The 119,439-nt window shown below is 39.6% G+C and overlaps 3 protein-coding genes across 4 annotated transcripts; all 3 read right to left on the bottom strand.

Annotated features, from left to right (window-relative positions):
* Positions 1-7,223: 7,223 nt before the first annotated feature.
* LOC138426974 (organic anion transporter 7-like) lies at positions 7,224-29,909 on the bottom strand. 2 transcript variants are annotated; one of them, XM_069566037.1, is made up of 12 exons: positions 29,002-29,909; positions 28,277-28,380; positions 27,204-27,358; positions 26,937-27,105; positions 25,433-25,556; positions 21,428-21,543; positions 19,997-20,211; positions 16,294-16,402; positions 15,633-15,836; positions 14,714-14,828; positions 8,727-9,593; positions 7,224-8,026 (listed from the first exon to the last, which is right to left on the bottom strand). In XM_069566037.1, exons 1-10 carry the CDS (start codon positions 29,401-29,403, stop codon positions 14,768-14,770), a joined length of 1,659 nt encoding a protein of 552 aa, XP_069422138.1. In that variant the 5' UTR covers positions 29,404-29,909; the 3' UTR covers positions 7,224-8,026; positions 8,727-9,593; positions 14,714-14,767. The 2 variants fall into 2 exon arrangements, with proteins under 2 accessions (XP_069422138.1, XP_069422137.1); XM_069566036.1 differs by lacking the exon at positions 8,727-9,593.
* Positions 29,910-35,382: 5,473 nt separating this feature from the next.
* LOC138426973 (organic anion transporter 7-like) lies at positions 35,383-82,973 on the bottom strand. Its single transcript, XM_069566035.1, has 10 exons — positions 81,490-82,973; positions 80,408-80,511; positions 56,356-56,510; positions 56,085-56,253; positions 51,761-51,884; positions 40,952-41,067; positions 40,065-40,279; positions 37,200-37,308; positions 36,537-36,740; positions 35,383-35,626 (listed from the first exon to the last, which is right to left on the bottom strand). Exons 1-10 carry the CDS (start codon positions 81,889-81,891, stop codon positions 35,566-35,568), a joined length of 1,659 nt encoding a protein of 552 aa, XP_069422136.1. The 5' UTR covers positions 81,892-82,973; the 3' UTR covers positions 35,383-35,565.
* A 5,059-nt stretch (positions 82,974-88,032) lies between these two features.
* Positions 88,033-113,107, bottom strand: LOC138426972 (organic anion transporter 7). The gene is made up of 10 exons (XM_069566034.1): positions 112,296-113,107; positions 111,507-111,610; positions 102,152-102,306; positions 101,880-102,048; positions 100,474-100,597; positions 92,953-93,068; positions 92,074-92,288; positions 90,479-90,587; positions 89,596-89,799; positions 88,033-88,698 (listed from the first exon to the last, which is right to left on the bottom strand). The coding sequence occupies exons 1-10, from the start codon at positions 112,695-112,697 to the stop codon at positions 88,638-88,640; spliced, it is 1,659 nt and encodes a 552-aa protein (XP_069422135.1). The 5' UTR covers positions 112,698-113,107; the 3' UTR covers positions 88,033-88,637.
* Between the last annotated feature and the right edge of the window lie 6,332 nt (positions 113,108-119,439).

Here is a 119,439-nt window from a genome sequence, read left to right as displayed (position 1 = left end):
TACACTAAAGCCTTTGACTGTGTGGATCATAACAAACTGTGGAAAATTCTTAAAAAGGTAGGAATACCAGACCATTTTACCTGCCTCCTGAGAAATCTGTATGCAGGTCAAGAAGCAACTGTTAGAACTGGATATGGAACCACAGACTTATTCCAAATTGGGATAGGAGTACGTCAAGGCTGTATATTGTCACCTTCCTTATTTAACCTATATTGAGTAAATCATGAGAAATGCTGGGCTGGATGAAGCACAAACTGGGGTGAAGATTGCAGGGAGAAATATCAATAACCTCAGATATGAAGATGATACCACCCTAATGGCAGAAAGGACAGAGGAACTAAAGAGCCTCATGATGAAGGTGAAAGAGGAGAGTGAAAAGCCTGGCTTAAAACTCAACATTCAAAAAACCGAGATCATGGCATTTGGTCCCATAGCTTCATGGCAAATAGATGGGGAAACAATGGAAACAGTGACAGACTTTATTTTCTTGGACTCCAAAATCACTGCAGGTGGACTACAGCCATGAAATTAAAAGATGCTTGCGCCTTGGAAGAAAAGTTTTGACCAACCTAGATAGCATGTTAAAAAGCAGAGACATCATTTTGCTGACAAAGGTCCATAGAGTCAAGGCTATGTTTTTTCCATTAGTCATATATGGATGTGAAAGTTGGACCATAAAGAAAGCTGAGTGCTGAAGAATTGATGCTTTTGAACTGGGGAGAAGACTCTTGAGAGTCCCTTGGACAGCAAGAAAATCAGACCAGTCAATCTTTACCACCCTATGGACTACAGTATGCCCTGCCTTCCTGTCCCTCACTGTCTGCTGGAGTTTGCCAGTGAGGTGGCAAAGAGCCAGACAGAACTCAGTGACTGAACAACAGCAACTATTATATTGCCCGCCAGACTAGCAATTCCATTTTGGCAGCAGCACCACCATCTTTGACTCTACAGCAGAGTTTGTGCACTTATAAGTCCACCCCTTGGACTACAGCATGCCAGGCCTTCCTGTCCCTCACTGTCTCCCAGAATTTGCCCAAGTTCATGTCCACTGAGTAGGTGATGCTATCCAACCATCTCATCTCATGATAGTTGCTCGGTAGTGCCAAATGCTTAACCATTGGTGTATAAAGAGCAGTCTATCAAAGGTGAATTTTAATGTTCTAATACATAAAGATTAAGATTGTATGAAACTCATATGCATGGAAAATGAAGCTGCTCCTGCCCTGTTAATACAGCATCATAATAACTACCCAGAAATAAATTAGTCCTTCCAATAGGAGGAAGTGCCAAAGAGTTGATGCTTTCAATTTGTGGTGCTGGAGAAGACTCTTGACAGTTCCTTGGACTGTGAGGAGATCAAACGAGCCAATCCTAAAGGAAATCAACCCTGAATATTCATTGGAAAGACTGATGCTGAAGTTGAAGCTCCAATATTTTGACCACTTGATGCAAAGTGCCGACTCATTGGGAAAAACCCTGATGCTGGGAAAGATTGAAGGCAAAAAAAGGAGGTGGCAGAGGATGTTTGTTAGATAGCATCACCGACTCAATGGACAGGAATTTGAGTGAACTCTGGGAGATAGTGAAAGACAGAAGAGCCTGGTGTGCTGCAGTCCACGGGGTCACAAAGATTTGGATACAATATAGTGACTGAACAGCAACAAAAGGAGGAATTGAGGGAAGGACATTTATTCAGAGAAAAAAGAGCTTATCCCCTGGCTGCTTATAAAAGAGCTGTGTATTCCTGGCCATGGATGAATACATTTGAACTAAGCTGACTTATCTTAAATGGGGTATCCCTGCCCTTGGATTTATCATTCACAGCTGGGGTCAACCAGATAGGAAACATGTATGAGGTTGCCAGAGAATCATTCTGAGCAACCATTTCTCTCCTGGGAATTTGAAACTTGGCTGAAGAGATGCGCAGAAGGTAAATTGTTGGTCTGAGTAATTCTAAAGGGTTCAGCATAAAAATTCCAAATTCCTGCTTTTGGGGCTCCAGAGGGATCCCCACCCCTGCCTTTCTGAGACTTGCTTCTTCAAATCTTCTTTTGATTTTCTAAGTGCCCGGGGCCCAGGGAGATAGTGTGGGAGAAATATGGCTCCTCTTTGTCCATTGCTGGTCCTCTTCTTGCTGGAGAGTGGGGCCAGGTCCCCAGTGCCAATGGGCTAGAGGAAGGATTTCAAAATTCTTTGATTGTACCAGTTCCAGTGTTACTGAGATAGAACAAGCTCCCCAAACTGACTGCTGCCAGTGTCTCCAGGAGGGAGTCCCAGTTCCCTTTGCCTCTCCAGGAGGCTCTTCAAGATCAGCCAGGCTCCTTTCAAACTATTGCCTCTGTGCTTCTGTGATAGGACTTGGGGCTTGTGAGATGTTGCATGCACGATTTAAAAGCAGAGTCTGTCTCCTACAGCTCTCTGGTTCTCTTGAATATAATCCTAAGCTAAGCTAAGTCACTTCAGTCGTGTCCAACTCTGTGCGACCCCATAGACTGCAGCCCACCAGGCTCCCCCGTCCCTGGGATTCTCCAGGCAAGAACACTAGAGTGGGTTGCCATTTCCTTCTCCAATGCATGAAAGTGAAAAGTGAAAGTGAAGTCGCTCAGTTGTATCCGACTCTTAGCGACCCCATGGACTGCAGCCGACCAGGCTCCTCCATCCATGGTATTTTCCAGGCAAGAGTACTGGAGTGGGGTGCCATTGTCTTCTCCAGAATATATAATCCTACTGGTTTTCAAATGAGATGTTTTTGGGGTCTTGTTTTCCTGGTGCAGGACCGTTGGGCTAGGGAGCCTGATGCGGGGCTTGGACCCCTCACTCCTTGAGGAAGAGCTCTACAATCCTGACAGTCCTCCCATTTGTGACAGTCCTCCCTAGGCCCTCACTGATCTGGGGAGGGGGGCGTCTGCATCCTGACAATATTTTCTCTGTCCCTCCTCCTGGCTCACTGTAGTTCCTTCTTTATGTCTTTAGTTGTGGACAATCTTTTCTGCTAGTCTTCAGAGTGTTCGCATAGATATTTGCTCTAGTAGTAGTAATTTTGGTGTGCCCATGTAGGAGGCGAGTTTTGGGTCTTCCTCCTCCACCATCTTGGTCACCTGCCAAATCACTGAATATTGAATTTAGGAATAGGAAAAGGGAAGAAATCAAACTGACTCCTCAGTTTCTTTTTTGTGCATTGGGCTGACATTGTCTAAATTCAGAATACAGGAAGGGCAAAATTTTGCTTTCCTTCTATTATTATTATTTTTTTTGGACATCTATGTAGGGTTTTCTACTTGGGATTTGAAATACTTCTTTAGACAAAATAGTGAGTCTAAGCCATAGACTTAGCAGGTATAATTGTCCAGTCACTCAGTCATATCTGACTTTTTGTGACCCCATGGACTGCAGCACATCAGGCTTCTTTATGGTCCAATTCTCACATAGGTACAGGAATGGTGGAAAAACAATAGCTTTGACTATATGGACCTTTGTTGGCAAAGTGATGTCTCTGTTTTTTAAAACACTGTCTAAGGTCATCATAGCTTTTCTTGCAAGGGGCAGGTGTCTTTTAATAGCATGGCTGCAGCCACCATCCTGCAGTGATTTTGGAGACCAAGATAATAAATGTCTGTCACTGTTTCCATTTATATAGCCGGTATAGGCACATACTAAGTACCTATCAGTGTCAGGAGCATCAGAGAAGATCATATAAAATGAAAAGAGAAGAAGGCTGAGGGTGAGCTTTTAGAACTCTGATTTTAAGTAGAGCATTGAGAAGATAGAGCCAGCAAAGAAGATATCAGGAATGGCTAGACAAACTAATAGGAGAAATAGAAATGTATCTGTCTACTGTAGACTTTAAAAAATGCTCATGAAACTTCCCTGGTGACTAGGGATAAAGAATCCACCTGTCAGTGCAGGAGACACAGTTTCGATTCCTGATCCAGGAGGATCCCACATGCCACAGAGCAGCTAAGCCTGTGCGCCACAACCATTGAGCCTGTGCTCTTGAGCCTGGGAGCTGCAACCCCTGAAGCCCATGTGCCCTAGAGCCCATGCTCCAAAACAGGAGAAGCCATTCCAATGAGAAGCCTGTGCACAGCAGCTAGAGAGTAGACCCCACTTGCCGTAACTAGAGGAAAGGCCACACAGCATTGAAGACCCAGCACAACAAACAAGCAAAATTATTAAAAAAAACTCACAACCCACAAGTTGAGAGTTATGTTTTATTCGGTGGGAGTTTTTAGGACTGCAAGCCCGGGAGACAACACTTCAAGTAACTCTGAGAGAACTGCTCTGAGGAGGTGAGGGGAGGAGCCAGGTTATGTAGAAGTTTTGCAACCAAGGGCAGGTAGTTCAAATGTCAAAAGTTTTTGTAAATTAAAGAAAACCAGATATGCAACGATCTGAGTTCACTGAAATCATTCCTTTGATATGCACCTCAGCTATCTGAGGCCAGTATCCTGCAACTCCTTTTCCAACAACACGAGAGATGACTCTACACGTGGACATCATGTGTAGATATTGACCATCACCAGACGGTCAATACTGTAATCAGATTGATTATATTCTTTGCAGCCAAAGATGGAGAAGCTCTATACAGTCAGCAAAAACAAAACCAGGAGCTGGCTGTGGCTCAGATCATGAACTCCTTATTGCCAAATTCAAACTTAAATTGAAGAAAGTATGGAAAACCATTAGACCATTCAGGTATGACCTAAATCAAATCCCTTACAATTATAGTGACAAATAGATTCAAAGGACTAGATCTGATAGAGTGCCTGAAGAACTATGGGCCAAGTCTTGTGACACTGTACAGGAGGCAGTGATCCAGACCATCCCTAAGAAAAAAATGCAAAAAGGCAAAATGATTGTTTGAGGAGGCCTTACAAATAGCTGAGAAAAGAGAAGCAAAAGTCAAAGGAGAAAAGGAAAGATATACCCATTTGAATGCAGAGTTCCAAAGAATAGCAAGGAGAGATAAAAAAGCCTTCCTCAATGATCAATGCAAAGAAATACAGGAAAACAATAGAATGGGAAAGACTAGAGATCTCTTCAAGAGAATTAGAGATGCCAAGGGAATATTTCATGCAAAGATGGACACAATAAAGGACAGAAATGGTATGGACCTAACAGAAGCAAAAGATATTAAGGAGAGGTGGCAAGAATGCACAGAAGAACTATATAAAAAAGACCTTCATAACCCAGATAACCACGATGATGTGATCACTCACCTAGAGCCAGACATCCTGGAATGTGAAATCAAGTGGGCCTTAGGAAGTATCACTATGAACAAAGCTAGTGGAGGTGATGGAATTCCAGTTGAGCTATTTCAAATGCTAAAAGATGATGCTGTGAAAGTGCTGCACTCGATATGCCAGCAAATTTGGAAAACTCAGCAGTGGTTACAGGACTGGAAAAGGTCAGTTTTCATTCCAATCCCAAAGAATGGCAATGCCAAAGAATGTTCAAACTATCACACAATTGCACTCATCTGAACACAGATGAGCAAAATAATGCTCAAAATTCTCCAAGCCAGGCTTCAACAGTATGTGAACCATGAACTCCCAGATGTTCAAACTGGAATTAGAAAAGGCAGAGGAACCAGAGATCAAATTTCCAACACCCATTGGCTCATTGAAAAAGCAAGAGAGTTCCAGAAAGACATCTACTCCTCTTGAGAAATCTGTATGCAGGTCAAGAATCAACAGTTAGAACTGGAAATAGAGCAACAGACTTGTTCCAAAATGGGGTAAGAGTATGTCAAAGCTATATTGTCACCCTGCTTATTTAACTTATATGCAGAGTACATCATGAGAAATGCCAGGCTGGATGAAACACAAACTGGAATCAAGATTGCTGGGAGAAATATCAATAACCTCAGATATGCAGATGACACCACCCTTATGGCAGAAAGTGAAAAAGAACTAAAGAGCCTCTTGATGAAAATGAAAGAAGAGAGTGAAAAATTTGGCTTAAATTCAACATTCAGAAAGCGAAGATCATGGTATTTGGGCCCATCGCTTCATGGCAAATAGATGGGGAAACAATGGAAACAGTGACAGACTTTATTTTCTTGGGTTCCAATATCACTGCAAATGGTGACTGCAGCCATGAAATTAAAAGATGCTTTCCCCTTGGAAGGGAAGTTATGACCAACCTAGATAGCATATTAAAAAGCAGAGACATTACTTTGCTAACAAAGGTCCATCTAGTCAAAGTTAAGTTTTTTCAGTAGTCATGTATGGATGTGAGAGTTGGATTATAAAGAAAGCTGAGCACTGAAGAATTGACACTTTTGAACTGTGGTGTTGAAGACTCTTGAGAGTTCCTTGGACTGCAAGGAGATTCAACCAGTCCATCCTAAAGGAAATCAGTCCTGGATATTCATTGGAAGGACTGATGTTGAAGCTGAAACTCCAATACTTTGGCCACCTGATGTGAAGAACTGACCCATTGGAAAAGATCTTGATTTTGGAAAAGTTTGAAGGCGGGAGAAGAAGGGGATGACAGAGGATGAGATGGTTGGATGGCATCACTGACTCAATGGACATGAGTTTGAGTGAGCTCCGGAAATTGGCGATGGACAGGGAAGCCTGGCATGCTGCAGTCCATGGGGTTGCAAAGAGTCAGACTCAACTGAACAACTGAACTGAACTGAACTGATCCTGTTTTCAACTCTTGAGCTTCCTTTTCTCAGGGCTCACAGTAGGGAGTGGCTACAGTCTGATGGCTGCTAGATGGCAGGTGTTCTTTTCTTCCTGAATTCCCGCAGGGCTCACCGGCTCAATTGCTGATAACTGTGACTGTCTTATTTACTGATATGGCAGGAAATATTTCATTCCTCACTACTATCTCCTTCTGATGTGCCACCTCTTGCTATCACTTGCTCCTCTTGGTTATCTCTGCAAATAGTACTCCCTTCCACCCAGTTACCCAAGTCAAAAGTGTTTACAATACCTTTATGCGCAGTCAAGGCTCAGTCAGTTCCAAATCCAGTGAATTCTACTTACCAGACATCTTCCTATCATCATAATAAGATCATAGAGAAAATTTTAGTGTTACTTGACTTAATATGGTTCCAGCCCAAACTGAAGTAATCATGTTCCTGCTAACTTGGGCTGCTTCACTGCATACGCATGAATACATTATTATTAACATTTGCCTTGGGTTGTGTTGTGGCAGTCTGAGTCAGAAAGACTCAGATTTTCTGAAAAAGAATTTCCAGATACAGAATATTTCAGAAGGGGTGAATTTATTTAGAGCAGTGAGGAGAGATAATGAAGACACTGCCAATGCAGTGGACCAACCTTCTGACAGACCAGGGAGAAGTGATAGTTTTGTGGGCTGTGGTTGGTGGTGTATTAATTGCTTGGTCATGTCCGACTCTTGCAACCCCATGGACTGAAGTCTGCCAGGCTCCTCTGTCCGTGGGATTCTCCAGGCAAGTATACTGGAGTGGGTTGCCATTTCCTTCTCCAGGGGATCTTCCCGACCCAAGAATCGAACCCAGTTCTCCTGCATTGCAGGCAGATTCTTTACCAACTGAGCTACAGAGGAAGTCCTTTTGTGAGTTAGTAGCCAATTTTTATAGCCACAAGGCAAAGAAAATTCCTGCTTCAAGGTTGGCATTAGGTGATTGGTTAGGGTACTATAGGGTGACTATTGGTATGGGCAGTTTTGCCTACTTTGGGGCCAGGAAACCTGCTGGTGATGATCAGGGGGCCTTTGGCAATGCTACCTGTAGCCACCTGTAGGTGGCTCAGTCAGTGCTGGAGGTGACACTTGGTTCTTGGCTTTGCCTCAGTGGCCTTGGTGAAAGGCCTCACACCTGTGGCCTTGGGCCAGGACTCCACAGGCTGGTTTCTTGAGAAAGAAGTTCCAAGGGACAAATGTGCACACAGGTTTATTGCAGCCTTCTTTTAGACCTACATTCCATAAGTGTGCGACGGAAGCTTGATTGTTGAGAGGTTCATGTTGAATCACAATAGATAGCTCTTAAGTGATTCCATGGGCAGATGGAATGGCTCTTCAGAAATGTCTGGAATTAAACCATAGTGGGAAACTTTGTAACTACACATTGACTAGTCAATAGATACAGGTTTCCCCTCACTAGATGGATGTAACCTTGGGGATATATTTCCCCTTGTGAAGTGAAGTGAAATTCACTCAGTTGTGTTCAACTCTTTGCGACTCTCCATGGAATTCTCCAGGTCAGAATACTGGAGTGTGTAGCCTTTCCCTTCTCCAGGGGATCCTCCAAACCCAAGGATTGAACCCAGGTCTCCCGCATTGCAGGCAGATTCTTTACCAGCTGAGCCACAAGGGAAGCCCAAGAATGCTGGAGTGGGTAGCCTTCCCATCTCCCGTGGATCTTCCTGACCCAGGAATTGAGCCAGGGTCTCCTGCACTGCAGGTGGATTCTTTACCAACTGAGCTATCAATAGTTCCCCTTGACCTAGATCAATTCTAATGGAGGCTATAAGCTACCACTTGTCCAAACTCACAGCATTAGGGAATTGCTATTTTGGCCCTGAAAGGGAAGTCTAGGTGATACATCACACCTATCAGAGCTTCCATTACAGCCCACAACTTGTGCCACACAGATCCACTTGATTTGTAAGAATTCCTCTATCAGGGAACAGCTCCTTTAGGGAGAACTTATAAGAGAGATTTAGAGTGATGATCTACACGCAGATATCACCATTGTAGCTGGTATCAGGTTTGCAAATGTTACTCACCATCTCTCTCCTGCACAATTCATTCTAGGCATCTCTCAACCTTCTGGTGTGGGCTGCATATGAGGAGGAATGATACAGATCCAATCCCTGAGGCATCAGAGGTCCTACTCACCATGCTCTTTTTCAGATCCTGGCAAATTTTCATGTCCCTCTATAGTCAAAATTACACAGGGCAATACTAAGAGATGTCCCAACACAGATAGCAAAGAAAAATGACGTAAGCACACTGGAAAGATCAGCTCTACCTCCTGCTGCTTATCAGGGCTATTAATCTTGATTGGTGACTACCTTCCCTACCTACTAGCCTCTTAGTCCAGAAATCTGATGTGAGTTAGGGGTAGGCATAACTTTATGTTTGAGTTTCTCCCGGTGTCTCCTGGTGGAAATGTTTCCATTCTGTATCAGTTCAGTTCGGTTCAGTCGCTCAGTCGTGTCCGACTCTTTGCGACCCCATGAATCGCAGCACGCCAGGCCTCCCTGTCCATCACCATCTCCCGGAGTTCACTCAGACTCACGTCCGTCGAGTCAGTGATGCCATCCAGCCATCTCATCCTCTGTCGTCCCCTTCTCTTCCTGCCCCCAATCCCTCCCATCATGAGAATCTTTTCCAATGAGTCAACTCTTCGCGTGAGGTGGCCAAAGTACTGGAGTTTCAGCTTTAGCATCATTCCTTCCAAAGAAGTCCCAGGGCTGATCTCCTTCAGAATGGACTGGTTGGATCTCCTTGCAGTCCAAGGGACTCTCAGGACCTACATACTCACAGATACTTGATTTGAAGTGAGAGAAAGAACAGAGTTCCCATATGGGGAACTGAGAGTTTGATAAATTGAGCCATTTCAACTGCCGTTTTGTTCTTAGGGTAAATACCTGTGGGCGAACAAAGCACCATATACTGGTCATTGATTTGGAATATATACTACATCCTGAGAAAAGCTTCCCATTTTGGCAGAATATCATCTCAACTGCAGTTTCACAAAGCTGTTCCACTGCCCTTGGGACTGGCACCTTCTGGGTAGCAGAGTGGGTGATAGAACTACGGCATCCCATGGTCATGAATTCACTGCTAGGCTTCTTTTCTTTCCATGTGTGTCTCCTGGTTCAGTGAAATGTATATTATAAAGTAATTAACCTCCAATTAAAATAAATAAATTTATATTTAAAAAAAAGAATCCAATATTTGGCTGACCATCCATTCTCAATGCCTTCGGATAGTTGAGGGTTGGTTGAGGGCATGAAAGTAAAAAAGAGAAATCCTTAAACCCAGAATACAAGTTAACTTTATTCAAGGTGTCCCCTACTCCTCTAGAAATGAAAGGGATCTAATCTAATCAATTTGTCATCAAAGTACTGGTTTGTCTCCTTGAGGAAAAGTGCCATGTTGGTGACACTCTATTGCTTGCAGTTTAGACATTTGGCAGCAATGACAGCTAGTTCAGAGGTTGTACCTAGTCTCAATCCCTGCCTCTAGTTGGAAGCCAATTTTGCTTACATTGGAGAGGCTGGTGACAGAGAATGGTGGGCATTAACTCTAAGTCATTTGGTTACTTCATTGTTTAGTGCCTCATCTATCCTGTTTGGTGTCTAGTGGATGATAAAAATGATACAAAGACCTTCACAACTCATGCCACTCCCATAAGTGCCTCCTGCCCAGTCCTCCTATTCATCTATCATCCATTCTTTCTGTGTTTAGGCCCAGACTAACAGCTCAGTTGGGAAGGAATCTGCCTGCAATGCAGGAGACTGGGTTCACTTCCTTGGTTGGGAAGATCCCCTGGAGAAGCAAATGGCAACCTGCTTCAGTATTCTTGTCTGGAGAAACCCATGGACAGAAGAGCCTGGCAGGCTGCTGTCCATGGGGTCACAAGAGTCGGACATGACTGACTGACTAAATCACCAACAAGCTAAGCCATTTGAAAACCTCTGTATTTCATATACAATATATCTTATGCAGGCTACTTTTCTTTCCACACAAAGTGGATGATCAGATGTCATGCCTGAATCTCTGCCCATTTAGAGAATTTCCTTGAGGTCACCCAGTGTGGGCCAATAGTTCAGTAACAGTCAGTCTGTGGTTTGTACACATATTTGAGTCATTCCTCATGTGAACCTAGCTCAATAATCTTCTTCCACTGTCTTCCAGTCATGACAGATACCTGGGGTGGGGGTGGGGGTGGAGGTGGGCGTGGGGTGCTTGGTGTGAAGGGAAATGAAGTGTAATAATTGGTAGATGACTGGGGCTTTGAACCACACTTCTAACATAACTTATATGTATCCTCTGTCTCTATGCTTGTCCTTTTCTTCAGAATTCTTGATCCTCAGAAACTGTGTAAGACAAATGTTTCTTGTTTTAAGCTGCTAAATACTGGAGTGATAGTTTTGCAGCAATAGATAACTTCACATCTCTACCAATACATCCTTTTTCTTTTTGGTAACAGTCACCCTAACAGGTGTGATTTCCATTTGCAGCTCCCTGATGATTAGTGATGTTGAGCATGTTTTCATATGTGTGCCTACTAGCCATTTGTGTGCCTTCTTTGGAAGAATGTCTTTTCAGATCATTTGCACATTTTAAATTATTTTACTTTTGGCAGCACTGGATCTTCATTGCTGCACATGGGCTTTCTCTAATTTTGGTGACCAGGGGTTACTATCTAGCTGAGCAAGAGCTTTTCATCATGGTGGCTTCTCTTGTTGCAGGGCATGGGTTCTAGGGCACACAGGCTTGGTGGTTGTGGTACTCAGGCTTAGAGCACGATAGTGGTTGTGGTACATGGACTCTACAGCAATTGGGCTTTAGTGGTTGTGGTGCACAGGCTTAGTTGCCCCATGGCATGTGGAATCCTCCTGGACCACGGAGTGAACCTGTGACCCCTGCATTGGCAGGCAGATTCTTAACGACTGGACCACTAGGAAAACCCCCTTTGCACATTTTTAATTTTGATTTTTTTTTGTTTTAAATATTATTGGTTGCACAAAATCCTCACATTCTCAATGTGGTTGCTGTATTTTTCAACTCCAGATTTTCTGCTTGGTTCCCTTTCATAATTTCTATGTAATGCTCAAAATTCTCCAAGCCAGGCTCCAGCAATATGTGAACCGTGAACTTCCTGATGTTCAAGCTGGTTTTAGAAAAGGCAGAGGAACCAGAAATCAAATTGCCAACATCCGCTGGATCATGGAAAAAGCAAGTGAGTTCCAGAAAAACATCTATTTCTGCTTTATTGACTATGCCAAAGCCTTTGACTGTGTGGATCACAATAAACTGGAAAATTCTGAGAGAGATGGGAATACCAGAGCACCTGACCTGCCTCTTGAGAAACCTGTATGCAGGTCAGGAAGCAACAGTTAGAACTGGACATGGAAGGACAGACTGGTTCCAAATAGGAAAAGGAGTACGTCAAGGCTGTATATTGTCACCCTGCTTATTTAACTTATGTGCAGAGTACATCATGAGAAACACTGTGCTGGAAGAAACACAAGCTGGAATCAAGATTGCCGGGAGAAATATCAATCACCTCAGATATGCAGATGACACCACCCTTATGGCAGAAAGTGAAGAGGAACTAAAAAGCCTCTTGATGAAAGTGAAAGAGGAGAGTGAAAAAGTTGGCTTAAAGCTCAACATTCAGAAAACGAAGATCATGGCATCTGGTCCCATCACTCCATGGGAAATAGATGGGGAAACAGTAGAAACAGTGTCAGACTTTATTTTTTGGGCTTCAAAATCACTGCAGGTGGTGATTGCAGCCATGAAATTAAAAGGTGCTTACTCCTTGGAAGGAAAGTTATGACCAACCTAGATAGCATATTCAAAAGCAGAGACATTACTTTGCCGACTAAGGTCTGGCTAGTCAAGGCTATGGTTTTTCCAGTAGTCATGTATGGATGTGAGAGTTGGACTGTGAAGAAGGCTGAGCACCGAAGAATTGATGCTTTTGAACTGTGGTGTTGGGGAACACTCTTGAGAGTCCCTTGGACTGCAAGGAGATCCAACCAGTCCATTCTGAAGGAGATCAACCCTGGGATTTCTTTGGAAGGAATGATGCTAAAGCTGAAACTCCAGTACTTTGGCCGCCTCATGTGAAGAGTTGACTCATTGGAAAAGACTCTGATGCTGGGAGGGATTGGGGGCAGGAGGAGAAGGGGACGACAGAGGATGAGATGGCTGGATGGCATCACTGACTTGATGGACGCGTGTCTGAGTGAACTCCGGGAGTTGGTGATGGACAGATGGGCCTGGCGTGCTGTGATTCAGGGGGTCGCAAAGAGCTGGACACGACTGAGCGACTGAACTGAACTGAACTGATCTCCTGTCCTTAACTTGTTCATATGCAGTTTTCCTGATAGCGTTTAGCTCTTTCTCCATGTTTTCCTTTAGCTCTTTCAGCATTTTTAAGGCAGTCGTTTTAAAGTCCTTGTCTAGTATGTCTGATGCCTGTGTTTACAGGGGGTAATTTCTGCTACCATTTTCTTCCTTTGATTGTGCCATGTTTTTCTGTTACTTTGTAGAACTTGTTTTGTTGAAAATTGGGCATTTGAAGAAACAGCCACCTCTCTAAATCTTTATGCATTGGCTTTCTGCTGGGGATGTTCTTCACTAGTTAGCATAGTGTGTGTTTTGAGCCTTAAAACCAGCTCAAGGGGAAGCTTAAGCTTCAGTTCAGGTCATTCCTGAGAATGTATCCTGTGTGGGTCTTCATATGGCTTTATCAATCTCCTATATACACTGCTTTTAAATTTTTTAATTTTGACAGGAGTCTCACTGCAGCTTCCCCTCAGAACTTTGGGCTGGCCTATTGTATTTCTCCACCAGTGATCTCTGCCTCATGTATCTATAGATCTGTAGGCCCCCTGAGCTTCTATAACCATTGTCCATCACTTTTAGTTTCTTTTTTTCTCTGTCTGAGATCTGAGTTATACTCCTTTTCCTGCCTCAAGATCTTTGGTGAATCAGAGACCAATATTTCAGGCAGCCCCCAGACCAGTTCAGTTCAGTTCAGTTGCTTAGTCATGTCCGACTCTTTGCGACCCCATGAATCACAGCATGCCAGGCTTCCCTGTCCATCACCAACTCCCGGAGTTCACTCAAACTCATGTCCATCAAGTTGGTAATGCCATCCAGCCGTCTCATCCTCTGTCGCCCCCTTCTCCTCCTGCCCCCAATCCCTCCCAGCATCAGGGTCTTTTCCAATGAGTCAACTCTTTGCATGAGGTGGCCAAAGTATTGGAGTTTCAGTCTCAGCATCAGTCCTTCCAATGAACACCCAGGACTGATCTCTTTTAGGATGGACTGGTTGGATCTCCTTGCAGTCCAAGGGACTCTCAAGAGTCTTCCCCAACACCACAGTTCAAAAGCATCAATTCTTTGGTGCAAGCTTTCTTCACAGTCCAACTCTCACATCCATACATGACCATTGGAAAAACCATAGTCTTGACTACATGGACTTCTGTTGGCAAAGTAATGTCTCTGCTTTTGAATATGCTATCTAGGTTGGTCATAACTTTCCTTCCAAAGAGTAAGAGTCTTTTAATTTCATGGCTGCAATCACCATCTGCAGTGATTTTGAAGCCCCCCAAAATAAAGTCTGACACTGTTTCCACTGTTTCCCCATCTATTTCCCATGTGAGTGATGGGACCGGATGCCATGATCTTCTTTTTCTGAATGTTGAGCTTTAAGCCAAGTTTTTCACTCTCCTCTTTCACTTTCATCATTGTAATTACTACATCAATTATTCTACTGATTAATTAGGGGAAGACTAAGTTATTTTCAGTTCCATTCTACCTTCTTATTCAGAGACATGCTAATTATTTACAATCATACAAATATTCAAAATCTGTTAAAAATATTATGGTTTTCTCCACATTTCTTATTGTGGTTAATCAGAGGTATTTTATATTTCATAATTTAGTCCCATAATTGTAAAAATCAATTTTTTCTATTAAATATTTATTTATTTTACAAAAATTTCCAGCATGTAAACATTACCTCATTTTCCCCTTTTATTATGCTCTAGAATCAGCAGTTAGTTAATGGAAATCCTTAAAACTGTGTCACTTGTATGAAGGTTTCTTCTTGCTTTGCTTTCCTTGAACATTTTCCCCTGGAAAAAGTACAATGAAACCAACAATGGAAAAATATCAAATAAACATATATGTCTTGTATTCTTTAGAGCAAGCTTATCCTTTGCCGTACAGTTTTGGTTATAAACCATGAACCCTGCCTCAAGTGTTGGAGTTTGGACATCTTTGCATTGGTCAAAGGAGTTTTTGGTAAAGGCAAATGGTACACAGAAAGTCATAGAATCATTTCCCAATCTTCATCACTCAAAATTCCAATATTTACTACTCTTCTCTCTTTTTGTAACATTTCACTTCCAGGGAAAGTCAGATGGTCCAAATCTCATAGGCAGCACAATAAGACTCTTTCCCCGAGATATACTGTGTGTGTGTGGGGGGGGGGGGAGGGTGGGGAGGGGAGAGACTCTTTTCTTCTCCTTGGTCTCCCTCAGGTCTTCAGTGACCTGGGCAGGTCACAGACCTACAGACACCAACAGTCTCAGAGAGCTTACTGCCCTCACTGGGCTGAGGTCTGCCAGGGTCTGAGGGATGTGAATCTGGTGTTTGGATCAGTGCATGTTTGTGAAACACCTTCAGGGGTGTGTATGTCACACCAGGGCATCTAATTTTGGCTTCTTCACCACTTAACCTACTAGTTCATACTGATGTTGTTCTGGGTAATCCAGGGAAGCTTGGGGGAGTCTGAGGTCACTGTGGGGAGGGATGAGACTGTAGCTAAACCAAAGGCACAGATCACCTGGAAATAGCTTAGATCTTAGCTTGTTTGGGGGACAGTGTCTCAACTCATGTTTTGCCCTCCTCGTCACAGACCCTGAGGGTTTACTCACTCATTTTCCACATCCTGGATGGAGTCGGGCAGAGGCTTATTCCTGGTTTCAGGAAGGAGTCGGACCACAAAGCCACCGAGGATGGAGCAGACTCCGTAGATGATCCAGGGCAGGTGTGTGGAATACACACTTAGGATCATCAAGAGGGGAGCCAGGGCCGTCCCGGCAGCAGAAGCAGATCCTATGATTCCCAGAGCTGTTACCCTTGGGGTGTAAACAATAATTCAAGAAAGTCAGGTAAAAACCTACACATGTAATTTTGTGATGTATTACTTTACTCTGATTATTGGAGACAGCATAGCAGTACAGAAGGTTGACCACATATGCTTCCTTTTGAAATTTTCTCTACTTTGCTAGCAATTTTTTTTTCAAATTCAAGTGCAATTAAGTGCATTATGACCCAGTTTGATTATTAAGAATTACCGTTACTCATGACATCTTCCCTTCCTGTAGTTCAGAAGATCACATGAGATTTCACACATAAGGACTTCACCCAGTGTCTGGCAAAAACTTTAAATAAACTTTGGGTAAAAATTGTTAGGTTTTTGTTATTACACTTGGTTACTTCTCATAACTAACCAATCTTAGTTTTCCTCCTCCAGTAAGTGTCAGTTAGCTGGCAGAGGTCTGTTTTTGAAAGGGTATCTGTGAATTTTCATACCTGAGTACAGTAGGAGTCAGCTCAAATGCATGAGAAAGACAACTGGACAATGCGGCACAAGAAACTCCTACTGCCAAAGCTGCTGTGACCACACGCAGGGTCTGCATTTCTGGAGAGAAGAAAACCAGGGAGGCTCAGGCAATCTGAGCTGAAGGAATCAGCATCCCCATAATTACAAATGAGATAGAGATAGAGCCTGTAACACACTGTTCATCTGTGATCAATCATGTCTGACTCTTTGCAACCCCATGGGCTGTAGCCTGTCAGGCTCCTCTATCCGTGGAATTTTCCAGACAAAGAACATTGGAGTGGGTTGATGTTTCCTACTCTATGGGCTCTTCCCAGCCCAGGGATGGAAACTGGGTCTCCTGCCTTGGCGGGCAGAGACTTTACCACTGCACAACTGGGAAGCCCGATCAAATGAAAGTGAAAGTGAGAGTGAAGTCGCTCAGTGGTGTCCGACTCTTTGCGAACCCATGGACTGTAGCCTACCAGGCTCCTCCCTCCATGGGATTCTCCAGGCAAGAGTACTGGAGTGGGTTGCCATTTCTTTCTCCAAGGGATCTTCCCGACCCAGGGGACTGAACCCGGGTCTCCCTCATTCTAGGCAGATGCTTTAACCTCTGAGCCACCAGGGAACCCTATTGGAGCTGTTCTCAAGTGTAAAATACATAGAAGAGAAACTACACAGAGGCTGAAAATGTGCGGTGTCTAATAGGCTGAGAAATGTATGGCTTCTGGTGAATAAAAGGCTCTGAATTATTTTATCAACTGTCCCTGCCTCTCTGAGATTTGCCAGAAAAGGAGAGGGAAGGTGAGACCAGCAGAACTTGATTTCATTTATTTTCTCCAGTGTCTCCTCTGCCCTTCAGGCAGAATGTAGGATTAAGAGGGCAACAGGCAGGAAGGCCAGGGGTCTCCAAATGGAGGAAATAGCCTGCAAGTGTCAGACATTTTTATCTCTCTTAAGCGACAGGAGGAAATAAACTAGCGATATTTTTTCCTTCTCTATACAAATTTAAAAGGAGGTTTCTCTTAAAATTCTGTGTTGCCATAATGACACCTGGTTTCACTTGAAGTTACCATTGCCTTTTTCTTATGGAAATATTTACCTTAAGCTATGCCAATGTACTATGCATTTACCCCAAACTCTGTCTTCAGGTCGGTTCCGCCTTTTGGGCTCAGAACCTACTTGATAAACCAGTATGTTATACTCCGATATTGTTCCTCTAATCTATGCAAATAACACTATTTGTATGGTGCTCTGCCGTTCTTCAAGATTCAAGTTAATCCTTTTATGGCCCAAGATGAACCATTTGGAGCCAAGATTATCCCAAAATACATCCTATGGGTGAGGGGCCTGGTGCCATTCTAAGTTTTGAGACATTCCTTTCTTTCATTAACAGACTGCTGGTGACTATATAACATCCAGCTAAAGACTAGCAGGGGGGTACTCTTTCTGCCCCCTTATGATGCCTATGTCAGAAGCTTTCTCTATCTCCTTTATACTTTAATAAAACTTCATTACACAAAAGCTCTGAGCGATCAAGCCTCGTCTCTGGCCCCAGATTGAATTCTTCTCCTCCGGGGGCCAAGAATCCCGGCGTCATAATTCAACAACAACCTTTCAGTATGGTCATGTGAGCAATAACTGAGGGGTGTAGGATTCATCCATCTCTCAACAGATTAAAACCTAGGAGCTTTCACAATATTGTCATGGACTAGTATTGCAGAAGAGATGAATACAAGGACAGGACTCCTGTATTAATGGATAATCTGGAGAGTGTCTTTATCTAGGAATGTTTCAATAATCAAGTATAAGAATCTCTATTGGGAAAAATAGCCTGATTTGGAAACAACAGAAGGGAAATTTCAGAGAGTCTGTTTTCTATGCCTGCATGTCCCCCATTATGAGTAGCACTCCATTATGAGTGCTACAATACTGGGGGTGGGCTCTGTCATTAGGCAGCAAACTTGCATCACTGCTAATACTCAAGGTGAGCAGTGGAACCCCAATAATCTGGGACCCCATAAAGTGCATCCCTGCACTGGGGAGTCAGGTGAAGCATGTGAACAGCTGGGTTTCCCTCTTCATTACATGTGATCGTTCAGTTTAGTAAAATAGATCATAAGACAGGCTCTTAAGTGCTTTCTGCCTTGTTCCTACTGTTCTCTTCTCTGCTTGAAGACAGGGAATTTTATTTTCTTGACGTTAAGATGACACCCCTAAACTAGAGTTGCCCTAATGGTGACCAGACATGAGACATATACATAGAGATCAGAGGATACATTTTCAGTGAAGCGATAGAACCAAGAAAGAGCCCAGCCAGAGGAAGTGACAGTACTATGTCTTCACATGAGAGACTATTACAAGGTCTAGACCCTCCTTGCTTACTGTGTAAAGTATGATTGGCCAAAGGTGGCTCAGGGGTAAAGGATTTGCCTGCAATGCAGAAGACACAGGTTCAGTCCCTGGGATGGGAAGATCCCGTGGAGAAGGAAATGGCAACCTACTCCTGTTTTCTTGCCTGGGAAATCCCATGGACAGAGGAACCTGGTGGGCTGCAGTCTATGGGGCTACAGTCCATGAAGTCGTAAACAGTTGGACACAACTTAGTCAGTAAACCACCACCACTAAGTGATTAATTGCTGTCCTAGAGAAACTGCCAGTCACAGATGGCACCAGTTTCCAGATATTTCTCAGATGTTATGAATACAATCACATGTCTGTGCTGACTTTAATTATGTTTGATTCTGTACGGGAGCAAAACTCACCAACCCAAAATGTATCTCTTTGGCCTGAAGGTTAATTTAGGTTGGTTAGTTTTGAGAAATAGAAGACTCAGGAAGTCTTTTTTTTTTTTTTTTTTACCTCCTCCTTAGCTGATGAAAGAATTTAGGCAAAGGGCTTAGTCCTGGAATAGACCTAACACTAGAAATGTCTGCAGACAACATGTGCTAGGTATGGTGGGGGAAACTCGGTGGGGCCTAGAGACCAGCATCCACTCTATGTCCCACTGTTTCTACATGGCCAAACGAACATTTGTTTACCAGACATCTTTTCCATCTCCAGGCGAATCGCCTTCCTCCCGTTTGAAGTTCCAAACCACTACCCTTCAATATGCTATTTTTCTCTTTTGCTTTTAGCTGAAGATGGTATTGAAGGTGGGGCTTTGGCTATTTTCATAGGTTACTCAGTTCTGCCTGGGTCTATGCTTCCCTCGTGATTCAGTCAGTAAAGAATCTGCCACCAATATGGGAGACCTGGGTTCGATCCCTAGGTCGGGAAGATCCCCTGGAGAAGGGAATGGCTACTCACTCCAGTATTCTTGCCTGGAGAATTCCAGGGACAGAGGCTTCAGTCCGTGGGGTCGCAGATCCTCCCGCGTGATTAACACTTTCACTTTCCCATGTTTACACACATTATTAAACTTTTGATTTTCTCCTGTTAGTTCGTCTCATGTCAATTTAATTCTTAGTCCAGACAGAAGAACTTAAAAGGGCAGAGGAAAATTACTTCCTTCTGATACTTCTTTTCCCAGCAACATAAGTGCAGAAGCTTTACTAACCCCCTAGATTGGTTTCAGGGAATCCTTAGAACACAATGCTGCCTTTCCTTCCGGCTTTAGGTAGGTGTGATCCATATAGTCCCTGAGGGGAGGATGCTGAGAAACCTATTTTTCACGCTGAGTTATTTTCTCACCTTGGGGTATGAAGATCAGGACGAGAATGGAGGCGGCCAGCAGAAATATGAAGACCATCTGGCTTACTCTGCGACCCAGGTGACTCAATGCTAAAACTGCAGCATAATTGCCTGGAAGTTGGACTACGCCAAAGAGAATTTGGAGTAGGAAAATGTTTTCCCCCACAAACTGGAGGTGGAGGGACAGGCCAAAAACTGTTGTGGTGGTTAGAAGTCTGTGGGTGGACAAAAAGGAAAGACAGATGTCATGAGTTTAGATTCTCCAATCATACAAATAATGATATTGTGCCAGGAAGCTAAGGCTTGGTTTTAGAGTATTCAGACAGACATGGTCTGATGTGTAGAATATTTCAACTTTGATTATGCTGTAAAATTTTCTGTATTTTTGATTCTCTGGCAGATGGGGCCTTGATCGTGGAGAGTCTGCCTCTTCCAGGGCTCACTGATAAGTTGGCAAACTGCTCCCCTGTGAGTGCACCTTTGATATACAAACCACCAATCCAGGGCCCATACCCCCTAGCATCCCCTTTATCAAACTCTCACACCAAGCCAATATTCTCCTTGTCCTAAATAACTCCAGGGTCAGGCATTGAACAACTCAGAGCCATCTCTATATCACAGATTCTGCTGAAATTATTCAAACAGTCCAACCCTCAGCATATAATCTCCTCTCATTCCCTCCCACAAAACCCCAATAAAGGTTTGGGGCCATCTTCTGATTGACCCAGCCAGGTGCTTCCCTGCATGGCCCCATCTGGCTTGTCACATACTTCCTCTTTCTAGGGATTTGTGAATAAAACTTCCTTCATGACAGTTATTTCCAAGTTTGCCTGTCTTAACGTATCTTGTTAAAACAAATCTTGAGGACTTTATAAAAACCATTTCCTTGTGAGGTGATGGTTTAAAAATTATCACAAAATAATTATATGATGATGGAAGTCATAATTCTTATTACACTTTTGGGGGGAATGCAGGGAGTTTTGTTATGGAGGAGACATAATGGGGCCTTCCAGAATTTTAGCTTTTTTTCTAAACCTTGATCTGGGTGATGGTTATATATTTACATATGGAACTATTCATTGAACTGCATGTATCTGAGCGCTTTACTTTTGTTTATATTTTTACTTCAATTAACATGAAAACAAGTGAAGAAACTTATAGCCAAGATCTGTGCCATGATTGACATTCTCAGCAATATCTCTAGTGATAAACCTTTAGGGTGATGTGATAAATAGAACTCCTCACTGTATAATTGGTTCTGTGTTTGTCTTTTCAAAACTGTTTTACTTTTTCCAAACATAGCAACCATGTTCTTGACTTCCTCATGCTTTATCTCAAATATGTCTCTCTAGCATGTCATAGATACTGAAATAACAAATACAATCGTGTTTCTGCTATTTTAACATCCCTCATGCATTGTGTGAAGCCCACCTCACAAAGGACAGGAGACAGATCCTTTTACGCAGGTTGGGTGTGCGGAACAAGTCAAACACAGAAGGTTTGGTCTGTGCTGCTTCCAGCTCCTCCTGCATGGCAGATCTCAGGACCTTTGAAACAGCAACAAGCTATTCAGTTGTCACGCAATGGTAGGCAGTATGAGGCCCCCAACAGATGACTCCCCTTTGTTTCTACTAGAAAATATAGCCACTGAAGATGTAATGATGAGTAATGAAGATGTAAAGTGCTGTGAACAGAGAATCAGGGAGGTAAAGGGAAATTGTGCAGTGACAAGGAAATTTCAATAAGAGACTCAAATTGCCTGCTGGGCATCAAAAGGGAAGTCGAGATTATAGATTTAGGTCAGGAAGGGACTAAAGGAATAGTTATTAGATTTAGGCCCAAAGCTTCACTTGTACCAGAGGGGCATGAAGGTCTGGCACTAAGCTTGCTTCTCAGGGGACTGTTGGCAGAATTTTTTTTTTTCCAGGAAGGAGGAGAATAATTTCCTCGAGAGACTTAATTTTGGCTCTTGGGTCAACCTCTTTCAGGGAAACCCTAGCATGTTGTGCCTCCATGAATGAGATGCCTAGAATTAAATCTGAGGACAAAAATCAGGGGCGACATTGGAGTAGTATGGTTTATACCCAGACTTTATTACCTGTCATTATGCAATGGCTTTGCTAAATGCTAAATATACACTTTAATGAAGGTAATAGGACATCTCTAAGCCTCTATTTCTTTCTCATTAAAAAGATGACTAGGAGTAAAAAAATGTGTGCACTTAGTTGCTGAGTTGTGTCTGACTCTTTGCAATTCCATGGACTTAGCCCATCAGGCTCCTCTGTCCATAGGATTTCCTAGGTAAGAATATTGGAGTGGGTTGCCATTTCCTTTTCCAGGGGATCTTCCCCACCCAGGGATTGAACCTGCTGCTACTGCTGCATCTCCTGCACTGCAGGTGAATTCTTTACCACTGAGTCACCAGGAAAACCCCCCAAAATGTGACAACCTACACAATGTGAAAAAATATTTGCAAATTATGTATCTGATAAGGAATTAAAATCTGAAAGATGTAAAGAACTCATTCAACTCAATAGCAAAAAGCCAAACAATCCAATTAAAAAATGAGAAGAGTGTCTGAATAGACATTTTTTTTTTCAAGGAAGATATACAGATGGCTAATAGATTCGTGAAAAAGTTTTCAACATCCCTAATCACTGAAAGTGAAAGTGAAAAGTTAGTCATGTCCGACTCTATACAGTCCATGAATTCTCCAGGCCAGAATAGTGGAGTGGGTAGCTGTTCCCTTCTCCAGGCGATCTTCCCAACCCAGGGATGGAACCCAGGTCTCCCACATTGCAGGCAGATTTTCTACCAGCTGAGCTCCCAGGGAAGCCCCTCCCTAATCATTAGGGAAATGAAAATAAAAATGACAGTGATATATATTCTGTTGTAATGGCTATCATCTAAAAGATAAATGTCACGTATTGGCAAGAATGTGGAGAAAAGGGAACTCTTAAATACTATTGGTGGGAATGTAAATTAGTGAAGCCAGTATAGAAAAAAGTGTAGAGGTTCATAAAAAATTAAAAAGAGAACTACCTTACTATATTCATTGATTAGCTCTAGGAATAGTCTGGTGGAGTCTTTAGGGTTTTCTATGTAGAGGATCATGTCATCTGCAAACAGGGAGAGTTTTACTTCTTCTTTTCCAATTTGGATTCCTTTTATTTCTTTTTCTGCTCTGATTGCTGTGGCCAAAACTTCCCTATACACTAATAATGAGAAAGTAGAAAAAGAAATTAAGGAAACAATTCCATTCACCATTGCAATGAAAATAATAAAATACTTAGGAATATATCTACCTAAAGAAAATAAAGACCTATATATAGAAAACTAGAAAACACTGGTGGAAGAAATCAAAGAGGACACTAATAGATGGAGAAATATACCGTGTGCATGGATCAGAAGAATCAATATAGTGAAAATGAGTATACTACCCAAAGCAATCTACAGATTCAATGCAATCCCTATCAAGCTACCAGCAGCATTTTTTCACAGAGCTAGAACAAATAATTTCACAATTTGTATGGAAATACAAAAAACTTCAAATAGCCCAAGCAATCTTGTGAAAGAAGAATGGAACTGGAGGCATCAACCTGCCTGACTTCAGGCTCTACTACAAAGCCACAGTCATCAAGACAGTATGGTACTGGTACAAAGACAGAAATACAGATCAATGGAACAAAATAGAAAGCCCAGAGATAAATCCACACACCTGTGGACACGTTATCTTTAACAAAGAAGGCACGAATATACAATGGATTAAAGATAGTCTCTTTAACAAGCGGTGCTGGGAAAACTGGTCAACCACTTGTAAAAGAATGAAACTAGAACACTTTCTAACACCATACACAAAAGGAAACCCAAAATGGATTAAAGATATAAATGTAAGACCAGAAACTATAAAACTCCTAGAGGAAAATAGGCAAAACACTCTCAGACATAAATCACAGCAGGATCTTCTATGACCCACCTCCCAGAATACTGGAAATAAAAGCAATAATAAATGGGATCTAATTAAAATTAAAAGCTTCTGCACACAAAGGAAACTATAAACAAGGTGAAAAGACAGCCTTCAGAATGGGAGAAAATAATAGCAAATGAAGCAACTGACAAACAACTAATCTCAAAAATATACAAGCAACTCCTGCAGATCAAGTCCAGAAAAATAAATGACCCAATCAAAAAATGGACCAAAGAACTAAACAGACATTTCTCCAAAGAAGACATACGGATGGCTAACAAACACATGAAAAGATGCTCAACATCACTCATTATCAGAGAAACGCAAATCAAAACCACAATGAAGTACCATTTCACACCAGTCAGAATGGCTGCGATCCAAAAATCTACAAGCAATAAATGTTGGAGAGGGAATGGAGAAAAGGGAACCCTCTTACCCTGTTGGTGGGAATGCAAACTAGTACAGACACTATGGAGAACAGTGTGGAGATTCCTTAGAAAACTGGAAATAGAACTGCCTTATGACCCAGCAATCCCACTGCTGGGCATACACATCAAGGAAACCAGAATTGAAAGAGACACACATACTCCAATGTTTATCGCAGCACTGTTTATAATAGCCAGGACATGGAAGCAACCTAGATGTCCATCAGCAGATGAATGGATAAGAAAGCAATGGTACATATACACAGTGGAGTATTACTCAGCCATTAAAAAGAATACATTTGAATCAGTTGTAATGAGGTGGATGAAACTGGAGCCTATTATACAGAGTGAAGTAAGCCAGAAAGAAAAACACCAACACAGTATACTAAGGCATATATATGGAATTTAGAAAGATGGTAACGATAACCCTGTATGCGAGACAGCAAAAGAGACACAGATGTATAGAACAGTCTTTTGGACTCTGTGGGAGAGGGAGAGGGTGGGATGATTTGGGAGAATGGCATTGAAACATGTATAATATCATATAAGAAATGAATCACCAGTCTAGGTTTGATGCAGGATATGGGATGCTTGGGGCTGGTGCACTGGGATGACTCAGAGAGATGGTATGGGGAGGGAGGTGGGAGGGGGGTTCAGGATTGGGAACACGTGTACACCCATGGTGGATTCATATTGATGTATGGCAAAACCAATACAGTATTGTAAAGTAAAATAAAGTAAAAAAAAAAAATAAATTACTTTCTCATACACAGAATGAGACCAATACACAATCTTCATGATTATTATTGCTCAGTGCTTTCTGCTTCCGTTGACTAAGATGTGTGTCCAGTCCTTTAGCAACTGCATATCCTTCTCTAATTTTAGCTCAAATGATGTTAACACTCTTCGAAAACCAGGATGATAAGGTCAGAAGACCTACAACCACACCTGTGATCTTACCTGCCATTCTTATAGATACTAACTACCTATAGATGTTATGTTATATCTTCCCTATATTCCATAACCACCTCTCAGCCTCCTCACCTCCATGGTTAGGGTATCTCCAGCATTCTTCCTTCCATTCCTGTGCGCAACTTTTTTAAGCTCCTTTAAGCCCTCCTCGGGTCTGTTGGTGATAATCAGCCACCGAGCAGACTCTGCCAGCCACCTAATCAAAGAGGACAGAGTACAACTAACTCACATTTTCCTGTTTTTCATAACTTTTGTCCAGAAATATGAAGGGGTTTGGAATGTGCTATACAAAAAAAAAATGATGCTTTGGTATATTGATAATTTTGAGCTGAAGGCACTGCACTTGAGAAGTGGAAGATCCAGGAAGAGAACTCTCTGACCTCTCCTTTCTACCTAAAAGTAGGTCATAAACTTTCCCCTGAGAAAGATGCCCTTTCTGTGTCAGGAAGGGAAGAACAGTTTTATCACCAAAAACTGGGAAGTGATGCCAAAACAGACCTGTAAAACAAACTTGCTGAAACCACTCTTCCTTTTCCTTAGTTTTTCCATAAGCTTTCTAGTCACTGTTCCATAAATTACTGCCCTTTCCTCTTTGTCTTGTCACATACTCACAGTTGATTGCTTTTAATGTAAAAAGGCATATAAGCTTTAGGGCTTAATGGCTTCTTTGGGTTTTAATTTTCCTTCTGAAGACTCATTTATACATGTAAAAATATTAAATACATTTGTGTGCATTTCTCCTGTTAATCTCTCTTGTGTCCAAGGCTATCCACAGAATGTAAGAAGATAGAAGGAAGTTTTTCCTCCCCTGTAGATGCCTTTTTCCTCCTATCATCATTGATAGATTATACCAGAAAATATAAAATTATTCCTCTTGTACCATAACAAAGAAAGTGTAAGGATGACACAGACAGGAGGTTTATTGGCTCCCCTCTTATTCAGGAGATGTGGCAATTTTACCAAATAAAAGTATACTGTGCTTAGTTAAATTTTTAATCAAACAAACTGAATAACTTCAAGAAATATTTTGGACATACTTATACTAGAATTTTATTTGTTATTTATCTGAAATTTGAATTTGATGAGATAGCCTACATTTCATCCAGTTAGCACGTAAAAATACATAACTCTCAGATAAGTGGAAATTTCACACAAACAATGAATACTTTTCATTGTAACTATATGTCATGTAACATTTGGCATATTATTATACAACAATATTTGTTGCCTATTTGAAATTCAAATTTAATGTTCATAATATTTTTTGGCAACTCTGTCTATTTAGCCTATTGAATTGTACAGATTAGTAGAGTACATGCTCAAGGGTTGAGCAAAGACCAAACAGAATTCAACTGTCCTGATTCCAGCTTCTTTCTTTCTTTTACTTTTCGCAAGTTTTATTTATTTATTTTAATTTCTGGCCACACCCTGCAGCATGTGGTATCTTAGTTCCCTGACCAGGGATTGAACCTGCACTCCCTGCATTGGAAGGTGGGAGTCTTAACTACTAGACTGCTGGGGAATTCCCATGCTTCTTTCATTCTAGGACCTTCTAATACTCAGGGAGAGCTTATACCTTGAAAACAGAAAGCTGACAAATAATGGCACAGAGAACACCAGTTGAAGGGTGTGCCAGTCTCGAATGGCAAAGGCCAGACCTCCTAAGAGCATTTGTGCAGCACCGCTGGCACAGATTACTAGTGCCGTTCCCACGGTTTGGAATCGGGGCACCGTCCACTCTAAAACTGAAAGAAAATACAAACAGAACTTTGACCTCAAGCCAAGGTGGAATGTCACCATCACAGTCAAGTCAAAATGTACAATATCCAAAGTGTTGACTTGCCAAGTATAGTAGTGTTTGCTATTATGGCTGGGACAGGAAGCCCAGCCAAGAAGCGCAGCGAGCAGTAAATGAGGAAGGTGGGAGCAATGGCTGCACAGGTGTCAGCAATGGCGAGCTGGAGCAAACACCACCCAAGAGTCATCTTTCGCCCAAACCTGAGAAACAAGTACAGGTCAGAATATGGAACCGATAGCAATATATTATAATCATACATGAAGAAAGGGCACATTGTGAAACTTAGGGAATGTTTTAACAAGTGAAACTTCACACTTGAAACCTAGAAGAATCAACAACAGATCTCAGAAGCAGCCTTCTTGTTCATAACCTGAGCATAACAAAGTGTCTTCTCTACTCTGTTACCAGTGAATCTTCAACACCAATTGAAACCAAATAAGACAGGCTGCAATATTAGAAATTTTCACACACCATAAATATTTCTTGTGCCAACAGATGTATTTAGCATAGTAAGAAGATTTTTCAGCGTCAGGACACAGGGGATTTAGGGACTCTAAGACTCTGCAGGCTAAGGCTAGCCTGATGTGAAAGATCTCCTCCTGTTTTTTAATTTCTAGTTTCATACTGTGGTCAGAAAAGATTCTTGTTATGATTTTAATATTCTAAATTTTCTAAGAAGCCACAGTCATTCATCCCATAGAGTCCAGGAAGGACTGAACGTGGCAGCCCGAACCAAGGCCCAGCAAAGTCATTTTCCATATCTGTGTCTTCAGACAGGCTGAATCTCATGCCATGAAGCATCTTCTTCTCTGTTTCCATAGATAACTCTTTCTCACGCTCCTAAACCGCATGTTACAGCACCACCTTTCCACATCCTGTCCTGCTGTGCTTCCAGATCTGATGGAAATATCATTATTGTGTTTAGTATACAAAACTTAATGTTGAAAAAATAGCATTCACCACACTGATTAATTCTCTGTTTGTGTTTCTAAAAGATTGGAGACCAGGGTGGCTCTAGGATGGTGAAATTTGCTATATTTATTCATTAATGAAAGAATGATTCTTGAATTGATGAAAACACCCAGGAATAAAAAGAGCTATTATCTAGAGATACTCACTTGTCTGATAAATAGTTATATATGACACTTCCAACGAGCATTCCAGACATGAGTAGGAATTTAGCCACTGAGTTCAGTGACTGATAATCGCAAATCAGGTCCCACTGGAAGAGAAGGAGAACCAGTAGAGGAGAGTTCTATAGCATCTTATAAGTCCTCAGTGGAAACACCTTAATATTACTTGCAAATTTAATATCAGGCCTCTACTTTCCTCTTAATCTTCCCTTTCTGCATTAGCTTATCTTCTCATTCAGACTTCAGTTTAAACATTAATTTTTTGGGGAAGCCTCCTCTCAATCTGTAAGTTCTATTAATGCCCTGTTTCACTGCATACTAATTGGTTCTAAATGTTGGCCACAGAGTGCAGCGATTTGAGTTTTAAGAATTTATTGATGCCTGAATTTTGCCACAGATGTTCTTATATGATAGTTCTGAGGTAGTCTTGGGTATAGAGATTTTTGTTAAACCTCCAGATGTTTCTAACTCACTACCAAATATCGTGTAATCCTTGCTTAAACCTGATCTTCCTAAGAATAAAAGCACTGTGAAAGCAGGGTTCATGTCTATTTCTGAATCCATCATTTAATAGAGACGTAAGTAATGTTTGCCAGAACAACAAAGAACGAACTCCTACCTAGTGACTAAAGGATAGAAGCATGTTCATTCCTCTGTTACCACTAAACACTCAGACCATGTACTCACAGGAGGTAAATGAAGACTTTTACCTCAGTCACGATGGTGGAGGAGAAGGTACTTCGGTCATATACCCAGCCATCCACACAGGGTTCCGTGTCCAGCTCTCTCATGTTGGGGAAGGTCCCATTGAGGTGGAGGAGCTGCCACTGGGGGCGGCTGAAGCGACGACACTTATCTGGCCTCAGGTTTGAGTCCAGTGGGATGGAGATTCTCAGGAGGGCATCTTGACTGAGGGTCCCAGTGTCATTAGCAGAGCCAGTGTCATTGTCCAAGATGTGGACCCAGCAGCGATGACCAGGGATGGCTGCAGTGAAGTTCTCCAGTAGGATGTGAGGGCTGACTATGAGGCTGGAGATACAGAGGAAAACCATCTGAAGGATCTGGAATCTCCCCAGGCCTCCAACTTGATCCAGGAGGTCCTGAAAGGCCATCAAGGCTGAGCAGGTGACCCCTAAGAAGAGGCAAAATGACTATCCAGAAAAGTTCAAAGGAAAAATATTTCCAGCTACAGTGTCACACTAAGTGTGTGTTGATCCTGGCCACACTTTCTCCTCAACTGGCCCTGTGTCACCTCTGAAGCTGGGCCATAGAAGCTGCTTCTCCAAGTTGTTGGAGGGTCAGGAAGGTAGCTGGTTTCATTAACTCATGGAGGGAAATATTTTGCTGAGGTAACTTTAGCAGTTGACAGTTAAATCTGTTAAAAGTGTACTTTGTGAAAAATTTGTACTGAGCAATACCACGAAGTCAGTGTTGGACTCTGAATTACAATATTGGGCTTTGGACTTTGCTAAAAGAACTGTAATAAATCTGCTAAACGATTTACAGTTTTTCCCAGAAAATGTAATTTGTGAGACACAAGAGTGAAATGCTTTTGATTTTTTTTAAAAGAACAAAAAGTGTATTACTTGTTTAGTATTGAACTTTAAAGTGTTAATGAAAACTCTATCAAGTTAAACAAGTGAAATATGATGCAACCCTTCCCATTTTGGTAAGTGGCATTCTATTTCAGTTCAAATCATACCATAAATTCACTCTGAAAATAAGTTACTCAAAATTGAGGCAGAGTGGGCAGTAATGGAGGCCAGAGAGGTTAGTTTGTGTCAGCTCATATGGAGGCTTATTTTTACTGGGTTATTGATCATTTCAGATAACATTTGTGAGGATCTTTTTCTGTTCTAGTTTTAGAAATACAGCATTATGTCAAACAACATCTTCACAGCTCTTACAGTCTGGTGAGTAAAGGAGAAATAAATAATTATACTCTGATATCATAAAATTCATATGGCACATGAACAATGTGCTGGGGAAGAATTGCAGAGAAAATATAGGATAAAATGTCATAACACTATTGATTAGCTCTAAATCATCTGTTAAAATTTCTCTGTTTATGGTTTTATTGAGATAGCTTTTACATGCCATCTAAATCATCTATTTAAAGTGTACATCTCACTGAGTTATAGTTATCACAGAATTTGTGCAACCATCACTATTATCTCTATAGAACATCTTTATCACCACCACAAAAGCCCAACTGTAGCTAAAGGTGATAGAAATTTCAATTTTATCTAGTGTGCTTATTTTTTCCTTCACTGTAATATTGTGATATGATTAGAAATATATATTTGGTCTTCATCTTAGTTCCTGGCACAGAGCTCTTAAAACCTTGGAGTTTCCTGTGTTGAGAGCAACAAAGCTCTCTTTTTTATGTTAAGTAAGCCACTCTAGCAAATTAATAGAAGCTACCAACTAAAAATTGGCACTTGCCATCTGCTTCTGTAAGAATTAACTTATTAGCCACTGCAATTGCTGACCTCCAGCACACCCTGAAAGTATTCCGGAGTCGAGATCAACACTGTTCAAGGGAAAAATTGGCAAATATCTAATTACACCTTCAGATAGTTAGATATTTTCAGAAGATTTTATGAGCTCAAAATCTTGCATCTCCTCACGTCTAGAAAAGCACTAAAATTATTAATGTTGAAACCTGTTCCTTGTGGCTAGCAACAAGCCTCTGCCAAAATGTGTGCTTGACTGCATTTATTGCCCTTTATTAAAACCGTATATAATATTGACCTTCCCCCGGAGCTACCTAAGATGCTGTCTCCCAGGTTATAGCCCTCATTTTGTCCCAAATAAAACTTAAACTCACAACTCTCATATTATACCATATGATATTTCAATTAACAGTTTTGGTGACCATGAAGGGATCCAGAGCAGACTTCTCTTCTTCACCTGAACTCTATGAGGAATCAGAGCCTTGGTACTAGCAGAGGCCTCTCTAATTTGTCGAAATAGTTATTGGATAATTGAGAAATAACCACCAACTGGAATTTGTAAAATAAAATTGTTTCCTTATGAAGTGTCAACTGAAAAAAATGCATCTCCCCAACACCTCTATACCCACCTGCACCTCCCCACTCCCTCTCTGTTGTATCTTTGGTAGACAGCCTCTTCACTGTCTTTATCTTACACTATCCAGAGGAATGTTCTGCAGTTGTAGATGTATTTTTATTATCTTGGAGGTGGGTCATGTGGGACCAGGGCTTAGAATTTCCACTGGCTGGCAACAACCAAGCTTTTGCTTTGCATATACACCGCAAGTGCAGGTTTATGACATTCCAGAACTTTGACTGCATCCACTCCCTTGAACCATTCTCTATCCTACAGTTACAGCAGCAGTTCTCAACATTTGTGGCACCAGGAACTGGTTTTGTGGAAGACAATTTTTCCATGGATGGGGGGGGGAGATGATTTTGGGGATGATTCAAGCATATTACATTTATTGTGTACTCTATTTCTATTATTATTACATTAGCTCCACCTCAGATCATCAGTCATTAGACCCCAGAGGTTGGGGACCCCTGAGTTGTAGAACATTTCCAATCTCCTCACAGTTCAGTGACCGTCAGAACAGAACATACACTTGTCTTCTGGCCTTTCTGTCTTGGTTCTCCAATATTGCCTAGGTACTAACTATTTCCTGCACTCCAGCCTCTTTCCAAATAGCCATCGTGGCAGCACCATTGGCCAATTCCTCTGGCTCTGTACTCCAGTTGGACAATCTGGTAGTCTGGATGCCAAGGACCACTCACTAACTGCGCCTCACCCTCCTGCTTGCTCTGGTCACTGCAGTGACTAGAGGACGTGGTGGTGGTGAGGGTAGGCTGGGGGTGCAGCGGTTGTCAGGTTCAGCCGGCTTGGAGAGCATGGGGAGAGGCGGTGGCCAGGTCAGTTCTGGAGCCTGTGGCTATTGGGACACAGTGCAAGGTGAAGCTCCAGTCCTTGGAGTGTGGGTGTTGCAGGAAGATGCCTCTGCTTCTGGCTGGTGTGGGCTGCTGTCCACTGCGTCCACCTCTCACCAGGTGGAGAGAGGGTGGTGCACCGCTGGCACCTGCAGGGACTCTGCCAGGCCACCACCAGCAGGATCTCTGCGTCTAGCGGTGATTTTTCCCAATTTGCTCTGTTACTCATTTCATGTTATGTTTCCTACATTTGCACTTTCTCCCTTTTCCTTGATTACTTTAGCTAGCACTTTTGTATTTGATAAATATTTTCAGATATACAATATGTATTAATTATGTGTTCTTTATTCTGTACTGTACTTGAATCCTTTTTGTCTTTGGTCTATTACTGTGATTTGTTTTGTTTTACTTTTTGTAGTTTCTTGGCTGGAAATTCATTCATTCTTTTCATTCTTTTATTATTTGTGATAGAAATATTTAGTGCTATAATTTGTGTTTGATTACTATTTTTTTAAAAACCCTGTATCTCCTGTCTGTAGTATTTTAATTATTTTTATTTTTGAGTAGTCTGAAATTTCAGTTGATTTGTTCCTCTTTCAACAAAGAGATACTTCAGAGGTAGCTTTGCAAGTTTCAGGAGGGAAAGTCTTTTAATTTTTAATTGCATGAATTTTTAATTTTCTTCAGATGGTTAGAGGTTGTAGATTGGAATATGTCATCATATTTCATCATAGAAATTACTGATTTTTCTTTGTGATTTAATATGATATTGTGATACGGTAAGAAGTATATATTTTGGTCTTTGTACCTGGCTCCTGACCCCAAAGCTTTCTAATTTCCTGAGAGATTAAGCACTGGGAGTATCTTTTATTCTAATATTTGATTTGTTCCTGAAACGTAACTCATAAGTCCCTTGTAAAAAAGAAGGTGATGGACCTCCTTTTGTTCTGATGAGGCTGCTCTTGCTGGGCTATAGCATAGCTTCAGGATGGGGTGGTGGTTGTTCAGTTGCTCAGTCTTGTCCTACTCTTTGTAACCTCATGGACTGCAACACACCAGGCTTCCCTGTCCTTCACCATCTCTCAGAGTTTGCTGAACCTCATGTTCATTGAATTAGTGATCCCATCCAACCATCTCATCCTCTGTCATTCCCTTCTCCTCCTGCCTTCAGTCTTTCCCAGTGTCAAGGTCTTTTCCAATGAGTCTGTCCTTTACATCAGGTGGCCAAAGTATTGAAGCTTCAGCTTAAGCATCAGTCCTTCCAATGAATATTCAGGACTGATTTCCTTCAGCATCTCCTGTATTGACAGGCAGGTTCCTTACCAGCTGAACCACCCAAGCCTCGGTGCCAGACTTCTCGGATGGCTTCTTGGTAAAGAATCCACCTGTCAACATAGAAGACTCAGGAGACGTGGGTCAGATCCCTGGGTCAGGAAGATCCCTTGGAAGAGTTCCCGCTCCAGTATTCTTGCCTGAAAAATCCCATGGACAGAGGAGCCTGGAGGGCTAGATGCCAAAGGGTTGCAAAGAGTTGGACATGACTGAGCACATACGCACTTTGTTATAACAAAGAAAAGCTCGGGACTAGATGGCTTCACAGATGCATTCTAGCAGACATTTAAAGAATTAACACAAGTTCTCAAAACTCTATCAGAAACTGAAGAAGAGGGAACACTCCCAAATTAATATTTTGAGGCTAGCATTATCCTGATACCAAAGCTAAAGATATGATTAATACAAGAAAAGAATGTTATAGGCCAGTATTCCTGATGAATGTAGACACAAAGATTCCCAACAAAATGTTAGAAAATAATCTGACAGCTTGTTAAAAGGGTTATACATCATGACGACATGGGATTTACCCCTGTTATGTAAGGATGGTTCAACACATCAGGTCAATAATGTGACATGCCACATTAAGAGAATGAGGGATAAAAATCAAATGATCGTCTCAATGAATGCAGAAAAGAATTTCACAAAAATAACACCATTTTGTGATAAAAACACTAATAAACAGGAATAGAAGGAAATTGCCTGAACATACTAAAGGCTATCTATGAGAAGCCCACAGCTAACATTGTACTCAACAGGGGAAACTGAAAGTGTTTCCTTTAATACGAGGAACAGGGCAAGAATGTCCACTCTTTACACTTCTATTCAACATAGTACTGGAAGTCCCAGCTGGAGCGATTAGGTAAGAAAATGAGATAAAAGTCATTCAAAACAGAAAGAAAGCAGTATAATCATCTCTCTTGTTTATTTGTTCCATTTAACTTTATTCAGGTAGATTTTTCTGGTTTACTATGTGATCAAATTATTAGCAACTTCTAACCACATGGTTCGGAGAAGGCAATGGCACCCCGCTTCAGTACTCTTGCCTGGAAAATCCCATGGGCGGAGGAGCCTGGTAGGCTGCATTCTATGGGGTTGCTAAGAGTTGGACAGGACTGAGCGACTTCACTTTCACATTTTACTTTCATACATTGGAGAAGGAAATGGCAACCTACTCCAGTGTTCTTGCCTGGAGAATCCCAGGGATGGAGGAGCCTGGTGGGCTGCCATCTATGTGGTCGCACAGAATCGGACACGACTGAAGTGACTTAGCAGCAGCAGCAGCAGCAGCAGCAACCACATGGTTAATGCTATATTTTTGCACAATACTCTATTTCCTCTAGTGACTTATACCCAAATTATGATATATTAAATGTTAAAATACTACGGTCTGTTTCTGGATTTCTTTTTATTTGAAAATGCATCCGCTATTACTATTTTTTTTGTTTACTATTATAGCTTACAATATTAAAGATTTGCACATGCTTCTCCACTTAACAAGCAGCTCAATCCACTCTGTAATCATCTGTTTCTGAATCATCTTGTCTACTATTAATTTCTAAATGTATTTGGAACAAGATTTAATATCTCAAAAAATATAGGTTTTTTAAAATTGTAATTCCTCTACCAGTTATTCTAGCAAGTAACTGCAAAAAACATTAGTGCTTTTAAGACTAATAATTTTACTATCTAGATGCATGCTAGGTTTCTACCATTACATAAACATTCTAATATAAATATTTTTTTATAATTCTATTTTCTTTTATACCTTTTACAATGATTGGTTGTAGGTATTGAATATTTAGCAATTAATACAACAATAGTAAATGGGATCTATTTTTTAAAATATGAATTTATTTTAATTGGAGGTTAATTACTTTATAATATTGTATTGGTTTTGCCATACATCAATGTTTTTATCATATTGTTTGTTTTATTTATTCTTCACATTTTGTTAATATTTAGGAAAGACACCAATTTTTTCTTCCTCTTTGGTTAACAGTTCATTCCTGGAATCCCTTAACACTGCGTCACTTTCATGAAAGTATCTTCCTGCTTTGTTTTCCTTGAGCTTTTTTCCCTAGGACAGATACAAATAAACCAGTAATCAAACACAAACAATACAAAGACATGGAAGAAGCCTATATGCCCTATATGTTTATTTTTTTAGAATAAGCTAATCTCTTGTTCACCAGCTTGGGTGAAAACTGTGACCTCAGCCCTGAGAGTTGGAATGAATCTTGTGAAGAAAAAAACCAAACTCCCAGAGCAAACTTTGGGAAGGCAGCTTCAATAGTTTCTACTTTCACTTTTGGAAACCACTGCATTGGTCAAAAGTTTTTGGAAAAGGCAAATGGAACACAGAAAGTCCTAGAATCCTTTCCCAGTCATCACTTTAAAATCCCAATATTTACTGCTCTTCTTCTCTCTTTTTGTAATATTTCATTTCCAGGGAAAGTCAGATGGTCCGAATCTCACAGGCAACACAATAGGACTCTTTCCCCCCAGATACATTGCTGTCTGTGGGAGGGGAGGGGCTCTTGTCTTCTTCTTGGTCTCCCTCAGGTCTTCAGTGACCTGGGCAGGTCACAGACCTACAGACACCAACAGTCTCAGAGAGCTTACTGCCCTCACTGGGCTGAGGTCTGCCAGGGTCTGAGGGATGAGAATCCGGTGTTTGAATCAGTGCCTGTTTGTGAAACACCTTCAGAGATGTGTATGTCACACCAGGGCATCTGATTTTGGCTTCTTCACCACTAAACCTACTGGTGCATACTGATGTTGGTCTGGGTGATCCAAGGAAGCCTGGGGGAGTCTGAGGTCAGTGTGGGGAGGGATGAGATTGTAGCTAAACCAAAGGTGCGGATCACCTGGAAATAGCTTAGATCTTAGCTTGTTTGGGGGACAGTGTCTCAATTCACGTTTTGCCCTCTTCATCACAAACCCTGAGTGCACAGCTCCCCCAAGGGACATGTAAAGGGTTTACTCACTCATTTTCCACATCCTGGATGGAATCAGGCAGAGGCTTATTCCTGGTTTCAGGAAGGAGTGGGACAACAAGACCAGCGAGGATGGGTAAGACTCCGTAGATGATCCAGGGCAGGTGAGGGGAATACACAGTTAGGATCATCAAGAGGGGAGCCAGGGCTGCCCCAGTATTAGAAGCAATTCCCATGATTCCCACAGATGTTACCCTTGGGGTATAAACAATAATACAAGAAAGTCAAGTACAAATCTACAATATAATTTGTGATTGATTATTTTGCTTTGATTATGGGAGATAGCATAGCAGTAGAGAAGGCTGATGACATATGCTTGCTTTTGAAATTTTCTGTTAGTCATAAGCGATTTTTTCAAATTCAAGTACATTAAGTGCATTAAAACACAGTTTGATCATTAAAATATACCACTACTCATGCCATCTATCCTTTGTGTAGTTCAGAAGACTATATAAGATGATGCATTTAAGGGCATCACCCAGTGCCTAACAAAGTCTGCTTTAAATAAATTTGCTTATAAATTGCTGGTGTTTTATAATTATAATTGATTGCTTTGATAACTAACCAATCTTCTCTTCTTCCTTCAATAAATATCAGTTAACTCAGAAAGGTCTGTTTTGATCCTGAAAGAGTATCCATGAGATTTCAGTATACCTGAGCACAGTAGGAATTAGTTCACTTCCATGGCAAAAGTTACTGGCAAATGTGGCAAAAGAAACTCCTGTTGCTAAAGCTGCCAAAGCCATACGCAGGGCCTGCATTTCTGGAGAGAGAAAGACCAGTGAGGCTCATGAAATCTGAGCTGAAGCAATTGCATTCCTGTAATTATAAGTAAAGAAGATCTGAATGGAGGTGTTTGCAAGTATGCATTGTAGAGAAGCTGCACAGGGGTCGAAAATGTGCAGTGTCTAATAGACTGAGAAATGTGACTTATCTACTTTTTATGACTCATGATGAATAAAAGGGTCTGAGTTATTTCATCAATTCTCCTTGAATGTCTGAGATTTGCAGAAGAGGAAAAAGAAAGTGAGACCAGCAGATGTTCTCTGGCACTAATTCTGTTCTGTGTCTCCTCTACCCTTGAGGTAGAATGCAGAACTCTTGTTGGCAGTTTCTGAGGGGTATGATCATCACTTAAATCCTTGTGAGTTTGAAACATTGGTGCATATGCAATATTTACAAGGGACTCATATTGCAGAACAATATAATAAAAGGGCAGGGCTGCTATGTTAATGAACAATTTGAAGAGCAACTAGATTTAAATAATGTTAGAAAATCAGGAGTAAGGACCTTCACAAGGGAAAGAATGCTAGCCTTCAGGAAACACTGAAGGCAAGGTTCAGTCAGTTTCCACCCAGTTACAGAAAATCTCACAAGAATATTGCAACACTGGAGTGACGCTGATTGCAAGGCAGCAAGCTTGCTCTGCTGATGCTGTTCAAGATGAAGAGAGGAGCAAGGCTAAAATCAGAGCTACCATATGACCCAGTAATCCCACTACTGGGCATATATCCCGAGAAAACCATAATTCTAAAAGCACATCTACTCCAATTTGATTGCAGCACTGTTTACAAGAGCTAGAACATAAAAGCAACCTAAATGTACATCAGCAGAAAAATGGATGGATAAAGAAGAGGTGGTACATATATACAAGGGGATATTATTCAGCCATAAAAAGGAATGAAGTTGGACCATTTGTAGTGATGTAGCTGATCCTAGAGTCTGTCATACAGAGTGAAGTTAGTCAGAAAGAGAAAAACAAGTACTGTATATTAGTGCATATGTGTGGAATCTAGGATTAACATACATATACTCCAGGTGTAAAATAGCTAGCTAATGAGAAGTTGCTGTATAGCACAGGAGACTCAGCTCAGTGCTCTGTGATGAGGTAGATGGGTGGGGTGGGGGTGTGTAGGAGGGAGCTACAAAAGGGAGGGGATCTCTGTATACACATAGCTGACTCACTTTTTTTGTACAGCAGAAACTAACACAGTATAAAGCAAGTATGTTCCAACAACAATAATAATAATAATAAAAAGATGAGGAGTGGAACCTTCTAATCAAGTATCATGTAAAATATATGACTGCACACTGGGAGTCAGGTGAAGCATGGTGACCATCTGGGTTCCCCTATTTATTACACATGATTGCTTAATTCAGTGAAATTGATTCTAAGAGGGGCCCTTACCTACAGTAACTTGTTCCTAATGGATATTTCTTCTCTGCCTGAAGGTAAGAAATTCTTGTTTTCTTGAGGTCAAGACCACACCCCTAAACCAGAGTTGGAGACAGAATCATGGAATAAAATGTCATGGTTCACTGCATGAAGCAGGGCACTCAAAGCCGGTGCTCTGGGACAACCCAGAGGGATGGGGTAGAGAGGGAGGTGGAAGTGGGGGGGGGTTCAGAAATGGGGACACATGTATACTTGAGGCTGATTCATATTGATGTATGGCAAAAACCATCACAAAATTGTAAAGGAATTATCCTGCAATTGAGATAAATAAGTCAATTTAAAAAAAAAAAAAGAGAGAGAGCCTGAAGAGAGGAAGTGAGAGTATTGTGTCCTTGCATGACACGCGGTTACAAGGTCTAGACCCTCCAGGTTGTTGTTGTTTAGTCGCTAAGTCGTGTCCAACTCTTTGAGATCTCATGGACAGTAGCGTGCCAGGCTCCATGGGGGTCTCCAGGCAAGAATACTGGAGTAGGTTGCTATTTCCTTCTCCCGGAGATCTTCCCAACCTAGGGACTGAACCTGCGTCTCCTGCATTGCAAGGAGATTCTTTACTGCTGAGGCACCAGCGAAGCTCCTAGACCCTTCATACTTACTATAAAAAGGCAGGACTTCCCTGGCCATCCAGTAGTTAAGACTCCGCACTTCCACTGCAGGGGGCCTGGGTTTGTTCCCTGGTCAGGGAGCTAAGATCCCTGCATGCTGCACTACATGGCCAAAAACAAGCAAGCAAGCAAACACCCAAAGGAAGCGTGACTAAGCAAAGCCAAGTGATCAAATGCTATTTTAGAGAAACTGCCAGTAATACATGGTACCAGTTTCCAGATACTTCTTGGACGTTATATCAGAGCCAACCTTGACGGATCTTTGGCTCTTTTCCCAGCAACTTAATAGCAGAATATGTACTAAAACACCTGTGGCTTCCTAGGTGGCACCAGTGGTAAAGAACCTACCTGTCAATGTGGGAGAGGCAGGAAACGCAGGTTCAAACCCTGAATCAGGAAGATCCCCTAGAGGAGGGCACTGCAACCCACTCCAATATTCTTGCCTAGAGAATCCCATGGACAGAGGATCCTGGTGGGCCACAGTCCATAGGGTCACAAAGAGTCAGACAAGACTGAAGTGATTTAGCATGGACGTGTACTAAAACTCCAGATTGGTTTTGGGGAATTGTTAGAACCCAATCTCCATCTTCTTCTTGCTTGAAATAGGTGTGACCAGTACAATTCATGAGAAATGAGGATGGGGAAGACATTTTCTTGCTTGAATATTTGGCCTTTTCTTACCTTCAGGCACACAAGTGATGGTTAGAGTGGAGACTGCCAGCAGAAATATGAAAAGCATCTGGGTTATTCGACGGCCCAGGTGATTCAGTGCCAAAAGAGCGGCGTAATTGGCTGGGATGGTGACTATGCCAAAGAGAATCTGGAACAAGAAAATATTGCTCCCCAAATGCTGAAGGTGGAGAGTCAGGCCAAAATGGGTCAGCACGTTTGCAAATCTGTGGTGAACAAAGGTGAAAGACACATAAGTTTAGACTACAGGCCCTACCAATTGCAATAATATTGGCCCAGACAGGCAGTGGTTGACGATAAACTCTTAAGGAATGGTCTATTTTGTGAAATATTTTCTTGCAAGACTATCACTTTAAAATTATCATAAAATGATTGAATGATGATGGAGGTCATAAATATTATTACACTTTCGGGGAGAGAGTTTTGCTGTAGAGGAGATATGATAGAGCCTTCTAAAATTTTAGCTTTTTTTCTATACCTTGATCTGGGTGACGGCTATCTATATATGGAATTATTCATTGAATAGCATCTATTTGTTCATTTTACTATTTGTAGTTTTACTTTAATTAAAATTAGAACAAGTGAAGAAACTTATAGCCAAGAAACTTATAGCCAATCATGTGCCATGATTGACATTCTCAGCATCTGTAGTGATGAGCCTGGTAGGGTGTATGACAAACAGAACTAATCATTGTATAATTACTTCTTTGCTTGCCTTTTCATAACCTTTTCCCTTTTACCAAACATATCAACCATATTCTTAACTTCCTCATACTTTGTCTCAAATCTGTCCCTCTAGCATGTTATAGATGTTGAAATAACAAATACAATCACATCTCCACTATTTTAACATCCCTCATATACTGTGTGAAGCCCACCTCACAAAGGACAGGAGGCAGATCCTTTTACGCAGGTTGGGTGTGCGGAACAAGTCAAACACAGAAGGTTTGGTCTGTGCTGCCTCCAGCTCCTCCTGCATGGCAGATCTCAGGACCTTCAAGAAAACAAACTGTTCAGTGGTCGCACAATTGTAGGCTTTGTGAGGTTCCCAACAGAGGACCAGGTAGATGACTTCCCTTTGTTCCTACTGGAAAATATAGACACTGAATATGTAATGACAGGTGTACAGTGTTATGAAAGGAGAATCATGGAGTTAAAGGGAAACTGTACAGTGGCAATGGCATTTTGACAAGAGACTCAATTTGCCTTTTGGGAATAAAAAGGGGTGTCAAGATGGTAGATTTAGGTCAGGAAGGCATTAAAGGAAGAGTTATTTAAATTTAGATCCAAAGCTTCATTTTTATGAGAGAGGCCTGAAAGTCTGGAAACTGAGCTTGGTCCTCAGTTGGCTGCTCTTGGTAGAAAAAACGTTTTTTTTCAGGAAGGACACTAATTCTTGTGACAGCCTTAACTTTGGTCTACGAGTCAGCCTCTTTAAGGGAAATCCTAGCATGTTGTGCCTTCATGAATGAAATGCCTGGCATTAAATCTAAGGACAAAATCAGAGGAGATCTTGGAGTAGTATATTTTATGCCCACACTTTATTACCTGGTGTTATACAATGGCTCTGCCATTTTCCAGGTATGTACCTTGAGAAGTGAACTGAATATCTTTTAGCCTCAGTGTCCTCGTCATTCAAAAGAAGAATAAGCAGATAAATAAATCAGAGAATCAGGATTAGGATATTAGGAGAATAAAAAATAATGCGTTTCTCACAGAGATTTGTAGTCACAAATGTGCCTATCAGTTTACATCTAGTACGGCTGAGATCCTTATTAACTTATTAAGTAAAATTTTTTATTTATTAATTTTAATTGAAATACAATTGATTTATAATATCGTGTTAGTTTTGGACTTACAGCAAAGTGATCCATACATATATTATGCATATAATCATATGTATAAAAATTTTCAGGTTTTTATATGGGTTTTGCTTTTTACTATGGGTTATTATAAAACACATAATATTATTCCCTGTGTTATAAAGTATACAGTAAACCCTTGCTGATTACCTATTTCGTATATATTAGTGTTACTGTTAGTTGCTCAGTTTGTGTCTGACTCTTTGAAACCCCATGGACTGTAGTCTACCAGGCTCCTCTGCTCATGGGATTCTCTAGGCAAGAATACTGGAGTGGGTTGCCACTCCCTTCTCCAGAAGATCTTCCCGACCCAGAGATCTAACCCGGGTTTCCTGCATTGCAGGCAGAGTTTTTACTGCCTGCGTCATCAGGGGAGCCCATATATAATAGTGTGTATTTATTAATTCTATGCTCATAATTTACACCCCCCACCTCACCTTTCCCCTTTGGTAACCATAAGTTTGTTTTCTATGTCTGTGAATCTGTTTCATAAATAGATTCATTTGTATCATATATATATATTTTTAAGAATTCATGTATAAGTGATAAGTAATTTGTTTTTCTCTGAGTTACTTCATTTAGTAAGCTATTTTCAGGGTCCATACATGTTGCTACAAATGACAATATTTCATTTCTTTTGGCCAATATTCCATTGTGTATATACCACATCTTTATTCATTCATAGGATGTAAGTGTATTAGTCACTAGTTGTGTCTGACTGTTTGCAATCCCATGGGCTGTAGCCCACCAGGCTCATCTATGGCATTCTCCAGGCAAGAATACTGGAGTGGGCAGCCATTCCCCTCTCCTGGGGATCTTCCCACCCCAGGGATCAAACCCACGTCTCTTGCATTGCAGGTAGATTATTTACCGTCTGAGCTACCAGGGAAGCATTCATTGGATACCATTATCATTAACTATAGTCACCATGCTGTACATTAGTTTCCCAGACTTATATCTGAAGGTTTTTACATTTTGACCTATGTCTCCCCATTTCTCCTTTTCTCCAGCCCCTTGCAACCACTATTCTGTTCTGTGTTTCTAAGAAACTGTTCTTTTTTCAAGATTGCACATGTAAATAATATCATAAAATATTTCTCTTGCTTATTTCCCTTAGCATAATGCCCTCCAGGTTAATCCATATTGCTGCAAATGGGCAGATCTCCTTATATTTTTAAAAGTCAGAATAATATTCCATTGCATATGTCTGTGTCTCTCACACTTTCTTTACTCATTTAACTTTGAAGGATGTCTAGACTATTTCTTAATTTTGTCTATTCTGAAAATTGCTAAATTAATATGGATGTGCAGATTTCCCTTCAAGATACTGGTTTCATTTCCTTTGGATATGCACCCAGAAGTAGAATTGCTGGGTCATATGGTAGTTCAGTTTTTAATTTTTTGAGAAACTACCATAGCATTTGCCACAATGGCTGTACCAATTTACATTCCCATCAATAATGTGTGTAAGGTTGTCCTTTTTCAACATCCTTGTGAACATTTGTTATCTTTTATCTTTTTGACAATAGGTGTGAGATAATACTTCATTGGGTTTTAGTTTGCATGTCCCTAAATTATGCTGAGCACCTTTTCACATACCTATTGGCCATTTGTTTCTTCTTTAGAAAAATGGCTATTCAGATCATTTGCTCATTTAAAATTGAATTATTTTCTCTTTTGAGAAAATTAACACTTTCTTTATATATTTTTAATATTAACCCTCAATCAGATATATGGTTTGAAAATTATTTTTTTAAATATAAATTTATTTCAATTGGAGGCTAATTACAATATTGTAGTGGTTTTGCCATACATTAATTTCTCCCAAGTTGTAAACTGCCTTTTCAATTCATTGTTTTCTCAGCTGTGCAGAGGCTCTTTAGTTTGATGCAGTCCTACCTTTTCATTTTTACTTTTGTTGCTTATGCTTTTGATGTCTTATTCAAGAAACATTGCCAAGACTCATGTCAAGAAGCTCTTTTCCTGTTTCCACCACCTCTCCCTGCTAGGAGTTTTATGCTTTTCAGTTCAGTTCAGTACAGTCGTTCAGTTGTGTCCGACTCTTCGCGACCCCATGAACCGCAACACACCAGGCCTCCCTGTCCATCACCAACTCCTGGAGTCCACCCAAACCCATGTCCATTGAGTCAGTGATGCCATCCAACCATCTCATCCTCTGTTGTCCCCTTCTCCTCCCGCCCTCAATCTTTCCCAGCATCAGGGTCTTTTCAAATGAGTCAGCTCTTTGCATCAGGTGGCCAAAGTACTGGAGTTTCAGCTTCAACATCAGTCCTTCCATTGAACATCCAGGACTGATCTCCTTTAGGATGGACTAGTTGTATCTCCTTGCAGTCCATGGGACTCTCAAGAGTCTTCTCCAACACCACAGTTCAAAGGCATCAATTCTTCAGCACTCAGCTTTCTTTATAGTCCAACTCTCACATCCATACAATAATTATTGGAAAAACCATAGCCTTGACGAGACGGACCTTTGTTGACACAGTGATATCTCTCCTTTTAAATAGGCTGTCTAGGTTTGTCATAACTTTCCTTCCAAGGAGTAAGCGTCTTTTACTTTCATGGCTGCAGTCACCATCTGCAGTGATTTTGGAGCCCCCCAAAATAAAGTCTGACACTGTTTCCATTGTTTCCCCATGTGTTTGCCTTGAAGTGATCGGACCGGATACCATGATTTTAGTTTTCTGAATGTTGAGCTTTAACATTTTCACTCTCCTCTTTCACTTTCACCAAGAGGCCCTTTAGTTCTTCTTCACTTTCCACCATAAGGGTGATGTCATCTGCATATCTGAGGTTATTGATAGTTCTCCTGGCAATCTTGATTCCAGCTTGTGCTTCCTCCAGCCCAGTGTTTCTCATAATGTACTCTGCACATAAGTTAAATAAGCAGGGTGACAATATACAGCCTTGATGTACTCCTTTTCCTATTTGGAACCAGTCTGTTATTCCATGTCCAGTTCTAACTGTTGCTTCCTGACCTGCATACAGGTTTCTCAAGAGGCAGGTCAGGTGCTCTGGTATTCCCATCTCTTTCAGAATTTTCCACAGTTTATTATGATCCACACAGTCAAAGGCTTTGGCATAGTCAAGAAAGCAGAAATAGATGTTTTTCTGGAACTCTCTTGCTTTTTCCATGATCCAGTGGATGTTGGCAATTTGATCTCTGGTTCCTCTGCCTTTTCTAAAACCAGCTTGAACATCAGGAAGTTCACGGTTCACGTATTGCTGAAGCCTGAGAATTTTGAGCATTGCTTTATTAGCGTGTGAGATGAGTGAAATTATGTGGTAGTTTGAGCATTCTTTGGCATTGCCTTTCTTTGGACTGAAATGAAAACTGACCTTTTCCAGTCCTGTGGCCACTGCTGAGTTTTCCAAATTTGCTGCCATATTGAGTGCAGCACTTTCACAGCATCATCTTTCAGGATTTGAAATAGCTCAACGGGAATTTCATCACCTTCACTAGCTTTGTTCGTAGTGATACTTCCTAAAGCCCGCTTGATTTCACATTCCAGGATGTCTGGCTCTAGGTGAGTTATCACACCATTGTGGTTATCTGGGTCATGATCTTTTATGTAGTTCTCCTGTGTATTCTTGCCACCTCTTCTTAATATCTTCTTCTTCTGTTAGGTCCCCACCACTTCTGTCCTTTATTGAGCCCATCTTTGCATGAAATGTTCCCTTGGAATTTTTGCTTTTAGGATTTACCTTTAAATCTTTAATTTATTTGAAGTTAATTTTTATGAGTTGTGTAAGACTGGGACTCAGTTTCATTCTTTTTCATATGAATATCCAATTTCCCCAATACTATTTATTGGAGACATTATTCTTTCCTCATTGTGTGTTCCCTTATTAAAATCTTGTTGAACATTTATGTATGGGTTTGTATCTGGGCTCTCTATCTGATCCACCATCCTTTGTGCCTGTTTTTATGCCAGCACCATACTGTTTTGATTATTACAATTTTGTGATATAGTTTGAAATCAGGATGTGTGACACCTCCAGCTTTGTTCTTTTTTAGGATTGCTTTGGCTATTCAGGGTCTTTTGTGGTACCGCACAAGTTTTAGGATAGTTTTTTCTACTTCAAAGAGAAACGCATTTGAATTTTGATAGAGATTGCTTGGGGAGAGATTGTATATTACTTGGGATAGTATGAATCTTTCATAATATTAATTACTCCAATCCAATAATGGAATATCTTTCCATTTATTTTTATCTTCAGTTTCTTTCGTTAATATTTTATAGTTTTCTGTATACAGAAAATATTCACCTCCTTGCTTAAATTATTCCTAAATATTTTATTGTTTTTTTACTATTGTAAATGGGTTTGCTTTCCTAATTTCTCTTTCATATAGTTGGTTGTTAGTGTATAGAAATATAATTAATTTTTAATATTGATATTTTATCCTTCAACTTTACTGAATTTGCTTATCAGTTCTAACAGGCTTTTTATATGGAATTGTTAGGATTTTCTATTGTATAAACTTAATAAACAGAAACTTCAATTAGATAGAATCAAGAGATTAGAAGGGGGGGCTTCTATGTCTTGTGATAGTAGTAGAGCCCAACAGGAAGAAGAAAGACTCCTTTTCTTTCCTGGCAAGGACAAACCAATGAAGCTATGGACTCTCTGTTAACTATAAAAGATTTCCTAACTGCTTTTTCCTACCTATAAAGGTGTTTTCTTTCCCTTGCCATGCACAGCTTGCATATGGCTCACTATGGTTGTAAGCCCTGAAATGCAATTCTCTATTCATCCTGAATAAAACCATCTTTACTGGAGAAATATCAAGCAGTCTGTTTCATGTCAACACTGTACATAAGATCATATCATTTGCAAGCAGAATTGATTTTATTTCTTCCTTTCTGACCTGGATGGCTTTATTTATTTATTTTTTGCCTAATTATTATGGTGAGGATTTCAAACTATGTTGAATAGAAATGATGAGTGTGGGCATCTTTGTCTTGTTCTTGATCTTAAAGAAAGGCTTTTAACTTTTCACCATTGAGTAGATGTTAGCTATGGATTTGTCCTATATGGCCTTTATCATATTTAGGTACATCGTCTTTATACCTGATTTTTTGAGAATTTACGTCATGAAAGGATATTTAATTCTGTGGAATCTTGATCACAGAGAGCTGGACACAACAGTGACTGGGGTTCCTGGGGAAAGGTCTCACCACAGTGACAGTGCCAGCCTTGGAGAAGAAACACAGTATCTAGGACTCCAGGTATCTCTGACATCTGATCAGCATAGGTGAAGCCTATGTGAGTCCTCAGAAGCAAAGTCTGTAAAAGTCCATGAGGGTTGAGGCTTGCAGAAGTATACTGCTCTCCATTTCCTCATAGGGTAAGATCCCTGCACGGGGACTCCTCCTGTCACCAAGCTACTCTGGATTGGAGCACGGGGTGATGCAGCTAAAATGTTTCCTGCACTTCTTCTATGCAGATATCCTTTTGACTTTTGTGTTTCTGCTGTTATGTTCTTGCCAGTCAGACAACTCAGTTGCTCAGTCCTGTCCGACTATTTTTGACCTCATGAATTGCAACATGCCAGGCCTCCCTGTCCATCACCAACTCCCAGAGATCACTTAAACTCATGTCCATTGAATTGGTGATGCCATTCAACCATCTCATCCTCTGTTATCCCCTTTTCCTCCTGCCCCCAGTCCCTTCAGCATCAGAGTCTTTTCCAATGAGTCAACTCTTCACATGAGGTGGCCAAAGTATTGGAGTTTCAGCTTTAGCATCATTTCTTCCAAAGAACACCCAGGGTTGATCTCCTTTAGGATGGACTTGTTGGATCTCCTTGCAGTCCAAGGGACTCTCCAGTCTTCTCGAACACCACAATTCAGAAGCTTCAATTCTTTGGCGCTCAGCTTTCTTCACAGTCCAACTCTCACATCCATACATGACCACAGGAAAACCTATAGCCTTGACTAGACGGACCTTTGTTGGCAAAGTAATGTCTCTGCTTTTGAATATGCTATCTAGGTTGGTCATAACTTTCCTTCCAAGGAGTAAGCATCTTTTAATTTCATGGCTGCAATCACCATCTACAGTGATTTTGGAGCCTGCCCCGCCCCCCACCAAAATAAAGGCAGCCACTGTTTCCACTGTTTCCCCATCTATTTCCCATGGTGATGGGACCGGATGCCATGATCTTCGTTTTCTGAATGTTGAGCTTTAAGCCAACTTTTTCACTCTCTTCTTTCACTTTCATCAAGACGCTTTTTAGTTCCTCTTCACTTTCTGCCATAAGGATGGTGTCATCTGCATATCTGAGGTTATTGATATTTCTCCCGGCAATCTTGATTCCAGCTTGTGCTTCCTCCAGCCCAGCGTTTCTCGTGATGTACTCTGCATAAAAGTTAAATAAGCAGGGTGACAATATACAGCCTTGACATACTCCTTTTACTATTTGGAACCAGTCTGTTGTTCCATGTCCAGTTCTAACTGTTGCTTCCTGACCTGCATATAGGTTTCTCAAGAGGCAGGTCAGGTGGTCTGGTATTCCCATCTCTTTCAGAATTTTCCACAGTTTGTGATCCACATAGTCAAAGGCTTTGGCATAATCAATAAAGCAGAAATACATGTTTTTTCTGGAACTTTCTTGCTTTTTCCATGATCCAGTGGATGTTGGCAATTTGATCTCTTGTTCCTCTGCCTTTTCTAAAACCAGCTTGAACATCAGGAAGTTCACGGTTCACGTATTGCTGAAGCCTGGCTTGGAGAATTTTGAGCATTGTTTTATTAGCGTGTGAGATGAGTGCAATTGTGTGGTAGTTTGAGCATTCTTTGGCATTGCCTTTCTTTGGGATTGGAGTGAAAACTGACCTTTTCCAGTCCTGTGGCCGCTGCTGAGTTTTCCAAATTTGCTGCCATATTGAGTGCAGCACTTTCACAGCGTCATCTTTCAGGATTTGAAATAGCTCAACTGGAATCCCATCACCTCCACTAGCTTTGTTCATAGTGATTCTTTCTAAGGCCCACTTGACTTCACATTCCAGGATGTCTGGCTCTAGGTGAATGGTCACACCATCTTTGTTTTCCAGCCTTTTCCAGAGCTGTTTTTTTCAGTTGGTAGTTGTTTATTTTGGGCTTCCCTGGTGGCTCAGTGTAAAGAATCTGCCCGTCAATGCAGGGAGTGTGGGTCAGGAAGATCCCCTGGAGAAGAAAATGGCAACCCATTCCAGCATTGTTTCCTGGGAAACCTATAGACAGACAGGGGGGCCTGGTGGGCTATAGTCCATGGGGTTGCAAAAGAGTTATACACAACTTAGTGGCTAAACAGCAACAACAAGCTGTTTATTTATTGTTTTTGAGGGGGAGACAAGTGTTGGCCTCTCCTAGCCCTTCATCTTGCTGATGATACTCTGCTGCTAGATATTTAAAGTCACATCTATTATTCCAATTTTCACTGGAGTGAAAAACAAAGATTTTGCTTTCTATCTTTTTGTGATCTTAAAATTGTACCTAAGTTGTATGTGTTTTGGGGAAAAGAGATGTGTTATATACTGGGCTGTCAGACATTCAAGACTGGAGTAATCAATAATGCATATATGTGAAATATAGAAAAATGGTACAGATAAATTTCTTTGCAGTGCAGGAATGCAGATGCAGATGTAGAAGAGAGACATATGTACACAGTAGAGGAAGGGGAGGGTGGATGAATTGGGAGATTAGGATTGAGATATATACACTACCATGTATAAAATAGATAGCTGCATAGCACAGGGTGCCTGTGATGATCTAGATGAGTGGATGGAAGGCGGGAGGGAGGCCCAAGAGGGAGGGTATATATGTATACATATAGCTGATTCACTTCATTGTACAGCAGAAACTAACACAATATTGTAAAACAATTATACTCTTGTTAAAAGATAAAATGATATTTGAGTGGATATAAGTGGAACAAATTTAAGTTATGATTGAAGTGGGTGTGTCAGGCAATTCATCAGATGAAGTTAAAACAAGATTAAGACCACAAATTTCTAAATTATCTTTACAAAATAAAAAAAATAAAATTAAATGATATTGAGTAGTCATTCATGCAGTGAATCCATTTTGTAAACCAAGTTTCAGTTGTTCCTCTTGTGCAAAACTCCCTTTCTTCCCCTGGCACTGAGGTGATTGTCAGCTGCCTTTCACTTTGATAATGCTTTATTCGTGTCTTACTTCCTGATTGTATCACTTGTTTTTGTTTTGTGCCTGGCCCTTGTAAGATCAAATCTTTCATTCTCTGTACTGGACCAAACTGGTAGGCAAAATGTTAGATTTGGGCTTGAATATAAAGATAGTTCCTCAGAAGTAAGTTAGGACAATTTAATTTTGTATGAGATAGGGTTATATCAATGCAGTTTTAAAAGAACCATAGGTCAATACCAATTTAGAGGTTTTCTTTTTATTTCAGAAGTGTGTACCAACATTCTCCATCATATCAAGGACCCTCAGGGGTATTATCCCTGTGTAATGACTTCATTATGGGAGAAATTTTGATTTCTTCCCAGGTGGCTCAGTGGTAAAGAACCCACCTGCTAAAGCAGGAGATGTAAGAGACACAGCTTCAATCCCTGGGTCAGGAAGATCCACTGGAGAAGGAAATGGCAACCCACTCTGGTATTCTTTCCAGGAATAGCTCATGGACAGAGGAACCTGACAGGCTTCAGTCCATGGAATTGCAAAGAGTCAGACACAACAGAGCATCCTTTGATTACTTTCCCCCATCTTCAGTAGAATCTTAACTCTCAGAAGCATTTTGTTTCTCCTTATTCAAATCTCTTTTAAAAAGAGCCTCTGCATTCTTTGGGGAGTATAAAAATTTTCATTAGATATGTCATTGAATATGCTTCCAAAAATGTTGCATTTCTCTTCCTGAACCAGCTAATTATTATTTTTTCCAATAAAATGAAGGTAGACTCTTTTTTCAGGGTCTTCAATAGAAATCTTTCTATCCCCTGTCATTGCAATATTTAGACTTAAAAATACCTGTTAGTTTCCCCCTCATATCCATATGAAAGATTCTGGAAGGCTGCAATCCTGGCTTATTCTGTTATTTATGACCAAGTAACATGTCTCACACACTGTAATCTTTTGATAAGTATTTTATGTATGTGCATGATATGATGAGTGAATCACTTAATGGTCTACAATGTTTTACTTACCTAGGAAGGAAAATAAAAAAGAAAATCACTTCTTTGAGGCATACCTATTCAGTTTTACCCTTGAGACTTGTGGTAAGTTGACTGTCAATTTCACAAAACAGAGATTTGTATTGTTGTGTTCACTGTCATATTTCCAGGGATAGAACCAAACTTGCCATAGGTAAGCATTCAGCAGATTTCATGGATCAAAGTGTTTGTGAGTGAATGAACAGAAATATGAAGTTCCGTATGCTCTATTTTGCACAGTCGTGGAACCTTCCTTCTGGTCTTGTTGCCCTGAAAAAAGGCTATCAAAACATTGAACTGGAAAGAATAAATTAGTTTTGGTTACTTTCTCTTACCAAGTTAATGTGTGGCCAATGCTCAGTCTTTCCACTTGTTAATAATTAGTGATATTTTCCTCTGTTAAGTAAAACATCTGTGTCTACTTTTAGCAGCAACGTGTTCTCTGCCAATGCCAACACAAACGACACTGATACTCGTTGAGAAATAGGACAGTGAGGTAAGAAGCCTCATAACCACCACTGTGATCTTGCTTTCCCTTCCTCTTATGGATATGAATGATATATATGACACATAAATAATATAAAGAATAACATATATGTTTTTCTTGCATTCTGTAACCAACTCCCAGCCTCCTCACCTCCATGGTTAGGGTATCTCCAGTATTCTTCCTTCCATTTCTGTGGGCTGCTTTTTGAAGTTCCTTTAAGCCCTTTTTGGGTTTGTCTATGGTAATCAACCACCGAGCAGATTCTATCAGCCACCTAAAAGAGAAGAGTAGGACAAAAGTGTAGTCAACTTTCACTTGTCCTTTTTGCACATAGCCTTTGTCCAGAGATGACTTTCCCCTCCAGTCTGATGCCTATTGCTTGTTGGATTATACCAAAATTTATAAACTTACATTCTCTTGTGCCATAACTAGGGAAAAATGAGATGACCTCTCTGTGGCGTTTACCTTCACTATTGAGATTGCAGGCTGGAGTCATATTGACTCCCTTCTCAACCAGAGGTAAATTTACCAGGGAGCTCATGAAGCTGAAACATGAGGGATCCTTACTTGTGCAGGCCTTTGCCAAGATTCTCTTAAGGGCATAAGAAATGTCTCCTCATAATGTGTCATTTTTCTAAAATAAGGGCCCTTAAGTGTTTTATGTATGCCAAAGGCTCACACAGATGGGAATCACTCCTGCTCCTACCAGTTATGATGGAATCTGGCTACAGAAGAGAGTTACTTATAGCTGCCTTGATTTTATCATCTGTGTAACAAGGAAGCAGTCCCACACACTCTGTAGAATTGTCATGAGGATATAGTGACATAATGGATAAGCCTGAGAGAGACTACATCCTCCAGTCTAAATGAACTCACCTCACTATATTATTAATATATCTGTAATCATTTCTCTGAGGGAGAGTCATTTTCAGACAATAATCTTATGAACAGCCTTCTTAGGGAGAGGGGTGTAATTGCCATTCATATATATGGCATTTAGTAAGATGGTAATGATAACTCTAAGTATTTTTAAAGACAAGGGCAAAGCTGTGCATGCTGTTCAGTTGCCAAGTTGTGTTTGCCTCTTTGCGACCCCATGGACTGCAGCACACCAGGCCTCCCTGTTCCCTTCCATCTCCTGAACTTTGCCCAAGTTCATGTTCATTGCATTGGTGATTCCATCCAACCATCTCATCCTCTGTAATCCTCTTATCCTTCTGTCTTCAATCTTTCCCAGCATCAGGGGCCTTTCCAGTGAGTCAGCTGTTTGCATCAGGTGGCCAGAGTATTGGAGCTTCAGCTTCAGCATCAGTCCTTCCAATGAGTATTCAGGGTTGATTTCCTTTAAGATTGATTTGTTTGATCTCCTTGCAGTCCAAGGGACTCTCAGAGTGTGCATAGAACAAATGATAAAAACCATCCAATCTGAGCTATTTCAAATCTCTAAAGATGATGCTGTGAAAGTGCTGCACTCAATATGGCAGCAAACTTGGAAAACTCAGCAGTGGCTACAGGACTGGAAAAGGTCAGTTTTCATTCCAATCCCAAAGAAAGGCAATGCCAAAGAATGCTCAAACTACCACACAATTGCACTCATTTCACACACTAGTAAAGCAATGCTCAAAATTCTCCAAGCCAGGCTTCAGCAATACATGAACCGTGAACTTCCAGATGTTCAAGCTGGTTTTAGAAAAGGCAGAGGAACCAGAGATTAAATTGCCAACATCTGCTGGATCACTTAAAAAACAAGAGAGTTCCAGAAAAACATCTATTTCTGCTTTATTGACTATGCCAAAGCCTTTGACTGTGTGGATCACAATAACCTGTGGAAAATTCTGAGAGAGATGGGAATACCAGAGCACCTGACCTGCCTCTTGAGAAACCTGTATGCAGGTCAGGAAACAACAGTTAGAACTGGACATGGGCCAACAGACTGATTCCAAATAGGAAAAGAATTATGTCAAGGCTGTATATTGTCACCCTGCTTATTTAACTTATATGCAGAGTACATCATGAGAAACGCTGGGCTGGAGGAAGCACAAGCTGGAATCAAGATTGCCAGGAGAAATATCAGTAACCTCAGATATGCAGATGACACCACCCTTCTGGCAGAAAGTGAAGAAGAACAAAAGAACCTCTTGATGAAAGTGAAAGAGAAGAGTGAAAAAGTTGGCTTAAAGCTCAACATTCAGAAAACGAAGATCATGGCATCTGGTCCCATCACTTCATAGGAAATAGATGGGGAAACAGTGGAAACAGTGGCTGACTTTATGTTTGGGAGCTCCAAAATCACTGTAGATGGTGATTGCAGCCATGAAATTAAAAGATGCTTACTCCTTGGAAGGAAAGTTATGACCAACCTAGACAGCATATTCAAAAGCAGAGACATTACTTTGCCAACAAAGGTCTGTCTAGTCAAGACTATGGTTTTTCCAGTGGTCATGTATGGATGTGAGAGTTGGACTGTGAAGAAAGCTGAGCATGGAAGAATTGATGCTTTTGAACTATGGTGTTGGAGAAGACTCTGGAGAGTCCCTTGGACTGCAAGGAGATCCAACCAGTCCATCCTAAAGGAGGTCAGTCCTGGATGTTCAATGGAAGGACTGATGTTGAAGCTGAAATTTCAATACTTTGGCCACCTGATGCGAAGAGCTGACTCATTTGAAAAGACCCTGGTGCTGGGAAAGATTGAGGGTGGTTTGAGAAAGGGACAACAGAGGATGAGATGGTTGGATGGCATCACCAACTCAATGGACATGAGTTTGAGCAGACTCCAGGAGTTGATGATGGAAATGGAGGCCTGGTGTGCTGTGGTCCTTGGGGTTGTGAAAAGTCGGACATGACTGAGTAACTGAACTGAACTGAACGGATCCAATCTGACTTAATTTAAACTAGAGTAACCATGCTGCTTTTTCTTTACGAAGTTGTGGAGGTGAATTTGCTTCTCATTCCTCTCCAATATCAGTTAAAAAAATGAAAAATGTCCATATCTTCCGTATCACATAATTTTCTTGCAAAGTCATACCTATAATCACAGATTGTAATGGAGGCTAGCTCACTTTCAGATGTTTTCTCTGTAGGGATAATATTTTTGTATCTATTCTGTTTGCATCGTATTTGTTAAGTCTTATTAGTAAGGGTGGAAAGACCTCAAAAGACTCAGAATTCCCAGAAGATTCTTTGCTGTCCTCTGTCTTTAGGATTGCTGGTTTTAGCATGTAAAAATAGTGTGCTTAATTAAATTTGAACTTCAAGTTTAAAAGGTAAATTTTTAATTAGAATTATGCCCCATGCAATATTTTATTTTATTTTTGCTTTTCTTTTAAAAAAATTATTTATTTATTTATATTTTACTTTACAGTATTGTATTGGTTTTGCCATACATCAACATGAATCCATCACAGGTGTACATGTGTTCCCAATCCTGAACCCCCTCCCACCTCCCTCCCCATACCATCCCTCTGGGTCATCCCAGTGCACCAGCCCCAAGCATCCCATATCCTGCATCAAACCTAGACTGGCGATTTGTTTCTTATATGATATTATACATGTTTCAATGTCACTCCCAAATCATCCCACCCTCTCCCTCTCCCACAGAGTCCAAAAGACTGTTCTATATATCTGTGTCTCTTTTGCTGTCTTGCATACAGGGTTATCATTACCATCTTTCTAAATTCCATATATATGCATTAGTATACTGTATTGGTGTTTTTCTTTTTGGCTTACTTCACTCTGTATAATCAGCTCTAGTTTCATCCACCTCATTAGAACTGATTCAAATGTATTTTTTTAAATGGCTGAGTAATACTCCACTGTGTATATGTACCACAGCTTTCTTATCTATTCATCTGCTGATGGACATCTAGGTTGTTTCCATGTCCTGGCTATGATAAACCGTGCTGTGATGAACATTGGGGTACACGTGTCTCTTTCAATTCTGGCAATATTTTAGATAAAAAATTATTTGTTGCTTGTTTGAAATTTGGATATAATGGGATTTCTTGTGTTTTATTCAGTAGCAAACAAAAATACAGAACCCAGTTAGAAATTTCATATAAATCATGAACAATTTTCAGTATAATTATGTATCTTACAATATTTGGGATATAATTTCACAAAAATATTAGCTGGTTATCTTAAATTCAAATTTCGTTGAATGTCCTTAATTTTATCTGGCAACTCTACCTGTTTTGCTTCTTGAATTGTACATAGGGCACATATAAGGAGAGTACATACTCAGGTATGAAGTGAAATGAAAGTCACCCAGTCATGTCCGACTCTTTTCAACCCCATGGACTGTAGCCTGCTAGGCTCTTGTCCATGGAATTTTCCAGGCAAGAATACTGGAATGGGTTGCCATTTCCTTCTTCAATACTCAGGGATAGACCAGGACCAAACAGAATTCTTGTATCGGATTCCATGTATATTCTCACCCCAGACTCTCACAAGACAAAGGAGGAAAGAAGGCTTATACCTTGAGGCCAGAAACAAAACAAAGAGTGGTGCAGACATCACTAGCTGGAGAGTGTGCCAGTCTCGAATGGCAAAAGCCAGGCCTCCAAAGATTGTCTGTCCCAGACTAGTGGCAGCCATCAACAGCGTTGTTGCCATGGCTTGGAATCGGGGCTCTGTCCATTCCAGTGCTGAAAGAAAACACAAGTGGAAATTTTAATTCAAGTAAACATGGAATTTCAAGGTCAGAGTTAAGACTCGGAAAACACTGAAGATACAAACCATTGACTTACTGAGCAGAACATTAGTTGTCAGGAGACATGTAGCAGACATTCCAGCCAAGAAACGTAGTGAGCAGTAAATGATGAAATTGGGGGCAATGACTGTAAAGGTATCAACAATGGCAAGCTGGAGGAAACACAACCTGATTATAAACTTCCTCCCAAACCTGAGAAAGAAAAGACCAAATTAGGCTATTGGAACAATAACAACCTCTTGTAAAAACTAGCAAAAAGAAAGCACTTTGAATCCTTGAAGAATCAATAATAAATGGCAGATCTGAGAAGCAAACTTCCTGTGTGTAAACAGAAACTGAATGTATCAAAGCCTCTTCTCTATTCTGTTACTAGTATTGGGTTGACACCAATTCAAATCATATAGGCAGGTTGCAATATTTTGGAATTTTAAAATATCATAACTGTCCCTTCTACTAACACATCCTTTTGGCACAGGGTTTCTGTATAAAACCTACACTCAGGGAATCTAAAGTTGTACTTGCTAATTTAGGCTCACACAGTTTAAAACAGAAGTAATTTGAAAACAATGTCTGTGGAATAAATCCATCACAGTGGCTGATGGGTTGCATATGAGACCCTCCTTGCTGACTTTGGGTTTGTTGGCTTTGGGCAACAGGTTTCCTTCTAAAACAATATAGAAGACAGTCATGACAGAAGCAGAGGGACTTGGAAAATTCTGAGAGGAATTTGATAAGATGGAGAAGAAAGAAAAACAGAAGCAAATATTTTAAAAGAGGGATTTAAAGAGGCAGGCCCCTAAGTCCCAGGCAGAAGGACAGCCACCTTGATCCCTGCAGCTTCTGCACGCCAGCTCCCAGAGCCACTATAGTACTATGTTAGGATGAACACAACAGAGAAGGGATGAAAATTTGGGCTGCTACTGGGCAGAACTGTGAATGCTTGCGTGGGAGGTACATCAGTTCACTGTGATCACATGGGCCCCACTTGCTATAGGACTCACTTCCTTTGGCACAAAGCTTGCACTTAAGGGCAATAGAGCGTTATGGAATCTGACCCTTAGGGCTTCTATTCCAACAACTGGGGATCAGATCCCACCGCTGACAGGGCTATGACTGTCATGGAGCAAAGAGGAGGATCTACCCAACATTCAGTGCAGGCTGTGAACTTTGCAACAACAATTACACCTCTTATCAAGGGCAAAATGACCAGCACACTCTGAGGAAAGATGTGGTAGGCATCCATACCCAAAACAGCCCTTGCACCAATAATATTAGAGGGCTGCTACCAATGCAGCGCTCACTTGGCTGAGCTGCATGGAGACTACACTACTGGACCTTCCTCACAGCTGGAATTGGCACATCCCACCCAGCTGGTACCTGCTCATTTCCCCACAAGTGAAGGTCTTTCTCCAACAAATCTAGTCTATAAAGTTTGGAAGAGGTAATTGTTCCGTGAAATGTGCATATATCAGTGCAACACTATAAGAAACATAAAAGATCAAGGAAACAGGACACCAACAAAGAAACAGAATAGTTTGACAGCAGCTGACCTCTAATAAGTGGATGTCTTTGAACTGCTTCATGAAGAATTCAAGGAAACTGTCTTAAGGAAACTCAATGAGCTACAAGAGAATGCAGGTTGGCAATTCAATGACATTAAGAAAATAATACATGAACAAAATGAGAAGTTGAACAGAGAGCTAGAAATGATAAATATGAACCAAATTCTAACGCTGAAGAATACAGTAAGTGAAACAATATACAGAGCACCAACAAAAGATGTATAAAATGGAAGAAATATCTACGAACTCAAGGACAAGTCATTTGAAATTTTCCAATCAGAGAAGGACGAAGAAAAAATATTAAAGAGAGTACAGAATGCCTGTTGGATTATGAACACCAACAAATAAAATACTGTTCTCATTATGGATGCCCCAAAAGAAGAAGAGAAAGAGAAAGACAAATTAAGAGAAGGGCAAAATAAAATACTGAGCAAATATTAACAATCTGAAAGCAGAAATAGACAGCAGTGCAATAATAGCAGGGGACTTCAATACCACTTTCAACAGTGGAAAATGGAAATGGAAAATCAATAGGAAATAATGAACAATATTTTTTTTTCTCCCAGTCTATCCCTCCCTTCCACCCTTCCCCACTGGAAACCATAAGTTCATTCTGTAAGTCAGTGTTTTGTGAATAACTTCATTTGTATCATTTTTTAAAAGATCCTGCATATACAGTTCAGTTCAGTTCAATTCAGTTCACTCAGCTCAGTCGTGTCTGACTCTTTGCAACCCCATGAACTGCAGCACGCCAGGCCTCCCTGTCCATCACCAACTCCCAGAGATCACCCAAACTCTTGTGCATCGAATTGGTGATGCCATCCAGCCATCTCATCCTCTGTCGTCCCCTTCTCCTCCTGCCCCCAATCCCTCCCAGCATCAGGGTCTTTCCCAATGAGTCAACTCTTCGCATGAGGTGGCCAAAGTATTGGAGGTTCACCTCTCTGCAGTCCAAGGGACTCTCAAGAGTCTTCTCCAACACCACAGTTCAAAAGCATCAATTCTTCCATGCTCAGCTTTCTTCACAGTCCAACTCTCACACCCATACATGACCACTGGAAAAATCATAGCCTTGACTAGACGGACCTTTGTTGGCAAAGTAATATCTCTGCTTTTGAATATGCTATCTAGGTTGGTCATAACTTTCCTTCCAAGGAGTAAGTGTCTTTTAATTTCATGGCTGCAATCACCATCTGCATATTAGCAATATCATATATTTGTCTTTCTTTGTATGACTAACTTCACTTAATATGATAATCTCCAGGTCCATCAACATTGCTACAAATGGTATTATTCTTTTTAGTTGCTGAATAGTATTCCATTGTATATATGAACCACATCTTTATCCATTCAACAGCTGATGGACATTTAAATAGTTTCCATGTCTTGACTATTGTAAATAGTGCTCTATGAACACAGGGGAGCATGTATCCTTTTGAACAGTGTTTTTCTCCTGATGTATGCCCAGGAGTGAGATTGTTAGATCCTATAATAGCTATATTTTTAGTTTTTAAAGAAACCTCCTCACTATTCTCCATAGAGGCTATACCAATTTACATTCCCACCAACAGTATAGGAGGGTTTTCTTTTCTCTGCAACTTCTCCAGCATTTATTGTCTGTAGATTTTTTTGTTGATGGCCGTTTTGACTATAATCTACCTGCAATGCAGGAGACCTGGGTTGGGAAGGGCCTCTGGAGAAGGGAATGGCAACCCACTCCAGTATGCTTGCCTGGAGAATCCTACAGACTGAGGAGCCTGGCAGGTTAAAATCCGTGGGGTTGCAAAGAGTCAGACATGACTGATTGACTAAGACTACACATTCTGACCAGTGTGAGGCAATATCTTATTGTAGTTTTGACTTGCATTTCTCTAATAATTAGTGATGTTGAGTATCTTTTCATGTGCCTCCTGACCCTCTGTATGTCTTTTTGGAGAAATGTCTATTTAGGTCTTCTGCCCATTGTTTGATTGTTTGCTCTTTTGATTTTTTTTTAATTAAAAAAAATTTTTTTTACTTTACAATACTGTATTGGTTTTGCCATACATCAACATGAATCCATCACGGGTGTACATAAGTTCCCACTCCTGAACCCCCTCCCACCTCCCTCCCATACCATCCCTCTGGGTTATCCTAGTGCACCAGCCCCAAGCATCCTGTATCCTGCATTGAACCTAGACTGGCAATTTGTTTCTTATATGATATTATACATATGTTTCCATGCCATTCTCCCAAATCATCCCACCCTCTCCCTCCCCCACAGAGTCAAAAAGTCTGTTCTGTACATCTGTGTCTCTTTTGGTGTCTTGCATACAGGGCTATCATTACCATCTTTCTAAATTCCATATTATATTGAGACACATGAGCTGTTTGTAAATTTTGGAGACTAATCTCTTATCTGTTGCATCTATTGCAAATATTTTCTCGCATCGCAAAGGCTGTCTTTTTATGTTGTCTGTGGTTTCCTTTGCAGTGCAAGAGCTTTTAAGTTTGACTAGGTCTCATTTGTTTATTTTTGCTTTTATTTCCATTACTCTAGGATATGGCTCAAAAAAGATATTGCTGTGATTTATGTCAAAGAGTGTTCTGCATATGTTTTCCTCTAAGAGTTTTATAGTATTCAGTCTTACATTTAGGTCTTTAATTCATTTTGACTTTATATTTTGTGTATGGTGTTAAAAAATGTTCTAGTGTCATTTTTTTAAAAACATGGAGCTTTGCAGTTTTCCAAGCACCATTTATGTCTTTCCTCTATTGTATAGTCTTGCCTCCTTTGTTGTAGATTAATTGACCATAAGTGTGTGGGTTTATTTCTGGGCTTTCTATCCTGCTCCATATTGATTGATTTATCTATCTAGTGGTACCAGTACCATACTGTTTTGATGACCACAGCTGATTCCTCCAGCTCCATTTTTCTTTCTCAAGATTACTTTGGTTGTTTGTTCTAGTTCTGTGAAAAATGCCATTGGTAATTTGATAGGGGTGGCATTGAGTCTGTAGATTGCCTTAGCTAGTATAATCATTTTGACAATATTGATTCTTCCAATCCCAGAACATAGTATATATTTTCATCTATTTGTATTGTCTTCAATTTCTTTCATAAGGGTCTTATAGTTTTCAGAGTGTAGGTCTTTTGTCTCCTTCAGTTAAGTCACTCATTCGTGTCTGACTCTCTGTGAACCCATGAAACACAGCATGCCAGGCCTCCCTGTCCATCACCAATTCTCGGAGTCCACCCTAACCCATGTCCATTGTGTCAGTGATGTCATCCAACCATCTCATCCTCTGTTGTTCTGTTCTCCTCCTGCCTTCAATCTTTCTCAGCATCAGAGTCTTTTCAAATGAGTCAGCTCTTCGCATAAGAAGGCCAAAGTATTGGAGTTCCAGCTTCAACATCAGTCCTTCCAATGAACACCCAGGACTGATCTCCTTTAGGATGGACTGGTTCGATCGCCTTGCAGTCCAAGGAACTCTCAAGATCTTCTCCAACACCACAGTTCAAAAGCATCAATTATTCAGGTCCAACTCTCACATCAATACATGACCAGTAGAAAAACCATAACCTTGACTAGAAGGACCTTTGTTGGCAAAGTAATGTCTCTGCTTTTGAATATGCTGTTTAGGTTGGTCATAACCTCCCTTCCAAGGAGTAAGCGTCTTTTAATTTCATGGCTGCAATCACCATCTGCAGTGATTTTGCAGCCCAACAAAATAAAGGCAGCCACTGTTTCCACTGTTTCTCCATCTATTTGCCATGAAGTGACGGGACTGGATGCCATGATCTTCGTTTTCTGAATGTTGAGCTTTAACCCCAATTTTCCACTCTCCTCTTTCACTTTCATCAAGAGGCCCTTTAGTTCTTCACTTTCTGCCATTAGGGTGGTTTCATCTGCACATCTGAGGTTATTGATATTTCTCCCAGCAATCTTGATTCCAGCTTGTGCTTCTTCCAACCCACTGTTTCTCATGATGTACTCTGCACATAAGTTAAATAAGCAGGGTGACAATATACAGCTTGACATACTCCTTCTCCTATTTGGAATCAATCTGTTGGCCCATGTCCAGTTTTAACTGTTGCTTCCTGACCTGCATACAGATTTCTCAACAGGCAGGTCAGGTGCTCTGGTATTCCCATCTCTTTCAGAATTTTCCACAGTTTATTGTGATCCAAATAGTCAAAGGCTTTGGCATACTCAATAAAGCAGAAATAGATGTTTTTCTGGAACTCTCTTGCTTTTTTGATGATCCAGCAGATGTTGGCAATTTGGTCTCTGGTTCCTCTGCCTTTTCTAAATCCAGCTAGAACATCTGGAAGTTCACGGATCACATATTGCTGAAGCCTGGCTTGGAGGGTTTTGAGCATTATTTTGCTAGCGTGTGAGATGAGTGCAATTGTGTGGTAGTTTGAGCATTCTTTGGCATTGCCTTTCTTTGGGATTGGAATGAAAACTGACATTTTCCAGTCCTGTGGCCACTGATGAGCTTTCCAAATTTGCTGCCATATTGAGTGCAGCACTTTCACAGCATCATCTTTCAGGATTTGAAATAGCTCCACTGGAATTCCATCACCTCCACTAACTTTGTTCATAACGATGCTTCCTAAGGCCCACCTGACTTCATATTCCAGGATGTCTGGCTCTAGGTGAGTGTGAGTGATCATACCTTCATGATTATCTGGGTGGTGAAGATCTTTTTTGTACAGTTCTTCTGTGTATTCTTGCCACTTTTGTCTCCTTAGGTAGGATTGTTTCTTTAATTTCTTTTTCTGTTCTTTTGTTGTTAGCATATAGAAGTGCAACAAATTTCTGTGTATGAATTTTGTATCCTACAACTTTACTGAATTCGTTGATGAGCTCTAGTAGTTTTCTGGTTCAGTTCAATTCAGTCGCTCAGTCGTGTCCGACTCTTTGTGACCCCATGAATTGCAGCATGCCAGGCCTCCCTGTTCATCACCATCTCCCGGAGTTCACTCAGACTCAAGTCCATCGAGTCAGTGATGCCACCCAGCCATCTCATCCTCGGTCGCCCCCTCTCCTCCTGCCCCCAATTCCCTCCCAGCATCAGAGTCTTTTCCAATGAGTCAACTCTTCTCATGAGGTGGCCAAAGTACTGGAGTTTCAGTTTTAGCATCATTCCTTCCAAAGAAATCCCAGGGTTGATCTCCTTCAGAATGGACTGGTTGGATCTCCTTGCAGTCCAAGGGACTCTCAAGAGTCTTCTCCAAAACCACAGTTCAAAAGCATCAATTCTTCGGTGCTCAGCCTTCTTCATAGTTCAACTCTAGCACCTTTAAAATTTTCTATGTATAGAAATCATGTCATCTGCAAACAAACATCACTATCCAAAACCTATGGGATGTGGAAAAAGCAATTATAGGAGGGAAGTTTATAGCAATGCAATCTTGGTTAAGTAAGCAAGAAAAATCACAAATTAACAACATAACCTTACACCTAAAGCAACTAGAGAAAGAAGAAGAAGAACAACAACAAAAATCCAAAGATAGTAAAAGGAAATAATCATAAAGATTAGAGGAGAAGTAAATAAAATAGAATTGAAGAAAACAATAGCAAAGATAAAACTAAGAGTTGGTTCAAAAAGATAAGCAAAATTGATAAGCCTTTCACTGAACTCATCAGAAAAAAAAAGAGATGACTCAAATCAATAAAATTAGAAATGAAAAAGAAGTTACAGTGGACACCACAAAAATACAAAAGATTGTAAAAGACCACTACAAGCAACTACATGCCAATAAAATGGACAACCTGGAAGAAATGGATAAATTCTTAGACAGGAGTAGTCTCCTAAAAATAAACCAGGAAGAAATAGAAAATATGAAGTACACTTTAGATTAAAGGAACTTAATAGAATATATAGAACATCGCATGTAACAGTCGCAGAATATACATACTTCTCAAGCGCACATAAAAGATAGATCATAAGTTAGGTCGTGAAATAAGCTTTAACAAATTTAAGAAGATTGCAGTCATATCTGAAAGGGTGAAGGACAGGGAAGCCTGGTGTGCTACAGTCTATGGGGTCTCAGAGTCGGACATGACTTAGCAACTAAACAACAACAAAATTATATCGAGTATCTTTTCCAACCTCTTTGGAAATTGGAAGTTATTTATTATAAAATTTGAAATTAATAACAAAAGGAAACTGAAAATTCACAAACATGATGAAATTAAACAGCACTCTCCAGGACAATCAATGGATCAAAGAAGAAATCAAAAGAGAAACAAAAATATGATACCAAGGAAAAGGCAAGTACAACATAAAAAAAGCCTTGGAATGCAGCAAAATCATTTTAAAACAATTTTAAACACAATTTATAACAATAAATTCCTATGTTAAAAAAGAGAGAACTCAAATTAGCACCCCAACTTTACACCTCAAGGAACCAGGAAACTAAACTTAAAGCTAGCAGAGGAAGGAAGTAACAAAGATCAGAGCAGAGATAAATAAAACAGAGATTAGAAAATATAAAATATCAATGAAGCAGAGTTTTTTTTTAATCAACAAAATTGACAAATTATTAGCTAGACTGACCAAAAACTAGACTTCTTCATTGAGAAGACTCAAATGAATAAAATCAGAAATGAGAGGAAACATTAAAACTGATACCACAGAAATACAAAGAATCATAAGCATGTACTACAAATAATTATATGCTAACAAATTGGATGGCCTTTAAGGAATGGATAAATTTCAGAAACATACAACCTACTAAGAACCAATCATGAAGCAACAAAATATTAGCAAGCTTAATTTAATGGTACACTTAAAGAATCATACACCCTGATAAAGTGGGAGGAACCAAAGAGCCTCTTGATGAAAGTGAACGAGGAGAGTGAAAAAACTGGCTTAAAATGGAACATTCAAAAAACTAAGATCATGCATCCAGTCCCATCATTTCATGACAAATAGATGGGGAAACAATGGAAACAGTGGCAGACTTTATTTTCTTGAGCTCCTAAATCACTGCATATGGTGATTATAGCCATGAAATTAAAAGGTGCTAGCTCCTTGGAAGAAAAGCTATAACAAACTTAGCATATTAAAAAGCAGAAACATTACTTTGCTGAAAATGTCCATCTAGTCAAAGCTACAGTTTTGCCAGTAGTCATGTATGGATGTGAGAGTTGGACCATAAAGAAAGCTGAGCGCCTAAGAATTGATGCTTTTGAACTGTGGTGTTGGAGAAGATCTTGAGAATCCCTTGGACAGTGAGATCAAACCTGTCAATCTTAAAGGAAATCAGTCCTGAATATTCATTGGAAGGACTGATGCTGAAGCTGAAGCTCCAATGCTTTGGCCACCTGATGTGAAGAACTGACTCATTGGAAAAGACCCTGGTGCTGGGAAAGATTGAAGGCAGGAGGAGAAGGGGATGCAGAAGATGAGATGGTTGGATGCCATCACTGACTCTATGGATATGAGTTTGAGCAAGCTCTGGGAGTTGGTGATGGACAGGTAAGCCTGGTGTGCTGCAGTCCATGGGGTCACAAATAGTTGGACACAACTGAGTGACTGAACTGAACTGAACTGATAAAGTGGGAAGTGGGATTTATCCCTGGGATGCAAGAATAGTTCAAGATACACAATCATTAATGTGATACATCACATTAACGTAAAGAAGGATAAAAATAGTATGACCAATTCAATACATACAAGTAATGTAGCTCATATTGTATTCGTATGTCAAAACATCATGTTGTACACTATAAATATATATAGTTGTATCTGTCAATTATAACTCAATAAGAATATTGATCTCTGCATTTTCTAATGACATTTTCACAGATGCCTGGGTTACAGGTTTGTTGAAAGTGAGTACTCTGATTCTGAGCTGTTTTCAAATTTACATTTATTATGATATATGCCAATTTCATAGGGGCTTCCCTCATAGCTCAGTTGTTAAAGAATTCGCCTGCAATGCAGGAGACCCCAGTTTGATTCTTGGGTCGGGAAGATCCGCTGGAGAAGGGATAGGCTACCCACTCCAGTATTCTTGGGCTCCCTTTGTGGCTCAGCTGGTAAAGAATCTGCCTGCAATGTGGGAGACCTGGGTTTGACCCCTGGGTTGGGAAGGTCCTCTGGAGAAGGGAAAGGCTACCCACTCCAGTATTCTGGCCTGGAGAATTCCATGGACTGTATAGTCCATGGGGTTGCAAGAGTTGGACACGACTGAGCTTCACTAATTCCAGTTTCATAGTTTTTAGCTGAGCAACAGTTACCATTATGCAGATGGGTAATAAGACTCTCCTCAGTTCTCCAATGTGTCTGTGGGAGACATACTTCAGTGGTGGCAATGACTGTCTATTTCAGAAGAAGTACTGTCACAGGACTTAAAGATATTGAAACAGCAGTTATTGGATTAATTGTATGGTTGTCAAAGTTATCTTTAGAGAACTGTTTTTGCAAAAATTAAAATTATGGCATACTTTTTCAATGGACCACTAATGACACATTGCTGTGTACCCATATGTTTAGTTTAATAGGATTTATACCCATCACACATGGGCAATTATGATGTGATGACCATTCTCTGAGCATCCATAACCATTCAGCTAACAGAGCTTAGGAACAAATCAATACAATATTCATGGCCAAGGATAAAAACACTTTTAGCCATATGATGTCTGCAAAGAAGTGGAATCCCATGTCATGGCACATCTTCTTTTTGTTCCCATAGATAGCTGTTAATTTCCAAATTACATGTTATGGCATTCCCTCTCTAAATTCTGTCCAGAAACGCTTCCGGGTCTGATGGAGATGTTGCTTCTGTATCTTGTATGCAGAACTTAGTGTTGACAAAATGGCATTTATCGCACTGGTTAATTCTCCATTTGTGTATCTATATCCTTGGGGCAATTACGTAAGTCCTACAATACTGTAATTGTAATACCGTTCAATTCAGTTCAGTTGCTCTGTTGTGTCCGACTCTTTACAACCCTATGGACCACAGCACACCAGGCCTCCCTGTACATCACTAACTCCCAGAGATTACCCAAACTCATGTCCATTGACTCGGTGATGCCATCCAACCATCTCATCCTCTGTCGTCCCCTTCTTCTCCCATCTTCAATCTTTCCCAGCATCAGGGTCTTTTCAAATGAGTCAGCTCTTCACATCAGGTGGCCAAAGTATTCCAGTCTCAGCTTCAGCATCAGTCCTTCCAATGAACACCCAGGACTGATCTCTTTTAGGATGGACTGGTTCGATCTCCTTGCAGTCCAAGGGACTCTCAAGATCTTCTCCAACACCACAGTTCAAAAGCATCAATTCTTTGGCGCTCAGCTTTCTTCACAGTCCAACTCTCACATCCATACATGACCACTGGAAAAACCATAACCTTGACTAGAAGGACCTTTGTTGGCAAAGTAATGTCTTTGCTTTTGAATATGTTATCTAGGTTGATCATAACTTCCCTTCCAAGGAGTAAGCGTCTTTTAATTTCATGGCTGCAATCACCATCTGCAGTGATTTTGCAGCCTAACAAAATAAAGGCAGCCACTGTTTCAACTGTTTCCCCATCTATTTCCCATGAAGTGATGGGACTGGATGCCATGATCTTCGTTTTCTGAATGTTGAGCTTTAAGCCCACTTTTCCACTCTCCTCTTTCACTTTCCTCAAGAGGCTTTTTAGCTCCTCTTCATTTTCTGCCATAAGGGTGGTGTCATCTGCATATCTGAGGTTATTGATATTTCTCCCGGCAATCTTGATTCCAGCTTGTGTTTCTTCCAGCCCAGCATTTCTCATGATGTACTCTGCATAAAAGTTAAATAAGCAGGGTGACAATATACAGCTTGACATACTCCTTTTCCTATTTGGAATCAGTCTGTTGGCCCATGTCCAGTTTTAACTGTTGCTTCCTGACATGCATACAGGTTTCTCAAGAGGCAGGTCAGGTGCTCTGGTATTCCCATCTCTTTCAGAATTTTCCACAGGTTATTGTGATCCACACAGTCAAAGGCTTTGGCATAGTCAACAAAGCAGAAATAGATGTTTTTTTGGAACTCTCTTGCTTTTTTGATGATCCAGCAGATGTTGGCGATTTGGTCTCTGGTTTCTCTGCCTCTTCTAAATCCAGCTTGAACATCTGGAAGTTCACATTTCACATATTGCTGAAATCTGGCTTCAGCAGTAGGATTTTGAGCATTATTTTGCTAGCGTGTGAGATGAGTACAATTGTGCGGTAGTTTGAACATTCTTTGGCATTGCCTTTCTTTGGGATTGGAATGAAAACTGACCTTTTCCAGTCCTGTGGCCACTGCTGAGTTTTCCATATTTGCTGGCATATTGAGTGCAGCACTTTCACAGCATCATCTTTTAGGATTTGAAATAGCTCAACTGGAATTCCATCACCTCCACTAGCTTTGTTCATAGTGATACTTGCTAAGGCCCACTTGACTTCACATTCCAGGATGTCTTGCTCTAGGTGAGTGATCACACCATTGTGACTATCTGGGTCATGAAGATCTTTTTTGTATAGTTCTTCTGTGTATTTTTGCCACTTCTTCTTAATATCTTCTGCTTCTGTTAGGTCCATACCATTTCTGTTCTTTATTGAGCCTATCTTTGCATGAAATGTTCCCTTGGTATCTCTAATTTTCTTGAAGAGATCTCTAATTTTTCCTATTCTGTTGTTTTCCTCTATTTCTTTGCATTGACCACTGAGGCTTTCTTATCTCTCCTTGCTATTTTTTGGAACTCTGCATTCAAATGGGTATATCTTTCCTTTTCTTCTTTGCTTTTCACTTCTCTTCTTTTCACAGCTATCTGTAAGGACTCCTCAGACAGCCATTTCACTTTTTGCTTTTCTTTTTCTTGGGGATGGTCTTGATCCCTGTCTCCTGTAGAAGGTCACAAACCTCCATCCATTGTTCATTAGGCACTCTGTCCATCAGATCTAGTCCCTTAAATCTATTTCTCACTTCCACTGTATAATCATAAGGGATTTGACTTAGGTCACAGCTAAATGTCTAGTGGTTTTCTCTACTTTCTTCATTTTGGCAATAAGTAGTTCATGATCTGAGCCACAGTCAGCTCCCAGTCTTTTTCTTGCTGACTGTAAGAGCTTCTCTATCTTTGGCTGCAAAGAATACAATCAATCTGATTTTGGTGTTAGCCATCTGGTGATGTCCATGTGTAGAGTCTTCTCTTGTGTTGTTGGAAGAGGGTTTTTGCTATGACTAGTGCATTCTCTTGGCAGAACTCTATTAGCCTTTGCCCTGCTTCATTCTGTACTCGAAGGCCAAATTTGCCTGTTACTCCAGGTGTTTCTTGACTTCCTACTTTTGCATTCCCGTCCCCTATAATGAAAAGGACATCTTTTTGGGGTGTTAGTTCTAAAAGGTCTTGTAGGTTTTCATAGAACCGTTCAACTTCAGCATCTTCAGCATTACTGGCCAGGGCATAGACTTAGAGTACTGTGATATTGAATGGTTTGCCTTGGAAAGAAACAGAGATCATTCTGTGGTTTTTGAGACTGCATTCAAGTACTGCATTTCAGACTCTTTTGTTGACTATGATGGCTACTCCATTTCTTCCAAGGAATTCCTGCCCACAGTAGCAGATATAATGGTCATGTGAGTTAAATTTACCCATTCCATTCCATTTTAGTTCGCTGATTCCTAAAATGTCAATGTTCACTCTTGCCATCTCCTGTTTGACCACTTCCAATGTGCCTTGATTCATAACATTCCAGGTTCCTATGCAATATTGCTGTTTACAGCATTGGACCTTGCTTCTATCATCAGTCACATCCACAACTGGGTGTTGTTTTTGCTTTGGCTCCATCTCTTCATTCTTTCTAGAGTTAGTTCTCCACTGATCTCCAGTAGCATATTGGGCACCTACTGACCTGGGGAATTCATCTTTCAGTGTCCTACATTTTTGCCTTTTTGTACTATTCATGGGGTTCTCAAGGCAAGAATACTGAAGTATTTGTAATAATGAAGTAATTGTAATAAGTATTCTTTTTTTGTTGCAATTTTTTGAATATTTAACTATATGGACACAATGATTATTCAAAGTTAAATAAAAGGGGGCTGTCCTAAGATGGCAGAGGAATAGGATGGGGAGACCACTTTCTCCCCCACAAATTCATCAAAAGAACATCTCAACGCTGAGTAAACTCTACAAAACAACTTCTGAATGCTGGCAGAGGACATCAGGCACCCAGAAAAGCAGATCATTGTCTTCAAAAACAGGTAGGAAAAATATAAAAGATGAAAAAAGAGACAAAGGAGGTAGAGAGGGAGCTCCTTCCCGGGAAGGGAGTCCCGTCCCAGGAAGGGAGTCTTAAAAAGAGAGAAGTTTCCAAACACCAGGAAACACTCTCACTGCCGAGTCTGTGGCGAGCCTTGGAAACACAGAGGGCAACATAACAGGGAAGAAAAATAAATGAATAATTAAAATCAACAGATTATGAGCCCAATGGTAACTCCCCCCGTGGAGAAGCAGCACGGATGCCTGCATCTGCCACTAGCAAGCGGGGGCTGGGCAGGGAGGTGCGGGCAGCAGTGCTTTTTAAGAATCGGGCTGGAATGCCCCAAATGTAACCAGAGCGAACTAACTTGGGCTAGCATACCAGACTGTGGGATAGCTACCACACAAAAAGCTCTAACATAAGACACCGCCAGGACCACACACAGAACAAAGGATGGAACAGAAATAGCCAGCTGCAGACCATCCCCCACCAGTGACAGGCAGCCAGAGCCGTAAGGGCTGGAAGGGGGCAATTGCAGCCCCGGAAAGACTTTACTTACCAAACTGCAAGCTGGCTTCTTTGCTAACTAAGACTTCTTGGGGTTCTGGACAGTCACCATCTGCCTGACAAGGGGCGCCAGTGGTACACCCAGAAAACTGAGCAGCAGGGAAAGGTGATAAGTCACAGTGACTGCACTCGCTAAACACCTGAGCTACTCGGTCCTGGGAAGGGCACAAAACGCAGGCCCAACCGAATCTGCACCTCTGAGGGCTACCTGAGAGCCGAGCCTGAGTGGCTTAGACCAGGGAGGTGCATGCAGCCTAGGGCCAGCCTCAGACTGTTCCTGGCAGAGCAACATAGAGCCTGAGCGGTGTGTGCCATGTGCAGGGGCATGCCCAGCGTAGCTGAGACACTGCGAGCACACACCAGTGTTATTTGTTTGCAGCATCCCTCCCTCCCCACAGCGCGACTGAACAAGTGAGCCTAAAAGAAAAATAGTGTCCACCACTGCCCCCATGTGTCAGGGTGGAAATCAGACACTGAAGAGACCAGCAAACAGAAGAAGCTAAACAGAGGGAACCGCCTTGGAAGTGACCCCACACTGCCCGCAACACCAGAGAAAGTCCCAAAAATATCTTTATTATTTTTATGACCATTCTCTCGTTTTTGTTGTTGTTGATGATGTTGTTTGATTGTTTCTTCTTTTCTTTTTCTTCTTTTTTTAAACTTTTTAAAATTTTTAAGTCCTCTATTTCTCCTTTAATTTTAATTTTTATAACCTACTATCACTTTTCAAAAAAAAAGACCCTATTTTTAAAGCAAATGCCATATATATGTATTTTTTGTGGTTGTTGTTGTTTTTTAATAATTCTCATGACTTTTTTTTCTTTCTTCTTGTTCTTCTTTTCTTTAATATTGTATTTTTGAAAATCCAACCTCTACTCTAGATTTTTAATCTTTGCTTTTTGGTATTTCTTGTCAATTTTGTACATTTAAAAACCCAATCTTCAGTACCCAATTTTACCTGAGAGCGAGATTACTGGCTTGACCACTCTCTCCTCCTTTGGACTCTCCTTTTTCTCCACCAGGTTGTCTCTGTCTCCTCCCTCCCCCTTCTCTTCTCTACCCAACTCTGTGAATCTCTGTGTATTCCAGACAATGGAGAACACTTAGGAAACTGGTTACTGGCTGGATCTGCCTCTCTCCTTTTCATTTCCCTCTTTTATCCTCCTGGCCACCTCTGTCTCCTTCCTCTCCTCTTCTCTGTATAAGTCTGTGAACATCTCTGAGCGGTCTAGACTGAGGAGTGCACATAAGGAAGTGATTACTGACTAGCTTGCTCTCTCCTCTTTTGATCCCACCTCATCTCATTCCAATCACCTCTAACTACCCCCTCCCTCTTCTCTTCTCCATGTAACTCAGTGAACCTCTCTGGGTGTCCCTCAATGTGGAGAAACTTTTCATCTTTAACCTAGATGTTCTATCATCGGTGCTATATAGATGGAAAAGTCTTGAGGCTACTGTAAAAATAAAACTGAAAACCAGAAGCAGGAGGCTTAAGTCCAAATCCTGAGAACATCAGAGAACTCCTGAATCCAGGGAACATTAATCGACAGGAGCTCATCAAATGCCTCCATACCTACACTGAAACCAAGCACCACCCAAGGGCCAACAAGTTCCAGAGCAAGATATACCACACAAATTCTCCAGCAACACAGGAACACACCCCTGAGCTTCAATATACAGGCAGCTCAAGTTACTCCCAAACCATAGACGTCTCGTAACTCATTACTGGACACTTCATTGCATTCCAGAGAGAAGAAATCCAGCTTTACCCACCAGAACTCCGACACAAGCTTCCCTAACCGAGAAACCTTGACAAGCCACTGATACAACCCCACCCACAGCGAGGAAACTCCATAATAAAGAGAACTCCACAAATTCCCAGAATACAGAAAGGCCACCCCAAATGCAGCAATATAACCAAGATGAAGAGACAGAGGAATACTCAGCAGGTAAAGGAACATGAGAAATGCCCACCAAACCAAACAAAAGAGGAAGATATAGGGAATCTACCTGAGAAAGAATTCCAAATAATGATAGTGAAAATTATCCAAAATCTTGAAATCAAAATGGAATCACAGATAAATAGCCTGGAGACAAGGATTGAAAAGATGCAAGAAAGGTTTAACAAGGACCTAGAAGAAATAAAAAAGAGTCAATATATAATGAATAATGCAATAAATGAGATCAGAAACACTCTGGAGGCAACAAATAGTAGAATATCGGAGGCAGAAGATAGGATTAGTGAAACAGAAGATAGAATGGTACCAATAAATGAATCAGAGAGGAAAAAAGAAAAATGAATTAAAAGAAATGAGGACAATCTCAGAGACCTCCAGGACAATATGAAACACTCCAACATTCGAATTATAGGAGTCCCAGAAGAAGAAGACCAAAAGAAAGACTATGAGAAAATACTTGAGGAGATATTAGTTGAAAACTTCCCTAAAATGGGGAAAGAAATAATCACCCTAGTCCAAGAAACTCAGAGAGTTTCAAACAGGATAAACCCAAGGCGAAACACCCCAAGACACATATTAATCAAATTAACAAAGATCAAACACAAAGAACAAATATTAAAAGCAGCAAGGGAAAAACAACAAATAATGCACAAGGGGATTCCCATAAGGATAACTGCAGATCTTTCAATAGAAACGCTTCAGGCCAGGAGGGAATGGCAAGACATACTTAAAGTGATGAAAGAAAATAACCTATAGCCCAGATTACTGTACCCAGCAAGGATCTCATTCAAATATGAAGGAGAAATCAAAAGCTTTACAGACAAGCAAAAGCTGAGAGAATTCAGCACCACCAAACCAGCTCTCCAAAAAATGCTAAAGGATGTTCTCTAGACAGGAAACACAAAAAGGGCATATAAACCTGAACCCAAAACAATAAAGTAAATGGCAATGGGATCATACTTATCAATAATTACCTTAAACCTAAATGGATTGAATGCCCCAACCAAAAGGCAAAGACTGGCTCAATGGATACAAAAACAAGACCCCTCTATATGCTGCCTACAAGAGACCCACCTCAAAACAAGGGACACATACAGACTGAAAGTGAAGGGCTGGAAAACAATAGTCCACGCAAATAGAGACCAAAAGAAAGCAGGAATAGCAATACTCATATCTGATAAAATAGACTTTAAAACAAAGGCTGTGAAAAGAGACCAAGAAGGCCACTACATAATGATTAAAGGATCAATACAAGAGGAAGATATAACAATTTTAAATATATGTGCACCCAACATAGGAGCTCTGCAATATGTAAGACAAAACAAGTATGAAAGGGGAAATTAACAATAACACAATAATAGTGGGAGACTTTAATACCCCACTCACATCTATGGACAGACAAACTAAACAGAAAATAAACAAAGAAACGCAAACTTTAAATGATACAATAGACCAGTTAGACCTAACTGATGTCTATAGGACATTTCATCACAAAACAATGAATTTCACCTTTTTCTCAAATGCTCACAGAACCTTCTCCAGGATAGATCACATCCTGGGCCATAACTCTAAGCCTGATAAATTCAAAAAAATTGAAATCATTCCAAGCATCTTTTCTGACCATAATGCATTGAGATTAGATCTCAATTACAGGAGAAAAACTATTAAAAATTCCAACATATGGAGGCTGAACAACATGCTTCTGAATAACCAACAAATCACAGAAGAAATCAAAAAAGAAATCAAATTATGCATAGAAATGAATGAAAATGAAAACACAACAACCCAAAACCTGTGGGACACTATAAAAGCAGTGCTAAGAGGAAAGTTCATAGCAATACAGGCATACCTCAAGAAACAAGAAAAAAAATAACCTAACTCTACACCTAAAGCAACTAGAAAAGGAAGAAATGGAGAACCCCAGAGTTAGTAGAAGGAAAGAAATCTTAAAAATTAGGGCAGAAATAAATGCAAAAGAAACAAAAGAGACCAAAGCAAGAATCAACAAAGCCAAAAGCTGATTCTTTGACAGGATAAATAAAATCGACAAACCATTAGCCAGACTCATCAAGGAACAAAGGGAGAAAAATCAAATCAATAAAATTAGAAATGAAAATGGAGAGATCACAACAGACAACACAGAAATACAAAGGATCATAAGATACTACTATCAGCAATTATATACCAATAAAATGGACAACGTGGAAGAAATGGACAAATTCTTAGAAAAGTACAACTTTACAAAACTGAACCAGGAAGTAATAGAAAATCTTAACAGAGCCATCACAAGCATGGAAATTGAAACTGTAATCAGAAATCTTCCAGCAAAAAAAAAACCCGGGTCCAGACGGCTTCACAGCTGAATTCTACCAAAAATTTAGAGAAGAGCTAACACCTATCCTACTCAAACTCTTCCAGAAAATTGCAAAGGAAGGTAAACTTCCAAACTCATTCTATGAGGCCACCATGACCCTAATACCAAAACCTGACAAAGATGCCACAAAAAAAGAAAACTACAGGCCAATATCACTGATGAACATAGATGCAAAAATCCTCAACAAAATTCTAGCAATCAGAATCCAACAACACATTAAAAAGATCATACACCATGACCAAGTGGGCTTTATCCCAGGGATGCAAGGATTCTTCAATATCCGCAAATCAATCAATGTAATTCACCACATTAACAAATTGAAAAATAAAAACCATATGATTATCTCAATAGATGCAGAGAAGGCCTTTGACAAAATTCAACATCCATTTATGATAAAAACTCTCCAGAAAGCAGGAATAGAAGGAACATACCTCAACATAATAAAAGCTATCTATGACAAACCCACAGCAAACATTATCCTCAATGGTGAAAAATTGAAAGCATTTCCCCTAAAGTCAGGAACAAGACAAGGGTGTCCACTTTCACCACTACTATTCAACATAGTTCTGGAAGTTTTGGCCACAGCAATCAGAGCAGAAAAAGAAATAAAAGGAATCCAAATTGGAAAAGAAGAAGTAAAACTCTCACTGTTTGCAGATGACATGATCCTCTACATGGAAAACCCTAAAGACTCCACCAGAAAATTACTAGAGCTCATCAATGAATATAGTAAAGTTGCAGGATATAAAATCAACACACAGAAATCCATTGCATTCCTATACACGAATAATGAGAAAGTAGAAAAAGAAATTAAGGAAACAATTCCATTCACCATTGCAACAAAAAGAATAAAATACTTAGGAATATATCTACCTAAAGAAACTAAAGACCTACATGTAGAAAACTATAAAACACTGATGAAAGAAATCAAAGAGGACACTAATAGATGGAGAAATATACCATGTTCATGGATTGGAAGAATCAATATAGTGAAAATGAGTGTACTACCCAAAGCAATTTACAAATTCAATGCAATCCCTATCAAGCTACCAGCCACATTTTTCACAGAACTAGAACAAATAATTTCAAGATTTGTATGGAAATACAGAACACCTCGAATAGCCAAAGCAATCTTGAGAAAGAAGAATGGAACTGGAGGGATCAACCTGCCTGACTTCAGGCTCTACTACAAAGCCACAGTCATCAAGACAGTATGGTACTGGCACAAAGACAGACATATAGATCAATGGAACAAAATAGAACGCCCAGAGATAAATCCACACACCTATGGACACCTTATCTTTGACAAAGGAGGCAAGAATATACAATGGAGTAAAGACAATCTCTTTAACAAGTGGTGCTGGGAAAACTGGTCAACCACTTGTAAAAGAATGAAACTAGATCACTTTCTAACACCGCACACAAAAATAAACTCAAAATGGATTAAAGATCTAAATGTAAGATCAGAAACTATAAAACTCCTAGAGGAGAACATAGGCAAAACACTCTCAGACAGAAATCACAGCAGGATCCTCTATGATCCACCTCCCAGAATTCTGGAAATAAAAGCAAAAAGAAACAAATGGGATCTAATTAAAATTAAAAGCTTCTGCACAACAAAGGAAAATATAAGCAAGGTGAAAAGACAGCCTTCTGAAGGGGAGAAAATAATAGCCAATGAAGCAACTGACAAACAACTAATCTCAAAAATATACAAGCAACTTATGCAGCTCAATTCCAGAAAAATAAACTACCCAATCAAAAAATAGGCCAAAGAACTAAATAGACATTTCTCCAAAGAAGACATACGGATGGCTAACAAACACATGAAAAGATGCTCAACATCACTCATTATCAGAGAAACGCAAATCAAAACCACAATGAGGTACCACTTCACACCAGTCAGAATGGCTGCGATCCAAAAATCTGCAAGCAATAAATGCTGGAGAGGGTGTGGAGAAAAGGGAACCCTCCTACACTGTTGGTGGGAATGCAAACTAGTACAGCCACTATGGAGAACAGTGTGGAGATTCCTTAAAAAATTGCAAATAGAACTACCTTACGACCCAGCAATCCCACTCCTGGGCATACACACCAAGGAAACCAGAATTTAAAGAGACACATGTACCCCAATGTTCATCGCAGCACTGTTTATAGTAGCCAGGACATGGAAACAACCTAGATGTCCATCAGCAGACGAATGGATAAGAAAGCTGTGGTACATATACACAATGGAGTATTACTCAGCCATTAAAAAGAATTCATTTGAATCAGTTCTGATGAGATGGATGAAACTGGAGCCAATTATACAGAGTGAAGTAAGCCAGAAAGAAAAACACCAATACAGTATACTAACACATATATATGGAATTTAGGAAAATGGCAATGACGACCCTGTATGCAAGACAGGGAAAGAGACACAGATGTGTATAACGGACTTTTGGACTCAGAAGGAGAGGGAGAGGGTGGGATGATTTGGGAGAATGGCATTCTAACATGTATACTATCATGTAAGAATTGAATCGCTAGTCTATGTCTGAAGCAGGGTGCAGCATGCTTGGGGCTGGTGCATGGGGATAACCCAGAGAGATGTTATGGGGAGGGAGGTGGGAGGGGGGTTCATGTTTGGGAACGCATGTAAGAATTAAAGATTTTAAAAATTAAAAAATAAAAAAGTAAAGACTAAAAAAAAAAAAAAAAAACCAAAATCAACACACAGAAATCCCTTGCATTCCTATACACTAGTAATGAGAAAATAGAAAGAGAAATTAAGGAAACAATTTCATTCACCATTGCAAAGAAAAGAATAAAATACTTAAGAATATACCTACATAAAGAAACTAAAGACCTATATATAGAAAATTAGAAAACACTGATGAAAGAAATCAAAGAGGACACTAATAGATGGAGAAATATACCATGTTCATGGATTGGAAGAATCAATATAGTGAAAATGAGTATACTCCCCAAAGCAATCTACAGATTCAATGCAATCCCTATGAAGCTACCAGTGGTATTTTTCACAGAGCTAGAACAAATAGTTTCACAATTTGTATGGGAATACAAAAAACCTCTAATAGCCAAAGCAATCTTGAGAAAGAAGAATGGAACTGGAGGAATCAACCTGCCTGACTTCAGGCTCTACTACAAAGCCACAGTCATCAAGACATTATGGTACTGGCACAAAGACAGAAATATAGATCAATGGAACAAAATAGAACGCCCAGAGATAAATCCACACACCTATGGACACCTTATCTTTGACAAAGGAGGCAAGAATATACAATGGAGAAAAGACAATCTCTTAAAAAAAATAAAGACAATCTCTTTAACAAGTGGTGCTGGGAAAACTGGTCAACCACTTGTAAAAGAATGAAACTAGAACTCTTTCTAACACCATACACAAAAATAAACTCAAAATGGATTAAAGATCTAAATGTAAGACCAGAAACTATAAAACTCCTAGAGGAGAACATAGGCAAAACCCTCTCCAACATACATCACAGCAGGATCCTCTATGACCCACCTCCCAGAATATTGGAAATAAAAGCAAAAAGAAACAAATGGGATCTAATTAAAATTAAAAGCTTATGCACAACAAATAAAACCGTAAGCAAGGTGAAAAGACAGCCTTCTGAATGGGAGAAAATAATAGCAAATGAAGCAACTGACAAACAACTAATCTCAAAAATACACAAGCAACTCCTGCAGATCAATTCCAGAAAAATAAATGACCCTATAAAAAAATGGGCCAAATAACTAAATAGACATTTCTCCAAAGAAGACATATGGATGGCTAACAAACATGAAAAGATGCTCAACATCACTCATTATTAGAGAAATGCAAATCAAACCCACAATGAGGTACCATTTCACACCAGTCAGAATGGCAGCGATCCAAAAGTCTACAAGCAATAAAGGCTGGAGAGGGTATGGAGAAAAGGAAACCCTCTTACCCTGTTGGTGGGAATGCAAACTAGTACAGCCACTATGGAGAACAGTGTGGAGATTCATTAAAAAATTGCAAATAGAACTGCCTTATGACCCAGCAATCCCACTGCTGGGCATATACACTGAGGAAACTAGAACTGAAAGAGACATGTACCCCAATGTTCATCGCAGCACTGTTTATAATAGCCAGGACATGGAAACAACCTAGATGCCCATCAGCAGATGAATGGATAGGAAAGCTGTGGTACATATACACAATGGAGTATTACTCAGCCATTAAAAAGAATACATTTGAATCAGTTCTAATGAGGTGGATGAAACTGGAGCCGATTATACAGAGTGAAGTAGGCCAGAAAGAAAAACACCAATACAGTATACTAACACATATATATGGAATTTAGAAATATGGTAATGATAACCCTGTATGCGAGACAGCAAAAGAGACACAGATGTATAGACGGACTTTTAGACTCTGTGGGAGAGGGAGAGGATGGGATGATTTGGGAGAACGACATTGAAACTTGTATACTATGGTAAGAAACAAATCGCCAGTCTACGTTCGATACAGGATACAGGATGCTTGGGGCTGTTGCACGGGGATGATCCAGAGAGATGATATGTGGTGGTGGTGGGGGGGGGGTTCAGGATTGGGAACTCATGTACACCCGTGGCAGATTCATGTCAATGTATGGCAAAACCAATACAGTATTGTAAAGCAAAATAAAGTTAAAAAAAAAAAAGACAATTAAAAAAAAAACAAAGTTAAATAGAAGACTTCTCAATTGTTATGATTGATGCTTCATAAGACTGCAGCCATGAAATTAAAGGATGCTTACTCCTTGGAAGAAAAGTTATGACCAACCTAGATAGTATATTCAAAAGCATAGACATTACCTTGCTGACTAAGGTCCGTCTAGTCAAGGCTATGGTTTTTCCTGTGGTCCTGTATGGATGTGAGAGTTGGACTGTGAAGAAGGCTGAGCACCGAAGAATTGATGCTTTTGAACTGTGGTGTTGGAGAAGACTCTTGAGAGTCCCCTGGACTGCTTGGAGATCCAACCAATCCATTCTGAAGATCAGCCAGGATTTCTTAGGAAGGAATGATGCTAAAGCTGAAACTCTAGTACTTTGGCCACCTCATGCAAAGAATTGACTCATTGGAAAAGACTCTGATGGTGGGAGGAATTGGGGGCAGGAGGAGAAGGGGATGACAGAGGATGAGATGGCTGGATGGCATCACTGACTCGATGGACATGAGTCTGGGTGAACTCCAGGAGTTGGTGATGGACAGGGAGGCCTGGCGTGCTGTGATTCATGGAGTCGCAAAGAGTAGGACACGACTGAGCGACTGAAGTGAACTGAACTGAAAACTAAGTTGAAATATATATTTCTTTAATGAAAGTATAATTTATAAGCTGAAAGTACTTGAGAATAAAGAAAGCTATGATTGAGAGATACTCACCTGTCTGATAAATAGCCATATATGATGCCTCCCACCAGAATTCCACTCATGACTAGGAATTTAGCCACTGAGATCAGTGACTGAGATTTACATACAAGGTCCCACTGAAAGAGAAGGACACCATCACTGTAGAGCTTCACAGCAGCTCAAAATCTCATTTCCATATGTAAAATAGCTAGTGGAAAACAGCTCTATAATGCGAGGAGCTCAACCCAGTGTTCTGCGACAACCTAGAGGGGTAGGATGTGGAGGTGGGAGGGAGATTCAAGAGGGAATGGAATATGTATACTTAAGGTTTATTCATATTGTTGTATGGCAGAAACCAACACAACTTTGTAAGCAATTATCCTCCGATAAAAAATAAACAATCTCTCAGTGGAAATCTGGTCAAAACTTCTTGATATAACTTGCAAAGTTCAATATTTTGGGCCTTTATCACCCTCTTCAGCTTCTTTTTTCCTACATTAGTTCAGGTCTCATTTAAACATAACTTCCTTAGGGAAGTGTACTCTAAATCTGTTGGTTTTAATAATCTCTAGTTTACATCAAACTAAGTAGTTCTCAGTCTTGGCCACAGAGTGAACTCACTTGAGGAGATGTAAAATTTTACTAATTAGAACTTTACAGTAGATGTAATATGATTGCTCCAGAATATAGTCTGGGAATGGAGTTTTTCATCAGTCTAGTAAATATTTGTAATATGCAATCAAACGATGAACATTACTGACCTGGTATAATATTTTAAACACATTACATAAATTACTTGTTTAGACTTTGGTCATCCCAAGAAAAAAAGTACTATAATAGAAGGGTTCATTTCTATTTTGGAATTTGTTAGACAGTGGGCTGCTGTTTATGGGGTCGCACAGAGTCAGACACGACTGAAGTGACTTAGCAGCAGCAGCAACAGCAGACTCATTAAATATGTAGGTGCCTGGCATTTAATAGAGGTAATTGATATTTCCTGAAAGGATGAAGAATGAACACCTACCTAGTGACTAAAGGCTAGAAGCATGTTCATTATTCTGTTACCCCTAAACACCCAGATCATGTACTCACAAGAGGTAAATGGGGCCTCTTACCTCAGTTACGATGGTGGAGGAGAAGGTACTTCGGTCATACATCCAGCCGTCCACACAGGGCTCTGTGTCCAGGTCAGTCATGTTGGGGAAGGTCCCATTCAGGTAAAGGAACTGCCACTGGGGGTGGCTGAAGCGACGACACTTCTCTGGCCTCAGGTTTGAGTCCAGTGGGATGGAGATTCTCAGGAGGGCATCTTGACTGAGGGTCCCAGTGTCATTAACAGAGCCAGTGTCATTGTCCAAGATGTGGACCCAGCAGCGATGATCAGGGATGGCTGCAGTGAAGTTCTCCAGTAGGATGTGAGGGTACACTATGAGGCTAGAGATACAAAAGAAAACCATCTGAAGGACCTGGAATCTCCCCAGGCCTCCAACTTGATCCAGAAGGTCCTGAAAGGCCATCAAGGATGAGCTGGTGATCCTCAAAAGGAGGCAAAATGACTATCTAGAAAAGTTCAAGGGAAAAAATATTTCCAGCTGCAATGTCACACTAAGTGTGTGTTGATCCTGGCCACACTTTCTCCTCAACTGGCTCTTCCATCAGGATAGTGGAAGCTGTTTCTCCGTGTTGTTTTAAGGTCAGGTAAGTAATTAGCGATTTATTAGAGATAAATAATTTGCTGAGTAACTCTAGCAGTTGATGATCACATCTGTTACATGTTTACTTTGTAAAAATTCTTCCAGCAAGATCCAAAGTAGCATTGAACTTTGACTTGCTGATTCTGTAGTAAATAAACTAAAACAACCTTCTGTATTGTATGCACAGTCCTTTTCAAAATATGTGAGACTCAAACGTTAAGTGCTTTATGACTTTTTGTGTGTGAAAAGAAGTGAAAGTAGATTTTTGCTCAGTTAGTACTAAATCTTTATTAAAAGAGTTAATGAAAATAATCCTGAGTTAAATTAAAACAAGTGAAATATGATGAAATCCTTCTCTTCCAGTAACTGCTTCAGTTCAAATCAGATCAATGAAAATCAACACAATGAAAATTGTTGTTGTTCAGTTGCTAAGTCATGTCCAACACTGAGACCCCACGGATTGCAGCACACCAGGCATCCCTTTCTTTCACCATCTCCCAGAGTTTGCTGAGATTCATGTCCATTGAGTTGGTGATGCTATCCAACCATCTTATCCTGTTGTCCTCTTCTTTTGCCTTCAATCTTTCCCAGCATCACAGTCTTTTCCAATGAGTCAGCTCCTCACATCAGGTGGCCAAAGTATTGAAGCTTTAGCATCAGTCCTTGATGCATGATACAGGGTGCTCGGGGCTGGTGCACTGAGATGACCCAGAGGGATGGGATGGGGAGGGAGGTGGGAGGGGAGTTCAGGATGGGGAACACATGTGCACCCGTGGCAGATTCATGTTGACTTCAAAATAAATATATACCATGTCAAGTGGGATTTAGCTCAAGGATGCAAAGATGGTTCAATAGTCACAAATGAATCCATGTGATATGCAACATTAACAAATTGAAGAATAAAAAAAAAATCAAATCATATGATCAAGTCCATAGATGCAGAAAAAGCTTTTGGCAAAATTCAACATCCATTTATGATAAAGACAGTTGACTAAGTGGGTAGAAAAGGAACATAAGTAAAGGTTATATATGATAAACATACAGCCATCATCATACTTAGTGAAATACTGAAAACATTTTAAGACTGGGATCAAGAAAGGATACTCATTTTTGCCACTTTTATTAAACATAGTATTGGAAGTCCTGGCCATAGAAAACAGACAGAAAACAATTCAAAGGATCCTTACTGAAAAGGCCAGAGTAAAACTGTCACTATTTGCAGATGACATAAAACTATATATAAAATCCTGAAGTGATGATTTATAAAACTGAACAACTGATAAACTAATTTTGTAAAGTTGTAGGATGCAAAATTAATATATGGAAATCTGTTGCATTTCTATAAATTAAAAATCTGTTAGAAAAATTAAGAAAACAATCACCTTAAACATTGCATCAAAAGAAAATTTAGCTAAGTGAAAGAGTTGTATTTGGAAAACATAAGACATCACATCATGCTAATCTCTGGCTTACCAGGTGGCTCAGTGGTAAAGAATCTGCTTGTCAAGCAGGAGACATAGGTTCAATCCCTAGGTTGGGAAGATCCCCTGGAAAAAAGAAATGGCAACCCGTTCCAGTATTCTTGCCTGGGAAATCTCATGGATAGAGAAACCTGGTGGACCAGTCTATGGGTTTGCAAAGAGTTGGACATGACTGAAAAACTAGACAACAATAAAGACATCAGTGAAAGAAATTGAGGAAGATACAAACAAATGAAAAGACACTCATCTACAATACAAGCCACAGGATTCTATATTTGTTTCTATATTTAACCTTGTCAGGGATTTTAGACTTTTACATGGTTTTCTGTTGCTGCTTATTGTCCCTTTGCTTTAACTTGTAGGACTTCTTTAAGCATTTCATATAGGCCTGATCCAGTGATGATAAACTTCTTCATTTTTTGTTTGGGAAAGTCTTTCTTCTTTTTTTAAAAGGATAGTTTTGCTGGATATAGTATACTTGATTCACAGTGTTTTTTCATTGATTTTTATCATTCCACTTCCTTCTAGACTGCAAGATCTCGGTTGAAAACCTGCTGATAATCTAATAGGCACTGTCTTGTGCATAACAAGTTGTTTCTCTCTTGTTGCTTTCAAGATTCTCTCTTTGTTTGTGGCTTTTGATGATATGTTTATAATGTACCTCAGGATAGGTCTCTTTAGACCTATCTCAGTTGCAGTCCCAACTTGATTTTCTATTTGTCTCCTTGGACTTGGGAATTTTTGGCTATTATTTCTTCAGATTGCTTCTCTGCTCCTTTCTCTCCTATTTTGTGACTCCCATAATGTTCATGTTGTTCCACTTGAATGTGTTCCATAAGTCCTTTCAGCTCTCTTCATTTTTCTTTATTTGTTCTTCTGTTTGATCCTCTGCTTTTGTAATTTCAAAAGTCTGGTCTTTGAGTTGGTTGATTCTGTCTTCTGCCTGGTCAAGTCTGGTGTTTAGTCCTTCCCATAAAATTTTCAATTTAGTTTGTCTATTTTTCAGTTCCAGAATTTGTCTGGTTTTCATTCATAGTTTACACCTCTGTTGATAGTGTCATTTTGTTCACACATTTCTCCCCCAACCCCAGTTTTGTTTCATTGTCTGTGCTCTCTTTAAGTCACTGAGCATTCTTATCGTGGTAATTTTACATTTTTTGGCAATTCATGTATTTCTATTTCTTTTAGGTCCAGTTTCTGGAGATTTAGTGGTTCATTTAAATGTGTCATGATTGCCTGTTTCATTGAATATTTTGTTATTTTTCTTATTGAGATTAAAAAATTTTTTTAATTTTATTTTTACTTTATTTAACTTTACACTACTGTATTGGTTTTGCCATACATTGACATGAATCCGCCACGGGTGTACATGAGTTCCCAATCCTGAACCCCCCTCCCACCCCATATCACCTCTCTGAATCATCCCCGTGCACCAGCCCCAAGCATCCTGTATCCTGTATTGAACATAGACTGGTGATTCGTTTCTTACATGATAGTATACATGTTTCAATGCCATTTAACATCTGAAGAATCAGCTAGCTCTTTCAAACTCTGTAATCTGGTCTCATACAGGGAGGACTTTAACAAAGCCTGGCTAGAGATTCTGGAGACCTCTCAAACCTTTTCTAGATATATGTCCTCTCTGACTTCTGTGTCTAATCTCCTGTTTGAAGAAGCTGGCTGATTTTTACTCAGGACTTCTCCCCATTGTAGTATTGAGGATAGCAGGTGATGTGGTAAATCACTGTCCTGGGTCTCCTTCTAGTGTCTGTTTATGGTATTGCATATCCTGGTGCAAGGTTTATGTCTGCATTTTCAGAGACACTCTCTTCAACCTGGCATCCATTCCTGTTTATATAGATGATAATCTCTCCAGATACCTGGAGTAAATCAGTTGAACTTAGAATATTTTAATTTCTTCTCCAGAAAGAAGAGAGAATTCGGTGATTTCTAGTCAAATGCCCCTCAGTGTGAGGTATATAGAGGAGCTGTGATCAGAGAGGGTGGATAGTGTTAGGAATTCCCTACTGGTTGATGATGTTGGCTTCATGCTCATCTGGGGTGCATGAATATTTTAACTGGATTCTGGATTTCTCAGAGAAGTATTTTGTAATTTTGTTGTTAAATCTGTGGGGAAGGAAGGTCTAGGGCTTCTTTTTCTGCCATCTTGCTAAGATGTTGCTAATGTAATTTTGTGGGTTGGAACTTTTGGGCCATCAAGTAGTAGTGATTGATATTGCTGAATGTGTTGTGACACTGGATATATTATATATGTGTAGTACTCTGGTTGTTGTCTAGGATGTCAATAGGTGTAACACTGAAGGATGTACATCCTCTTAACCAAGGACCCAAAGAATAGATGTATGCATTAAGTCATACTCTTGTTGTGGCCCATCTATCTTGCCCAGAGGGATGATATGTTTCTTTTATTATTGCCAGAGGTTATCTAAAGTGAAACAATAAACACTATATCTAGGAAGTAAAACATATTGATAGACGACAAATGGCAGCTCTGTAGTTGAGATATCCTCATATAAGAGTTTTTAGCTCCTACAGAGCATGCTGTGCAGACAATGGCTAATGGTGACTTAGCCTCTTAACCTCTGTCATGTGATCAACAGCAGCTCATGGACTCTGAACAAAGGGAACAAGGCTCAACTAATGTCTCCGAGTCTTCTGGAAAGAAAGATTATGTGTCCATGGGATGGTGAAAAATCAACCAACCAACCAACCAACCAACCCCAGCTTTACTAAACTGCATGAGTGGTGACACAGACCAGCTCTCTAGTTTTCACATATTTCCTTTTCTTAGGTCCATCACAAGACTATATTCCATTCAATAACTTTGAGAAAATAAAGAGTCAATAACTTGTTAGCAAGGATACTGGTGGAAACCTCTTTCAGCAGAGATTTCCCTGCCATGTCTTTACATAAATCATCTGCTGTCCTATTATATCTGCACTGGTTTTATGTACCATGCCTGTTTAAGAACTTTTGACTAGACTTCATGATGCTATTTCCGAATAATTAATAGACTCATGTTTTATATAAAAATTGCCAATTAAAATAAATAAATTAAAATACAAAACCAATGCAATATTGTAAAGTAAATAGCCTCCAATTAAAATAAATAAATTTATATTTAAAAAAGAAAAAATAAAGATTAAAAAAAATACAAAAAAAACCAAAATGAAACACACAAAAAAAATTGTCAAAAATTATATACAGCCTCCTGGTTTAGAAGGGTATGGTTGAAGGGTCTCTATTAAGGGGTGAAGTGAAGTGAAGTAACATCACTGAATCATGCCCGACTCTTTGCATGGAAACAGAAGACCCCTATGTCTATATCTGTATAAGAAGCTAAGCTGTCAGATGAGAAGCCCCAGATTCCAACATCTCATTATGGTGTGAATGGTAAAGTTGCTGCACCCTAGTGTCCCTTGGGCCAGTAGTAACCTGGTAATCTCTTTGAACAGATGACTGATAACCAGTGCAATCCTCCTTGTAATCACCTTATCACCTTGCCACTGAATATACTCCTAGAAGCTAAATAGCCCTGGTGTGGAAGACTTATGGAAATAACTTCCCAAAGTAACTGATTTGCAATTTTCACCAGCCTGGAGGGAATGAGGACTTTAAAATAAATCTTTTTTGATCATATAAAATAAAAATAAGATGTCACACCAGTACACATGGACTAATATCTGTCACATGTAGATTAATATCTGCTAATATCTAATTTTTTTCATTTCGTCTGTGTATCCAAGATTCCTAGCACACTGCTTAATGACTTACATGCTGAATAAATTATTGCTGAATCAATGAAATATTTTTAAAGCTACTTATAATGACACAATTCTGTTTTACACAACTGTATGGCATATGTTATTTTCTAATTCAACCATCAATTTACAAATTTTCATTTACATTCTTTTGGAAAATAAAAGTTGGTATTTTATTTAGTTTGTGTGTCTTTAAATTCCAGTGGTTTTGTATATTTTCATAAATTTATTAGTCATAGGGTTTTTTCTTTTGAAAAGTATATGCCTTTTGACCATCTAATATTGAATTACATATTCTTTCGATGATTATTAGTATCCCACATATTAATAAGTAATCATTTTGAAAATTGTTATTTGGTCTTTTTCCAGTTTATTTTTGATGACTGTACAATATTTTAAAATACTGCATTATCCTTTTAAAACTTAGAATATATAAACTGATAAAGAAAATAAAATATCATAAAGGTACTTTATCATTTTGGTGAATATTAATATTTTTCTAGATTTATCCCATAAGTTTTTAGAGTTTTGTCCAATAGAGGTTTTAAATGAGTATTTAGTCAAATATACCTATATTTAAACTGCTGGCATTTGTTTTTACTAATCAGAAAGTTTTCCTAATCCTGAGATTTTGTGCCCACATTTTCTATTGAATAATGTGACTTAATTGTTCCATTCATCATTTTAAACATGTGGAGTACTTTTTCAAATTATTAGTCATTTATTTCCAAAGTTAATGATACTTATTACATAATCATTTATTTCCATCAGTGATTTATGCTGTCCCAGTTTCCAAATTTCAAGTGTTCTACATGCCACAAGCCTATTCTGGATGTCTTTTGAGTTACAAATGCATCTGCATTTCATTTCAGCATGTACTGCCTCAAATACTTGCACCACCTCCCCTCCATTAACTTCATTTTTTGAATCTTGCCTATTATTAACCTGTAGATAAATTTGTAACTATTTTTCAAGTTGTTCCCCTAATAATTATTCCATCAATGACTGTGCCATTAATTGGAACAGAATCAATGGTTTTTAATGCTGTTTTGTCTCTCTATCCAGAAACATACATGTTTTATGATTCCTTTAAAAGCATCATGACTTTCCTTAAACTTCATATTATGATCAGTCATAGGTATTTTGTATGTAGTTATTTAGAACTGCAATTATAAATGAGGTCCATTTTCCTATTACATCTTTTTATTTATTTGTTTTCCAAACGTTACCAATATTTGGGAATGACCCCAATTTTTCTTTTTTATCTTGCTCTTTGATTAGCAGATAGTGCTTGGAATGGAATTCCTTAAAATTGTGTCACTTTCATGAAAGTACCGTCCGGCTTTGCTTTTCTTGAGTCTTTTCTCCTAGAGCAAATACAATGAAAACAACAAAAGAACAAGATTAAAAAACATGGAAAAGGCACCTATGCCTTAAATTCTTTAGAGAAAATGGATTGTGTTGGTCTGTGAGTATTGATAAAAACACTGACACCTGTCCTGAGGATCTGAGTAAGTTTTGTGAAGAAAAAAGCCATGCTCCCAGGACAGGATCTGGGAAGGCAGCTTTGATATTAGAAACCAAGGTGATGGCTAACTGGGTCTTTGGAAGAGGCAAAGGAAGTATACAGAAGTTTCAAAATCCTTTCAAATTCTTGATCTTTTAAAAATACCAGTAATTACCATCCTTCTCATCTCTTTTTCAACACTTTCATTCCTAATGAAAATCAGATGGTCTGAATCTCACAGGCAGCACAACATGACTCCTTCTCCTAAGATATATTGTCATCTTAGATAGAGGAGGGGCTCCTGCCCTCTCCTTGGTCTCCCTCAGGGACCTGCTTCAGTGATCAGGGCAGGTCACAGACCTACAGACACCAGTAATCTCAGAGAGCTTACTGCCCTCACTGGGCTGAGGGCTGCCCGGGCCTGAGGGGCGAGAATCTGATGTTTAAATCTGTGCATGTTTTTAAAACACCTTCAGGGATTGTTTATGTTACAGTAGGGCACCTAATTTTGACTTCTTCATCACTAAACCTACTGGTGCCTACTGGTGCTGGTCTGGGTGATCCAGGGAGTCTTGGGGGAGTCTGAGGTCACTGTGGGGAGGGATGAGGCTGTAGCTAAAGTGAAGGCACTGACCACTTAGAGACATCTAGATATAAGCCTTCCCCTGGTGACAATGACCTTGTATGATGTCTTGGCCTTCTTAGCACAGACCTGTATCACATAGAAACTCTAAGGGACAACCAGGGGTTTACTCACTCCTTTTCCACATCCTGAATGGAGTCAGGTAGAGGCTTATTCTTGGTTTCAGGTAGAAGTGGGACAACAAGGCCACCAAGGATGCAGCAGACTCCGTAGATGATCCAAGGCAGGTGGGAGGAATACACTGTTAAGATCATCAAGAGGGGAGCCAGGGCTGCCCCAATATTAGAAGCAATTCCCAAGAATCCTGAAGCTGTTACCCTTGGAGTGAAAACAACAATACAAAAATAATCTGGTATAAATCCATACATGTAATATGAGATTTATTATTTTGCTTTGATTATGAGAGACCACATGGGGTTCCTAGGTGGAATTAGAGGTAAAGAACCTGCCAGTGTAAGGGACTCAGGTTCAATTCCTGAGTTGGGAAGATCCCCTGGAAGAGGGCATGGCAACTCATCAGTATTCTTCCTTGGAGAATCCTTTAGACAGAGCAGCCTGGTGGACTACAGTCCATAGGGTCACAAAGAGTCAGGCATGACTGAAGCAACTTAGCATGCGTACAGGCATGGGAGACATCACAGCAGCCTTTAGATACATGAAGACTAATGATGTACTTTTACATTTAAAATATACTCTTATTTGCTCACAAATTTTTTCAAGTGCATGTGTTTTTTAAAAAGTCTTTGTTATTTAAAAATGTTCTTTCCCACAGCACCTTAATGGCTCAGCAGATTATGGGAGATGATACATTAAAGGGCTTAACATGCCTAACAAAATTGAGAATTTGATTAAAATTTTGGCTCTAATTTTTATTATTAATACTACTACAATCAATGCTTTTGATAATGATTCAGATAAGTTTTCTTCCTTCTATAAGTCTTAATTAGCTGGGAAAGGTCTGTTTTGACTCTGCTAGAGCTTCCATGAGCTTGTGTACCTGAGAACGGTGGGGATTAGTTCATTTCCATGGACAAAAGAACACATGAGCGTCATAGAAGAAACCGCTATTCCCAAAGTTGACACAGCCATACGCAGGGTCTGCATTTCTGGAGGAGAAGATGAGTGAGACTCAGGAAATCTGAGCTGAAGAAATCAACATCTCCCAAATTATAAGTGAAAAAGACCTAGTTGGAAACATTTGCATGTGTTAAATACACAGTGGGCTTCCCTGGTGGCTCAGACGGTAAAGCGTCTGCCTGCAAAGCGGGAGACCCGGGTTCGATTCCTGGGTTGGGAAGGTCCCCTGGAGAAGGAAATGGCAATCCACTCCAGCACTCTTGTCTGGAAAATACATAGTAGAGAAAATGCATGGAGTGGAGAATGTGCAGAGATTAATAGCTGAGGAATGTGACTTATCTGTATATTACAGCCTAAATGAGAATTTAAAAACCTGAGTATTTGAATCAACTGTATCTGCATACCAGAGATTTTAGAAGTTTCCTAAAGATAGAGGGGGTAACAAAATCCCAGCAAGGGTTTGCTTTCATTTATTCTGGCCAGTGTCTCCTCTGTCTTTCATGTATAACATAGGACTATCATATGAGCAATTATTGACAGATGTTAAGACTCATCAATATCCTTTAAAACTCATGTGTTTACACAGTATTGCCATAGGGCTAGTAATGCAGTAGAGAATCATTAAAGAATGGGGCTCATGTTAACGGATAAGCTGGAAAATAGCTTGATCTAGAATAATATTTTAAGATTTAAGAATAAGGACCTGTTTTAGGGGGAAAATAGACTTTGGAAACCTCTGAAAAGATGTTTCAGACAGTCAGTTTTCTATCCCATTAAAAAAAAAATCATGAAAGTGTTACAACATTGGAGTGGGCTCTGTTGAAAGGCAGCAAATTTCCATTGATGCTGATATTCAAGATGGGATCCTGTATAAATGCCAGTACACTGGAAGTTACCTGAAGCATGGTGACCATCTGGCTTCCCCTATTCATTGCATATGGTCATTCAATTTAGTAACATGGATTTTAAGAGAGGCTCTTAACAGCTTAATGAATTTTCCCCTATTCTACACATCTACTATGCTTGAAGGGAAGGGATTAAAAATACCTTGGAGTCAAGATGACAACCTAGAACCAGGTTGAAGTTATGGTGACCTAATTCAGGACACATGAGTGGATACATAGAGTCAGGTAGTAAAGTGTCAGTGACACTGTCATAATAGGAAAGAGACCAAACAGAGAAAGTGGCAGTATTGTGTCCTCACATGAGATACAATTTGATATATGACATAATATTACCATTTACAGTTACAAGTGTGATTGGCCAAAGGGTACGTAATCAATTGCTGTCCCAGGTACCAATTACCAAACACATGTCAGATATGATGAAGACAACTAGTTGTCTGAACTGTCTGAACTATTTTGCAGCCACTTAATGGCAGAATCTATCCTAAATCCTCAGACTGGTTTTGGAGAATCCTTAGAACCTAGCCTTCACTTCCTACTGGCTTCAGATTCTGTCTTCAAATACCTGGGGTAAGACATTTTCTTATTTCAACCTGTGCTCTTTTCTCACCTTGAGGCACAAATGTGATGGCCAGAATGGAGATTCCAAGAAGAAACAGGAAGAGTGTCTGGCTTACTTGACGGCCCAGGTGATTCAGTGCCAAAAAAGCAACATAATTGGCTGGGAGGTTGACTGCGCCAAAAAGAACTTGAAACAGGAAAACATTGTTTCCCATATACTGGAGGTGGAGAATCAGACCAAAAAATGACATGAAGTTTGCAAATCTGTGGTGAACAAAGATGAACGACATTTACCATAAGGTTTAGAGCCTTTGTCTTACAAATGATGATCATATTTATTAACCAAGCAGCCAGTAGTTGGTTCTAAAGTATAAAAACATGATAGGTTTTATGAAATATTTCCTCATACAGTGATGATTTTAAAATTATAAGATAGTTATATATTTGGAGCTCCTAATTATTGTTAAGTTTTGGAGGAGGATTTGGAGTATTCTTGTGGAGGACACATGATGGAACCTTCCAGGGATTTAGAGTTTTTCTGTATCTTTATCTGGGTGATGGTTGCATATTTACATATGGAAATATTCATCAGGCTATGTATTCTTCTTCATTTTATGGTTTGTAATTTTACCTTAATTAAAATGAAAACAAACAAGTGAAGAGAGTTAAAGCCAACACTGTATCATGAGAACATCGGAAGTTCTTAGCCTCAGTTTCCAGTGATGAACTTGGTAGGGTGATATGATAAACAGAACTCTAGCTCTGGGTCAGTCTTTTCATAACCCTTTGACTATTCAACACGACAGTTATCATTATGGCTTTTTCTCTGTTTTATCTCAGATCTGTTCCCACCATGTTGCTCTTATAATAAGGAATAGATTCATGTCTCCACTATTTTAACATCTCTCATGCACTGTGTGAAGCCCACCTCACAAAGGACAGGAGACAGATCCTTTTACGCAGGTTGGGTGTGCGGAACAAGTCAAACACAGAAGTCTTGATCTGTGCTGCCTCCAGCTCCTCCTGCATGGCAGATCTCAGGACCTTCAACAACAACAAACTGTTCAGTTGTCACACAGTGGTAGGCATTGTGAGGCCCCCAACAGAGGACAAGATAGACAACTTCCCTTTCTGTCTACTGGAAAATATAGTCATTGAAAATGCAATGATGGGTGTAAAAGTGATATGAATAGGGAATTGCTGAGTTAAAAGGAACTGAAGGAAATTATGTAGCAAAAAAATACTTAAACACAGGATTTGAGAGGGCTGCAGGGTATTAGAAAGGGATTATATGTCAGATATGCAGATAAGAAAGGGAATCAAATCAGGCTTTCTTGGATAATTGTCCAAAGCTCTATTTGTGCCAGATGGGCATGAAAGACCTGGAACTAAGCTTGGCTATCAGCTGGCTGTCCCTTGCAGAAAAACTGTTTATCTCAGGGAAATAACATTTCCTGAGATTCTTTGTTTTGGTTCTTTGTTCAGTCACTTTTTGGGGAATTCTTGGCATGTTGTGCGTCCATGAATGAGATGCCTAGAGTTAAATCTGAGGATGAAATCAGGAGAGATCTTGGAGTAGGACGATTTATATTCAGAACTGGTTATAATATGGAGTTACTTAATAGTCCTGCAATATGCTAGGTATATACCTTTAGAAATGTAATTAAATATTTATAAAACTCAGTTCACATCAACAGCTCAATGAACATGAATTTGAGAAACTCCAAGAGATAGTGGAGGACAGAGAAGCTTGGAGTGCCACAGTACATGGAGTTACAAAGACTTGGACACGACTTAGTGACCGAACAGCAACAACAACAACAAAAAGAAAGAGTAGAGGAATCAGAGTAGGAGCAGAGAAGGTGGAGAAAAATCATAGCATTTCTCTCACAAGGATTTCCAGGGCCATACATGAGGCTATAAATGTGAATATGGAATTGTATCCAATTTATCTCAGATACCTATTTATCAGTTATTCAAACAATAGAGTCTTAATTCTTATCCCACCTCTACAAAGGAAAAAATACCATAAAGTCAATTGGAATAATTTCATGAGGAATTCAGGGAAGTGAAAAGCCACCTTAACTGAGAACCTACAAACGCAATAACATCCTTTCAGTTATAACCTGAGTAGTGAAAATATTGGACTTAGGCTTTTAGAAGAGAGGAGCAGGATTGCATCATGGATGATAATGTAAGTTTAGTTCAGTTCAGTCACTCAGTCGTGCCTGACTCTTTGCAACTGCATGGACTGCAGCAGGCTAGGCTTCCCTGTCCATTACCAACTCCTGGAGCTTGCTCAAACTCATGTCCGTTGAGTTGATGATGCCATCCAACCATCTTATCCTCTGTCATCCTTTTCTCCTCCTGCTTTTAATCTTTCCCAGGACCAGGGTCTTTTCCAATGGGTCAGTTCTTTGCATCAGGTGGCCAAAATATTGGAGCCTCAGTTTCAGCATGTCCTTCCAATGAATATTCAGGACTGATTTCCTTTAGGATGGACTGGTTGGATATCCTTGCAGTCCAAGGGACTCACAAGAGTCTTCTCCAACACCCAGTTCAAAAGCATCAATTCTTTGGCACTCAGCTCCCTTTATAGTCCAAATTTCACATCCATACATGACTGCTGGAAAAACTGTAACTTTGACTAGATGGACCTTTGTTGGCAAAGTGATGTCTCTGCTTTTTAATATGCTATCTAGGTTGGTCATAACTTTCCTTCCAAGGAGTAAGCATCTTTTAGTTTCATGGCTGCAGTCACCATTTGCAGCGATTTTGGAGCCCCCCAAAATAAAGTCTGACACTTTACAGATTTCTCAGGAGGCAGGTGAGGTGGTTTGGTATTCCCATCTCTTTCAGAATTTTCCATAGTTTGTTGTGATCCACACAGTCAAAGGCTTTGGCATAGTCAATAAAGCAGAAGTAGATGTTTTTCTGGAACTCTCTTGCTTTTTCAATGATCCAGCAGATGTTGGAAATTCAGTCTCTGGCCTTTTCTAAATATTCATACCACTCATAACACTATCCTGGATTAAAATGCATGAAACAGCCCCTGTTTGAACCCTTACCCAGTTGTGTCCTGGAATCAGTGTGAAAATTCATAAAAGCCCTTTGCCAAATTTTTAGATGGTTTGTTAAGCAGTTACCATCCTGTTGGTGGCTTGAAACTGACTATGGTGGTAATATTCACATCACAGCAATTGATCAGCATCACAAATCTGACACCTATGGCTTTTTTTCTTCCTGTAACTAAAGTGTTAAACATTTCCCAGCACACCCTGGCTTGATCCCCGCTATAAGTTCTCTGCTGTCTGTAAGAGAATCACTTCAGGTTTGCTGTTGTTCAGTCACTCAGTTGTGTCGTACTCCCTGTGACTCCACGGACTGCAGCACTCCAGGTTTCCCTGTCCTTTGCCATTTCCCAGAGCTGCTCAAACTCATGTCCATTGAGTCAGTGATGCCAGCCAACAATTTCATCCTCTGTCATCCCCTTCTCCTCCTGCCTTCAATCTTGCCCAGCATCAGAGTCTTTTCTAATGAGTCAGCTCTTTGCATCAGATGGCCAAAGTAGTGGAGTTTCAGCTTCAGCATCAGTCCTTCCAATGAGTATTCAGGATTGATTTTCTTTAGGGTTGCCTGGTTTGATCTCCTTGCTGTCCAAGGGACTCTCAAGAGTCTTCTCCAACACCACAGTTCAAAAACATCAACTGGGTAATGGTGTATGATCTTTTTAATTGTTGAATTTGATTTTCTAACATCTTGTTGATGGTTTTTTCAACTATACTCTTCAGGAATGTTGGCCTATTTTTTTTCGTTTCTTTTCTCATGGTATCTTTGTTTCATTTTGGTGTCAGAATCATATTGGCCTGACAAAATGCATATAGAAGGTTTTTCCATTTCTTTATTTAAATTTTTAAATTTATTTATTTTAATTGGAGGTTAATTACTTTACAATATTGTATTGGTTTTGCCATACACCAACATGAACCCACCACAAGTATACAGAATAGACTTTAAATGAATGGATGAAAACAGACATTCCATAAAAATGATAACCAAAACAGAGCAGGGATAGTAACCTTGTATGGATAAAATAGACTTTAATTGAAAACTGTCACAGGAGTCCAAGAAGGTAATTTATAATGGCAAAAGGATCAATCTGACACAAGTATATGACATATAACCTACAAAGACTGAATTGAGAAGAACTAGAAAGCCTCAATAGATGAATACCTAATAAACAGCATGAGGCAGTAATTAAAAATCCCAGAAATAAAAGCCTAAAATTATATAGCATTACAGGTGAGTTCTACCAAACATTTAAAGAATTAATATGAATCTTCTCAAACTCTTCCAAAAAATAGAAGATAGAAATTCTTCTAAATTAATTTTGTCAGGCCACTATGATCCTAACAGCAAAGTGAGACAAAGAAACCATAAGGAAAGAAAAGAAAAAAAAAAATACAGGCCAACATTCCTGAAGAATATGGTCGAAAAAATAAGCAACGAGATGTTAGCAAACCAAATTCAACAGCATATTGAAAAGATCATACACCATTACCCAGTGGGCTTTATTCCTGGGATGCAAGGATGGTTCAGTACAAGCAAATAAATGTGATACACCAAAGTAGCAGAATGAAGGCTAAAGATCATATGATTCTCACAACAAACGCTGAAAATGCATTTGACAAAATTCAAGACACTTCCATGGCAAAAATTCTCAGCAAGTTAAGTACTGAAGGAACTCCCATTAAAGGCCATGTATGAAAAGCCCACAGCTAACATCATACTCTGTGGTGAAAAGCTGAAAAGATTTCCCCTAAGATCTGGAACTAGACAAGGATCGCACTTCAGTTCAACATAGAATTGGAAGTCCTGGCCAGAACAATTAGGTAAGAAAAAAATAAGGCATCCAAATCAGAAAGAAAGAAGTAAAATGATCTTTTTTTTAGACAACATGATCTTATTTGTAGAAAAACCTAAACACATATCCAAAAAGTTGTTAAAAGTGAATTCAGTTAATTTGCAAGATAAAAAATTAACATATGAAATCAGTTGTATTTCTATACACCAGCCACAAGCTATCTAAAAATAACATTAAGAAGACAGTCTTATTTGCAATATCATCAAAAACAATAAAGCATTTAGGAATAAACTTAACCAAGGAGGTGAAAGACTTGCATATTGAAAACATTGAAGAAAGAATTTAAGGCAAATACTAGAAACTTAAAAGACTCCAAGCTCATGGATTAAACAAATAAGTATTGTTAAGATGTCCATACAACACAAAGCAATATGCAGATTCAATAAATCCCTGTCAAAATCCCATTGACATTCTCTACAGAAATAGAAAAAAAACCCTAAAATTCACATGGAAATACAGAAGACCCCCTGACAGTCAAAGCATTTTTGAACAGGAACAAAGCTGGAAGCATCACATATTCTTGTTTCAAAATATATGACAAAGCCACAGTAATCAAGAGCATGATACTGGCATAAAGACATATAGACCAATAGAACAGAGTAGAGAGCCCAGCAATAGACTCATGTATATACAGACAATTGATTTCTGACAATTGTGCCAAGAATTCACAATGGGGACAAGATTGTTTTTAATAAATGGTGTTTATTAAAATTGGATATCTACATGCAAAAAGTGAAGTTGGAAACTTACCTTATACTATGCGCCTGTGGGTGACTCATGTCAATGTAAGGCAAAACCACCACAATATTGTATAGAAATTATCCTCCAATTAAAATAAAGTAAGTTAAGAAAAATAAAAAATCAACTTAAATAGATTAAAGACTAAAAACCTAAATTGTAAAATTGCTAAAGAAAATATAGGAGAGAAGCTTGTTGATATTGGTCTTGGCAATGATTTTTTGGTTCTGACACCAGAAGAACAGGTAATAAGGAAAAATATACAAATGGTACTATGTCAAACTGAAAAGCTTTTAAAAAGTTAGGAAATAATCGACAAAATGAAAAAGCACCTGCAGACTAGAAGCAAATATTTGCAAGCCATGTGTCTTATAGAGGGTTAATATCCAGAATCTATAGGAAACTCCTACAACTCAGTAGTGAAAAACCCAAATAACTCAATTAAAACCTAGTTTTAATTGAGTCAGTCAAAGCTATGGTTTTTCCAGTAGTCATGTACAGATGTGAGAGTTGCATTATAAAGAAGGCTGAACAATTAATAACTGATGCTTCAGAAGATGCTGGAGATGACTCTTGATGAGTCCCTTGGACAGTAAGGAGATCAAACTAGTCAATCCTAAAGGAAATCAACCCTAAATTTTCATTGGAAGGACTGATACTGAAGCTCCAATACTTTGGCCACCTGATGTGAAGAGCTGACTCATTGGAAAAGACCCTGATGCTGGAAAAGATTGAAGGCAGGAGGACAAGGGTATGGCAGAGGATGAGATGGTTGGATGGCATTGCTAACTCAATGGACATGAGTTTGAGCAAACTCCAGGAGATAGTGAAGGACAGGGGAGCCTGGTATGCTGCAGTCAATGGGCTTGAAAAGAGTTGGACATGACTTCATAACTGAGCGGCAACAAAAAATGGGCATACAAACTGAATAGACATTTCTGCAAAGACCACATACAAATGGCCAACAGGTACATAAAAAAATGCTTGACATCACTAATTGTTAGGGGAAGGCAAATCAAAATTATGAGTTACCACTGCACACCAGTTAGAATGGCTATTATAAAAAAAAGTAATAAGTATTGGTGAAGATGTGGAGAACAGGGTATCCTTGTACACTGTTGCTGGGAATGCGAAATGCTGTGACCACTATGGAAACAGTATGGAGGTTCCTCAAAAAATTGAGACTGGAACTAGTATATTATCCTGTAATCCTTCTTTTGGATATACATTCAGAGGAATTGAAATCAGGATCTTGAAGAGATATCTGCCCTCATATATTCATTGGATCATTATTCCCAATAGCTAAGATATGGAAACAAATGTCCATCCATGGATGAATAGAAAAGGAAAGTGCCATCTATATATATGAAAAATGGTATATTATTCAGCGATAAAAGTAAAGAAATTTTGCCATTTGTCACAGTGTGATTAACCTAGAGGATATTATGCTACAAAAAATAAGCCATGTGCAAAAAAACAAATACTACAGGATATCACTTATACAAGTAATCTAAAATAATTAAACTCAAAGAAACAGAGAGTTTCTGAAAAGTGCTTGCCAGGTTTTGAGGGTTGTGAGAAATGGGGCAATATTTATCATAGAGTACAAAGCTTAAGTTGAGCAAGATAAATCAATCCTAAAGAACTCTACTCTATAGCATTGTGTCTAGGCTTATAATACTGTACTGTGCACTCAAAATTTGCTGTGATGGGAGGTCTTATATTGTGTTATCACAAAAAATAATAAATAAAGAAGGATGGAGAAAGTTTTAGGAGGTAATGGATATGTTTATTGTATCAACTGTCGTGATGATGTTCAGATGTATACTAACTTGCAAATCCATCAAGTTGTACATTAAATAGGTACAGCTCTTTGTATGTTAAAACCTCAATAAAGTGGCTTCAAAAAATTGATCAGATGTGCCAATGAGTAAATTTGCAGAAATGTTTTATTGTTCTTGTTTGACTGTCTAGCCCCTAACCTTCTCTTTTTCCTATTAACAAGGGCAGATGATTTCTCCTTGTCTCTATTAGCATTCTTTCCATTCTTGTATCATTGCAAACAAACAAAGTTAATAACGGGCTTCCCTCATAGCTCAGTTGGTAAAGAATCCACCTGCAATGTGGGAGGCCCTGGTTCAATTCCTGGGTTGGGAAGATTCACTGGGGAAGGGATAGACTACCCACTCCAGTATTCTTGGGCTTCCCTGGTGGCTCAGCTGGTAAAGAATCCGCCTGCAGTGTGGAAGATCTGGCTTCAATCCCTGGGTTGGGAAGATCCCCTGGAGAAAGGAAAGACTATCCACTCCAGAATTCTGGCCTGAAGAATTCCAGGGACTGTATAGTCCATGGGGTCTCAAAGAGTCGGACACGACTGCTTTTCACTTTCACATGCGCTTTTCTGCATGGTCACTAAGCTGCCCTTCTTGCCTTACCATCTCGACAAAAGAGCCATTGGAATGTTAACTGGAAAGAAATGGATTCGGTTTTTTTGTTTTGTTTTGTTTTGTTTTTACTTTCTCTAACACAAAGGGCGGCGAATACACAGTCTACAATCATACATATGAAGTGCTTTCTGCCTTTGTTGAGTGAAATATCTGCATTCAGTCCCTTCAGCATCATCATGCTCTCTCTTAATAGTCACTCAAACAATGTGGGCAGCTATTGAAGACCAGGACAATAAGCTAAGTAGACCCCAATCACACCTGTGTTCCCGCCCTTTATTCACTTGGACACCGACTAGAGTGTATGTCAGGTCACGTCATCCCAATCCCCTCTCCTGTTCACCTCCATAGTTAGGGATTCTCCAGCATTCTTCCTTCCATTCCTGTGTGCAGCTTTTTTAAGCTCCTTTAAGCCCTCCTCAGGTCTGTTGGTGATAATCAGCCACCGAGCAGACTCTGCCAGCCACCTGATCAAAGAAGAGAACAGGGCTGTAACCAACTCTCATTTCCTCATTTTTTCACATACCTTTTTTTCCTGAAATACCTCTTCCCTCCCATCTAATACCTATCTCTTGTTTTGTTACACCAGAAAATATAATGCATATTCTCTCGTACCATAACTAGGAGCTTTCCTGATAGTTAAGTCGATAAAGAACCCACCTGCAATGCAGGACAGCCTGGTTTGATTCCTGGGTTGGGAAGATCCTCTGGATAGCCTACCCACTCCAGTATTCTTGGGCTTCCCTTGAGGTTCAGCTGGTAAAGAATCCACCTGCAATTCGGGAGACCTGGGTTCGATCCCTGGGTTGGGAAGATTCCCTGGAGAAGGGAAAGGCTATCCACTCCAGTATCCTGGCTTGGAGAATTCCATGGACTGTATAGTCCATGGAGTCGCAAAGAGTCAGACATGACTGAGCGACTTTCACTTTCACCATAATTAGGAAACGGTGAAGATGTCAGAGACCTTTACTGCCAGAATATAGACTTGGAGTCATAGTGTTCCCTTCCTATTATTCAGAGGGATAGTATCAGTTTTAGCAAATAAAATAGTGTGATTAGTTAAATTTGAATTTAGATTAACAGTGAATATGAGTAAACCTTGAGTACCACTACATCCCATGCAGTATTTTGTACATATACTAACAAGTATTTGCTGTTTATTTGAAATTTTACTTTAACGAGACACTATATTTTTATCAGGTTAGTAAATAAAAATACAGAAAAGTAGTGAAAGTGTTAGATTTTAGTCGTGCCCAACTCTTTTCGACCTTTGGACGGTAGCCCTCCAGGCTCCTCTGTCCATGAAATTCTCCAGGCAAAAACACTGGAGTGGGTAGCCATTCCCTTCTACAGGGGATATTCCTGTTCTAGGGATCAAACCCGGGTCTCTTGCATTGCAGGCAGATTATTTACCATCTGAGCCACCAGGGAATCCCAAATAAAAATGCAGAACTCTCAAGTAAGTAGAAATTTCATGTAAACAATGAGTGATTTTTAGTATAACTAGGCTCCGTTCAATATTTGGGGTTATTATATAAAAATTTCATGTTTTATCTAAAATTCACATTTACCTGAACATCCTTGGTATTATCTTGTAACACTAACTGTTCTACTTCTTTAATTGTACACAGGGCACAGATTAGTTAAGCATGTGTTCAAATATTGACTAAGACCAGTCAGAATTCTTGCATCCTAACTCCCGGTACCTTGGATCTAGGATCTTCTCAGATAAAGAAAGAAATTTTGTACCTTGAGGAGAGAAAGAAGACAAATAATGGTACAGAAAACACCAGCTGAAGGGTGCGCCAGTCTCTAATGGCAAAAGCGAGTCCTCCCAGGATGATCTTGCCCAAGCAAGCAGCACAGATGGACAGGGTCATTCCCATGACTTGGAATCGGGGCACTGTCCATTCTACAACTGAAAGAAAACACAAACAGGATCTTGACTTCAGACAAAGTTAGAATTTAAAAAATAAAATTTAAGGCTTGGAAAATGTCAAAGACCCAAAGTTTTGACTTACTAAGAACAGTACAATTTGTCAGGATGCTCATGGTAGAAAACCCAGCCAAGAAGCGTAGTGAGCAGTAAATGAGGTAGGTGGGAGCAAAGGCTGCACTGGTGTCAGCAATGGCAAGCTGGAGCAAACAGCATCTGAAAATTAACCTCCTCCCAAACCTGAGAAATGGAAACAGGTTAGATACAGTAGTAGTAACAACAGTATAGTAGAAATGAAAAGAAAAAAAAAGAATACACACTTTGAAATTTAGGGGATGTTTTCTAATTTTCTAATTTTTATTTTTTATTTTATTTCATTTTATTTAAATTTTATTTTTACTTTATTTTACTTCACAATACTGTATTGGTTTTGCCATACATTGACATGAATCCACCACGGGTGTATACGAGCTCCCAATCCTGAATCCCCCTCCCACCTCCCACCCCATATCATCTCTCTGGATCATCACCATGCACCAGCCCCAAACATCCTGTATCCTGTATCGAACATAGACTGGCACTTCGCTTCTTACATGATAGTATACATGTTTCAATGCCATTCTCCAAAATCATCCCACCCTCTCCCTCTCCCTCAGAGTCCAAAAGTCCGTTCTATACATCTGTGTCTCTTTTGCTGTCTCGCATACAGGGTCATCATTACCTTATTTCTAAATTCTGTATATATGTGTCAGTATACTGTATTGGTGTTTTTCTTTCTGGCTTACTTCACTCTGTATAATCGGCTCGAGTTTCATCCATCTCATTAAAACTGATTCAAATGTATTCTTTTTAGTGGCTGAGTAATGCTCCATTGTGTATATGTACCACAGCTTTCTTATCCATTCATCTGCTGATGGACATCTAGGTTGTTTCCATGTCCTGGCTATTATAAACAGTGCTGCGATGAACATTGGGGTACATGTGTCTCTTTCAATTCTGGTTTCCTCGATTTTCTGTTTTTCTTCCCTCTACCTTGTTTTTTTTTTTAAATTAAATTTATTTATTTCAATTGGAAGCTAATTACTTTACAATATTGTGATGGTTTTTGCCATACATTAACATGAATCAGCCATGGATGTACATGTGTCTCACCATCCTGAACCCCCCTCCCCCCTCCCTCCTCACCCCATCTCTCTGGGTTGTCCCAGAGCACCAGCTTTGAGTGCCCTGCTTCATGCATCAAACGCGCACTGGTCATCTATTTTACATATGGTAATGTACATGTTTCAATGCTATTCTCTCAAATCATCCCACCCTTGCCTTCTCCCACAGAGTCCAAAAGTCTGCTCTTTACATCTGTGTCTCTTTTGCAGTCTTGTATACAAGGGTTGTCATTACCATCTTTCTAAATTCCGTATATATGTGTTAATATACCGTGTTGATGTTTCTCTTTCTGGCTTACTTCACTCTGTATGATAGGCTCCAGTTTCATCCATCTCAATAGAACTGACTCAAATGTGTTCTTTTTTATAGCTGAGCATTATTCCACTGAGTATATGTACCACAACTTCCTTATCCATTCATCTGCAGATGGACATCTAGGTTGCTTCCATGTCCTAGCTTTGTAAACAGTGCTGCAATGAAATTTTGTTGTGATATAATTGAAATACAGCACTGGACAAGTTTAAGGTATACAGGATAATGATTTGCCTTGTCATGAAATGATTATCACAATAAATTTAGTGAACATTCATCATCCCATATAGATGCAAATTTAAAGGAAGGGGAAATTTTTTTCTGTGTGACGAGAACTCAAGATTTATTATCTTAACAGCTTTCATATATAAAAACACAGCCATGTTAATTATATTCATCATGTTATATACATTGCATCCCTAGTACTTATAACCGAAAGTTTCTACCTTTTGACTGCTTTCATCCAATTTCCCCACTTCTCATGTCTGCCTCTGGTAACAAAGCTTCCTGTGAGTTTGTTTGCTTTTGGAGTCTAACTGACCTACAATACTAGGTTAGTTCCTATTACACAACATAGTGATTCAGTATTTCTATACATATCAAAATGGCCACCATGGTAAGTCTAGTTTGTCACCATACAAAGATATTACATAGTTAATGACTATACTCCCCACACTGTACATTTCATACCCTTGACTCATTTATTGCACACCTGGAAGTTTAAACCTCTTAGTCTCCCTCATCTATCTTTTCCCCCACATCCCTGTCCCTCTAGAACCACCTGTTTTTTCTCTTTATCCGTAACTGTTTCTGTTTTGTTCATCGTTTTCTTTTTATATTGCACATATTGGTGAAGTTGGCATTTGTCTTTCTCCGTCTGAATTGTTTCACTCAGCATAATACCCACTAGGTGCATCCATGTTGTCACAAATGGCAAGATATCATTCTTTTCCATGGCTGAGAAATATTCCATTTTAGGGCTTCCCAGGTGGCACAGTGGTAAAGAACCTGCCTGCCAATGCGGGAGCTGCAAGAGATGTGGGTTTGATCCCTGGGTTGGGAAGATCTCCTGGAGCAGGAAATGGTAACCCATTTCAGTATTATCACCTGGAAAATTCCATGGACAGAGGCCTGGAGAGCTACAGTCCATGGGTTTGCAAAGAGTCAGACATGTTTTCTCAATACTGGTTCCTGAGGAGGGCCATCTTTTTCTATTGTATATTCTTTAATTGCCCATATACATGTGATGAGTTTGTTTCTGGGCTTTCTATTGGGTTCCATTGATCTGTGCGTCTGGTTTTGAGCTCGTATAAAACCTTGATTACTGTATCTTTGTAGTGTAGCTTGAAACCAGAAAGCATGATACTCTAGCTTTGCTCTTCTTTCTCAGGATTGCTTTGGCTATTGAGGGGTCTTTCATGCTTCCATATAAGTTTTAGAATTATTTATTCTATTTCTGTAAGAAATAACTTTGGTAATTTGATAAGGAGTGCATTGATTTTGGGCATCACCTTGGGCAGTATGTTCATTTTAGCAATATTTATTATCTAATCCTTGAGGACAGTTTATCTTTCCTCTTTTGTTGTTGTCTTCCATTTCTTTCATCAATGACTAATAGTTTTCCAAGTACAGATATTGTACCCCTTCATTTGGGCTTATTCCTAGGATTTTTATTCTTTTTGATGCAACTATAAATGGGACTGCTTTCTTAATTTTTCTCTCTGATTGTTAGTGTATACATTGTTAGCATATAGAAATATAACAGGTTTCTGTAAATTAATTTTATATCCTGTTGCTGCTGCTGCTGCTAAGTTGCTTCAGTCATCTCTGACTTTGTGCAACCCCATAGATGGTAGCGCACCAGGCTCTGCCATCCCTGGGATTCTCCAAGCAAGAACACTGGAGTGGGTTGCCATTTCCTTCTCCAATGCATGAAAGGGAAAAGTGAAAGTGAAGTCACTCAGTTGTGTCTGACTCTTCGCGACCCCATGGACTGCAGCCTACCAGGCTCCTCCGTCCATGGGATTTTCCAGGCAAGAGTACTGGAGTGGGTTGCTGTTGCCTTCTCCTTATATCCTGCAACTTTGCCAAATTCATTGATGGGTTCTAGTAGCTTTTTGGTAGCATCTTTAGGATCTTCTGTGTATGGTGTCATGTTATTTAAAAACAGTGACAATTTTACTTCTTCCTTTACAGTTTGGATTCCTTTTCTTTCTTTCTTTATTTGATTGTTGTGGCTAGGACTTCCGGTACTATGTAAATAAAAGTGAATAAAAGAGGTGAGAGAAGGTGTCCTTGTCTTGATCCTGATATTACTGGAAATGCTATCGATTTTTCACCATTGAGTATGATTTTAGTTAACTGTGGGCTTGTCACATATGACCTTTATCGTGTTGAGATATGTAACTTCTTTGTTGAGACCTTTTATCATAAATAAATGTTGAATTTTTCAAGGTTTTTCTGCATCTATCAAGATGATCATATGGTTTTTATTCTTCAGTTTATTAATGTGTTTTATTACATTGATTGATTTGCAGATACTGAACCACTGTTGCATCCCTACCCTGGGATAAATTCCACTTAATCATGGTATATGATCCTTTTAATGTATTATTGATTTTTTGTTCTGATATTTATTATTTTTTTCTTTCTGCTAACTTGGGGTTTTGTTTGTTCTTCTTTTTAGTTCCTTGAGGTGTAAGGTTTGGTTATTATTTGAGATTTTTCTTGTTTTCTGAAGTAGACTTGTATAAATTTCCTCTTGGTACTACTGTTGCTGATTCCCATAGATTTTGGATTGCTGTGTTTTCAGTTTTACTTGTTTCTAGGTGTTTTTTTATTTTTTCCTTCTTTGATATACTCAGTGAACCATTAGTTGTTTAGTAGCCTTTGTTTTGGAGAAGGCAATGGCACCCCACTCCAGTACTCTTGCCTGGAGAATCCCATGGACGGAGAAGCCTGGTAGGTTGCAGACCATGGGGTCGCGAACAGTCGGAAACGACTGAGCGACTTCACTTTCACTTTTTACTTTCCTGCATTGGAGAAGGAAACAGCAACCCACTCCAGTGAGAATCCCCGGGACAGAGGAGCCTGGTGGGCTGCCGTCTATGGGGTCGCACAGAGTTGGACACGACTGAAACGACTTAGCAGCAGCAGCAGCAGCAGCCTTTGTTTAACCTCCATATCCTTGTGTTTTTGGCAGCTTTTTTCTTGTAGTGGATTTCCACTCTCATAGTACTGTGGTCAAAAAAGATGCCTGATAGGATTTCAATTTTCTTAAGTTTACTAAGACTGGTTTTGTGACCTCTCATATGACATCCTGGAGAATGTTACATGTGTACTGGAAAAGAATGTATATTCTTTTTTTTGATGAGCTAATCTATATATACATATGTATATATATATGTGTGTGTGTGTATATATATATATATATATATATATATATATATATATATATATATATATAAAGACCATCTGGTTTAATGTGCCATTTAATGCCATTATTGATTTTCTGTCTGGATGATCTCTCCATTGGTATAATCAAGGTGCCGAAGTCCCCTATTATTGTGTCATGTCCGTTTCTCCCTTTATGTCTGTTAATATTTGCTTTACGTATTTAGGTGCTCCTAATTTGGTGTTTTTTAAAAAACTTAATTTTTAGAGCAGTTTTAGGTTGACTGCAACAATGAAAGGAAGATACAGAGATTTCTCAATATACCCTGCCCCTACTCATGCAGTGTCCCTACCTGCTTGCACCAATAGACACATTTGATGCAACTAATGAACCTACAATGATATGTCATTATTTTCCAAGGTTCATTAGGAATACATTAGGATACACTCTTGCTATTGTACATTCTATGGGTTTTGACAAATGTGTAATGACATGTGCCCACTGTTACAGTGTCATAAAGAGTAGTTTCACTGCCCTAAAATACCTCTGTATTCTGCCTATTCTTTTATTTTCCTCCTGTGTGTGCTGTGTGCTTAGTTGCTCAGTCATGTCTGACTCTTTGCGACCCCATGGACTGTAGCCTGTCAGGCTCCTCTGTTCATGGGGATTCTCCAGGCAAGAATACTGGAGTGGGTTGCCATGCCTTCCTCAGGTGGATCTTCCCAATGCAGGGATAGAACTGAGGTCTCCCACGTTGCAGGAGGATTCTACCATTTGAGCCACCAGGGAAGCGCTGTTTTCCTCCTATCTATCACTTATCATTTTACTGTTTCTGTAGTTTTATCTTTTCCAGAATGTAGTTGGACTCATACAGTATGTACACTTTCCCGATTAGCTTCTTTCACTTTGCAGTATATATCTAAAGTTCTTCCATATCTTTTCATGGCTTGATAGTTCATTTCCTTTTAGCATTGAATAAGATCCTATGGCTTGATGTACCACAATTTATTTATGTATGCATTTGCTAAAATAAATGCATTTATTCATGCATTCACCTTCTAAGTTTTAGCTTAGGAGATATGAATAAGGCTGCTATGAACATCCTTGGGTAGGCTTTGTGTGGACATAACTTTTCAGCTCCTTGGTAATTACCAAGGAGTATGATTCCTAGATTATTTGGCAAGAATGTGCTCAATTTTGTAAGAAACTGTTAATATGTCTTCAAAAGCGGCTATATCATTTTACATTCCCATCAGCTATGAATAAGAGAGAGTTCCTGCTGCTCTACATCTTTGCATTTGATGTTATCTATCTATCTATCTATCATCTATCTATCTATCTATATTTGTCATTCTAATAGGTATGTAGTAGTATATCATTGTTTTAGTTTGTATTTCCCTAAAGATATATGTTGTGGAGCATCTTTTCATATGTTTATTTGCCATCTGTACAACTTCTTTGGAGATGTCTTTCAAATTTTCTGACTATATTTTAACTAGAATGTTCATTTTTCTTTAAGAGTTCTTTGTATGCATATGCCTATGGCTGATTGATGTTGATATATGGCAGAAATCAACACAATGTTGTAAAGCAATTATCCTCCAATTAAAAATAGATAAATAAATTTCAAAAAGAGTTCTTTGTGTATTTTGGTTAATTATTCTTTTTCAGGTATCTTTTGCAAGTATATTTTCCCAGATTGTGGTTTGTCTTCTCATTCTTTTGGTTATATTTCTTTTTGTGCTGTGTGTGCTAAGTCACTCAGTCGTGTCTGACTCTTTGCAATCCCATGGGCTGTAGCCCTCCAGGTTCCTCTGTCCATGGGGATTCTCTAGGCAAGAATACTGGAGTGGGTTGCCATGCCCTTCTCTAGGGGATCTTCCCAATCCAGGGATTGAACTCAGGTCTCCCACACTGCAGGTGGTTCTTTACCATCTGAGCCACTAGGGAAGCCTCATATTTCTTTTTAGTTGTAGTATAATACATAAAATATGATTGGCTATTTTAACCACTTTTGATTATATTGGTCACTCACTGGTATTACATTCATGATGTTAGGCAACCATCATCACTATCTACTGCCAAAACTTTTCAAAATCCTCTGTAGAAACTTTGTACCCATTAAGCAATAACTCCTCATTCCTTTTTCTCCCCAGCTTCTGGTATCTCTAATTTGCATTTCCCTTCACTAATTTTCCTAGTCTGTATATTTTATGTAAGTGGGATCATAAATATTTGTTATATTTTGTCTGTCATTTTACTTTACATGTTTTCATGGTCCTACAAGTTTTAGCATGATATACAGAACTTTATTTCTTTTTATGGCTGTACATATCACATTTTACCCATTTATCTGTTGATGGATATGTGTAGTTTTCACCTTTTGGCTATTGTGAATAATGTTGCAATGACATCGTTTTATAAGCTATTTGTTTGAGTCCCTGTTTTCAACTCATCTGATTTTATACCTAGCAATGAAATTGTTAGGTCATATGGTTTCTCTAAATTTAATTTTTTGAAGACTCCAAAAGTATTTGTCATAGTGGTGGTACCAATTTACCTCCCCATCAACAATGTACAAGATTCCAGTTTTACTACATCCTTGTGAAAGCATATTATTTTCCTTTTTTTTTTTCTGGATTATAGCAATCCTAGTACGTGTGAAGTGGCATTTTATTGTGGTTTGACTTACATTTTTAAAATGACATCATGTTGAGCATCTTTTTATATGCTTATGCTCCATATATATAACTGTATAAAGGAAATGTATATTCAAGTCTTTTGCTCATTTAAAAATTGAGTTCTTTGTCTTTTTATTTTTATTTTTACTTTATTTTACTTTACAATACTGTATTGGTTTTGCCATACATTGACATGAATCCTGTAAGAGTTTTTATATAGTCTGGATATTAAACCTTATTCCATCGGTCTATTCACCTATCTTTATTCTCTATATATGATTTACAAATATTTTCTCCCATTAAACACGTTATCTTTTCACTTTATGGATAATACCCTTTGATGTGCTGAAGTTTTTAATTTTGATGAAGGCCCACTTATTTATATCTTCTTTTATTACTCACACTTTTGATGTTATATCTAAGAATCCATTGTCAAACCCAAAGTCAAGAAGATTTACCCCTGTTTTCTCCTAAGAGTTTTACGGTTTTAGGTCTCTTATTAAAGTTGCGAATCCATTTTGTGTTACTATTTGCTATGGTTTTAGGTTTACTTGCACCTTTTGCGTGTGTTTGTCTAATTGGCACTGTTCCATTTGCTAAACGGCATATTTTACCCATTAAACAGGCTTCGAAACTTTTTTCAAAAATCAGTCAGCATAGATATATTGTTTAATTTTTATTTCTGCAAGGTAAACAGTTCTGTGTAACTGAGCTGTTAGAAATGAACACTCTGACTCTGAACACTTTTATATAGTATGTATAATCTAACAGTTCTGCATTACTGAATGGATCAATGGAATAATGCTTCATATCCAGACTTCCCTTGTGGCTCAGCTGGTAATGAATCTGCCTGCAATGTGGGAGACCTGGGTTCAATCCCTGGGTTGGGAAGATCCCCTGGAGAAAGGAAAGTCTACCCATTCCAGTATTCTGGCCCGGAGAATTCCATGGATTACACAGTCCATGGGGTCGCAAAGAGTCAGACACGACTGAGCGACTTTCACTTTCACTTTCCTATGTATTACAGAACTGTTAGAAATGAACACTGTGACTCTGAACACTTTTATAAGGTACCTTTTTAAATAATCTTACCTTTTATAAGATCATACACTCAGAATTCATGATTTTCAGCTGAGATAATAGATGACATAATGCTAGTAGATGGTAAGGAGCACCTTAATTCCCCATGCCCTTTAGAGAAGACAGACTTGGGTGGTTGGTGGAATTGGCTGGGTTGTCTAATTCAGAAGTGCACTGTCAGGTACAGGATACTTCCATTTCTAAGACCACAAATTGTGACAGAAGTTGTCATTAGATTAATTCCCCTACATGGTTGAAAATATTATGTTTATTGTAGTGTTTTAGAAAAATAAAAATCAAGGCCACTGAAATACTTTTTTTATATACCACCAAGATACAATGCTATGTATAACACAGGTTTCATAGGAATGTCTACCAGCATATTTGAGAAATAAGGACATGATAACCATACTCTAAAAATCCACAAGCATTCAGATAAGAGAGGTCAGGAGGGACTGAACACAGGTTGAATCTCATGACGTGAAACATCTTCCTCTCTGTTCCCATAGGAACCTCTTTTTTTATCTTTATAAGCTATTATGTGGCACCTGTGCTCCAAACCTTATCCTAAAACTGCTCCCATGTCTGATGGAGATGTTGTTTCTGTATTCCATACACAGCGCTCACAGCTGATAAAATAGCACTCACCACACTGACAGTAATTCTCCATGTGTTTTTGTTTCTAGATCCCTGGGGACTAAGGAAGCCCCAGGACAGTGTAATTTGCAATAAATATTTCTTAATGGAAGAATATTTATGGGTTCTTGAAAATACCTGAGTAAAGAGAACTGTGATTCAGAGACACTCACCTGTCTGATAAATGGCCATATACGAAGCTTCCCACCAGCATTCCAGCCATGAATAAGAATTTGGCCATTGATTTTAGTGACTGAGATTCACATACCAGGTCCCACTGGATGAGAAAGAAAGCAGCAAAGGAGAGCTCCATGATTTATAACCTCTCAGTAGAAACCTGATTGAAGCAGTTTAAACAATTTGCATGGTTGTTTATTTTATTCCCTTTTCCCTCTCCAGCTTCCTTTATTACATTAGGTGATTTTTACTATTCAGGTCTCAGCTTAAATATAACTTCTTTAAGGAAGCCTTCTCTAAACCTGTTAGATTTAACAACGCCTTGTTTTGTTCCATATTAAGTGGTCCTCAATCTTGGCCATAGCGTGCAATATTTGAAGGCCTTACAAAGTTTCCTGATGCTAGAATTTTATCACAGATCTTCTTATATGGCTGCTTTGGGATACAGTGCTTGGAGGTTTGCATCAATATCTCTGATATCTCTAATTTACAAGCAAGGCTGAACATTAATGATCTTTTAAACACATCACATAAATTACTTTCTTAATCTTAGGTCTTCCCAAGGATAAAAGCCATATAATAGCAAGGTCACATCTGTTTCTGAGTTCATTAAATTTATTAAATATATAGGTGTTTGGCATTCAATAAAGAAGTAATTAATATTTGCTGAAAGATTGAAGAATGAGCACCTAATAGTGACTAAAAAGGTTAGAAACTTATTTGTTACTCAGTTACCCTTAAAGACTCAGACCATGTACTCACAAGATGTAAATGAGGCCTCTTACCTTAGTCACAATAGTGGAGGTGAAGATGCTTTGGTCATACACCCAGCCGTCCACACAGGACTCTGTGTCCAGGTCAGTTATGTTGGGGAAGGTCCCGTTCAGGTTAAGGAGCTGCCACTGGGGGCGGCTGAAGCGACGACACTTCTCTGGCCTCAGGTTTGAGTCCAGTGGGATGGAGATTCTCAGGAGGGCATCAGGGCTGAGGGTCCGAGTGTCATTAGCAGAGTCAGTGTTATTGTCGAGAATGTGGACCCAACAGTGATGACCAGGGACGGCTGCAGTGAAGTTCTCCAATAGAATATGAGGGTAGGTGATGAGGCTAGAGATACAAAGGAAAAGCATCTGAAGGATCTGGAATCTCCCCAGGCCTCCAACTTGATCCAGGAGGTCCTGAAAGGCCATCGAGGCTGAGCAGTGATCCCCAAGTGGAAGCAAAATGACTATTTAGAGGAGTTCAAAGAGAGGAAAACTTTCACTATGTCACACACTAAGTGTGTATTGATCCTGATCTCAATGTTAGCTCAGTGGGTCCTGGGTCACCTCCACAGCAAGGGCATGGAAGCCAGTTCTCCAGCTTGTTTCGGGATCAGGTTGGTAACTGTTTTCTTTAAAGTCACAGAGAAATACTTTGCTGAGATGCTTCCAGTAATTGACAAAACTGTTTAAAGGTCTACTCTGTGAAAATTCTTTTTGTCAGCAGTGCCCCAAAGTGGCATTGGACTTTGAGCGCCACATCTGTAAATAAAATAAAATAAACCTGCAGCATGGTTTGCAGTCTGTTCCAGAACATGTCATTTGCCAGACTAGAAAGTGAAATGTTATTTTACTGTAAAAATTACTGAAAGTAGGTGTTTTGCTTGTTTAGTATTGAATTTTCATTTAAAAAAGTTAATGAATAGTCCTGAGTTAATTTATAGCAAGTGAAATATGGTACAATATTTTTCTTTTGGTAAATGATATTATTCTGCTTCAAGTCAAATCAAACCTCGAATTCCTGTTGAAAATAAAGTACTCGAAATGGGGTCAGGACAGGTAATGATGGAGGACAGAGGGATAAGCCAGTGGTTAGTGCGTTTACCACTTTATTTATTACAGGCTTATTGATTCACTCAGATAACATTTGTGAGGATGTTTTGTGTTCTAGAAATATGGCAGTGTGTAAGATAAGGTCTTCAACTGTAAGACTGTGGTGAGTAAGAGAGAGGTACTTCCATCATTTATTGTTATTTGATTTTGATGATGGCCATTTTGACCAGAGCGAGGTGATACCTCATTGCAAGTTCTGATTTGCATTTGTCTGATAATTAGTGATGTTTAGCATCTTCATGAGCTGTTAATCCATCTGTATGTCTTCTTTAGAGAAATGTCTGTTTAGGTCTTCTGTTCATTGTTTCCTTTGTTTTTATTTTTTGAAATTGAGCTTCGTGAGCTGTATTGTATAGTTGGAAGTAAATTCCTTGTCAGTTGCTTCATTTGCAAATATTTTCTTCCATTCTGTGGGTTGTCTTTTGATTTTGTTTATGGCTTCCTTTGCGTGCAAACGCTTTTGTTTTTTATTTATTTATTTATTTATTTATTTATTTTAGTTTTTTATTTTTTAAATTTAAAAATCTTTAATTCTTACATGTGTTCCCAAACATGAACCCCCCTCCCACCTCCCTCCCCATAACATCTCTCTGGGTCATCCCCATGCACCAGCCCCAAGCATGCTGTATCCTGTGTCAGACCTAGACTGGCGATTCAATTCTTACATGATAGTATACATGTTAGAATGCCATTCTCCCAAATCATCCCACCCTCTTGGAAAAAAGACACAGATGTGTATAACGGACTTTTGGACTCAGAGGGAGAGGGAGAGGGTGCAAACGCTTTTGAGTTTAACTAGTTCCCATTTGTTTGCTTTTATTTTCATTACTTTAGGAGGTGGAACCAAAAAATATTGCTGTGATTTATGTCAGAGTCTTCTGCCTGTATTTTCCTAGAGGAATTTTACAATATCCCATCTTACATTTAGGTCTTTAATTCATTTTGTATTTATTTTTCTGTATGGTATTAGAGAATGTTCTAATTTCATTATTTTTCATGTAGCTGTACAGTGTTCCAAGCACCACTTATTGAAGAGACTGTCTTTTCTCCATTGTATATTCTTTCCTAATCTTCTCTCTTTTGTCATAGCTCAGGTGACCATAGGTGCATTGGTTGATTTCTGGGCCTTCTACCCTGTGCCATTGAGCTATATTTCTGTCTTTATGCTGGTACCACATACTGTTTTGATTACTCTAGCTCTGTAATACAGTCTGAAGTCAGGGAACCTGATTCTTTCAGCTACATTTTTCTTTCTCAAGATTTCTTTATCTATACAGACTCTTTTATGCTTCTATCACATTAAAATTTTTTCTTCTAGTCCTGTGAAAAATGCCATTGGTAATTTGATAGAGATTGCACTGAATCTGTAGATTGCCTTGGGTATTATAGTCATTTTGGCAATGCTATTCTTCCAATCCAGGAATATGGTATGTTTTTCCATCTGTTTGTGTTATCTTCAGTTTCTTTCATCAGTGTCTTACTGTTTTTGGAGTACAGGTTTTTGCCTCCTTAGTTAGGTTTATTCCTAGGTATTTCATTCTTTTTGATATGATGGTAAATGAGATTGCTTCTTTAATTTTTTCTGATCTTTCATTGTTAGTGTATAGGAATGCAAGAGATTTCTGTGTACTAATTTTGTATCCTGCAACTTTACTGAATTTATTGATGAGCTCTAGTAGTTTTCTGATAACATATTTAGTATTTTCTATGTATAGTATCATGTGATCTGCAAACAGTGACCATTTTACTTCTTCTTTTCCAATTTGGATTGCTTTTATTTCCTTTTCTACTCTGATCACAGTGGCATTTGCCTTATAAATTGAGGCACTTATATGTTAGGTGTATGGGACTTCCCAGGTGGCTCAGTGGTAAAGAATCCACCTGCCAATGCAAGAGACACGGGTTCAATCCCTGGGTTGGGAAGATCCGCTGGAGTAGGAAATGGCAACCATCTCCAGTATTCTTGCCTGGAGAATCCGATGGACAGAGGAGCCTGGTGGGCTACAGTCCATGAGGTTGACTGAGTGACTAATTGTTGTATTTTCTTCTTGGATTGATCCCTTGCTTATCTCTTGTAACAGTTTTTATTTTAAAGTCTATTTTGCCATACATCTTTGGAGAAATGTCTATGTAGTTCTTTGGCCTATTTTTTGATTGGGTAGTTTATTTTTCTGGAATTGAGTTGCATAAGTTGCTTGTATATTTTTGAGATTAGTTGTTTGTCAGTTGTTTCATTTGCTATTATTTTCTCCCATTCAGAAGGCTGTCTTTTCACCTTGCTTATATTTTCCTTTGTTGTGCAGAAGCTTTTAATTTTAATTAGATCCCATTTGTTTATTTTTGCTTTTATTTCCAGAATTCTGGGAGGTGGTTCATAGAGGATCCTGCTGTGATTTATGTCGGAGAGTGTTTTGCCTATGTTCTCCTCTAGGAGTTTTATAGTTTCTGGTCTTACATTTAGATCTTTAATCCATTTTGAGTTTATTTTCATGTGAGGTGTTAGAAAGTGATCTAGTTTCATTCTTTTACAAATGGTTGACCAGTTTTCCCAGCACCACTTGTTAAAGAGATTGTCTTTACTCCATTGTATATTCTTGCCTCCTTTGTCAAAGATAAGGTGTCCATATGTGTGTGGATTTATCTCTGGGCTTTCTGTTTTGTTCCAGTGATCTATATTTCTGTCTTTGTGCCAGTACCATACTGTCTTGATGACTGTGGCTTTGTAACATGAATCCACCATGGGTGTACACGTGTTCCCCGATGTATGGCAAAACCAATACAATATTGTAAATAAATAAATAAATAAATTTATATTTAAAATACAATAAATTAATTAAAAATAAAAATAAATAAAGTATATTTTGTTTGCTATAAGTATTAGTATTCCACCTTTCTTTTTATTTCCATTTCCATGGAATACCTTTTCCCATCCCCTCATTTTCAGTCTGTACATGTCCCTAGACCTGAAGTAGGTCTCTTATAAACAGCATAGATATAGGTTAATTTTGAACTAAACATTCATCGTAAAAAGTTAGAAACAGAAAAATTTACTTCATGAAAGCTCTTGGCAGTAGTAATACACATAGATACTAATGTTAATATTTTGACTAATACCTAGACGTTTCTTTTCCCCACAAGAATAGAGTCCTATTACATACTTTCATTGTTCCCTGCTTTCCTAACTTATGTTGTTTTCTTCCCCAGGAGAGACCTGGAACAGACCCTTCCCTAGAGCCTACAGAGGAAAGCATGGCCCTGCCAACAACTTGAGCCTCTAGAACTATGACACAAATGCATTTCTGTTGTTAAAGTCACTCGGTTGGGGAGCTTTATTTATTATGAAAGCACTAGAAAACTAAGATACAATTTTTATTATTTTAAAATACCTTTTACTGGTTTCTTATTTTCCCTACCCTCAATATTTCTATTAGTTATGGTAGCAAAGTTGCCAAATCTTATAGAGGCAAACATAAGAATTATTGATTTCTTTATTATATTTCCTTTTTTTTCTAATCTAAAATATACTTTATTTTAGAGAGTGGTAAGTTCTGTCGATATAATGAGTTAAGACGTTAAATGGAGAGTTATAACTGGCTGGGCTGTTTTAAATTGAGTGCTCAGGGAAGGCACTTAGAGGAGATGTTTCAGCTGACACATGAATCTTTCCTATCCAGGCATAAAGATCTGAAAATACATGCATTGTGTACTATTCATAATTTATTAGACATAAAAGTAAGTTTTGAGCTTTCTACATTTACAGTTTTGTTTTTTATACCTCCATTCAAAATAGATGAATGGGTTCCCAGGTGGCTCAGATGTTAAAGCATCTGCCTGCAATGCAGGAGACCTAGGTTCCACCCCTGAGTTGGGAAGATCTCCTGGAGAAGGAAATGGCAACCCACTCCAGTATTCTTGCCTGGAGAATCCCATGGAGGAGGAGCCTGGTGGGCTACAGTCCACACAGTTGCAAAGAGTGGGACACGACTGAGAGACTTCACTTTCAAAATAGATGAGAACTTTTTACCTGGCCTTTTTGTATGCATCATTTTATGCAAGTGGGACATTTAATCTAATGAACACCCTTACTGTCTATGGTGGTGGTGGTGGTTTAGTCGCTAAGTTGTGTCAGACTCTTGTGACCCCATGGACTGTAGCCTGTCAGGCTCTTCCATCCATGGGATTTTCCAGGCAAGAGTACTGGAGTGGGTTGCCATTACCTTCTCTTTGTTATATTTTCAAAGAGAGACTTTAACTCTGTGTGTCCTAACATTATTCCTTCACTAGAAATCTCATTTCTTTCCCATTTATATCCCAGGCTCTAATGGATCTGAGGATCATGAAATACCATCAGGAATATGTGTCTCTCATGAGGGCAGGTAGTATTTGCCCTTACAATAGAGCTAATTGTTGTCACTTCAGTACCAAAGCTACCAATGAGAACAGGGTAGAAGGGATCTCTGCAGTCTAGACTGGAACACACAGTGGGTATAAATGACCTTGCCACTCGTGAAGGTAATGGGCTGGGATGGGAGGATCCCAGGCAAGGCTCAGCCTCCCCAGCGATCTGAGGGACCCACTCAATGTGTTGCCTTTCTCACCCACAAGATTCAAAGCACACAGTCCCTCCAAGGGGATGGTAGAAGGTTTACTCGCTTATTTTCCATATCCTGGATTGTGTCAAACAGAGTCATATTTCTTGTTTCCGGTAGGAGAAGGACAAGACCAGAAAAGATGGGACACAGTCCCTAGATGATCCAGGGTAAACTGCGTAGATACACTACTAGGGTCATCTAGAGGGGAGCCAGTGTTGCCGCAAACCAAGTTACCATCATATCTAATCCCACAGCTTTTGCCCTGATGCATAAACGATAACATGCAATAATGCAGTAATAATACGCACATGAAACTTGTGATATTTTATTTTGACTTGATTCTGGAAGGCAGAGGACTTCCCTGACATCTCAGCAGTAGAGAATCTGCATGCAGTGCAGGAGATGTGGGTTTGATTCCTGAATTGGGAAGATCCCCTGGAGAAGGAAATAGACCCACTTCTGTTTCTTTGCCTGGAGAGTCCCATGGACAGAGGAGTCTGGCATGCTACTAGACATGACTTAGTGACTAAACCATGGAAAACAATAAAACACAACTGTTAAATACATGGGTTTGGTGAAAAACACTTGTTTTTTTGAGATTTTGCTCTATGATTTTCTACCTGCCTTTCTCAGAGTCAAAGTGTATTAAGACTCACCATCATCATTTTAAACAGAAAGTTACATAGTGCACCTATTCTGACAAATAGCCTAAAAAAATTAATGAGAGAACACATTAAAGTACTGCTCAGCACAGTACAAGGCACCAAGTCAGCTTTTTCAATAAACTTTGGTTATAATAGCTGTTAGTATATTGCTGCTATTACCATTACAAATGATTGTTTTCCGGTTAACTGATCTTATTGTGTATATTCCTGCAATAAGCTGCAATAGGCTGGGAAAGTCCTACTTTGTATACTGGCAGAGCACCCACAAACTCATATACCTGAGCAGAGCGGGGATGAGTTCAACAAAGTGGACAGAAAGACTGGCAGCAGAAGCAGCGACACAGCAGATTCCCACACTTTCCAAAGTCACATGCAGGGTCTGCATTTCTGGAAACAGGAAGACTGAGGAGATTAAGAAATCTGAGCTGAATAATCAGCATCCACCAAATTCCATGAGGACAAAAGACACCTTATATGTTATTTGCATGTTTGAAACACGTAGAAAATTGTACAGTGTCATGGAGCATGGTGGGTGCTAAGTCACTTAAGTCATGCCTGATTCTTTGCGGACCCTATGGACCATAGCCCACCAGGTTCCTTTGCCCATGGGATTCTCTAGGCAAGAATAGAGAATTCTCACTACGCCCTCCTCTAGGGGATCTTCCTGACCCAGAGGTCGAACTTGCATTTCTTATGTCTCCTGCATTGGCAGGTGGGTTCTTTACTACTAGTGCCACCTGGGAACCAGGTGATCCCTAGGGATCATGGAGTGATTGATAAATGGAGAAATGTAGAATTACT

Source organism: Ovis canadensis, chromosome 21 (assembly GCF_042477335.2).
Source record: "Ovis canadensis isolate MfBH-ARS-UI-01 breed Bighorn chromosome 21, ARS-UI_OviCan_v2, whole genome shotgun sequence".
Lineage (NCBI taxonomy): Eukaryota > Metazoa > Chordata > Mammalia > Artiodactyla > Bovidae > Ovis > Ovis canadensis.
The sequence above is the reverse complement of the archived record's forward strand: the minus strand, read 5'-3'. Positions and strand labels throughout refer to the sequence as shown.

Excerpts from the sequence above, each read along its gene's own strand:
- LOC138426974 (XM_069566037.1), bottom strand. The coding sequence starts at position 29,403 with ATGGCCTTTCAGGACCTCCTGGATCAAGTTGGAGGCCTGGGGAGATTC. Across the intron at positions 21,544-25,432 it reads GAGATACCCTAACCATGGAG|GTCCTGAGATCTGCCATGCA; the intron begins GTGAGGAGGCTG and ends GCTGTTTCAAAG. Across the intron at positions 15,837-16,293 it reads CTGACTCCTACTGTACTCAG|GGTAACAGCTCTGGGAATCA; the intron begins GTATGAAAATTC and ends TTACACCCCAAG.
- LOC138426973 (XM_069566035.1), bottom strand. The coding sequence starts at position 81,891 with ATGGCCTTTCAGGACCTTCTGGATCAAGTTGGAGGCCTGGGGAGATTC. Across the intron at positions 51,885-56,084 it reads GTTTTGTTTCTGGCCTCAAG|GTGGCTGATAGAATCTGCTC; the intron begins GTATAAGCCTTC and ends CTTCTCTTTTAG. Across the intron at positions 37,309-40,064 it reads CATCACTTGTGTGCCTGAAG|AAATGCAGGCCCTGCGTATG; the intron begins GTAAGAAAAGGC and ends TTCTCTCTCCAG.
- LOC138426972 (XM_069566034.1), bottom strand. The coding sequence starts at position 112,697 with ATGGCCTTTCAGGACCTCCTGGATCAAGTTGGAGGCCTGGGGAGATTC. Across the intron at positions 100,598-101,879 it reads GTCTTCTTTCTCTCCTCAAG|GTGGCTGGCAGAGTCTGCTC; the intron begins GTACAAAATTTC and ends TTCTTTGATCAG. Across the intron at positions 90,588-92,073 it reads CATCACATTTGTGCCTCAAG|AAATGCAGACCCTGCGTATG; the intron begins GTGAGAAAAGAG and ends CTTCTCCTCCAG.